The sequence below is a fragment of the Helicoverpa zea genome, chromosome 31 (genome assembly GCF_022581195.2).
Source record: "Helicoverpa zea isolate HzStark_Cry1AcR chromosome 31, ilHelZeax1.1, whole genome shotgun sequence".
Lineage (NCBI taxonomy): Eukaryota > Metazoa > Arthropoda > Insecta > Lepidoptera > Noctuidae > Helicoverpa > Helicoverpa zea.
The window spans coordinates 11302490-11431849 of NC_061482.1; the positions used below are offsets into that span (position 1 = coordinate 11302490).

The window sequence follows — 129360 nt, forward strand, 5'->3', positions numbered from 1 at the left end:
ATGCAGTGCTGGGAAAACCTCAGCGAGCGTTATCACGGCGGTCAGGCCCATTATGAAGGAGTGGCTGGAGAGAAGCCACGGCGCCCTCAGCTTCCGGCTGACGCAGGTTCTTACCGGACATGGGTGTTTCGGAAAGTTCCTGTGTCGCATAGGCCGGGAGCCCACGCCCGAACGCCCTGCAGCGAAGACTCGGCGCTGCACACGTTGGTGGAGTGCACAGCATGGGCAACGCAGCGCCGTGACCTAGCGGCGCTGGTAGATCCTACGGGTAATCTTTCGCTACCGGCATAACATAAAGTATAAATTAATTAATGATGAGGCACGATTCTATACTCCTATGCAAAATTTTTATACAAAATTTTAAATTTTGTATAGGAAAAGGTAACTTCAAACTTCCTAGCCATGGCGGAATTTGCTAACGCTACTCATTTATAAAAATCTCATCCGACAAGCGTTGCATAGCAACATAAATCAATACAGCCGGACTTATTACCTACAAAGGTAGAACGCATGTCCGGTAAGCGGCGCGGGCGGGTGCATTTGGGGAGGCGTTGCACCCCTTGGCCCCCCATGGCCTCGCTTGCAATCAAAATAGATCCTGGAATCCCGGGCTCAGCTTACAAGCTCCCCAGCGCCGCTAGGGATGGTGGGCCTCCCTCTCGCGCAGGCTCCGTGCAATGCATCCTGCACCCGCCGCCGCCCGGTAACAAAACAACAGCGATGTCAGCGGCGTGAGAGACGAGAGGGACGAGGGTACATCAAATAGTAATAAATCAATACCTGCAGACGCACCTGATATAGCTATCTATGAGTAGGTGCGCGCACTTAATTATTATGTTCCGGGTACTTCGTCGTTTTTTTTATAATTAAACATAGCATTTTATTCATTGATGGAATCATGGATTGTCCATGAAAGCACAAAAAAACGTTTACTTTAGAAGTTTGAATTCATATTTATTATATATAATTAATAAAAATACAATGATATTAACAGGTATATTAAATAAATTCAGCCTACAAGAAGAAGCGTACTGGAGATAAATTTATACGGTGGTATTTCTAAATTTGTGGGGGCTGGCCCTTTCCTGGCCCTACCCAAGTTATCAAAGTGACTGCCATGGCAAGGGCAGTAGAATCCACCAGGCCAGTCGCCAGTGTTCGGAATGGGCACACATCCTAGGTGGGTGCAGATGCCGATGACCACAAGCCACTCCTTTTGTTGCGTGCGCTCTGCTTCCGTCTGCGGATCACGTAGCGAAGATAGTGGTGTCTTATTCTCACGGTCTATTTCAGAAGTAGTCCTATTTTTGATGAACAGTGGTTTTCCCCGCCATTTTATGGACATGCAAGTACCTGGCAAGACTTTCGATATATCTACTTCAATGGTAGCGAGAGCAAGGACGTCTGCAGGAGCATCCATGAAGAGAACGTATTGGACCAGATGAGCCTTAGTGCCGTACGCCGAAGCGAGTAGGCCAAAAAGTCCAATAACGTACACGTATCCTGGTTTATCATCACCTGAGCCCCAACTAGTTTTTCGCACATCTTTGTATTCAGATTTCCTATAATCATCAAAATTGGGAAAGTCAATGTCCCGGTGTAGACGCGGGTATTCTTTACAAAATCGTACTTGTGTGCCTATTGTTGGTCCAAAGAATATACGTCGGTTCCCTGTGCACGCCCTCGGTGGCAACCTTTCAGCGTTTCTTGCATTGCACGTATTGTTCTTGAGGCCATGATTGTCGCTGTTCACTAGTTGCAACGACTTGATACCGCCACGGCAACATGGAGTTGTCCAAAAATTAACACCACCTAAGCGAGCGCAACAACTATTCAAAAAATTCATCTCGTTGACAACAGTGGATCTATTTTCCACTATTTATATATTTCTGGTATTGCAAAAATGCTTTCATTATTTGACATCAAAATATAACAACTATTTGGTGAGATATCGATAAATCTTGTTATATGTTGACAGCAGGAGCTTTGACAAATTAATTTCGAATTACAAAAAAATATTTATAAAGCATTGAGGTTCTTATCAAATAAGTTTGAATTAATCCCGTTATTGAGTAATTGATGAGGATAGCATATTAGCAGGGACAGTCAGCTATAGGCACTGATGAAGAAATTGATAAAGAAAAGCATTTGCGGGATACCTTTCAATAAAATAGCCTTGTTTCTTTTTAAATCATTTTCTGGCCATAAAACCTCCACTGTTGAACATAGGGCTCCCTCTTAGATTTCTTTAAAAAGGCTCCAGTTTCTACCTACTCATTAAGCCAACTAACAAATTGGTTGCATAATGACATGTTTTCATCCATGCACGATATCGATCACAAGCATTTAGTAACATCATCAGCATCAGCAAATATTGCGACAAGCTCACTAGTCGAATACACTATTTAGACTTTTTTATTGTACATTAATACCAATACTTTGAGTATCTTTCTTCATACTTCAGGCAAGAAATTACTAGGAATATTGGTAGTCCGAGAATCGCTGCGGAGACAAAGCATTCGTTGCATAATAGGCCAGAAGTCATGTACACTCTCATGACAGGGGAGTTCATGGTAATCCAACTTATTCATATTTTACAAAGGCAGCATTAATTAACTGTGTAAGTATGTACCTTCCCTCTACCAAGGTACTTGTGGCTATCACATAATATGTTTTTTTTGGTTTGAATGGGGATATGTACCCTTATTCGCTAACTTTCGGATTTTCAGCTGTCAACTGGCCTCAGTTGTCAACCGAACTTTGATGTCAACTGACAATTCCAAAACATCGGTATTTAGTATCGCATGAAGTGGACATCAGTGGATATCTTTTCACGGTGCTTAACGTAAAAACTATGGTGACTAGCAGGGGTACTCTTGACAACTCTAGTTTTTATCGACTATTATACTGCTAAGGTGGAAATACCTTATTAGCATTACATTACTACGTTTGAGAGAACGCTTTATTTTCAACGTGTTATACATTTAAAAACAATCTGTCTCGGTAAAATTCAGTATTTGCTTTCTATTGTGTGTGAACTTGGTGTCTAAAGTTCCGTGTGGTTGAACAATATTTTAACTGAGAACATTGTGAGTATTGTAGTTATTGTGAATTAAACAACTTAAATTCCTGTTTTGCATGCAAAGCAATAATTGATACACCATTTTATTATTATTTAGGTTTAAAATGCCAGGACGCAGGAAAGTGTCACTGAGGCAAATGGAGCTGCTTCTAGAGTTTGCGCATTCCCATCGCGACATAGCGTTGGGCCGCTTTCCGCCAGGTCCTCAGGGAGTGCGGGACACTCGAGAAGCATGGCGGTCGATTTCGGTGGCACTTAACTGTGTCGGCAGCGGAGCCACTAAAACGCCGGACCAATGGCGCCGAGTACGTTTACTTCTTTATTTAAAAAACAGCACTTTAGCATGTTTGTATGGTGGCACGACTATATCTCATAATATTCACTTGCTTTTAATTTTGGATACTTACTTTGCATCTGTAAAACTTAATAGTAACTCATTGATAACTTTTTTTTATTTTGCTTTTTCTAAGTTTTTGTCACTGAATGAATGTAACATTGTTTGCATGTGTAACTAACCAGTAACTGTTTTTTTTGTCAAGTATTGGATAGAGTTCAAAGCAAAAACAAAAGGAAAAGCTGCAGACATGCGGAGGAGCACATCTGCGACTGGTGGAGGCCCTAACAGGCTGGTCCCTCTTAACTATATAGAGGAAAAGGTGCTGGCTTTGTTAGGCCCTGTTGTGGTTGAGGGATTGCCTGGTGTGCGCTTGCCCATTGATGTTAGTTTAATTTCATATAAATATAATTTAAGTTTTATTGTCATCCGCTTCATTGAAACTACTACTTTATTTGTCAGGATGTTATGTGGTTTCTTTACGCATATTGAAAAGAAAATTATTTCTTCAGATATTGTCACTTGGTGACCCACCAACTTCCCAGCCATCGATGTCTGGAGCTGTGGCTGTACACACCTCACAGCCTCCGGTGCCTCCTAAGCCCTCAACCTCTACTTATGATGAGCAGATAATGGAGGTTGAATGGCTTGACGACAGCCTTCTAGAGGGGACACAGCCTGTGGAGCAGATGCCTGCTGCAGAGGCTGTGGAGCAGATGCCTGCTGCAGAGGCTGTGGAGCAGACGCCTGCTGCAGAGGCTGTGGAGCAGACGCCTGCTGCAGAGGCTGCGGAGCAGACGCCTGCTGCAGAGGCTGTGGAGCAGATGCCTGCTGCAGGGGCTGTGGAGCCCACACTATCCAGTGAGGCTGCTATTAGTAAGTACTTCTTAATTAATAAATAAAAAACAGCTTTTTATTTTATTTTTACTAGGCCTAGCGATAAGCAAGTAGTAATTAGGTAGTAGTAATTGTATTGTAAGGTGTATTATCCTGTAGTTAAATCATTGTAATTATATATATTTTTCTAGGGAATTCTGAGAGAGATGGTCCACAATGTTCAACCCCGAGCCAGCGTCAACGACCACGACGAGCGAATGGTTAATAATTTTATTTCAATAACAAAAATTTTGATAATTTTACTACTACTATACTACTATTATATCGGGTGTGTCGTTCACAATCACATTAAATCATATCGCATATACTTTATGATATTCTATGGCGAATTGTAAAAAAAATAACCTAATCCATTCAGTGGTTTAACCACAGGAGTCATTTTTCGTTTTTATAATTTACAACATCATGTGTAAAGCAGAGATAAATTTAGGAGTATCGTATGTTTTGATCAGTTGACAGCTGTCAGGTTTCAAGGGAGAATTTCAATTGTTTGTAATGATTGTTTTATATGGTGTTCTAAGTTTTGCACATTTTTATTCCATTTACTTTGTTTGAAAAAATCATTTTTTTAGTTTTACGTATTTTTCTTTTTTCTTTGTGTTAATCGACATATATTAACCAGTATATTAACGCATTTCATTTAATGTGATTATGAACGACACACCCGATATATGCATGTAAGCCAAAAAGAAAAATAGTCACAAATATTATTTTTTCAGTTCGCAGAGAGGAGTCAATACCTCGTTGGGCCTATGACCTGGAATTGAGGAGAATAGAGGTGGAGACCCGACTCACAGAAGCAGTGGAGGGGATGCTTGGGGTTTTAAGAGACATTCGGGACGACTACCGCCGGCAAACAAACCGGGAATGATTACCTACTGCGTTGGTCTAGTTGTCGTTCCGAATGTTGCAAACAATGTATCCTCCGCGGCCCCCCCCTCTATCTTTTGGGTCCAATGTTTAAAAACGTCAGCGGTTTTACCCATGCCCATAGGACCCCTTGTAAGTGGATGTCTACACCCTACGTTGTGATTGTTAATTAGTTTTTATATTAAAAAAGATTTTAATTAGAATAATTATTATTAAGTGAAATTTTAAATAATGTTGTACCTTTTATTCTAAGAATAAATAGCGTTTATAAGACTTAACTAGTTTTATTTTAGGTACTTACCCTATTCATTTTACTAGGAGCTACTGCCTATCTTACCTGATCAACTCAGTTAAAACAAAACTCCTTGGTAAGACTGGTTATTGGTAATTCAAACTCAAACTAAAATTATATTTTATTTATTTAAAATAGGCGCATAAAAGTTCACAAGTAGAAAAGCTCTTGCGAAATGTCAAGCTAGTTGCACGGTTCCAAGGAGTGGGTCTCATGGAGAAGAACCGGCAAGAAACTCCATAGACACTCTTTTAAAAAAAATCAATTTTTTACAATAATTTTCATATAGTGCTAGTTATCCCTGAGAAAGTTATACAATGCAAGTGAAGCTAATGTATTGAATGAATAAATTATATAAAACTATTTTAATGCAACTATGTTAAGAGGAAATTAAATTATATAATTCAAATAATGTTACTTGGTAAGCCAAGTTTTGAAATAGGTACCGCATCCTGCGGCTCGTTCAGCTCGCCTTGGTGGGGAAGTGCTGGGAATCTTGCACCTCGCATGCCCGTGGTCGCCGGGGAAGCCACATGTGAAGAAAGAAAAAAAAATGAGTTATTTTAACGACAGTCATCCCAATCAAATAAAATGGTTTTAAGTAAATATTTAAACTTTAGTTCTTACACATAGTGTTGCCGAATGTCCCGATTTTCAGGGTTTTGGGTCTGGGTCTGGGGGCGCCTCGCGATTTGTACCTGAAAAAAATAAAAATATATATAAATTTAGGTAATCGATATAAAACTATACTTGCACTAATAGCGTAGAAAGCATTGATTAAACATTTAAAATTACACTATTTATCTTATATAGTTTTGAAAAATTTAATAAATAATTTTAAAGTATTACTCACTAAATAGATAAATATTCTTAAACCATTAATAATGCCAGGAAGAGTTTATAAATTAGTCCTGGTATTCCATAATCTTTGGACTAGAATATCTCTGGTCCTTGAATTATCTAGATTTGCTGCAGCTCTAATCTGTTGGGAGATTTGGCTCTGTTCCAAATAGTCAGACTCTTCACTCTCAGGCTCCGGCAGAGGAACATTGTGTATGTTTGCTATATTGTGTAGTACAACACATGCATTCACAATTTTAGCCACAGTCACTGGGTCATAGTGAAGAACCCTATGTGCTAATAAACAGCGCCAACGATTCTTTAATACACCTATGCAACGCTCAACGGTATTGCGAACTTTGCAATGCAGTGTGGTGTAATGTTCCTCTGGTGAACCGACAGCAGCCTCTAATATAGGTGTCATCATCCAAGGGCGTTGTGCATATCCAGAATCACCTGAAATTTCAGTAATATAAGTAAAATACCTGTTTTATTTGAAAATACTTGACAAATACAATCCAATATTTATATACCTAATAGCCAACAATGCTCCCCAGATCTTTCCAATCCTTCTAGGTGAGATTTAATGCAGCATTGGTTCCACACAAATGAATCATGTGATGCACCTCCATAGGATGCATCAACATGCAGTATTTGCAAATTCGCATCACAAATCTGCAATAGATAGGTATAACATACTGTACAGTCAGCCATCAGCGCAAGTGCCAAAACCAAACAACTTGACATGGATCTTTTATCATTGATCTTTTTTTGTAAATAATTGTCGTACAAATTCTGGTCTACGCTGCCCTATGCGTCGAATGGTAGATACCTACAATAAAGCATTTATTGATATTGACATTTTTGTATGCTCTAAGTCCAAATTTAAGAATGATGTAATGAAACTGTTATTGGAAGTTGAATTAAATTGAATTTATTTATTTTATACCTACATATTACTCTTTGATTATAATATTATTATCATTATATTGAATTGAATATGTACGATTATGATCTTGATGTTTAATATGACTTGATTTTGTGCTGTATTGTTTTAATGTTAAATTGGATTTTGTATAATTTTATTGTTTATTATTGTGATTATGATGGTGATTTGATTTTGTTTCGTTTTGCAGTACCTATTTTAATTAATTATTTATTTGTAATGTTTTAATACCATTGCTATGTATAGTATTTATTGAATTAATAATGCTCATTTGGTGGCACTCATTACCTAATATTTTTGTTAAAATGAGGATAATGCAGTGGGCCACAATATTGTTATCACTCACCCTTATTGTTAATTTATTAGTATGTATTGTATATTGTGGTTGTTAATTGTCCCTAAATAAATAAAATAAAAATCTTTTATACATATATGTTAAAAAGTATTGATTGATTATACAGTAAGAAAAAAAATTGTGATAGAACATTAAAAAATGTGTTTAATACTCACCAGCAAAACATTTAATGAATGATAATGTTTTCTATTAAAAAAAGCTTCTTCATGGTCAGTGGGCCTTATTATAGCAACATGGGTTCCATCAATGCACCCAATAACTCCTGGGAATCCAAATTTTTCCATAAACCTGAAAAATACATTATTTCATGTTTATTACATATAAGGTAGAAAACAATTACATATATGATTAAAATAATATATAGCTAACATACACTCTCATGGTGGATTCCCGTTCTTGTTGAGTGGAAGGAAACTTTATGTACTTGAGTAGCACGTCCCGTACATTGAGAGCATCGGTTACCTCATGTAGGCACCTACTAAATGTAGGTTGAGACATGTTGCAAATGAATGAGGAGCTTCGTTGGTATGATCCATTTGCATAAAAGTTTAGGACTGCCAATATCTACACATAACAAAATTTGATGTTAGGTACAAAGTTTATCATCATAATTATTAATATTACTCCATCATCATTTCAGTGTTTAAGAATAACATTATTAATTTACGTAATACTAGCTTCCACTCGCGGCTTTCTACATACTTACCAAATTTCAACCAAATCTGTCCAACCGTTTTTGCGTGATTGAGTAACAAACATACATCCATACTTACATTCTCACAAACTTTCATATTTATAAGTAGGATTGGTATTTATTCAACTTTTTAGGTTATAAATTCATACTTTTAGCTCAATTGCAACAGCAGTGTTTCGTTGAGCACGTTGCAGAAATGGACGTAACTCTGCCAAAACTTGCTGAAACCCTGATTTGTTGACACGGAAATTTGCCATGAATTCCTTCTCCGGTAAATCCAGAGAATTGTTGCAATCCCGCAGTCGACGTTTCTGGATTGGACAAACTTCGTTTTCTCTCTTCGTCCGCAAATGCCAGCAAAAATGCACGCGACATTCTGTAACACAAAAAAGATAAAACAAATTAAAATAATACAATTAAAAATAACACTATTAAAAAAGGAACGACTCAGGGTTTATATTTCTATCGTATTCGCAAAATTAGAGAAATCTTATATGTCTGATGCAACAATAGAGTATAGACATCCCAGTGATGATTACCAAAATCGGGCATAAAACACTGCTATTTGTAGTGTATTTAAAAAAATGTCAGTGGCTGTCAATTTGATGTCCACTCATTGCCCGCTGGGCTTACGAAATCGCAATTTAACGTTCATCGATACAGAAACAGCTGTCAAAATGATCTACGGTGGACATCAGACGCTGTCGGTGCTCATGACGTCATCGCAGTTGGTAACTGGCGTTAGCAAATAAGAAAATAGCGGTTTGACAGTTTACCGATGTATACTTTACCAAATGATGATAACTGCGAGCTGTCAGTGGAGTTAGCGAATAAGGCCCATGGACACATCTTTGAACGTAAACCTCAGTCGTGGAACATCATAAATATTACCTAAATACATACTACCTTCCTTTCAAACTAAAGAGTTCTAATCTTCAAATTGAAGGAATACCTATTCATCCCTACTTCCCTACTAATATTATAAATGCGAAAGTAACTCTGTCTGTCTGTCTGTAACGTTTTCACGTCTAAACCACTCAACTGATTTTAATAAAATTTGGTACAGAGATAGAGTTGATCTTGAGAAGGAACATAGGATAGTTCTATCCCGGAATTTTGAAGAATTCTCTTGGAAACGCGATATAACCGAACTCTAAGCAGGCGCAGCCACGGGCGAACGCAGTCTCCCATAAAATACATTTATATCCTTTAGTCAGCACAGCAGTGTAAACTGCCACCAGTTTACTCAATCGCATTGTTTTCCTTATCAAATGAAAAAGCAAGATTTTGATAAAGGATTCATTAGACTTTGATTAGACTTATGTGCAATATTTGAATGAAGGTGGCCAATGTGATCCACAACACATTTGGTACAAGTGCCAAGGCTCTATGACGTAATGCGTGAAAGTGTGCAAGCGTTCGGTCTATGGCAGTGGCAGTACGGCGTACGAGCATCGCAGACGACAGCCGCACGGATTGCCAAGTAAGTTACTTCATATTACATCAACCATCTCGTAATACGGACTTTAAGCGAGGGCGAATTTTTAAATTCTTGTTGAATATTATGAATTGAATTTAAGTTGTTTAAATATTTTCTCGGCTATATACTAAAGTTATACAGCGATATGCATAATGCGAAAATAATATTTACTAGCTGTTCCACAAGTTTCACAACAACAACTTCCCGCACCTGGATAAAAAGTAGCTAGGGTAGCCTGTGTACCTAAAGACAATAAACCTACGTGTGTACCAAAGTTCATTTAAATCGGTCCAGAGTTTTGGGGAAAAGGGCGACAAAGAGCCAGATAAATAGTTAATTTCGCCGATTTATTTGTACCTACCTAGGGAATATTATTTAGTATGCTTTCAAACAGAATTTCAGTCAGTTCTTCAGTTTCGAAAGTTTTGTAGACAAGGGGTGTAAGGGGTATTGAATTGACTGTCTGTACCTTATTGTTCTGAAGTCTCTAAGAACCCAGGTACCTATTTCAGCTAAGTTTAACAAAAGAGTCTGCATTTTCGTCAAAGTTAATTACTTTACGGTACGCTAGAAATATGCATTTTATTTCGAAAAGTTGGCTTCAATATATTTACACTGTTTACACATTTTTAAATTAACGAAGCTATAACCTACATTTTGTTGAGTTTCATAGATACAACAATAATATGGAATAATACTTTCGAAGTGAAATAATACTTTCGAAGTAAAATACGCACGCCAGTGTTATTTTTACACGACAAAATATCTAAAATACCTTGCTGTTTGTACTGCTAGGTAGATCCGTAGAAATAGAAATTCCTTGTCGTAAATCATTCTCGTAATATCAAGGTAATTAGACATAGGTATGATAGGTACTTATTAGATAAGTAGGTAATACCGGTTTAATTTAACTAATTAATAAATATGTGTTCAGTTAATCTATTCATTTATAGGGCACCTGCCTAAGCAAAAAATGTTTTTACAGCTAATAGGTCATCCCTCTTTTTTTTTTTTTTCCGACGTTAAAAATCATCAAATGACCCATCCCGCTGTGGGTTAGCAGCGGTGAGGGAGTGTCAGACTCTTACTGACTAAAAACCGTCGTGTTCCGTCATAGGCCTTTTATGTACCAGGGCCGCGGTATCTCTTTCGAACAACCCGCAGCAGGTCATCCCTCCTGGAATTCAATTCTGCTAATTTAATAATGTGTCAATTCAATCTCAAGTAATTTTAACCTTGGCGCGCATTCTGCTACTACTATAAGATCAATCTTATTCCAATGACATTCGATTGGACTGCCATTGCTCTATCTAGTGACAGATTCTTATAGAAATTCTGCACTAAGGATCGGCTTAGGTAACCTTAAATGTCTCTGAGTGTGTCCATTAGTCTTATTTACTTGTTTATACATGGTTTGTACGCAATAAGAATAAGTTCAATTGTATACAGTTCTGGGGCCCGATTCTCCTAAGTTAATATTGTCAAAATCGAATAGAAATTGAATCGCAATATGATCGCAATAGCAGTTTTAACCTTATCGGGCATTCTGCTACTAATATAAGACCAATCGTATTCCAATGACATTCGATTGGTTTGCGATTGATCTGCTATTTTGGTGATTTTGGTCTATACCTACGGTAGTTTGCTGTACAATCATTTTGCAATCGTAAATCATTTGCAGACAAAATGATTCATTATTGAATGACAGAAGAGGATAATAGCGGAATGCCACATACGCTTCAATCGTAATCGAGTCGGGATTGGGTCTCAGTCGAACCGAGTCGAACGTGAATCGTATGTCGCTTAAGTAAAATTAGGAGAATCGGGCCCCTGATATATTTATGTTATCTATTAATAAAGACCTTGAAAAATCAATCAATCAAATCAGTATCGATCCTCGTCCTCTGGACACCATCATTTTGGGGAGCATTATGATATCTCTGCTCATCACTTTGTCCTCTATGGTTTGTACCAAAATTATTGGCTTTTTGGTTGGGCCTTCGTTTACATTTCAGTACCCTACTAGGCATGGGCGTAGCCAGCTTTGGGCTCAGGGTGGGGCAGCAGTCAACCTATTCTCCAGGGGAGGGCGGGAGCCCTCCTATTTTTTTTATCTTGAGCCGCAAACTTGTTAATCTCTTAATTTGAGAGGTTTATATTTTCAGGTACAGAAAATAAACAATCACACACAGGACAAAAGCCAAAAGTAAGGGCACATAGTTTCTAAATACGCGAGCGAAGCGAGCGCGAAATTTTTATCGGACTTAAACCAAATATTACGTAAAATTTAGCCCAAACGTACTTAACTTTTTGTTTGTTGACAAATGCAAAAATAAGGGCATATAGTTTCTGAATACGCGAGCGAAGCGAGCGCGAAATTTTTATCGGACTTAAACCAAATATTACGTAAAATTTTGCCCAAACGTACTTAACTTTTTGTTTCTTGACAAATACAAAAATAATATAGTTTCTGAATACGCGAGCGAAGCGAGCGCGAAATTTTAATTATTTTTGTAGTAGTACGTAAAATGTCGCCCAAATATACATTTTCATGAATGGGGGGACTAGGTACGACACACCCGATTTACGTCCATACGAAAACCTCGCTCGCATAGATAAGTCGATAAAAATAAAGTTAGATAACGTATAGCTACGTCGCGCAGCTAAGCTTCGCGGACCACTTGGAATGCCTCCAGCGACCACCGGTTAAGAACCACTGTGCTAAACGATCGTTCTATTGTACAGGGGCCCGATTCTCCTAATTTTACTAAAGCGACATACGATTCACGTTCGACTCGATTCGACTGAGATCCAATCCCGACTCGATTACGATTGAAGCGTATGTGGCATTCCGCAATTTTTCTTTGAAATAAACGTTTTTATCCTTTTCTGTCATTCAATAATGAATCATTTTGTCTGCAAATGATTTACGATTGCAAAATGATTGTACAGCAAACTACCGTATAGACCAAAATCACCAAAATAGCAGACCAATCGCACTCCAATCAAATGTCAATCGAATACGATTGGTCTTTTATTAGTAGCAGAATGCCCGATGTGGTTAAAACTGCTATTGCGATCATATTGCGATTCGATTTCTATTCGATTTTGACACTATTAACTTAGGAGAATCGGGCCCCTGGTCGTACATGGCTGGGCAAGCAAAATAGCGAGCGCGGTTTTTACACTAGGATAAAATTGCATTTCCGAAATTTTGATCACATCCACCAGTTCCATCTCCTTCAATGCATTATTTTTTGGATTAGATGGACGGCTCGGCTCGCTACGCCACATAGAAACTATTCTTTTAGGGAATACGGTTCGCTTTCAAATGACGCGCGCACCGATTACGTTCGGGAGCTCGAGCGTGCTTTTTAATATTATTTTTGTTAATTGATTGTTAGGCTGTGTCACACGCGTGCGTGAATAAACGTATTTTCTTTCTTTCTTTCTTCTTTCATTTTGTTTTGATCGCGCTCTTTTCAAAGTCGACAATTTTTTTTGTGCAATAACTTATGGATAGTACATATGATTGTTGATGATGTTAGTTAGAGTTAGTAAAAAAAACATTGTTTTATCAGACAACTTATAGGTCAGAGCCAGGGCCCAGGGTGGGGCAAGTGCCCCAGCTTGCCCCAGTGTGGCTACGCCCATGCTACTAGGCACTGACTGTGCTTACCTAACCAGTCTTTATATAAAATAGGCCGTAAATGAGTCTCGAAAAAAAATGAAACAGTAGATTTTATTAACGTTTTATATTAGCTTCTCTAGGTAGGCTTCTGTATTAGTAACAGTGGCGACGAAGACATACTCAATATGAATCTACTTAACAAGAATTTAACACTAAAACACCATTTAATACCTATACGTTTGAGTAGCACTTAACTAAAGGTTGATAGGATTTTTTACACAAATCCTACATCCTACATATAATTTAAACAAATAATCTACTGCTTAAAATTGCTCAGCTATTTAGGTAACAGTTAATATCATATTAAGGTACATTAATTTTTAGCCACATTCTATTTTAAAATTTTAAACTTAGTTTTAAATAAAAAGTCATATCAACATTATTTATGTTTAGTAAAGTGCCTACTCAAATGGCGGAAGATATTGCATTTATATGATTAAATACAACCACCACGAAATATAGCCAAAACCAAAGGAATATTGTTATTGTAATATAAGCAAGTGTGAGTACAACGGCCGAAAATTTCTTTATAACGCATGAATCAGGTATAAAAAAACATGAAATAGGCAGTACTATAGAAGCTGTAATAAGCAGCATACACATAGCAAAAAGGATCCAAACCCCTAAAAGCAGGCTCCCGGTTGATTTGAACGCCAGACCAACGAATAGCAGAAAACTTGCACAGAATAATAAGAGAGAAGTCATTCCAATAATTAAGAGAACAGCTTTTTTCATTCCGCTGTCCACTGGCTGTCTGTCCAGGAAATGTGCCACAACACTGTCTTCGACAAGGCCATATAGTACTACCCCCGATAGCCCACATCCACCCATACCTAACCCACACAATGAGATCAAATAAGTTCCGTATTTTGGCGGAAACATTCCGAAACATTTTGGTACAACAGGCACCGTATCCATGATTGGTTTTACGTTTCAACTACCGAATTTTGGAATGGAAAACTGCATGGGGTAATTTAATTAACTCAATATTTATTGCCAAGTGCTTATCTGTTACACATTGTGGTATTTGAATTAACGTTATTTATATAATATTACTGGAATTTATCCAATTTGATTTAATTTGGTTTTGATGTGGTTTTGATTTTGAATGATTCAGTATTGACAAATGCAACCACAGCTGAGTAATAATATAATTTAATAAAGAGGTTTATTTCAACAAAATCAATACCACAGAGCATTCACAATTAGGGCAGGGCCCTCACATCTATACTAATATGTGTCAGTTCGCGGTAAAAGGTACCTTATGGGTGTTGGCATTTACGACATTATGTTTTTTTAGTCTAAGCAAGATTGTAGAATTTGTATCTCCAAATGACTTAGGCGCCAAAGTCCATAAGGTACCTACCTTTTGTCATGAAATGACATATATTATAAAGCTGAAGAGTTTGTTTGTTTGTTTGAACGCGCTAATCTCAGGAACTCCTGGTCCGATTTGAAAAATTCTTTCAGTGTTAGATAGCCCACTTATCGAGGAAGGCTATAGGCTACTTTTTATCCCGGTACGGGAAGTAGTTCCCACGGGATGCGGGTGAAACCGCTGGCAGAAGCTAGTTATATATTGTATGCTTTGTTCATGCGTAAAAATAAAAACACAACACTGCAGCACTGCAGTCATGCTCTAAGCTATGATGTTGACTTCTTGAGTAACATGTTCACAGTTCAAAACCAATTGGAAAGGAAATTTTATTTTGCAGAATGGCGTTTACATCAATCTTAACTCTTTTGCTGCTGGTGGGGGGATGCATCGCAGCGCCTGTCGACGATCCGATTCGAATCGACCTTCCAGTTTATGATCAACCACAAGCTGGTACAGACGTGCAAGTGTCTCAACCTCTGGACCCCGAGAATTATCCAGGAGGCGATCGGAAAAACGAAGGAAATTTTGTAACTTATAAACTGCAAGCGGCTTCTAATTTGCTGGGAAGCGCTTTGAATGCGAAGGTAGCTAAAGTTAATAAATTCCATAATAAATACCTACCATCCAAGTCGATGAAAATGTTATATACCATACCTGCATCGTATGTTATTACAGGCCAGCTCTCATCAAGCAGGTATATTCTCTGCACCAGTGCCTACTTTGGAGTCGGCTGTGGAGGAAACAGAAGGTTACGGCAGTAAGAAACTGTCCGTCAAAGAGAATTTACAGGGCATAGTGGCTGGAATATTTCAAGTGAGTATATTAGTAGCCTTAAGCACTTGCGATCAAGTTAGAAAATGTTTGTCACTGGGTCAGGTTCTGATGACGGAAACCCTGAGAAATCACTAAAAGTCGGTGGCAAAAAAGACAACAACCTACTTGTAGACAGTTTTTTTGTTTAATCACAAAGAAAACGAATGCATTTCCAGCCGGAGCCGATAGTGGATACCATAAGCGAAGAAGAGAAGTATGGCAACTCTGGAGACAAGTTTTACAGCACTGGTAAAGCTTTAGTTGGGGGTGCTGAAGGTTTATCCAACTTCGTCAACTCCATCCTAGAGGTAAGATTACTTTCAAAGTAGGTACGCAGTTCAGATAGACATTTCTTGTATGAGGCAATGTTCAAATCCTATCTCTAGTAGTTAAGCAAATCAAAAGATAGATAAAATATTGGGAATGACTACAAAACTATCAAGTACCTACATACTTAGGTACGTGACCCGCTGAAGTTGATACTTACTTTTAATTTCTCAACTGAAACTGTTTTTGCAGTGTATCGTCATTTTATAGACTTAAGAATTGATGCAATATGCACCTAATTCGTGGATACTTAAAAATTTTCTTCTTTCTCAGGTGCCAGGAACAATTTTTAAGCAGATCGCCCGAGCCGCTACAGAGAAGCTTAACAATTTGGGTGGGAAATTAATAGGCTTAAATAAATAAAACACTAGGTACGTGACGATTCAAATCTTCGAAAGTCTAAATATTGAAAAAAAACAGCATTTGAATCATGTTTCCGTTTACGAAATTTGGATTAAGCTCAAAAAGTAACAAAAGTCCGGGATCATGGATTTCAAGAGTGAAATTCGAGAATCTTTGAACATACCCGTGGAAAAAGTCGTACGATTTTTTTACTGAGACCGCCGAAATTAGTCAGTCAGACTAGCGCTAATGAAACCTTCTGTAAAGCCAAATAGAATGAAAAAACATGAACCAAAAATTACCTATGTGCCTGCACTCAGACCCACCGCCAAACAGCAAAGTATACTGTCTGCGGGGGCTCTTAGTTAGATAAGTATTTTACTATAATGAAGAAAAACAAATGTACAATTTACTGTATTATATAATGTTATATTTTTACTTTACGAATATTGTTTTATTATCTACCTTTTCTATAGACGCCGTTGGTGACGCAACGTGAGTAAGGTTTCGGCCCGGGCCTAAGAAAGCCTCTATTATTTTATTTTTATAAATTAGGTACTTCAACGACTTATCCACTTTACAATTAACCGTAGGTTTTTTCACATGCACCACATTATGGTGAATTTAGAGAAGTACACAGCACTACATTTACAAAATTAGTTTCCTGGCCTTTGAAATAGGTACTGTAGGTACTAGTTCCAGTCATTCATGAATTATGTTTTTATTAACATGCCTTTGCATCAAAAATATGGATGGCAACGGCCGGGACGTATAAGATGCATGACCGATCTCACGTGCTCATTTCTCAAATCTATTATTTATTAAAAATGAAGAGTACAAGGAATCTTAAGAATACAGACCACACTTTTTTCAACGTTTATTTTATTATTTTAAACCAAAAACCGATTTTACAATTATATGTGTTTTCTAACTATAAATAAAGTGATGTATGGGGGAACAGATGTAGAGTCCCAAACATTAACATATATACCTACTTAAACTATGTTTACCACGTGGAATATCTATCTTATAATTTAAATGCTTGAATTATTTACATAAAATAAAGCTAATCAATTTAATAAAAATAATTATAACATATGTAAATACAATCAGCGAAGTCGCGCTTAATAAAATAGCCAAAAAGACTATGAAACATTGTATTCATTCCATAATAGAGAGATGATATTTTCTCCAAATTTAGTGTATATTTTAAGTTGAAAAATTTTTAAACAATAGATATTTACATGGTTTTTGCCCAAAAATAATTCAAGTTGTCGCATATGCGCGACTTCTCTGTAGTGACATCCTTAACTGGGAAACTATAAAACTGAAAGAACCGACCGGGGCAAAGACAAAGTGAAACCTACTTTTCCTAAAGGGATTCTTTATGGGAACCGAACGGACAACGGACACAGTGAAATAAGCCGCAATTCCAGAGGCAAATCAAAGGAATTAAGTGAACTGATGTACGAGATGAGAAACTGTTAGATATTATTTCTATTACAATCACATTAGACTATGCAAATGATCAGAAAACACCAACTTACACTAATTTGAATAACAGTTACGTTAATCGGAGAGATAGTATCAAACAACCAAAATAGAGCTAGTCGTGAACGAATCATGTGACATATCGTATAAATAAATTATCATATAGAAAATTTTATGAAATTCCAACTTATTATGTAAATAATAACAATATGAAAGTAATTAATCACTCTTTATTGTGAATAAAAAATACAATAAGGATTAAAAAAAAAACATAAATAGCCGAATTTAGATTATAACCATTTCTAAAACATACAGAAAACAAAATAACATAATTTTTAATGTGGTCAAAAAATAAAAATAAATACATCGACTCAAGTAAAATAGACCCTTTTGCAAGAAACCTCGTTACTACACATCAAACACTTGGTTAGGTAACACTAGTCTACATTTTTTTTTAGCCAAGGTGAAACATGCTTTCTTGTAGGTCTGAGTCTAGAACACGGAAGTTGCTCTAGCACGTCGGGATTTACACCTATACCTATCTTAAAGTTCAGCTGTATTGTAATATGCTGCAGACTAGTGTAATTAGAGTGTGCAATTTCAGAGATTGGCTAGTATATTATTAACATGGAACATGTAGAGATGTCTTCAAAAATTACTTTACTATGTGTTAAATGTTAAAATTCTATTTCTAAAAACAGTAACGTTGACTGCTTCTTCGATTATCTACTTAATCTAAGGATACACAATTATCTTAACATCAATAATATACTCTGAATTCACTGAAATCTTTCAATTTTAAAACTACCAATTACACACATTGTAATTCTTGACATAATTCATATAATTTGCAATGAGTTAAATACATTATTAAGATGTAATGTCAACACGATGAAATTCTATGATATAATTTTAAATTATTCTAACATCCATATTTAATTAATATAACGAGGTTTTTTGCAAAAGCTGAAGATGACATTTAAAGATTCTTATGTTTAAATAGTTCACTTATAAATACTCCATAAATAATATACAGAAACTCATGTAGCTTTTTATGACATATGTATGTTACGGTCTAAGTATTATTATATTGCACAATGCGTTGCTTAAAAGAAACTCGACCGTTCTACGCATACCATTCGTAAGTCGATATCGAATCGAAATCGTACTGTTAGCCCGACAGTGTTTTGTAATTTTTTCATCATCGTAACGATAATTTCATAATAATTCATTTAACAATTAGTGAATTATGAACGTAACTCATTATTTTAAATAATAAAGTAACTGTAATATATACAAATTTACTTCTTGTGTTCAGAAATCATTGACATAATATATTCTAACGATAGACATTTTTTCAGAATACCCGTTGATCGTGATAAACCAATTTTCTCCGTCTCCACCCCCGACTTCCCGATCTCAGATCGTTCATAAGTTATTTTTCCTGTATTTTTGGTGTACTCTCTTCCCTTTGTTGTAATTGTAATTTAAAGTTGTTTTTTCCCCTTGTGACAAGTTGCCATCCTCAAAGATTACCACCCAACGCTACCGCTCGTTATTTATCTACATAAACTGTTAAATACATTATTACATTAGTCCAACATGTTTAAAGGACTTGCAGCCGCACTCTGCTAGTGTAAATGTAGCCAAACTGGGGTTTACTGGTGAATTCAAAACCAAGTAAATTTACATTCTTATACATAATTTTTATAAATTTTATCGCAATTATTCGTAGTTTTGATGACAATATGTTCATTACCTACTTCCCGTGTGGTAGGGAGGCACATCTGCACTGTATATATTTTTTTAGTATATGGTGGTGAGATGGCGAGTCATGCAAATAAATAAAATTATTTTAAATTTTATATATTGAATTATAATGGAATTATATTGAACGACCACGGTTATCATATGTTATTATTTTCCTAGCGTAGCGCATAGGTTTTGTGTTGATTACTTTGCACACGAGTATGAAGACAAGGATAATCCGACAAACATTTTTAAATCTCAGCTAACTAAACTTCTATTGGCCAAATGCTATTACTCAGTAAATGACTTTTTAAATAATACGACATTGAGTGAATAATTGTGATTGTTAAGACTAACTTACTTAATATTTGACATCCAAGATTAAGATTTCAAATAATAATGTATTTAGTGTTAAGACCAATTTCTATTTTTTCTTTTATTTACTTACAATTTGCACGCCGTAAGGCAGATTGTAGTGGATCTGACTAATTTATATGTAACATCTTATTGCTTGTACCTACATTCTTAGCAAATAAAGAGCTTGATTCTTGAAGACTTTCTTATTGTTATCGAGTACATACAAGTAGGTAGTAACTATATTTCAATTTTAATATGAGTCTATTTTAGTTTGTTCAAAGGTGTTACCTAAGATTTTATTTCCTTTCAAATTATAATTATGTTACCCAAAGTCTATTAAAAGTATGATAAAAGCTTACCACTGTAAAGAGTTTTCGAAATTTTTGAGTTTTGGAACACAAAAGTCCTCCACCTCCGCTTACAAATAGCGCCTAAACAACTTACAAATAAATACTGTCAAGTGATTTTTTGAAATTGTTATTTTTGAGGACTCTATTTTAACTCTGAATTAAGCACAAATAAAAAGAAACCGTGACTGAAGCGAGCGTCAGTTGCTTTTGCTAATTCGGTGCTTTAAATTTTTCAGTGCGTTATATTGAGGACTTAAAAAGCAAGGGCAGAACAAAATTGAAATTAAGAAAAAACTGCGAGCGAAGCGAGCGAATTTTTTTTTCTAATTAAAATACAAGAGAGGGGTGACAGTCGGACTGAGAGGGGTGTCACCCGCCTCGATGTCTAGTGTTTAAAATTGGTATATAAGTAAAATGAAACAGTAAACGGTAGTGAACCTAGGCTTCGCAGATTAGAATGTCACCCTTAGTGACTTGTCCCTTTTGCCCGCACCATCCTGGTCGTCCAGATATGTGTCGACCAAGATGGCACCCCCCGAGATGTGGCCCCCGGGGCGGACCGCCTCCCTCTCGCCCCCCTTACGCCGCTACTGAACATAGACACGTCAACCGGCATTCTATAAAATGCCTAGGTATTGTCTGCGTCAGGATCACTGTCACAACTCTTCGATCCTCTCGAAATACATACAGCAGAGTTGCTACCTAATTGCTACCAGCTACCATTAGTTGCAATTAGGTAGCAACTCTCTATATGTATTTCGAGAGGATCGGAGAGTTGTGGCAGGGATCCTGACGCAGACTAGGTATTCTATACGTTTCCTAGGTTATGTGTGAAATAGTTTGAACATTTCATAGCATTTTACACATTGCCTGGACTACCCCGGTATTCTATACAATACCTAGGAGAAGTATTGTCATGGGCGAGTCAGCCGCAGGGTGCGTACCTTCTCCACGTACTGCTTATTGTGTGACATCACCAGCTCCTGAACCTTCGGTGGCAGCTCGGTCATTGATGGAGCCGTGCCTTCTTCGATGTCAGTGCGCCTGTAGAACAAGATGTAGGGCGTGCTCGAGCGGTTCAGGCCGTTGAGTTCCGCCTCGTCGGAGGTAGTGACGGTGTCGTCATTGTAAATGTGCCACTGGCCGTTGTCCTTGGCCAGGGTGTAGTAGTGTCCGGAGTCGAGCGTGGTACCGTCGTGTATGACGGCGGCGTACAGGCTGTAGGAGGCGTGCACGGTCTGCGAGCGCACCGTCGGCAGCGTGATGTTGTGGTTGTGGTACATGGAGTGCATCAGCTTTGTCTGCACCTGCAGCTTCGGATCAAACCTGTTGAAGGAAGTTCTAATTTCAAAATCAGATTCCGGTTTCAGTCGGATTAATATATATGGTAAATGACTGATAGTAAACTATTGTCTCTCAAATTAAAGCGTTTCGGGAATCGAATCTGAGACCTCGTACACAGCAGCCGCGTTTGCGATAGCTAGACCCAGATAAATTATGAATTTATAGGAGATCCAAATACTTACTTGAAATTTTTTAATATTAGGATCAGGTACTTGGGTGTCGTCTCTATGAGCACGCTGCGCTCGGCGTCGCGGAGGACGCCGCAGTCTCGGCACCGGTACCGATTCTCCCCGGTGAGGCTCTCCTTCGAGCAGTAGTACTCTAGAAGACTCTGCACATTGTGCTGCCAGCCGTCAAGCTTTTCGGGGAATGCGAGTTGTAAGTCGCGGAAAACATCGCGCGAGAGCGAGGATGAATGGCACACGGTGCATTCGACGCGCGTCAGCAGTACGCCGCCGAACATGCTGTCTATGAAGGAGTCGCGGCGCAGGAACGTCGACTCAGCCATGCGTATGCGTTTCTTCGACGGCCCATTCTCGGCATCTCCTGAAGGTCGCTTTTGTCCGGTGCTGGAGGACCCTGCAACGTAACCTGAAATTAAAAGCAATTCCGAGTAAAACAGTTATTCCATTTACACTACTTGGTGAACAGGACGTTTCCTGGCCTCATGTTGTTTATAATGATACTGCCAGTGCTGCTTTATAGTGAAACCCGCGATGCTAGAGGTTAACTAATGTAGATCAGCGATGTGTTAAATTCGTACGCGTGTCCTTTTGTTATGCATATGCTGTTATCTGATCTGTTTGCTTACACAACACTGAGTCAATGACTACAATAAAATGAACCGGATTCACTACTCAGTTTCCTTTTACAGACTTCTAGACAATGTTATCCTAAACAAAGCCAGGAAATAAGTACTACGCCATATGTAAGTTTAGTTTGCTAATATGTGTATGTAGAATATTTTTCTAATTATAGTTTTCGTTGTGCAGTGGGCGAAAATAAGGTCTACGACCCTGTGAGTAAAATAGTAAAGTTATATATCTATCTTAGCGATATTAGGTCTCATAAATTGGAGAGATTATCGAACTGTTAGAGCACGTTACTATAAATTTGGTTGCTTTTTATGTGTTGGGATTAATGTAAAGGAAGCTTACCACTGCTGCTTGGGCGAGGTTCCACATTATCATTGGCGTCCGCACTGAAACAAAGAAAAAAACTTAAATTACTTTTGTAACTTTACAGGACCAAAACTATTTATCACATCAATTACTATTTATATGGAAAATAAGTTGCACACAGAAAATCTACTCTTTCTATGGCTTATCCCCAGATTATTTACACAAATCATACACGCAAGTCACTATCTGCCTAGACTTTTCACAACCATGTTGGGGTCAATTTCCAGTCTAACCGAAAGCAGATGAGTTCCAGTGCTTATTATGGAGCGACTGCCTATCTGACCTCCTCAACCCAGTTACCCGAACCTAATACACTGGCAAGACTGATTGTCCAACCTTCAGGTTTCTGACTACCCGTAGCGACTGTGAAAAAGATACAATGACAACCGGAACCCAAAAGATGCCTTCCTAAACATGGAACATTTACAAGTCCTGCGCTTCAGTATGCAAAGTAATATGCGGTTCGTTTAATGAGGAACAATAAGTAGGCTATAGCTCTTGACCAGGATCAATTGTTCGCGTGTTAAATATATTGCTATCCTAGCTTGTTCTATCTTAGAAAACATTAAGTGTCTGCCAATTGTCAGTCATTGCTATGATTGATTGAAGTGCCTGTTTTAATGCATGCTAGGTACGCTGCAGGCTTCAAATGGTAACATGCGAAATGCATCTTTTATGCTCAATATTTATGGCAATGAGTTTTACTTTGTGTGCTGCTATCGATGCCAAGTACTCCAGCAGGATCCACAAAGAACTTTTTGAGACAGCTTCGCTTTCTGTCAAAAATGAAACTCAGTCTCTCCTAGATACGATAGATCGCATTAATAGCATAAATGTCAAAGTGTCGATGTTTGATATTTTTTACGCAATCTGTAAATAGTATAAAACAAAGTCGCTTTCTCTGTCACCGTAAGCTAAATCTTTAAAACTACGCATCGGATTTTAATAGATAAGAGTTTTTAATAGGTTTTTTAAAAGATAGAGTGATTAAAGAAGAAGGTATGTATGTATAATGTAGTGTATTTATTAGCAGCATTCCACCCGTGCGAAGCCGGGGCTGGCCACTAGTAACTGTTAAAAGAATTTAGATGAAACAAGGATATCATAAACACAAGCTTTTTATCCGTGTGCGGGAAGAAGATCCCTCGGAAGGAAGGTGCAACCGCAGGAGAAAGGTAGTTATGTCTTAAGTACCTCGTAGACTGCGAAGCGGCGACCACGGCGCGATGTCGGCTGTGACTGGACAGAACAGCCGGCTTAGAGTAGTCAAAGTTGACATCGGAGCAATGCTCGTACGACTGCAGCAGCTCAAACAGATACCTGTTGACAACGAAAAAAAAAAACACTTAATATAATCACAGCAAAAAAATAAGACAGTAATATCATCATCATCTCCCGACCCTTTTCTCAACTATTTTGTTGGGGTCGGTTCCAGTCTGGAGCGACTGCCTATCTGACCTCCTCAACCCAGTTACTCGGGCAACCCAATACCCCTTGGTAAGAGTGGTTGTCGAAACTTATTGGCTTCTTACTACCCGTTTTGCAGTCTCAATTTGTTTAATAAGGATCAACAAAAAGATCCAAGAGAAACAAAAACTAGAGATTTGAAGAGCTACATCATTAAAAATTCACATCTACTGCACAAAGTTTAACTTCAAGCTCGCACTTCTAGTTACGCTTATCTGAGGATATACCGAACTCGTTATTTGTTTTTTGAAGTTCAATTTGAAGACCGCTGCATAAAATATTACCATGATCTTTCAATCCTCTTCAAAAGTTATTAAACCATGAACACCTTTTATTTATTTATTTGTATTAGTATACAAAAAAAAAACGTTAAAATTACATAACTTAATATAATTTACTTTAAGATTATTATGACACATTTAATCGGTTCACAATAGGGTTGTTTCCAATTTTCGGAAATCTATTTAGATAGCTTCTAAATAATTTTAAGATCACCCTCTCTTTCATTTTTCGTCTCAAATCTTTTTATTTTTTATGTATTACATGTTTTTCTATTTGTCTTAAAATATTGCTCAGAAAAAGATAGATCACGTGACTGTGACGTCAACGTTCTCTGTTCATTCCTTTACATTTTAAAGCACATCTAACGAGAAAAAACTAACATACCAACTAATGGATTTCTTAATTTTAATAATGTATTTTCATAAAATAGCTACAAAAACTATAATATTTTATACATATAGATTATTCTTATACATTTGCACAAAAATAAAATACCTCAAATGTTTTGAGTTGTGTACGCGGAAAAATGAAATGGTGCAAAGAAACGTAAAGTTTGTGTTTATTTATATTGAGGTTATGTTTGTGTCCGCGTTCGAAAAGATTTGATACTTTTTCAAAAAACTTAAATTAAATGAATGTCTACAAGGTTTGTGTTGTGCGAGACTGTGGAAATACGACCATTAGTGCTCTAAATAAACTGTTCATCCACGTACCGCTGAATAAAAATCTTGGTTATTGGCCAAGAATTGAGCGACCATAAAAGAGTATCAGCTTTCATAAATCCTTTCTCCATAATTCTTTAGCAGTTGTATCACTTCAATGCAATTAACACACAGAACTTCACAGAAGCAAATAAACAAAACATTCTATTCTATTCTATTTTTGAATATGGCAATCCGTGTCGATGTCAATTCGACGATTCTGCCAATGACAAGTGGGATGACAAGCAAGTAGTGCTTTTAATGAAAAAAAAAAAAAAATTATATACATATATTGATTTAAGACGGAGCTGTGGCCGATCTTGTGTAACTTAATGTGTTAGTAGGACGGCACTGAAACAAACAGAAATACATTTACATATATAAAAATAACAAGAAAATGTTAGTAACACATAACATACATATACCACAACCATACAAACTGAGGCCTAAATATAGGCCACAGTTTATAATTTAATATTGTTTTGATGTATAAACATCAACAGCATCTGGAGCAGTTCTGGACAGGAGTGGGATAAGAGGGAACGGAAATTAGTAGGGAGAGGAATTTTAAGTTTTTGGAGACGACCATATAAATCAAAGGATGAGTTGTTAGGACAGTCAAAAAATATATGGTCCAGGGTACCCTCATCCAGTCCACACTCACAGAGGGATGAATCCTGCACCCGAATTTTGCGCAGAAAGACCGGTGTACAACAGTGACCTAACCGTATTCTGCACAGGACTGAAATTACCCTTTTAGGGTATTTTTTAAATTTTGAAAACCACGGTTTTGGTTTTACTACCGGTTGAATGGCGAAATAAGAGCTACCCTTCTTTTTGCTGGAGATGTTCCAGCATTCCTGCCACGAGGTCTCAAGACTCAATTTAGGGAGGTTTAGCAGGTCATGCCCTTGAAGGGAGAAGTGTACAAGGTCAGCAGACTCAGATGAACACGCATCTTTGGCCAATGCATCGGCACATTCATTGCCCGCTATACCGCAATGGCTAGGAATCCAGACTAAGTGAACTTCTTTCTCTTGCCTAGTGCAGGAGAAAAGGGACTTTTTAATATCCAGGACAATAGGACAATGGAGTTTAGTTCTGAAGGGATTCTGGGATAGGGCTTGGAGACAGCTAAGGGAGTCAGTAAAGATAACTCCATAGCTAATCTCATGGGACTCTATAAAACGACAAGCTTCCAATAGTGCCACACACTCGCCTGTAAATACAGAAGACTCCTTCGGACATTTGAATTTCAAAATTATTTTAGAGTTCTGATAGTAAACCGCGGCTCCAGTACAGCCACCATTTGATTTGGAAGCATCCGTGAAGAACTTTTGAAACCCAATCCATCGTTCACCCAAAACCGCATTAAAGGCCGAATTTGCCGATGGGGAGTTTTTGGATATGCCAATGTTATAGAATATTTTAGGGGTGAAGCAAAGTACTTCATAGGGGTAATTAAATAGAGGAAGTCTGGGATATGGAGCAATGGGGGATTCTAAATTTTGAAAAAACCGGTATGCTTTTAGGAATAGGGGGATTTCTTTGTGTTCCCAATATTTGGAGCTGTGACAAAGAGTGTCAAGCTCTCTGAGTTTTGGGATGAGGGGGTGGGACGACTTGGGAATAACCCTGGATAGGAAACGGGAAGCAAGGTACTGACGTCTCAGGGCTAGAGGAGGTTCCGCGCATTCGACCTGCAAGGCGTTAATAGGCGACGACTTCATGCAACCTGAGATGATTCGAAGGCATTGAGACTGAATCCTATCTAAACCGGCCAAGGCACCTTTGTTGCTTGGAATCACCAAGTGTGACCCATAGTCCAGGATACTGCGGACTAAAGCATTGTAGACCAGTTTCATAGTGAAGGGATGGGCCCCCCACCAGACACCAGCGAGAGCTTTTAAGATGGAGATTGCTCTTTCGCATCTTTGGATCAAATAGTTAAAGTGGTGAATCCCGGATAATTTTGAATCTAAGAAAACGCCTAAAAATTTTGTTTTACTATTTATGGGAATATCTTGTCCTTGAATGTTAACTGAGACCTGAGGGATCAGTAGTTTTCGGGAAAAAATCACTACCGAGCTTTTTGGGGCGGATAACGTGAGACCATGGTTCAAAAGCCATGTGTGCAGAGAGTCCAGGGAGAGACAGAGAGATGAGGCAGCGTCCGCAATAGATGAATTAACTACATACAACACTAGGTCGTCCGCGTATTGTAGAAGGTGGCAGTCACAATTAAGGCAGGAGCCAATGTCTGCTGTATACAGGTTGTATAGTAGGGGGCTCAGAACTGAGCCTTGGGGAAGGCCCTTCCACGTCTGTCTCACCTCAAATACCTCCCCCTGCACTCTGAGCATCAAAGAGCGAGACATGAGGAGTGCGCATATACATTGTACCATCTTACCCGGAATCCTCAGCTGTTGCAATTTTTGCCTGAGAACTGGAAGAAGGACGCTGTCGTATGCGGAAGAGATGTCAAGGAAAGTGGCTACAGCAGATTCATTTTTGGAAAAGGCTGTACGGATATCAGTAACCAAAATTGCCACACTGTCCATGGTGCTAAGCCCCTTTCTAAAGCCAAACTGATGGCTCGGCAGTAAATCCCTAGACTCCACCAACCACTCAAGTCTATTTTTAATTAAATGTTCCAATATCTTGGCCAACACTGAGGACAAAGCAATTGGTCTAAGGCCATTCGGATCATCAGCAGTCTTGCCGGGCTTCAAAAGAGGAATTACTATCTGAGCTTTCCACTGTTCAGGAACCCAACCAAATTGATAACAATAATTTATTATTCCTAAAAAATACTTTTTTGCTTCAAAACCAAAATGAACTGCAAATGAGTACGGTATGCCGTCTATGCCTGGGGCGGAATCCCTAACATGACGTAACACCGCATCAAGTTCCTCCAACGAAAATGGTTCATTCATAGGATCGTCCAAAATATTTACAGACGGGAGCAGAAGTTCTGAGGAAGAAGGAACATAGGCTGGAGCAATTTTGTCGAAAAAGGATTCAGCAGTTTGTCTCGAGATAGGGGAAGAGATAGATGGGGAGCAGCCTCGCCTGAAACGATTAATGCTCTTCCAAACTGCTGAAATAGGAGTGGAAGGGGATAGAGAAGTGCAAAACTTAACCCAACCGCGACGTTTCTTCTTGCGAAGAAGCCGCCGAGATTGAGCTAACACTCGTCTGTACCGTATAAGATTGACGCTATTCATCGCATCATTGTACTGTTTTTCGGCCTCTTTTCTTTCTTTAATAACCGATGTGCATTCTTGATCCCACCACGGGGGTGACGGGATTTTATTTCTGGCACAGTTGCGCAACGGAAAGGTAGAGTCTGCGCTTGAGGTAATGGCCGAGATAAAGCCATCGTAGCAGCTCTTAGCATGGCAGTGACCAGAAGAATCTTGGAAACTTGAATTTAAATTTGGAAGCATACTAATTTTCCCCTCCAGTAAAGATGCAAACCTCGACCAATCAGGTTTGGACAAGTTGTACTTCAATAGTGGAGGAGAAGTTTTCTCTAAATAAGTTTTATTAATTAAAGTTACAACAATGGGGAAATGGTCGCTACCATGCGTCAGAGTAGTACATTCCCAATGAATTGATGCCGCCAACTCAACTGAACAGAATGTGAGGTCTACACAACTCTTTTGCTGTCCTGGAAGGGATCTACGAGTAGGGCTACCATCATTTAAGATGCAAAGGTCTAAATCATCCAAGATTTCTACTAAACCTTCCCCAAACGAATCACAACGATTGGAGCCCCATCTAAAGTGGTGACAGTTGAAGTCACCCATGACGAGCACAGGTCCTACTATGCTATTCAAAATGTCCCTAATGGTGGTTAAAAACCTACGCTGAGGATGGGAAATATACACCGATAAAACAGTGATACCCTCGATTCTACACGCAACTATATTCATATCACCATCCAGAACCGGAAGGGACAAGGTGGAGAGGGGGACACGATTATTAACAAGGAGAGCCAACCCTCCATAGCCATCAGATCTGTCACATCTGAGAATATTAAATAGTGGTATATTAAAACTGAGACTCGGGGTGAGCCAAGTCTCAGCTACAGAGCAAGCCAGAGGCTTGAATTTGTTGAGGAGGAATATGAGGTCGTGCTTTTTATGCCACACGCTCCTCACATTCCATTGAAGGAATACTTGGCGAGGCGCCATTTCTAATATTTGATAAAAGGTTAGTTAATTGGTAGGCAACGTTGGACGGTAATTGGGTATTATTGGTGGATAGGATTGTAGATAGAAGTTTAATAAGTATATCTATTATTGAGGAAACATTACTATCAATGAATGGGTTATTCAGAGCGCAGCCATCAGGCTGTGAAGGTGCAGGGGAGTTAATAATCTGCTGATGGGCAGCTTTATCATAAGAGGGAGATAGAGGGGCATGGGTCCTTGGCTTAAGAAAAACAGTTTTGCGGTATGACTGAGTAGGGGCGGGAACTGCTTTTGCAGCATTCGCATAATTGCGAGAAGCAAGTGGGACAGATTTGCTAGCTTCAGCATATGAAAGGGACTTCTCAGCCATAACCGTCTTAATGGCCTTCTGTCTACCCAACTCCGGGCATGACTTGCTATTTGCAAAATGATTCCCTGAGCAGAGCACACAGAATGCCTCCGCCTCAGAAGTGCTGCAACCATCACCAGGGTGATCATGGCCGCACTTACTGCAGCGAGGCTTGGACCGACACACTAGTTCCACATGACCAAACCTGCAGCACTTACGGCACTGGATGGTGGGATAAACATATTGCTGAACTGGAAGGGAAGTGTAACAGCAAAAAACTCTTTGAGGCAATACTTGGCCATCAAAGGTAAGAACACATGTCTCTGTTGCCTTGAATTCAGTTACTCCATCTATAACTACTTTCCTGCTTATGCGACGAACTTTCAGGATTTCACCACAACCTGAAGGGACCTGTAAGTATTTTTGGGCTTCCTCTTCATTCAAATCTGTGGGAACACCAGTCACAACTCCCATCCTAGTTATATTAAAAGTGGGGATTGAGGCAACATAGCAGTTCTTATGTAAAATGCTGTTGATAATAAATGAGTTTGCATCCTGAGGGGATTTAAACTCTACAGACACACGGTTCCTACCAACTTTTTTAACACCATCACGGACAACGTTAGTAATATTATGTTTTTGTAGGAATATTCCGAAAGTAACAGGGTGTAGAGAGGTACCGGCGTTAGGCTGGGGCTCCAATCGAGAGACATGAACGATAAAAGGTGCCTTATCAGTAGCTGAGTACCTGCTGCGGCCAACTAGGTTTCTTTGTTGTTTGGATGGCGGGGTTGACACGCCAATGTTAGCATCATCTCCGGAGCGTTTCCTGGTATACGAGGTTGATGGGGTCTGGGAGTCCGCGATGCTGCAAGCAACATCAGCGAGTTGGGATAGCGGATAGTTGGGGGAAAGAGGGGCATATGCAGAGATGTCGGGAGGATCGGGATCGGGAGGTTTATTTTGATCCATTATGCTTATAAACAACTAGTAAGTTACCGAAATAACAGTACACCACTGGAAACAAACACAAGGACAACACACAAACACAAAACTAAGTCACAAAAGTTCACCAAAACACTTAAAACGGCTGAAAATTCTAGGCACACGTGCTAACCAAAGACACTCTGTGGCGAGAATCCCTAAACAAAACATTAATTCTGAGGTTATTTCGATATATCTGTCACTGTCAAATACTTGTCACTGTCAAATATAGAAAGGATGACGTCATCGGTCTCTTCTCGTCCTTTTTAATGGCGTGACGTCACAGGCTCAAAATTAAAATTTCATAAATTATAAATTAAATATAATTATTATTATATAATTATTTTATAATTAAAAAATATATGGTCAGTTATAAATAATATAATATAGCTTATCGTGTTTCTAGTTTTGTGAACTTTCGTTGCATTTATTTAATTTTATCTAAATGAATACTAGGAAACAACCCTATTAGTCGGTACTCCCTACAAAATAATATAATTAGAATAGGCATGATGACAAATTTTTAAATTCCTTTGTATGATGTAGGTATACGTCTATTTTATATGAAAAATCATTAATTTTAAGAAAATGCGAAGTTTTTTTATCAAATAATTGCATTTTTCTCTGTCCACTTTGAATCCGGCGCGAAAACGCTTGTCAGTGTCATGTCGTCACTTGTGACGTCACAACTGAAATTACAAGACGCAAGTAAACAACGCTCGTGCAATAATTAAGTTTTTTGTGTTATTAAATATGAATTCGAAAGGGCATAGGTGTTGTGGGGTCCCCCAGTGTAAGAACACATCCAAAACAACTCCTGATGAGTTATTTGTGTACGTTCCTCACAATAAAAAAATACGAAACAAGTGGCTTAAACTTGCAAGGCGAGATTCAAAAGCAATATTGCCCAGGGTACAACTTTATTTTTGTGAAGATCACTTTGATGTAAGTTATTACATAGTTCTCTAGATTCTAGCATAGTTTATAATGTAAATAACTATTTCGAGGTTAGGTTTCATCTCTCATTGTTTTTTAATTAAACTATAGTATACTTACATGGAAGTTTTAACATTTCTAAATTCAGCTGAACAAAAATCTTTATTTGATGCCAAAAACTTTCCCAGCATTATGATATCAATTATAGGCAAATTAGCGCTGTTTGCCTTGATAAATCCGGGCTCCATAACTCGTGTTATAAACAATTAATTAATTAAAAACAAAGATCGCAGTGGAAGTTCACATTAACGAAATGTGACGTTCGTGCGCTTTCGCGCGAGTTGTTTTGAGAAATGACGTCACGAGCTCTGATTGGTGTTCAAGATATCATGGCGGATTGCCTTATTTCGTAATTTTATTTTATAAAAATACATATTAATCACATTATTAATAAAGAAAACAATGCGCGTTTTATATTCCAAGCTTCAAGTTTAATTAAATAAATATATTATTTTAATGATTTTTGATTACTGTCATCATGCCTATTATTTGGGGCAACACCATAAAAGATCCAAAGAGATGACAAAAAACTATGAGGTTCGTGGCTAAAGTAAAAGCATATCGTACAAAGTCCTACAGTTGCCGAAGCATTATCGTACCACCCTTCTGTGAACTTTCATATAAAGTCATCACCACAAACTTTCAACCACTGCATTACCTGCCTATCATGATCGAGTCAAAAATTAGAAAAAAAACAAAGTTGAGAAATAATCAAAGGCCCTTCAAAATCTAAACTTCAGCTCAGACATTGAATAAAAGATCATTTTAATGAACAACGATGTATTCATACATTTGTACAAAATCTTACACTTACACGTGACTAAACTGGGCACATGTAGCTACACCTGTTGCTAAGGAGTTCTTTCCAAACTTTGTGACGTAAGAGAAAATCCGAACGTGCCGTCTGTATGTCACGGATTTGTTTTTATTAGCCAATGTTTCAACATGTACTGAACATTTCCTAGTGTGGTTGTTTTATAAAAAAATCAGCAGGTTTTGAACCACTTTATTGAGAAGTTGTTATCGTTTTAGTTAATGCAGTCTAGTTTCATGGAGAACCATTTGAGTAATACGCTGCTGTTAATATAGATTAATAAAGCCGAACAACTATTTGAGCTTTCAATACTCAGCAAGAGCTGCTTTGTTGCTGAAATACCAGCGGAGTGCACCCGCCCCCCTTTTGTGCTCCATATAAGTACATTAAAACCCCCGGTCGCCTCGCTGTTGCTTTGTACCTGATTCTCGGTAATAACGGGCACGTAATCCGACTAGCTGCGCAGGGCACAGGACGCTACCCCCCGTAAGCCCTGCAGGACCTAAGTAGGGGGTCTGTCTGGGTAAAATAAACTTTAGCGTATTTACAACGGGAAATAGGTCAAACATATTCGAGCTATACTGCGCATGTTTGCCCGGTACCTCCGGTGCACGTGTGTGATAGAGAGACTTCAATATAGGTAAGTTAGGTAACATGTTATATAACTGTTGCATTCAACACATCATTTTATATAAAACTAAAGGGTCTCATTCCACAAAATTGATATAAATACCATTGTTGAATTAATTATATGCTTAATCTCTCACTACAATGTCATATTAAAATTATCAATACAAATTGCATTAATAATTTTAAAGGGGTATTTTCAGGAAGTAACGCTTCATTTTGTAAGCTTTTATTGATTATCATTTATGCCAAACGAAGCTCCCGTGATGTTCATGAAAGCAAGCTGAAACCATATTCAACAGATTTGATGACTGTAATACATGTTAGAAGGACCCACAACTCAACGTGCTCTTCGAGGCACGAAGGAGATTTGGTTTCGACATCAATGGTCACCCGTTTACGAACGGACCGCTTTAAACGCAAATTATCCTGGATTAATCGATACAAGGACTGTGGTTCTGTACTGTACCAAATAGTTCCTCAGAAATTGGAATTTGAAATGCTCTTATTCACCGACCTTTTAACCCTTCAGAATAAGATCACTGTCATGTCATCTCCCTGCAAACCGCATTTATAAAAAAAAAACACAGTCCTTTTGCGACCTAGTTTTTTTTAAGAAGCTACGTATCATACATTGTGTCAACAGGATATTTTCCTAACAAGAAAATAACCCTCTCGAGTCTAACTATCAGTGCACTACTCGGAAACAATCACACCTCACGCGTGGTGCATATCATATTAGAGCAAGGTCGTTCATCTCATCCTTTTAAGTTACATGTTTTCGGAGCATGATCAATATGTGTTTTAATGAAAAATGTACTGCATAAATTGTGTGTAAGTATACTAATGGAAAGAAAATAAACAAAATCATTCTATGCCCGATTACAGCTATAATAAAACTTCCGTAAATAATAGGATACCTGAAACGAATATCGTTTGGTGCTTCTGAAATAAATATATAACATACTAAAATAACAATTCAATGAACACTGTCCTAGTCGAAATAAAATGTAAAATACATATACAGGATGCATGTTCCAGCTTTTAAAGTTTCGCGGACAGTTGGCAGAAGTGCAATGTCGACTTTATGTCCACTAGCACAATGTTGTTACTTCTTTGTAGGGCCTCCAACATTCTAGGAAGAACTTAATAGGCTTTCCTTTTCACAAGTTAACGAGCTTTAAAATGAAGTTTTCTATTAGTTATTAAATTGCAAACCTCTAAGAAGCCTCAAAATCTCGGTAAATGTCCATTACAAGTAACATCTTCAAGGCTTTAAGGGTCAATTCCCACTGAAAGAGCAGCGGCCGGCAGCGGCCGTAAGGCCGCTGCCTCGAATTTTGCGGGCAGCGGGGCGGCAGCGGCGGCGGCGCGGGAGCGGCAGGATCTTACACGTATAATCAAATGGACCGGCCCTCGAATACAGCGGCGCGGGGAGCGGGCAACGAGCGGTGAGCTCCAGTCAAACGGTGACCGCCCGCGCCGCCGCCGCTGCCGCCCCGCTGCCCGCAAAATTCGAGGCAGCGGCCTAAGAGCGCGGCCCGCCGCGCTCGCGCTCAATCACTTGCATTTACGGCCGCTGCCGGCCGCTGCTCTTTCAGTGGGGATTGACCCTAAAGGTCTTTGTCGATATTCAATTTGCAGTATCATAGAAGCAATATCAACGTATTTTATTAAGCTTCAAGTACGATACGTATTTGATAAGAAAGCATGACGAAGACATATAGTCGATACTTACTTTGAATACTCTTTTCAAAAGCTAATTTCCTTGTAGATGACTATTTTTAACGCATTGCTTGCTTCCTGATTGATTGATACCGACTCACATTCAACAGGAAATAAAAGACTAGAGAATCAAAGACTAGAAAGCAGCTCGTCGTCCATCTTGGACCAACTAAGGAGCTTAGGTAACACCGAGTGCTGAAAGCGAGTATATTCGTATTACAGTTTAAGACTCCTGAAGCGTATTATTTCCTTTCAGGGAATTACGTGTAAACTTATCTGTTAGTGCAACGGGAGAAGAACCAAATAAATGAAAATGCTTTGACGGCGCTTTGATAAAAACGCTAAAATGTATTTACCCTGAGTTATTTTCCGAAATGTAGTTTTCATTTTAATATGCACTTCTTGGAACCAGTTATTGCAAAAGTTATTAATGCACAGTCCTTTAGTGTTTGTTCAACAGGGCGCAATTTAGATTTTCAATTTGAATTCCTTCTATTAAGGGACGCTCCGAGAGCTACGTACATAAGCTTTCACGTTTATTTATCATATTCAAAGCTTCGGCAGCGTTGTCAAAGAGTGCCCTTCCATATACACACTGACTGCAGCATGTCTAGCAAACAAATGGTTTGTCAATTGTCATCAAAGTAAGTACGTTTTATTTAATGTCAGTCCTGTAAATGGAAACTGTTTGAATTTAGGATGCAATATATGGCCTGAATAGACTGAATAGACAAATAAACCTATTCAGTTCCTGTCCAAAATTGAAATTGTAAAATGTACTGTGAAACACATGCACTTTGGAGTGTTATGTCAATATTATAAATATTATATTATATTATATTATATATTTATAATTATTCAGAATCGTTTTCATGTAGTTCCGGCGTGGGTAGCAATATTATTAATGGGGTTAATATACGAGCTCTCTTTGTGATGAAAGGTAAAACATTTAATTGAAAGAGTACAGCATGAAGAACTAATTATTGAAAACTTTAATTATATTAGGTCTTTACCTATGAAATTGCCGTTTTGCGGTAATGGCCAGTTCAAATCATAATATTTCTTGTTTGTAAGTAATTTCAAATAAATTTTATTAAAAAAAAACATGGAATTCATCTTCCAAAAGTAGTCATTAGTTTATTGATTAGTGCTACATGGTCATCGCATTTCAATCTTCTTCTTCATCGTGGATACGTTAAGAAATCAAGTTATTATGGAATATGAGTACCGTGGTGCAGCAACTCGGCACAAGCGGCACGTAGCATCAACGACGTTTACGGAGCTAACATTGCTAACTAACGCACCACCTGTTATTGGTGTGCTCGCTTCCGTTTTGGAAATTTCGACCTGAAAGTTGAACCGAAGACTTTGGTCGACAACGATGAATTAAAAGCGATTGTGGAAGCTGATGATATACAATCTACGGCTAAAGCTTTCGACATTAGCGTCAAAACAATATTGATCCATTTGCGTCAAATTGGCAAGGTAAAAAAGCTTAACAAATGGGTGATCCACGAACTCAATGAACGCTAGCGCGAAGTACGCGTCGAGAAGTGCCTTGCACTGCTCAACAGACACACAAATGAATGATTTTTTCAGTCGTCTGCCAGTCACCAGACCATGCGCCCACACACTAAACTTTTTCCAGAATTTGGATAAGTTTTTATCGGGTAAAAAATTCAGTACCCGAGAGGCAGTAAAAAATGCCTTTGAACAAATGGCTGCCTCCCGTCCAGCTAATTTCTTTGACAAGGGCATCAATTCACTGCCACTGCGTTGGCAAAGAAGCATTGATAGCATGGATAATTACTTTGATAAAAACAAATAAAAAATACATGAAAAAAAAACATTTAAATTTTTTCATACAAAACGGCAATTTCATATACATACATCTCCTTTGATTTAATATAGCTACTAGGGCTTTAGACCCACCAACCATATTGGAGCCCACCAGGGCTGCGGGATTGTTCGAAAGAGTTACCGCGGCTCTGGTACATAAAGAAGTCACGTGGCGTGGTCAAGTCGAGCCACGCATACATAGACGCCGCTAATCTCGGACTGTATCGGAGCCGAGAGCGCGCGTGTCGTCCGCTTGAGACGGGCATCTCTTACATTTTTGAGGAATTATTAAGCAACAAAAAACCTATTATTATAAGGGTTTTCCCACATTGAAACCCCAATGGACTGTCGTTTTAAACAACCTATAATTTCACATTTTGCGAACCTACTACAAAGATTATTACGTGTAAGGGTTGATATTTTTTGTGATCAAAAATTGTGGCAAGAATATGTGGGTAAACCGCTAACTTCGAATCATTCAAATGAAGACAAAAAATGTTTATCCTACATTTATTACGCAAGTTGAGAACGCAATTTTAGGATTCAGTAGTAAACTAAGGAACCTTACCTATATTTAGTTTCAATCTCAACAATAAATCAACTGATTAGATACGAGTTCAACTACCACGGAAGCTCTTTGGGTGTAACAAAATTAACAACCCTAGCGCAACCGCCGAGTTTAGGCTAGAAAAGTGAAGTACATGCAAGACCTTGGCTTCTGTAGGTATTTATTTTGTGGTTATAAGGCGAGAACCGATCTTTCTGTTGTCTGTGTGTCTGTTTGTTTTTAGGGACACGCAAATTTTTGGATCTCTTCGAAGCAAAACAGCTGTCTGAAGATTCGGCCGAAGTTCGAAGTTTGAAACAGTTGTTAAGTAAAAGAATAAAGAAAGGTATTTTAAAGGAAAGTTGTTTGTACCTAATAGTGAATAAAATCACGAGTTCAAGTATCGATCACTAATCAGCAGTCACTCTATATGATAAACTAGCCGTTTTCCCGCGGTTTCACCCGCGTCCCGTGGGAGCTACTGCCCGCACCGGGATAAAATATAGCCTATGTTACTCGCAGATAATATAGCTTTCTAATGGTGAAAGAATATTTAAAATCGGTCCAGTAGTTTTTGAGTTTATCCATTACAACCAAACAAACAAACATACAAACAAACAAAGTTTTCCTGTTTATAATATTAGTATAGATAGTATAGAGAAATAGTAATATGTGGATTAAGAAATATTGATCGATCTAAGTAAGATGACATTTGTCACTACGTGTTGTAAATATGACTTCCTGATCAGGTTCTCCGTGCCCACAAAAGTAAGAATAGTATTCGAAAATATCGATAGGTTTCTCTTGCACTGTATGAAAGTTGACGTTGACATAGGTACAACGAAACATGAAGAAGGCATCGATTTCGGTACTTAATAAAGCTGAGTATATATGCTTATAATTCAAAGAGTCTAGTAACCCTGTAAGTTTCCAGCTACAATTATAATAAGGAGTCATTTTGTACTAGTCTAGAAATCAAAGCCATTGCTATTCTCGTAACCTTTTCAACGCAAGATAAATTAAATATATTGAGATGATATTTTCACTTATAATACCACAAGAGCTTCAAAATTATCGGGTATTTTCCGATAGGTTCGTTGCAAACAAATGAAGGAGTCAAGTTTTTCAGGTTAAAAAATAACGAGCGCGAAGCGCGAGTGATTTTTCCTGAAAAACTTGACGACTTTATTTGTTTGCAGGGAACCTTGAGGGAAATGCCAGATAATTATGAAGCTCGTGTGGTATTCGGGAGATTATTTTTCCGTCCCAAATGTCGGCCACAACCTGTCAGTTTGACGTAGCAACGACCAGAGAAAATATTCAAAAAAATTTCAGTATAATACCATGTAGGTTGTACCACGTGACGTCGAATGGTGCAATTCTATTGGTCGATATTTGGGTCGGAAAAATAATCACTTATAATACCACAAGAGCTTCAAAATTATCGGGTATTTTCCGATAGGTTCGTTGCAAACAAATGAAGGAGTCAAGTTTTTCAGGTTAAAAAATAACGAGCGCGAAGCGCGAGTGATTTTTCCTGAAAAACTTGACGACTTTATTTGTTTGCAGGGAACCTTGAGGGAAATGCCAGATAATTATGAAGCTCGTGTGGTATTCGGGAGATTATTTTTCCGTCCCAAATGTCGGCCACAACCTGTCAGTTTGACGTAGCAACGACCAGAGAAAATATTCAAAAAATTTTCAGTATAATACCATGTAGGTTGTACCACGTGACGTCGAATGGTGCAATTCTATTGGTCGATATTTGGGTCGGAAAAATAATCTTTAATATACCCCGTTTAGTTCGTATACTTGATTAGGTATACAAAGAGGGTCAGCGGAATCAGAGTGTATAATTTCCCAAAATTTTAATTTAAAATAGGTAGGTAGATTTCAGTACGCCTGGACATGAATTCATAAAAGGACAGAGCACAACTTTTTTTCAATCTTTCAGAAAAATCAATTTCAATAATGGCGTAACGAGTAAATTTTCACTTATCAAAAAGCACTCATATTTCCGATAGTGTCATATAGTCCCACGTTTCTGTCATGGCCTTGGGCCACAAAAAGATGTTTGAATGAATAACTCAGTACGTGTATAGACTAATTCCATTATAATATATAATATATAAAGAACTAGATAATACCAGACATACAGTATTCAAAATGGCAAATATAGTGATCCTTATATTTTAAGAACTTTAGTCACCTACAAATATTTTTGGGAATATATCGTTCATTCATTCATTCAATAAAAACTGTATTTTTAGATACTAATAAGGTAAAAAATCTCTTAGGTCCGTCCGTTCCTTGCGTCCGTTCGATATGCCCACGCGCCAACCAAAAGGAAACAACAGAGCGAGGTCACCATGAAGAACAAAATAACTAGCGAAGATGTCATAACGGAAAATCGCCTTGATCGCTAAGATCGCCCGAAAGAAAGTAGCGCGCCTAAATGCGGGTGAGCGAGGGACAAGGAACGTAACTGTTTTCGCACTTTTACGCCTTCTTTGGACCCGACCATTTTTGAAATAACAAAAATTGTTGACAGATGTCGCAAAGAACCCTTAGGCTGCGTCTCCACTGAGGCGGAGACGAGCGGAGCGGAGAGGAGATGTGTGGGGATCGACCAATCACATTACGTGAAATCCACTTCTCGACTTTTTCATGTAACGTGATTGATCGATCCCCACACATCTCCTCTCCGCTCCGCTCATCTCCGCCTCAGTGGAGACGCAGCCTTACGCCTCGTCAGTTTACTCGCAACTTATCGTGTTGGTCATGCCCACGTACTTACGAATTTGACCTAGAAGAAGGCGCCTGACCTACCTGCATTATGGCATCTCCGCTTATCTTTCCTTTCTCCGTAGAGAAAGAAAACTATCTATAAGGGATTGTTCACACCAAACGTATTGTCCGCCGCTGACTGTGAGTATACTCACTGTCTGCCCCAGTGTGAACGTCGACTCAATCTGCAGTACGCGTACTCACCAAGCCGACAATAGGCTATAGCGTACGATGCGCTACATGTGTGAACAAAAGAATAGGCTCTTGTAGGTTCACACTAGATGCGTACGCTGAGCGGCTGACTATTCTACACATAAAAGGGCTCAGTATTTGAAGTTGCACTTAGTATTTTATAAACGATAAAACTAGCGTAATTTATTTTTTCAAATCAGACGTTTTACTGATATTTCAATTAAATGATGCGCATTCAGATAGTTGCCATTTGCGAAGCTCTAGAGGAAGACGAAAATAATAAAAAGAAGAGATTGTGGGTACATCCCTTAAATTTGAAGAGATGTTTTCTTGGTCAATTTCATACTTTATATTTCGAATATAGACTTTATCCAAATAAGTTCAAGAAATATTTTCGTATGACAGTAAAACATTCGATGAGTTACTATCTTTAATACGTTTAAGTTTATATAAAAGGGACACTAATTATCGACGTGCTGTACCGAGGCGCGGCGGTGCGTACGCGGCGCGGAGCGGCGCTATTCGGCAACTGCGTCCGCGTAGCCAATCCGCGTCCGCCGTGCATAGTCGCGTAGTAAAATAATCGGCCACTGAGAGTCAGCTACAACAGACGACGTAACAGCGTATAGTCGGTTCGGTGTGAACGACAATTTCAATATATATGGAAAAGCAATAAACTGCGTAACGCGCGCTCACAGTCAGCGGCCGACAATACGTTTGGTCTGAACGATGCCTAAATAGAGACATTGTATTCGCTTAAATATGTAATGATATCTTCATCAAAATATGTAGCTGATATAAAAAATAAGGACAAGATCACTAGATTTTGTATAGAATGATTTCTTTGTTACAAAACCTGAGTGCTTGCTAACTGAGTCGCGGGCTTCTGTCATAGCACAGTTCTCCTCAGACAACTTCACCGCTATGAAGTTGGCATCATTTCACGATAATCAAAACTCAAGAGCGATTGCAAGGCTTCAAATGGCTACCTTCAGAGCGGCAAAGATATTTGACAAGAAGTATGTAAAAGTAAAATGTAATAGATACATCTAAACTTACCCCAGAAATTCGGAGCTGTCGTGTTGATTATTTCTGGTGAAGAATGGTGGCTTCACCACGCTGAAAAACTCATCGGGGTTCAGCTTGGTAGTGATGGAGTGCATCATTTTGCTGAATAAAACGCCCATCTTAGACCAGTATGGCACTGCATTCATCTTGAGCATCACGTGGGTGCTGAACCTGGCAGAAATTATTTTTATGTTAAGCAGCGTTCATCCTGTATAAACTATCAAACAATCTTTAGATAAAAAAAAATGTTTCATTTTATTTCTTGATCTGTATCGATGAAACAATGCAATACACCTAAGAATCGCGAATTTAACATTTAGTTACAGGAAAGCCGAGTTATTCGTCCGCCTAGCTGCAAAGTTTAACTCGTTAATAATGTAACGATGGAAGTTTTATTGAAGTCTTGGTTGAAGAAAAGCCTGCGCCTTTCTAGGTCTTAAGCAGGTACACAGATAGCAATATAAAAAAACGCCTTATTTTTTTACAGTTTCTTTTACATCTGTCAATACTTTCATACGCGGTCATTTTCAATATCTGGGTAAGTTGTATGTTTATTTACATGGCATATGGAACACATCGCATGTTTGAATCGGAATCATGGATTATAAATTGCATAGCATATTGCATAGACAGAGTGGTAGTTCAGTGTTTCCGTTAACATACAATTAGCCCCAGCAGCCAATAAGGTCCATATTACATTCGCAAAGGGCATAGCAAAAGCGCGGTTGCAAGTGGAATTACGCAGAGGCTTTTATACAAATAAATTCGCTCGCAATAATTGATATTCACAATTTGATATGTGCCCGATGGACATGCATCAGATTAATTAGTAAATATCGAATGTTCGGACTAAAGAGGGTCTGTGCGTATCAACTTTATTTTACGTTCAATTGGATACGCGCCTCCCCTATCTCATCAACCTATCCGAGTAACATATCTATAGTTGGCCAGAAATTTCTGCTAAAACGGAATACGACTATTATACACAGCTTACATTTGCAAAGCTTTCAAATCCAAATGTTTGACTTTAAATACTTAATTAGTGGTGCACTAAGCCATGGTTTAAAATTCGAAGTCCATCAACTAGAGCGAACGAGTATTTTCAGTGTGTTTCCTGTTACTATTATATTGTATAAAAGCAGCTACCAACTTAATAGATAGCACAGTCGTTCCCGGGACCCGTGATTCAGTGGAAATTCTCTCTGAGCTATTTCTAGGAACTTTCATCAGTATTGATCCAGTCCCTGTTATTGCAAACTAAATGCTGCGTTCGCTGTCCGCGTTAGTAAATTACTGAATATTCAATTACGCGGCTTATAGAATTTCATCGAATATATTGGAAATTCCAAAAAATATGCATTACACTAAAATTCAACTCAACACGGCAACAAAACGAACCTATTCCGGGAACAAACAAAAGGATGTAAATTATTTAATTTAAATAAAATTGCTACATAGATTTCAATACTGCAATTTAATATGAAAAGTATATATTTTCCGCCTGTGGTTTCACTCGCATCCCGAAGAAACCATTCTAACAAACAGTTACATCAAAATTTTCATTAAAATCAGTTCAACCGTTAAAGCGCATTAAAGTTACCTTTGTATCTGCGGGCCCTAGTAAACTGACAAACTATGACTTCTAAAACTAAGCAATTTACGTTATATTTCAGTGACCATGTTTGAAAATGAGTCACACATTAAGTGAATGAATGCGAGCATGTTTTATTATTGTACTGTTTAGTACCTCGGATATAATATTAAAAATGTAAAGTCCGAGGTACTAGTGGCATCACGCATCATCATTTAGGTATAATCTCTTATGTGATAATAAAACATTATGTTATTTTCAGACAAGTATTAGCTACTTCACAGCTAGGCTAGCTATAAAATATAGTAGTCTAATGCCCATTTTCACCAACAAATCCCTAAATATAGGGATCCCCTAAGAGCATGTAGGGAACACCTAATACGAATTTCGTTTTCATCAAAGTTTGTGTCCCTTATAACCTTTAAGTGTAAGCCCTTATTCTAAGTGACAGTAAGTAAAACGGGCCAGTGTAGCTTTTTGAACAGAAACATTCAGTGAATCAAACAAAGAAAATGTTCACTCTTCATTACAAAGTATAGATTTCAGGATGATATTAGCTAACTCCAGGAAAGTTAATTAAAAAGCATTTCATTTTTATTAATTATTTAGTTCAACTACGTAATTTATCTTCCAAGAACTGTTATTAACATTTATGAAAGCTCCAAGTATTTGTCGAGTTCATAAAGCACTGCATTTAAAAACATATTTTTGTAATATTTAAAATCCCTTCAAGCGAAATATTCACGAGCTTAAAACTTGAAATTCCACTGAAATTCTAGAATAGCGTTTACTGGAAATTTCCAGCTTTATTGAACAACGTTATTTATATACAGGTACTATGATGACTTTTAAATTAAAAATGGATAGCGCTGTGTTTTTAATTGGCAGGTACACATTGTATCTTATCCTGGGTCCATTCAGAACTGTATGGAGAGGAAAGTATTGGTTTACACAAAACAATAACAATGCACACCTACGCCAGGTAACAAAGACTAGCGCCCTACGCTAGTCTTTGTTTCTCGACCTAACAGGCTTTTATTTACTAAATATTTATTTATTTGAATCTGCCATCAAGTATGAAGTAAATCAAGACATGGTGTTGGCAAAGTAATACCTAGTAATTTTTACAGATTATTGGATCAACAGAATTACAAATGTATGACGTAACAGCTGTCAGGGCTAGCAAAATCATCAGCATCATCAGCTCTGACCCGCTACGTGTTGCTTACCACCTAATTTTATTTGTTTGAGCGCACCATTTCAAAATAGGATTTGTCGCCTGAACTGTTGCCAGTCGTGTGTTCTAGGAATGAATGCAACAAGTTTCATTCATATTGATGCCACCGGAAAATTTTGATAATCGACTATCGTCCAACATTTTCCCAAGAGATAAGCCAGAATTTTACTCTGATTGAAAAAAATAAGTAACAGTATATTAAAGCTAAAAATACAGCTATCTTGGTAATAGTAAAAATCTAAACAGTCAGTTGCAAGAGAGGCGTTAAAAATTCATACATTTAGATCGATGAATAGATCGACGTACTAGAATATGACATTCGCAGCTTATTATTAGGTCAATCAATAATATCACCGTCTTCTAGCGATATGGCTATTAAGGGTTAAAATGAATCAAGTGTCAATTCGTATTAATTTTACCCTTAGCTATTCGGCAAAGAGGACATTCAGTAATATATACGGACGAGGAGATGACGCAAACAATTTTTAAATGCACAAGAATATAAATCACAAAGAGACAAACCTTCGATTCTCAAATAAGAATTGCAAAGCTGAATATTTGGTGTCAATTGATTTACATTTTTTTCCTCTCCAGATTTATTTGCAAAACAAGAACTCCCATGCAATACGAAATCGAATAGGGGAACATGTAGGCTGAGATACATCTATCATAGATTCGTGTTTACCGAGGTGCTTTTGGATACAAAAGTCACCAAACAATTACATCAGTTAGTCTATCGGCATTTAAGTAGTCATTTACAATAACTTGTATTGCAACCGATCACTACCAGTATTAAGCATCTGTCAACATCTTGTTCATTTCAAACCATCGAACGGAATAGTAATTATTTCCAATATCTAGATAAAATGCGGATCGATGACGATAGAGTTGTTTGAGGGTACACATGCAAATAGTTTTTTGGTTCAATTTTTAGAACTGTGTATTGACTTCGCAAAATTGATACTACGAATGTAAAAGCATTGATACTCCGGGGTCCGACTATTATAATACCTCGTGGGTTTTCAATTAAAACTTTTTTATCAAAATAAAAAAAGATATCAAAATATTGCAGATTGAGCACTGAGCAATTAATATTCGCTTTAGCAGAGTATATCACAATAAACTTTAATAAAAGCAATGGTAGCGATTAAAATGTTTGCCTGTTTTCATACACCTTCAAAATCTCGCGGTTAGCTATAATTGAAAAAATAAAACCGACTCCCAAAAACACAGAAAAGCAAAAAAAGACTATTCTTAGGTGCATCGTCCTAGAAGTTTTGTAGTTTTTTAGCTTTTCAGTGACGAACATAGTTTTGTCACTATTCGCATAAGTGGAAAGTTCTCATCAATACGATTAATATAAAGCCCAAATACACCTCGTATATTACACATAATATCGTAGTTTACACATTCAACTGTCGAGTTCCCTCGACTTTCTCTGGTCTTCATCATCAGGTCAGCTCTAAACCTTCACCATTGCATAGTTAGTGTCAAGTTTTTACCCTGCGTATGCCTACAATTTTCGAAAGTTGCCCTCGATTTCTCAGGGTTTCCATCACCAGATCATGACCTGATGATTATGGAAGGTAAACCCTATCAAATATCAAATTTCGGAAATCGGTTCAGGCGTCTTCGAGTAAGTGGTGAAGATACCTACATAAAAAAAGAACCCGATGAATTGAGAACCTCCTCCTTTTGGGAAGTCGGTTAAAAAAGATTCATCATTATGAAAAGTATTGTTCACTTTATCCTTCATATATAGGCATAAAACACCTTCATATCGACTTGGTTTATTGTAATTGATGTTAAATTCTTACAAGTGTTTTTGAATTACTCGAAACTAGTAAATAAACTTGCGCTGCGAGTCTTTTAGAGAAACCGGCGCGTTGTCGCCGAAAGTTTATCAACACTTCAACCACTTCAAAATAAACCAAAATTTTACGATCAAAAATAAAATGTATGTGGGTACTCAATAACGATTCAAATACAAATTTTTAACTACAAAAACAAAAAAATACGTGATTGTTTGCATAATAAGCATGCTATCCAGTTATAAAAACACTACTCTAAAAATGTAAGTAAGATAAAACAAATAAATGAGACAAATGACTTACTGCCTGGTGACGAGCAAGGCCTGCATCACGCTGTTCATATAGCAGGTGTTGCCGAGGTTGAGCAGGCCCACCTTCTGCATCGAGGCATGAGTGTTCGCGCCGCTCAAGCAAACGTTGCGAGCCCGCCACGGAGACTGCTGCAAGTACCGGCACCCGTGCGAAGCCATGTGCCGTTCCAAACATGAAATCTACAGGAAAACAAAAACATTTAACTTTTCACCAATATCGCACAATTGTTAACTTTTTTTCCGATATTACGTCGACACTTCACATTTAAAAAATGTATTTAATAATAATATAAAACACAATAAGACGAAAGCGTACTTCAGGCTTCTTCGCACGCTTGCTTTTCCCGGTCTTGTTTTTCGGGCGACGCTTAAGCCACCGCGGCATGTTGCAATCCCGCGTCCGTGTCCTATGTCCGGGCGCAACTGCGACGCGTTATCAAACTACAGCGCCCCCACCACGCTCGGGACCCACCGAACGTCCCAGATACGGATCGAGGGGGTTGATTTTGCGATTTTGCTCAAACGCACTGGATAGTTCGAATCGAATTCACCATTAATTACTTTGTGAGAAAAAAGAAAAACGTGTTCATTATTTTAGGTAATCTAAAAGACAATTCGTTTTTGGCACTAAATCTTCACTTTATATGAATAACGCTACGGACATAAAAGAAAAACTGACGAGAAAACTCCTTTATAACTCAAAATTTGGTTCGATTTTGATGCATGTGACTTTGTTTATCAATCGCTCGCAACTGTCGTAACGTTACACGTTAGTTAATGTCAACGTCTAGAAAGTCTTGCCTTTGTCAATCAAAAATTAATACAAGGTGGGTAGTAAAAAATAAATAAAAATAATGTCTACCTACAGTTATGTCAACAAATGGGTACATTTTTATTTAGTTTACTATTATACTATTTATATTTATTACTAAAATAGTTAACTTATATCTACGTATTTACAAATTAACAATTATTTTAATAACTTAAGACCACATCAAATCATAATAATCCCTTAATACCGCGAAGTAGCCCAGAGCCCAGTGCAATCTGTCGTGAAAATGTGTTACTTATTTGTATAAACTAGATGGGTTATGTATATAAGGTTTCGGTGTTAATATGGGATTGCGTGAACCGATTTTAATGATTCTTTTTTCATTTGAAAGAACATGCGGTCAGGATTCTAAAATGCCGTAAACAATGTTAATAAGAAATCTTGCAAAATAATACGGTTTATTTACAAAAGGTCATTGGGCGTATCTGACCCGCTTTGCACATTGTTGTTGTTGTTGCGACATGAATCAAGCCAATTTTAAATTATGGGGAATAGTGTGACGTTTCTTTAAATATAAGTATTTATTTAAATTCCATGGAGAAGAATGCACAGCAACGTTTAAAAAACATTAAAAAACAAGCAGTTTCAGAAGATTGTTCAAGTACAATGTTAGCTTTTATTGTTAAAAGACTTTTCAAAAAGAAGGAAGATGTCAATTCGGACGACCAGGTTTTGATGAGGATCTGGTAACCCTGAGAAATCGAGGGCAACTCGCGAATATTGTAGGCACGCATCAATTCAAAACCAGACATGCGACTGAAAGTTTGGAGCTGATTTGATTATGGAGATCACAGGGAGTCGAGGGAACATAGAAATAAAACAATACTTATTTTAAAACGTTAATGAAAAATGAAGACAAATTTTCAGTTTTTTATTTAACCCGAAACGCATACATGGCTATACAACCAAGGGATCGCAATTTGTACTAAGCAAAGAAACTTCGTACATAGGAGGCCTCCTGAACTACAATATCCTAGGTCAATGCTACAGTTAAAATATGTGTGCAATTAAAATTATTTTCCCTGAAAATCAATAGACAATCTTCAGTATCACTATATGTATGACAAAAAAATGGCACAATTTAATGGAACGTCTAGAGCAGTGGTTCTTAACTGGTGGTCCGCGGACCACTGGTGGTCCCTGAAGGCATTCCAAGTGGTCCGCGAAGCTTAGCTTCGCGACGTTGCTATAAGTTATCTAACTTAATTTTTATCGACTTATAATTGCGAGCGGGGGTTTTCGCATGGACGTATATCGGGTGTGTCGTACCTAGTCCCCCCATTCATGAAAATGTATGTTTGGGCTACATTTCACGTAATTTTGGTTTTGAGTTTTAAAAAACAATTAAAATTTCGCGCTCGCTTCGCTCGCGTATTCAGACACTGTATGCCCTTTTTTTGGCATTTGTCAAAAAACAAAAAGTTAAGTACGTTTGGGCTAAATTTTACGTAATATTTGGTTGAAGTCCGATAAAAATTTCGCACTCGCTTCGTTTGCGTATTCAGAAACTATATGATGGCCCTTATTTTTGCATTTGTCAACAAACAAAAAGTTAAGTACGTTTGGGCTAAATTTTACGTAATATTTGGTTTAAGGCCGATAAAATTTCGCGCTCGCTTCGCTCGCGTATTCAGAAACTATATTATGGCCCTTATTTTTGCATTTGTCAACAAACAAAAAGTTAAGTACGTTTGGGCTAAATTTTACGTAATATTTGGTTTAAGTCTGATAAAATTTCGCGCTCGCTTCGCTCGCGTATTCAGAAACTACATATTATGCCCTTATTTTTGCATTTGTCAACAGACCAAAAATATTCGGTTTAGGTCCGATAAAAATTTCGCGCTCGCTTCGCTCGCGCATTTGGAAGCTACATAGGCAAGTTTTTCTTTATTTGCATTTGCTTACCTACACAACTGCCGACATGCGTTTAGCTTTGAGTATAACTGACCCAAAAATTCAGTTTTTTTTGATAAATAATAAAGAAGTGAGTGCTAATTTAGGTAAACCGATGAGGTGGTCCCCGGCAAGCCAACTTTAGCTAAAGTGGTCCCTCATGTCAAAAAGGTTAAGAACCACTGGTCTAGAGCATCTAATGATAACACTGATCTACAATTTATTTTTTTGGTTCAAAGGTGGAATAAGTAATTTCTTGTAGAATATTTGATACGTACCTAATCGATGTCTAGAACATAAAGTTGCGCTAGCTCGTCGGGATCTAGAGACATACCCCTTTTAAAGTACCAAAACCGCGTTTTTTAACGAGGTTTGACGATTTAACGATATTTTGAAATAATTATTTAAAACTAGCTTTCGCCCGCGGTTTCACCCGCGTCCCGTAGCCGGATGGTGACAAAATCTATCTTAAAACCTCCCAGGTCTAAGTTACCTCCCCTCTAATTTTCAGCCAAATTGGTCAAGCTGTTTTCATGTTATGTCGTGACAACGAAAAGCGGGTTTATACAGTCGTGGTCAGCTAATTAAAGACACTGTTGGAATCTTAAATTGCCGCTGCATTTCATCTGCATTTCTTTTTTCTGATTACTATTGGAACTTTATTTTCTATTTTAAAATATTTAAGAGGGCATTGTGAAATATTAAAACTAAAGACTATCTTCAGTGATCCTCCGCGACAAGTTATTTTTTTCGCTTTATCCGAATCTCGAGCGGTATGAACCATTACGTGGCCTGGCCATATAATTAAAGACACTCAATTTGCTCAGAGGAAGAAAAGCAAATTATTGATATTATTGAAGGTACTTTTCTATAACAACATTCCCTACACTATAACTAAGCATACTGATGAGTACTAATATTTGGTTTATTTCCTTTTACCTCAATGACATTACGATATCCCTAAACGTGCAAGCGGTCAGTTTTGTTCTAAGTCGCTACGGGAATTTTCTTCCATGCTTCATAAAAATCTGTGTAAAATTGATCAATGTTTCGTGTATGACTTATCGCCATTGTGTTTTCTGGCCGATTACCAGTTTTTTTATCTATTAAATTTGCAATGGGCCAAACCAAAACCGTCATAAGTTGCTCGATCAAAGAGTCCTTTTCACTACTCATGCAGTGTTTTTCAGAACTTTTCTAATTTGTAAAGCGCTAAGGACCGGTAAATTATGCTAAGCATATATCAACATGCTTATTTCTAAAATATTATAGTACTTGAATTCGCCTATTTTTAATAATATCTTTCTAAAGGATCTCCACACCAAGTAGTGGAGAGAAGCCTCACACTATTACTTTTTCGCCTCCTATGTTTGAGAACTTTCTTGGTGTACTTTGGTTCCATCTCATGTTTTGGAGGCGACTAATATCGATGCATTATTTTAGAATTATTCGTATCCCTTTGTTTAATGAGAAAAAAAATACATTTTTGAACACTTGTTCACTGCACCTTTCACATTTGACAGAAATAGCCAACTATAGTATGGACAAGCGGTGCTTTTCCAAAAGTAACATCTTCCGATACCCATGCCTTATAGCTTTTCCCGACCCGATTGTAGTCTAAAAGTTCTGCAGACACAATTATCGTCCTTTTAGCATCAGATGACTCCCAAAAAAACCAGTACCGAATCATGTAAATGGTTCACTATTTGCCTATAGCACCGCCTTAAAGTCTGTTTGCGGACAAGTTTTCCTTGGGGTCGGTTTTCAGTTGTTCTCAAACCTTGCCTTTTTTAGTGCCAATTGATAAGGAATCTTTTTTAATAAATTTATTACCATGTCCTTACTACAGATCAAGTGGTATGAATAAATCCGCATGTCAAAACTTAATTTAAATTATTAAAAAAACAAAATACCCGACTGCACACTAAAAAAAGAGTAAAACAAGCCCCACAATAATATTTAATTTATAAATATTGATGGAAAGCATCGCAGGCGGGGACCAACAGAGGCTTATTTATAGTCATTTCGGTTGTGCACCATTTAGCAGAATTTTCGTTGGTGGCGGTCAAGGTGGTCCCCGCCTGCGATGCTTTCCATCAATATTTATAAATTAAATATTATTGTGGGGCTTGTTTTACTCTTTTTTTAGTGTGCAGTCGGGTATTTTGTTTTTTTAATAATAATTCTTTTATTTATAACTTTTTAGCTGTTTTTATTTAACGAAAATGTTGTAGATGTAGAAGACTATGTATATGTAAGTACCATTTTAAATTATTTCGACGACATTTGGCTTTAGATTACGAGTGATGTTACTCCGCAACATAAATTTACCGCCAATCTGGACTGTTGGTAGTGAAGAAGAAAAAGAATTAGGTGAGTCATTACTGCTGAAGACCGTCAACGACGTGTGCCCTTATGCGTGTGCCCGCATTCGGGCTGTATACTCGAGCATATCCCCCTCCGCACCGCGCCGCGCGCCGCATGCCAGGCCACGCCCTATCTTTTTGCTTGCTAACGCATGAGTTGCTTTGCGTTGACGCAGAATTAACATGTTCCCGTGGGAATTTTGAGAAAAAACGTATCCTATATTAATTATTACTCCCGTGATTGAAATGAATCTAATGATACCGCATACATATTTTTTTAAAGGGAAATTTAGAAAAAATATCCCGTGGGACTTTTAGGATAAAATGTATCCTATGACACTCCCGTAATCAAGACAAATCTAACGATACCTCATACATCAAAATCCATCAAGCCGTTTAGGCTACAGGAGGTCACAAAGGAACAGACATACATACATACATACTTACATACACTCGAAAAACATTACCCTCCTTCTTTGGCAGTCGGGTAAAAAGCCTAAAACATTTTACTCACCAGTATTTTTGTTCTAGTCTTATTGATAGGACTAAAATGAAAATGTTTAATGAAAGAAACCTAAATTATTACCTATATAATTCGAGTTTTCATAAGTATTTTATTCACTTCTGAAAAAAAGTATGGCAACTATTTCTATCTTTCGTTTTTTTTCTTAACTGGGCTTTAACTGTCTTTAATTAGTTGACCAGCCAAGCATCAGCTACAAAAGTTAGTGCTCATTTCCCATAGAGCGTTATATCTAAAGTATTAAAGAAAGTAATTATTTTTTTGTCCTTAATTTAAGGAACACAATGTAAAGTTTGTTTTAATAATAATTACATTACATTTTATACCGTGCTTAAGCTCATGTCAGTACCATAACTATTTATTTCACTTCGAGTTGGGGGGTGTCTTTAATTATGTGACCATGACTGTATATAGAAGATATAGATAAAGTTGACTTACCACGTCGCTGTATTTGTCCTTGAACATTTCTTGAGCTTCGCCTTTCAAAGCATCAACGTAGCCATCGACGGCCGCAGTCAATATGTCGACTACGTTTTGTAAGAGCTGGCGGCTCCACTGGCCACTGTCGTTCGCAAGGTTGGCCAAAACACGCCCAACATGCGGGGCAATCTGGGACAATATAACTTTATTAAAATACATTTATTAAAGTAGAAATATTCGAGTTGGCGAAATCGATGATGATGAAAAAGGGATTCTTAAAATATAACCTATTCTTATTGAAAAATCAAAAAAAATTGAGACTGATGTGATGATATTTGCAAAACCTGGCCGCAATCCTGACTAGTATTCAAAAGTTCTGATCTCAGTGTTAATCCTGAGATATGGTAACCCTAGGTACAGACTTCATGGATCACAATTCCCGCTTTAATTCATACCACACTTTCAATCACTTACAATTACTGGCAGATCACAAAGTGGCCTAGTAAATCGACAGTTTCGTTTTGGAGGAGTCAACCGAAGTGCACTGCGTCCCGAGCAAAAGTGGCGGCTTCGCAATGAACACTCTCCAACACGACCCTGTCCACGTGCTGACATTAGGCTGCCTTTACACTTGTAAGTTTTACTCGCGTAAAAGTAACTTACGTTAAATTTTCAAATGTAAAACCCTTTTGAAGTCGCTTCAGTAATTTCTTAGAACTTCTTACTACTTACCTCGACTTCGCGGCTAGCGTAAGTTACTTCCGTAAGGCCGCCTTACAACTTACTGAAGCTAGGCAACGTAACGGTAACGGGAAATCCAAATTAAAAAGATTTTTCATGTAAAGTAGCTTTTACGGAAGTTACTTACAAGTGTAAAGGTGGGGTAACAATGACGTCACGGTGTTTACCACATCCTCTAATAATTATATGATATTTGTTTTTCAGGACTTATATAATATTGCGCCGACCCCAAATAACTTGGGAGCAGGGCAGGAAGATGAGTAAAGTAGGAAAAATAAATAATTACCCTATCAAAAGCTTCGGTGGACTCGCGCAATGATGCTAATACGTGGAAGATAACGTCGGCCACAGACTGACGAAGGGCTATCGGGTCATCCAGAGCCAAGAACAGACGGCCCAAGTTATCCACGGATACTTCAATCAGTATATCAAATCGCTCATTTTCCTGTGGGAATTAAGAATGAGTTTTATATGGAATGGTACCTGGTATCAAATAATGAAAGAATAAAATATTATTCTTACCTCCAGGGCTTTAATGAAAGCGAATACCCAGTCACCAAGTGCCGGAGTTAAATGCCACTCATGGAGCCAGCAATAGAGGCAAGACAGCGAAGCCCGGAGGCCGGCCCCGGCTGGCCCATTGTCTCCCTGCTGTACTAGCCAGCGTGCAGCAGATAAATTGCCCTCAGTGTCAGAACTGTCCAATACGATGAGCACCACAGATGTGGCGGGGCAAGCATCGGATTCTGTATCCAAATTACACCAATATCATATTTACAAAATGTAGATAATTATAAAAAAAATAAAGCAGAAATATTTCGTTTAACTCACGGGGGTCTGAAATAAATGTATAAAACTTGTCAAGGATTGCGGTGACAATCTCATGGCGAAGGGAGCTGTGGACAGAGTTCACAATTCGAAGTAAATACTCTTCGACCGTTTGTATAAGATTCCACATCTGTTCTTCATTTCCTGATGCACGAGCTGAAATATATTTTGATATGAATAATGTGTTCTTTGTTAAGAATAAAATAATCTAAGGTTCTGATAATCGATTATCGTTTTTCTTTTAAATAAGACAAGGAAGTTCTTACCAAGACATTTGACGATATCCTGGCAATTTTTCACGAGCTCGTGAGGGGCTGGCATATAGTTAGACTGGTCAATCATCAGCTGAATATATTGTTCTAAAGCTTGCAAATCCAATTGATTGCGATTGTCATGTACGAGCTCATGCTTTTTTACCGCCATTTTGTCGCTAAAAGAAGCAAATAAAAAACGTGTTAGAAAAAGAGGCCCATGTATTGACCAATTATTACATTTTATAAAACAAATAATTTTGGTCGTGGCACCGTTTGCATTCAGGTACATAATGTAAAATAGGTACGTACACTCATCGTTAACAGTTTAACATGGTATTCAAAAAAATCTGAAAATCTAAACCAATGCATTGATCATTACGAAATATTAAGTAGTCCAGTCAAGATTCTGATACCGCGGCCTGGTACATGAAGGACTTATCAAAGAACATGATGCGTTTTATATTCATTAAGTCTGACACTCCCTCATGCTGCACCCACAGGGACAGGGGTCATTTTTATGGCGATTTTCTGCCCATATTAATTAATTGTGCTTTTATTTTTGCAAAATCTGTAAAATTACGAGACGAATCTGCGCCAATTCTCATATTGTGGTTTTTATTCAGTCTATTTGACAATATCTTACATCAGAAAACTTATTATCACTTTTAAACACACCTAAAAGTATTAAATAATTGACAAAAAAATGAAAATCGCGGAAAATAGTGACAGTGATCTAAAAAAAACTACTGATGCATTACATAAATCGTTTCTAGAGATTTATTGCGGTAAGAATATTGATTATAATACGACAAAGTTTTTTTTATAATTTGGTGCATATACACTTTAATTGAATTTTATTAACAATTCAATCAATTCCCTGCTTTTCATTTTCAGCTGTGATTGGGCAAAGAGTTTAACATTAATAAAATCTATCTATAGATATGAGAACTTTGAGTTATTTCATGTCCAGAAATAAAACTTGAATTGGACAAGAAAAATTAAACAACACTGTCAAGCATGTATCAGCTGTTAATATATTATTTACACAATGGATCTTATGACAATTACTGCTTTTTTGGTAATCAAAGACTTTTCACAGTAATAAGACAACAAACACGGAATATTTCATCACAAAATTATAGTTTTAAAATAATGTATTTCATACAATTTACCAAAAAAAAAACGAAGCAGCATAGATACAATCCTTTGTCAAGGTAATGTTGAAAAACTAATGACAGTTAAAACTATTTGGGAAAATAATAGAAAAACTTTATGAAAATAAAGTATTCTGTAGTAGAGAATGGGATTCACTCCATGTTAAACACTGATAGTTAAACAGGTACTCAGCTGCATCAGTTTATAATGGAAGCCAACCCAACATAATTGAGAAAAGGCTGTCCAGATGATGATAAGTTATTGGCTTATTAAAAAGCTTTGTTCTACATCTATAATGTCCATTTGTTCTATGTTGCAACTGATTATTACAGGATCTACTGGTAATTCCATAAATTTTAGAATATTTAGCAAAAAGTACGCTAACATAACAAGAGGAAACATTTTTTGTTTCTTTGTTTGTACCCGTGTTAAGGAGCCCGAAACCACTGAAAAATTATTTCATTATTGGGAGCTACATTATCCCAGAGTATCATAGGCTGTAATATCTGGTTTCAGGCAGTAGTTTGCTGGGCAAAACCATAGCAACCCAGATAGTAGTTTACATTATGGTCACAAATAATTTAGATTGATCAAAATGGCAAAAGAAATTAATTATTACCTGTTATTTGTTTAATGCATCCCCGTAAAGCACTGGTACTCGGCTGAATCCGGTTAGACTAGAAGCCGACCCCAACATAGTTGGGAAAAAGGCTCGGAAGATGATGATGATGATTTGTTAATGCATCACTTAGTGCTAGAACCATTGCATCTTACAAGCCTTTTCCCAAACTATGTTGGTGTCTGCTTCCAGTCTAACCAGATGCAGCTGCTAACAAGTGTGTTACAAGAAACGTCTGCCTATCTGACCTCCTCAACTCAATACTTAAAACTTAAAAAAACATAAAACTTATTTATTTTCGCGAATATGGGTACATGTGGATCTTATATTATTTAACAAAAAGGAGCATTGACCATATCCTACCATAAGGTTTGCAAAATTAAACTATTCAATATAAAAAGTAGATAAATATACAAAGCAATTTAATAAAATTACTGTATGCTATTATAACTTCTAAAAATTCACACTTTTTCTGAGCACTAAATACTCCTATGTAAGACTGGTTGTGTGCTTACTGGAACTTGCATACACGTATAACAAATCTGAATGCAGCAGATAATTCCCAATAGGTATGGCTCAAACATACAGCTGCACTGACAAATATTGTACTTTAACTCTAGGTTTCTATCAGTATTGCAATATTGATGTGTTCAGAATAAAAGTCTATTCTTAAATAGATAAGAAATGTTAGCTTTATGTCTTATCCTATGTGGATCACACTATACACAAGTACAGGGCATAATATGATCATCACACTCAGCCTATTGGGTAAAGAACCAACATCTCAAGAACAATAACAAGTGAACGTTATAATTGAGATTATAAGTGCCAATGCAGTTTTCTATGTACTCTCTAAGAATATCACGGATACGGCTTACGGCTTACGGACTACCAACCCGCATTGAGCATGGGAGGTAACTAACACTCAATCCAATGTGTGAGAGGAATCCTGTGCCCAGCAGTGTGATAGTAAAAAGGCTGATGACAATAGGTTATTGTAATTCCTTAAAACATCAAGCACAAAGTGACCCATATATTTCAGGAGTACTGGACACCTTGTTTAGTTTAGGTAATTGTCAATATCCATGTAAGACTGAGAGTCTTTAACAAACATCTACGCAGACAGTTGTTGCAGACATTTTGCTGCTACTACTTGTACAACAGCTTCAGTTTTATTGTTTTGATTAAAATTATAATTATAATTATTATTGTTCAATGGTCCAAAAGGCAAAAGAAGAGTTGGAAAACACAGACAAGACATAGCTGGGATTGCGGGGCCAGACTTTTGCCCTCAATAGAGAAAAATGGAAGAAGATGGAGGAGGCCTATATCCATATGGGATCCATTTTTTAAATCAACAAATAATAATTAACATACTATTGTAAAGAAATGGAAATAAAAAGGGTTAAAATAATAATTGTTCAACAGTACTACAACTTTGGTTTAAGGATAAGGCTTTGCTTCATATGTGGTACTAGCTGTTCTCCATGTTCCTACTAACCGCACCCGATACAGACAGACATAAATTAACCTATGACCTTTCTCTGGTTTTAGACTATCTGTGTACCAAATTGTAATGAAATCGGCAATCTACTATAATTATGGACCAGAATGATGCGTGGACATTGAAGTAAGGTTTTTACAGTAATGGGCCCAGCACCCCAAATGTCTCTCTTCAGGCAGCACAATATCGGCTTTTTTGAGTCCCATAGGATATTGCTGTACCGATAGTGACTGGGAACATTTTTTTCAGTTCACAGAGACATTTTGTAAAACACAAAGTAGGCAAATAAATGTTATTCTGATTCTGAGTGACTGGGAAAGAGGATTTGGATGACAGTTCAAACTTTCCTTGTAACTGTTTATGTACCACTTTGTTTCTTCAAGGAAAAATTGTGCTGAGTTCCAACTATACCTGCTGGCAGCTGCTATCGCTGATGGTTTTATTGGGGTCTTTGAATGAAAAGGTTTTTGTATGCGAGCCGGACAAGAGTTCCTTTAGTATTTATATTATCAGTAATGATATCAAAAAAAAAAACTATTGTTTACAAGTATTGTGTAAACAATCATCATCCTCATCCTCCAAGCCTTTTTCCCAAGTATATTGGGAGCTATACTGGAAGCCGATCTTCCAGCCTAACCGGATGTAGCTGAGTACCAGTGCTTTACAAGAAGCGACTGCCCTATCTGACTCCCTCAACCCAGTTACCCAGGCAACCCAATACCCCTTGGTTAGACTAGTGTCAGACTTACTGGCTTCTGACTACCTGTAACAACTGCCAAGGATTCAATGACAATTAAAGTTTTCAATGACAGTGTAGTGTATACAATGAAAGAAGAAAAATATTTAAGCCGAGACGTCAAGGTAAGTGATAGTGTAATTGAGAGCTATTTCCTATACTAATTGAATAAATCTAAATAATTTGGATTTAAGTGAATGGTAGACTCTGCTGTTTATTTCATGAGGTTTATGTCAAAATAATGTTGTCCATGAGTAAAACAGATTGTTTATTGTTTATGGGCACAAAGCATTTTTGTCTAAGAGAAGTAGTATTTGGTTTTGCCAAGTGTGTGTACAACATCACTTATTTTGTAGGCTTTCATTATATTGAGACTGTATTTTGATTAAATAATGGGTAATTTATAAAATAATAACAACTGTTTACATTAGGTGAAGGGAAATTAAACTAAATTAAATGCTGTAGAGCATATTCTGTAATGTTTGTATAATTTTTTGTTGTTGAGTGTCAATCATGTTATTATATTATATGCTACACAAACATAGCAAGCCTTGAACCCACCACAAGCTTCAATGATTTTTGAGGGAATCTAACTGTTGATCTGAAAAGGACAACTTCATGTGTCCTAATAATAGGTAACTGGACCAAAGTACTAATTTTGCTATGATGTTGAAACTTAAAAGTAGTCTCCATCAATTTTGTAGGTAAATTCGTTAATGTATAATGTTGATGTTACTTTGATGAAGAGAGGAATCTATGAAATCAGTATACCCTTGTAATGTCTTTACTGTGTGGGAATGTTATAATCTTACATGTTAACTTCATCAATATGTTACATGGTAAAATGGCCAATTGATTACTCACAGTTAATAATGTATGTGGATCCTTCACGACAATATCTGCTCTACGCAACACACCAAATTTCATCAAATTTAGCAATATTCATTGTCCTGAATGCCACTATCTTTTGAATCTATGATGAAAAGCGAGCGATTGCATCGTCGCGCCTCAAACAGGAATACAATTACAGACAATATTTTCCATTCGCGAGTGAATAGGGACACATTTTTTTCGTCAACAGTGACCACTGAGTACTCTGCCTGTAACACCACAGAGATTACTTCTACGCACGATCTACGAAGCCCGTCGATTAGTAAAACGATAGGAATATCCGAGATAATTTTGATCTACGAACACCGTACCAATTTCTAGCGAGCGGACTGAAATTGGGTTTTGTAAAACAAACAAAAGATTGATTTTTCTTCCACAACTTCCATGAATCGCACAACGCATGAACCAATGTAGATTCAGATGTAGTACTTTACTTTGATAGATATTCTATAGTAACTTAGTTTATGGTTTGGTTATGATTTTAATTGATTAGTTCAGAGACTTCTAGAACGACGTGCATTACGAATATTTTGAAATTGGTTAAGGGAAGAAACTGGTTTCCTTTTTTTACCAATAATTAAAATATATACCCTAAGTATTCTCTTCGATTACTAAACTCAGGGTATCAAATGCTACCTTCTCAGCGAGGTTCCACCATTGTCTTGAGATAGGACAACATACGTGGAAAAATTCCCCGTACCCAGACCAATTAATATACCTTATGTTAAATAGAGTATTTAACTGCATAACAGTGTACAAAAGTGAATTATTTTTCAAATCTTTTTAGTGCCTAGTTTTTGAATCTACAAAAGTCTAAAGATCCACAAACAGTGGATTAGCCCTGAGCTGGCCCGCGTAGCGCCACCTAAGATCCGGCACCCTTGGTGAACATCAGGGTTGGCCCTCCTCCTAAAGCCGGCACAAACAATAAAAACTGGCCAATCCGAGTTGAACTCGCGCACGAAGGGTTCCGTACCATTATTTGTAAAACCGCATTGACCTGTTGCCGTTATCGATTTCGAGCAAAAATTAGCAAAAAAATCACTTTTGTTGTACGGGAGCCCCCCAAAATATTAATTGTATTCTAGTTTTCATTTGCATTTTTTGTTATAGTGGAAATAAAAATACATCATCTGTCAAAATTTCAACTCTCTAACTATCACGGTTCATGAGATACAGCCTGGTGACAGACGGACGGACGGACAGAGGAGCGAAAACAATAACTTTGGGCATGGAGCCCTAAAAATTACTCTTCTTTATTATTTAAAATAAAAGTGGTACTGTTGTGTACAAGGAGTATAGATTAGTATTTAGAGTCTGTGGTTTGTACTTGTCTATTACACGTTCATAGACTAAAAACCATAAGTTGTTTAAAATTTATTGACAAGCAACTTTTACTTGATCACTTCAGAAAAATCTTCGTGCAACAAATAAAATTAAAAAATGTGATAGAAACTAGCAAAATTAACCCAAACAACACTGTGCTGGTGTTTGCGCTTATCTATTTATTCCGGATATTAAGTAAAATGTCTGGCACCATAATTTATGCACAAATTTTCTAGTATTCGAAATATAATGGATGCATCGGCATCAACAAAAACTGATGCCGATAAAAATGCTGTGTACGATTTCTATTTGAAAATAGATGGGCACAATTATCCCACGCAATTAAAACAAAAGAATACTGTAACAAAATATACCAAGCTTCCAGAATTCGAGTTTGACTCTAAAGGTGAGGGTGCTATTGTTTTTTTCTTAGATCCATGGTTTCCCGTGATGTTTGCATGAGCACTGTATAGACGATGACGCATCTGTTTTTAGTACTTCTGCACATTTTTGCTTTTTAATATGTCCATGTTATTTTTTGCTACATTTTAATAATAACTTAGGAGCAAATATACCTAATAGGTACTAAGACAATGCACTGGTAGTTACAGGGGAGGTTACTAAGTGATTCTTTCTGACATGATAACCTTAAGTTCTGTATACAATTTGAAGCCTAAACATATAATCTAGTCACATCATAATGTAAACTACTATGAATCTGGTGTTCCAAGAGTCCATTGACACTACTGCAGGCATTTTACTAAACACATAAACTATCTTGATAGGGCTTTCCACACAAATACATATTAAACATTCGAACTGGTGCTTAAATAATGATTAAGTTCACTAAGAAACTCTTATTAATGTAGTTAATTATGTTCAATTTTAGCCATACTTCATGTTGACACTGAGTTTTTAGTAGTTTTTCAAGATTCTTTATTTTTAGTTTAATGTCTACTCAAAAAGTAGTATACGTTCAGTTAGTAAAGGTTCTGAATTTTTATATTACACCTTAGATCCTTGGTCACCTTGGATCACAAGGCTTTAAATATGTACACAAGTCATAAAGCTGAAACCTGAGGTTTCAATTCCTTTTAAAAATGCAATATGATCCATGAATTTTAGCATAGGCACAGCAGCATGGATTGTAGCATAAGTAACAAAAAAACAAAAGGTATATTTATGGCTATCCTGTTAATTCAACTAATGATCTATTTGTTTGTCTTGTCTCCATCTATACTAATATTATAAAGAGGAAAACTTTGTTTGTTTGGTTGTAATGGATAAACTCAAAAACTACTGGACCGATTTTAAATATTCTTTCACCATTAGAAAGCTACATTATCTGCGAGTAACATAGGCTATATTTTATCCCGGTGCTGGCGGTAGCTCCCACGGGACGCGCGTGAAACTGCGGGAAAACGGCTAGTCATTTATATAGTCATATTGAAAATGTGACTTGTCTAACAGCAATATTTTATTCCAACAGTGTCATGGCCACCACACAGTTACACATTGCATCCGCGGCTGCGACGCATAATAGCTCTTGATGATGATGAGTTAATGAGAACAAATAGGTCTTTGATGCACAACCCTACCACACCATCTCCGATAATGGCGTCAGCAAATTTTACCAAAAGGAAAATCGTCACAATATCAGAAGATGATGAAAATGATCTGCATCCAAAATTTTGTTAGTATATTATACAACTTACATACATGAGACAAGACTTGAAACTTGATATTGAGCCCACTGCGGGACCAGAATCAAGTTGCATGTCTCCATTCTTGTTATTTTCTGATTATTGTTATTGTTAAGTGTTCCTATGATTAAGAAATATGTTATTAGCTTTTGATATTACCGCTTGCGTTATTGCGATATCCTTTTTTTTACACCTGTACTGTGCTAATGTGATATCTGAAGAGTTTTTGTGTGGACTCACTAATCTCAGAAACATCTTGTCCAATTTGAAAAATGCTTTCAGTCTTGTATCGCGGAAGGCTTTGATTGGTTATTAGGTATTAAGACAGCTACACAATAAAAACGAATACGCCATATAAGTAGAACTGGTGTTCCTATGTCCTCTATATTAGTACTTAAAATATTTTTTATTGGAACATTGATAGATAATAACATACTCATCCGAAACATGAGCCAGAGTATCATAAGTACTGTAAGGATGAAATTGAAAATATAAACATATGTGTATCTCAATGACGCACCTAAACACTGCAAAAAAACTGATGTGATTCTGTAATCGTTACTTTGAGACTGCACTGCTTTGCACTGATATGTCCTGCTTTTGGTGTGCATGCGTAATTTATTTATATGTGTATAATATAATATGATAACATAATTATATGTTATACATGTAATTATTCAAAGCTTTTAATCTTAGAAGTACGTTTAGGAAGTGAGCTGCCGACTGTAACTGCCGACCGCAAGTACAGCATGAAATCAGGCGATATCTGAGGGTGACTGCACAATGATCTAAAACGATTTTATGTGAATACATGCAAACTAGTAGTGCAGCTGCGGCACGTGGGGTCGGCAGTTGCAGTCGGCAGCTAGTTCCCTAAACGTACCTTTATTTCACTTTGTGTACATTGATTATTTTACATTCTTTTAGTGAAAGTAAAAAGATTGCCTGTGAAAACTTCAAACAGATCGGTGGAAGCAGATTTTAAGGATAAACAGCTTTCTCATAGAACCACATCAAGATTATCAGGTTCTCCAAAATGTAAGTTTTACATTGCTACATTTATTTATAGCTTTAATTGTCATGTTTGCTACATTATCAACTACTTGATTCCGTTGAACTCTCGTCTCTTTAAGTGTACTAAGAATATTTTAGCCATATATGTAGGAATAAATAGGTATAGCTGGTGTGATATACACTTTTGTGCATATATACTGCATGTGCATAATTTAATAATTAAGAAAAAATAACAAGTGACCCATGGATTCATTGCCTAAAGACTCCGCATATTGATACTGGCTACATTGATTATAGTTATTTATATGTTATTGTGTTTATTAGCTTGCATTGTCAACATCAAGAAATATATTGTGACTTGACGCTCCAGATATCAGGTCATGAGAGATAAACAAATGTTCACTATGCAAATTACACCTATTGACCAACTGTCACAATACTTTGTATTAATGCATAGTTCTGTGGCAGTAGTAGACAATATTTGCAGTTGTGCTTATTCAGAAAATATTAACAAACTAGTTAAAACATTACATCATTGTAACCTACTTATTATTTTATTTGGATTTGCTATAAGTCGTCTTCTGAAGACAATTGAATTGTAATTATTATAAAAAGTGATGAGTGTGTATTATACTTCAATCATAACATCATTATTTTTATGGAATGATTGTGTGATATAATTGAAAAACTATATTTTCATATTATGAACATTCTGTAATACATATATCTAACTATTGCAGGTCCCAAGGAGATAAAAACTAGTGCCAAAACAAACAGTGCAAATATTAAGAAAGAAGTGACTGTGCCTCCACATAATCCTCGAGGCAAAAATCCTACATCTATTATATCAGAAAATAATAAAATAAAAAATGTGAAAGATAAGGAAAAAGGTAAGTTGTTGCCCTAAAATACATTAAATACTTATTTATATTTCCTTATAGTTCTCCACTGTATGAAACATTGTATTGACTGGATTACGTGTTGTCCATGATTTGATGCTCTGTACCTACTACGAGTTTTCAGTACATTTTTACCAACCATCTGGTATTGTTTTGCACCTTACATTGATGCATACATAATACTGTGCTAATTAATGTAGTTCAGCAATACACTCCTTAACCTAAGATTTAATTAGTGCATTCTATTTTTAGAACCATTGCGGACCTCAAGAAGTTTGAATCCCCCATCAAAAATTAGCATAAGCAAAAATTTAGTAGTACCAAGTGAAAGTGAGAAAGAGTTATCAAAAATTAAACACATCTTATATGATAATCTAAAAAGTAAATCAGCTACGTACAAAAAGCCTACGGAAAAGCCTAAACATAACAAACTACCACATGTGCAGAACAAACCTAAGGTACCATTAATAAAAGAAATTCAAAACAAAGGTCGACCCCTTACAGTGATACATGTTCCAATCGAAGATAATTATCGAAAGAACGTACACACTTTGACTGATCCTCTTGTGGAGCCTACTGTAACCACTGTAGACTGTGCGAGTTACACGGATAATTCCATCCACTACAAAGATGCAGAAGTGGCCACTGACCCACTGCCGACATCGGTAAGCCGAATTACAGAAATGGATGGTTTGGCAATCAATGCCATCTCAATGTGCGAAAGCACTATGCAAACTGATCTGAGAAAGGAAATGTTCGATAGCCTCGAAATACCAAATGTAACATTAACAAAGGATAAGTGCGAACCCAAAGAGGATCCTAGTAACTTTAACACTACGTCATTGCCAAATCTCAATGTGCCGCATTTAAAAATAGTCCCTAGTAACGCAGACGTTACTTCTAGTGATTTAAGTTTTTGTCAAGGTGCCTCTTATATAATTAGACGTGCTACGGTAACGTACACTACTAGACAAAAGTTTAATATCCAATTAGTTGGTAATGATGATGACGTTAGACCTACTACTCCGTTGCCTAGTCCATTAAATTACCCTATGAGTGTTGTGTCTGTGTTCAAGAATGAATTGAAAGATAAGAACGCTGAAGAAAACGAATCGTCAGACGATTCGCACAAAAAAAAGACCACTGCTAGAGAGGAATACCTAAACTGTTTGAACGATTTGAAGTCTCTTAATTGTTCTTACGTCTTTAATAAATTGATGAAACCATCTGATATAATTAGCACAATAAGAGTTAACAACGGCTTATTGCAGAGCGATTATATTTGCGAACAGTTCCAGAGGGAGCTAAACTTCATAGATTCGTTTTTTGAATCGCTACAATATTTGGAAAGTTGTTCGCTGGCCGGTAAATGTTACTCAGAAAACAAAGTAGAGAATTTTGTCAACAACTCTGTGCTGTTTGACTCAACCTTCGACGCGAAGAATTCGGAATACGACAATTTCTTGTCGAAGATTGAAAATGGCGCGAATATTGACGACAGCGAAACAATAGCATCCAAGAGTCTTTGTCTGGTGAGTGTTATTCTTTCATTTGTAAATATTTTTGCTGCCAGTGTGCAACGGCGCAATTTCTTATGTCGTTAGTATTTCATTGACATTTAATTGTACAGCTAATCGTTACTGAGGCAATTACCGCAACACGTTTCAGAATAGATTATTGTAGTCTAAGCTCACCTAATCCTTTGCTCATTAATGTATTTATATTTCAGCTTAATTTACTCATTCGCGATGAGCAAAGACGAGCAAGAAACCTTTTATTTGTATTGAAGATGCGAGAGGATGCCTTGAAAGATTTTACTAAGTCTCAAATTCTTTGGTTGGAGAAGAAGAAGAAGCACGATAACACGGACATATCGACGCTGAAGAAGAAACAGCGCGGTGCACTGCTCAAGCTGCAGCACGAGTGCGGGGAGATGCAGCGCATGAGGAAGGCTCTGCTCACGCTCTCCGAGAAGCGCAAAGTGGCACTTATGAAAACCAAGAAGAATATTGAACTCAAACTCAAAAACAACGTTGATGTAGAACAGATCATACTTGGCAAGAAAAAGTTAAAGAGGAGCACATTTGACAGGAACGCTGCACCTCTCAAATGCTTTGATTTATCGAGTAGTGGATGCGAAGAGAGCACTACTTCAAGGGGGAATTCGGAACCGGTAATCAATCCCGTCGCTTGTGAAGAGGTGGCCGCGCCCATGGGGAGCGGCACCAGCGTCACAAGTGCTGAGAAGTGCGTGCAGACCTCGAGTGACGTCACCACGCCTGAGCTCGTTGACCACGCCACCGACACTGCCGACGAAAACTTCGTAGTCGTCGACGGCGGATACCTCAACATACTATTTCATAACTTGACATTACCACAGATTTTCAGCAACGGCAAACAGTATGAGGTGAACGAGGAGGCATTGAAAAACATCGTCAGTTCATCCAATCATCACAACGCTAACCTGAGTGGTAGTGACGTCGTCGAGAAACTCATGGATCAGATAAAAAATAAAGACTCGGACAAATCTTCTAGTTCTCCATCGACCGCTCGGAGTCTTATTGATGAATTTGATCAATACTATAAAGACCTGCAGGAAGTAGATAAATCGCGCCCCTGCTCGCCAGACCCTGACATTCATCAGTCGAGCAAGGTTTATGAAATCAAAGACTCGAGTGTACAGTCAGTGGAAATTAGGTCAGAGCAGTTGGAGGAGCGATGCAGTCAGACCATGTCGAAATCGACGTTAAAGGCCGAAAGTTCTAGTCTCATAGAGGAGAAGGTAAAAGAAATAGAAGAGGCATGTGTTTGCGAGTCAGCGGTTCCAGCGGATAGTGATTTTACGTTGGATAAGGAGTCGGCAACTAGTCAAACCCTGACGGGACCACTGCCGGTGCCCGTCGGGGCTGCCGCCGTCGTGGACAGCGCACCGCCAGATGCTCCTACTTGGTTAACTTCAAAATCTTCAGCATCCTCTGCTTCAGGTAAGTTCACACAAACTATATTTTTTTTACAAAGGATCAGAAACTTCTAAACTGATTTGAAAATGGTTTCACTGTTGGAAAACCAAAATAATCCCGATTGGTATATCCTATATTTTATTTGGCACGGGCGGTATTTCGTACGGGACCAGGGCCATAGTTAATTGGGCTGTAACTGCAGCGTTCTTAGAGAACTTTGTTGTTTACGTGGACCAATAGACACCTGCAGTATGTGCATTTTTAACTGTTCGTGTGCTTTTTTTTTTTCAGAATTAAACAGCGTGAGTAGTCAGCCAGTTGGGAACGGGTCGTCCATATCTTCGCTCACGGCGCCCGTCCACGTTGAAGCAGAGGAATTGCGCAGGCAGCAGCTTGAGATAGAAAGAGAAGTACGTTCCTTATGTTATTCAGTAGGCCGCTAACTAGGAACGGCGGAGCGTATATATAACGTGGCGTTTTAGCGTGCAACGTCGAGTCCTGCGATATTAAGAACAAGAAAAATGTCTATCAGTACTGACTGACTACTGAGTCAGGATCACTAAACCGTTGTTCAAAGACAAGAAATAGTTTGAATTATTGCTTGCTAGGTAAAAAGCTTTAATTCAAAAGTGCTAAAATTCCCTGTGTTAGAAATGACCTTGGTTGAAAGAACTGGAAAAAACTAAAATAATTTTTCAAATCGGACGAGTAGTTCCTGAGTTAGCGAATTCAGGCAACCTTACAAATGCACTGGCTACGACACTTCTTACTCATAATATTTTCCCACTTTTGAATTAATAGGTACCTTTTATTTGGTAGTTTATTTTTATTTTGTAAACGGCTTAATATCACTGTACACTCTAGCCTGTATCCATTCTCGCTCGTCAAAACGCCAAATCACTGCCTACGCCGTTCGACCTAGAAAGTAATCCATATGTTCAGTAGTCGAGCGTGAACGCTCTGCTATGTCCAGCCGAGTCTTCAATCAAGGCAATCTTCTTTAATTTCAGATAAAAGCTTTAGAACAACAGCAATGTCGGCTGCTAGTTGTGCGAGAGATTCCTGACAAGCCCCCACCGCCATACACTCCGCCTACGACAGAAACGCGAGCTCCGAAACCTCCGCGCATGTTCACTCCCGATGAACGCATACACGATAAAGTTGAGAAACACATAACAGACCCTGATGGAACATACTGTGATGAAACCGATGCCTTCGATGTGCTGGTACAAGATTACTGTCGCGAGTCACTCGAGAGGCATAAACAAGATCAGAGCGATAAGCCTTGGGATGCGTGCAACTTATTGCCACAGAAACCTCAGGTGCAAATGAAGGATCTAGTGCGTAAAACCACTACGGAACTCAAGGAGGTTTTAACTGGTGTTACGCCCGCAGCTGTGTCTGGTGAGTGATTTGTCTTCAACAGAGTAGTTAGCCAGAAAGTCTGAAAAGCAACCAGTATTACCTATGGTATGGTATGGTATTGTATGGTCCCGGCTGTCATTGAACATCCTTGGCAGTCGTTACGGGTAGTCAGAAGCCAGTAAGTCTGACACCAGTCTAACCAAGGGGTATTCGGTTGCCCGGGTAACTGGGTTGAGGAGGTCAGATAGACGGTCGCTTCTTGTAAAGGAGTGGTACTCAGCTGAATCCGGTTAGACTGGAAGCCGACCCCAACATAGTTAGAAAAAAGGCTCGGAGGATGATGATTACCTATGGTATCAGGATGCTCAATTTAAAGATTTCCGACAGGCAGTCACTGTATGTAAAATACTGGTTCTCATCTGAAGCCAGTTAGACTGGCAGCAGATCCCACTATATTTGGAACTCAGGACCCTTGTCATGCAGGGAAAGCATTAGCGTTATTACCACACTTTCTAAAGGCGGGTAGGCGATTGAACGATGTTTTTATATGCAGGTTTTCTCAACATGTACTAGATTAAAATTAATTGTGAACTTAACAAATATTCATACTTATTTTCTCTTTTGCCAGGAGTGTCAAGCCGGCGATCGGACCACATCGACGACATACTATTCGCAGAGTGGCGTCGCTGCGAGCCCGAGTGGACTGCGCTGCACACCGATGAGGCTATAGTTAAGAATCAGATATTCGAGAGCATCTTCCAGAAAATTCTCACCGACACCATAGACGAATACAAAAAAACTGTGCAGTGCGAAGTACTCACTCCAGACTAAACTATTTGGGTACATCCCTGTTGGCTAGCTTTGGCAAATCATGAAATAAATCTATTTACGTCAATTCCACTCATTATGTTAAACAAAATGTTTATGTAAATATTTATGCTTAGCGCAATTATTCGTGTTGTGTAGAAATGATAGTTATCTATTTGGGTACATTTTATGTATAGTACTTTTCTATTTATTGAAACGGTTTCAAAACTTGACTAGGCAAGAAATTAAAAAAAAGGGAAATATTTCTTACTTTTCTGTAATTCATTCTCTTATTACAGATGAAAGTGCATTGTAAGTTTTTAATTTCTTGAGCTTCTCTTCTTGAACCAACTGTATGTTGTATGTAACAGGTTCATTTATTTAGAATCCAATCCTAGATGCATGCGTTAGTAGATTGAAGTAATATTCCAAGTAACATAGATTAAGGTATATCCATAAAATACGTGAAATATTTCCAACAAAAATATTCCGAACGCTCCTTTGGTAAACGCATTTTTGGTGAAGTAAAAAAATTACCTTTTATGTTGTAATATTATGTGTACAGAATATAATTAACGTATGCAAAAGGTTTATTGTTATCATATAACACACCGAACAGCTCATACGAGTCTTAATTACTAGGAGTAAGGTAAGTTTCAGTTAATTTCACCTTTTCTATATGTGATCTGTAATAGCCTTAATAAAAATAGAAATTATTGTTGGCTATAGCCGAAAGATTTAAAAAAAGTACGCAAAACTGGAATTTTGTGCAAAAGTGCAAAATAAACATTTGAAATGTATAACTTTACGTATTTCATTTAAATAAATTCAAATAGATACCACACCCCATTCTCATAATCTAACACAGATTGGCACCGACGTCCAGAGTTCGAAAATAAAACAATGTATAAATATTAAATTAATTTATTTAGCAATAGTAATGACGAAATATCACATTAGTCCTTACAAATTGACAATGACTTATTAAATTAAACTATACAATTACATATATTAAATAAAAAAGCTTGTTTATTATTAGGTGTAAAAATATAGTGTCATACCTAACATAAATACTTTCTGGGAATTAATATCATTGTATACTCGTTGAAGTGGATCACTTGCAAATGTCATAAATTCGGGCCCTGTGTAATTTTAGTATGTAATTATAGTTATAGATAAAATCGTCGACAGCTGAACATTGAATCTTTTTTTTGTAACATAGTTTCTGAGGACAAAATTACAAATACATTTTATGAAGTCATTTCAGGTATAGGATAACAGAGAAATTTTGAAAGCTATTCATATTTTTTCATAAAATTCAATATAGTACATTAGTTTTAATCTAGCAGCTTAGATACACTGGTTTATGTACATAATACAAGAATTAGCTACATAAATAACAACTGTACGAAAAAACCAGAATACATTTCAACATTCGAATTTGATACTTAATAAAGTACTCCTATACGGAATATGTTAACGTCACGACTAGTGAAAGTCAGTTTCGTATCAACTTCAATAAATTACGACAATGACTACTTACTATTACTATTTATAATGTTTGAGAATCTTTTAGAAACTCTAATTAGAATTAAATATTAAGGCGTAGGAAATTTATGGCGTATAATACTAAAAAGCACACGAGTCGGGTGGACCGACGACCACTTCTTACTTATTAGAGGTCAGAAATACTTCTGGTGTATAAAACTTTGTTACCAAATGATTTGTATTGATACACATAAAAGAAAATCATAATTATAAAGTCGCATTCTACATATATACTGTTATCATACAAATCACAAATGGATTTTTAATAAATACAAATAAGGCTGATTCATTGATTTCAGAATTATGCACCTTCTGGATTTTTCCCGGTGCCGTGGGCGATTTTGTCATGAATCTAGAACAAAATTTGTGAACATCCATCCAGTCATTTCAACAAGCAGAAATTATGATTGGAAGAAGGTAGCATATCTAGTAGTAGACACTGTTCTATTTCCAGCTATGTTTTGTCAAGATGATTTGCAAAGATGAAAAATGTACCTCAACAAAGGAATATTTTTGCGTTTGTTTTAACACCATGGTTTACTCGTTGCATTCGCTTAGCCATAAGCAGTTTGTTCCTAGGTTTAGAAAACACTTCACTACACTGTTCTCTTAACTAACACTGGCGCGAATACTATAAACGTCCTATATATTGACACAGTTAGCATTTACATGTCGATGAATCAATCATCGGCTTTCAAGAATGACTCCAACGGATTCGGACCTTTCCGTCTAGGATTGGACGGCGCTTTGGTCGCTTCAGCTGAAAATAAAATGGAATATATTAGTCACACTTAAAACGTTTATGAGAGGGTATGTTTGGAAACTTATATTTGATGATATTATTATATTCGGGAAATAGTTTGCCCAGAAAGCGGGTGTAACTATCAATTGGAAGTTTTATCAAACACTTTGCCAAGTAACGAAGATTATATTTTATCCCGATACGGGCAGTAGTTCTCACAGGACGCGGGTGAAACCGCGGGAAAACGGCTAGTTTTGAATATAGAACTGAGTTCTTACTCGTTGGTGCCTGTGACCCTTGTGTGACTTCTAAGCACGCCATCCATTCTGTAATACTGATCTTGGTATCGTGGTTGACGTCGCAGTACCTCGGCAGCTTCCTACCACACCGCCTCAGGGGCTCGACGTTGGATATCAGCTGGTGGAACGCCTTCCACTCGCGACGCTCCAACGCCTTGTTTTTATCCTTGTCTAACATCACGTACGTCCAAGTAGCCGCTTGCTCTTCTTTCGATGCTCCCCATTTCACCATATCGCTGATTAAAAACAAGGATATAAATTAAACAAAACAGCATTCAGATGAGGTCATTAACCTTTTGACCGCTAACCATGCAAACACTCGTGTTTTGAGCCAAATCTAATACTTACGTCACTTTACTTTTGACCTTGTTTATAATTAACGTTTTTACTTGAGATCTCGCAGTGAATGGTTTATAAATGAGTATGCAGAGTACTTTTGATAGAAGATAACAGAAAATTATGTGCATGTTATACTTACCCTGGACCAGTCCCATTAATGGAAGTAGTCATTTTCGATACGAAGAAGCTCATCAGATCTCGCAAGAAAGTGCTCTTCATTGGTTCTGGACAACCTAGATAAAATGAATTTGTTAAATTCGTATCAAATGTAGTTTGGTTTAACAAGTTGCTTGGTAGAAAATTAATTACAAAATACTCTCACTAGATATAGATATTATATTCTAAAAGAAAGATACATTTGGAAACTCGCCTGATAGGACCGTACCTCTCATCGGACTAGCATGCTGCGGGGCGGCGTCGCAGTCAGGCCTTCTGTCCTTGACTGAAGAGCCTGGGATCGGCTTGCCAGTGTCCTGGTGGACGCACCAGCAATAGCCCGTGGATCTGTAGCACTGAGCGCGAGCGTACCTGCCGTCACCGGTACACTCGGGCACATAGAGCGCAGCACCGCCCGCTTTCTGGATAATCAAAGTAATTATTTTAATTGACACATAGAAAGCTACGAGAAAAAAAAAAACTTAAGAAATTGCTTATTTTTGGTATCTCTTGTGAAATCCTGGCGTATAAAATTACCTAAGCCAGAAATAAACCTGAATTATTACGACATAAACGAACATAATTATAAAATTCATACGTGCTCTTAACTATGCACGCCCAGTGCCTTTATAGAAATCAATAACTCGCTATATTTAGTGCTATTGGTACCAGAATTAAGTGCCTGTTTCGCGTTGACTGTTGCACTTTGGTACATCAGTTCAATAATAGCCTATTATCGGCAGCAAGTGTGGAATTTCAATTTGCAAATTGAATACTTACCTATTAAATTGTGTAATAGGTGATTACATTTTGAATTTGACCTCGCGCTAGATAGCCTTCATATACCTACTTATACCTAACTATTGTAAACTAGCGGTACCCAGCAGTTTTGTGGTTTTACTGTATTTTCGGTCCCCCACTACCACACTGCACTGCATTTTTTTCTGGTCTAGATTTTATTTTGCTCGAGTATTGAACTCTCGATGAGAACACGTGCAAACAAACAAATGTTTTTAACATAGATCACTTTACCTGTTCGTCCAAAACCGCTTGTCTGTCAGTCAGGCAGTCATTGGCTTCATCTTCTCGTCTGGATTCTGAGTCAGACCCGTCTGGTGCGAACGAGTTTCTGACTATTCCGGGTAAAACTGTGAAAAATGCAGTGAACTTAGATGGGTGGCAATAAGGTAGTCTTCCTTTTTTTGGGTTGAATTTCTTCAGGCCTCAATTGGTGATGGGGTGTTTTTTACGTTAAGGCTTAATTTGTATGAAATGTCTATTTTTGACAAGCGTTTAAAATGTTTATATTGAAAGGTACAGAGCAAATTTGCTTTCACCGTTGCTGCAATAGGTATGTAAGAATAACACTACTGATGACGGACCATAGGGATGGAGAATTATCAAGAATTATCCAAGACATGGTTAGGAAGGTGCTTGATGGAAGACGAAAACATCCTGCCGTACTACCCAGTATTGGCCCTTAGGTTTATCATCATCATCAGCCTATCGCAGTCCACTGCCACTGTCCACTTAGGTTTATAGGGGCCCTTAATTCCGTCTTATTCCGACCCCTACATAGTTGGGGAAAGGCTCGGAAGATGATGATGAGACTTATAAGGTCAAGGACCTGGTGGTAAATGATTATGTGGTCCGTAAAGTTACCTGAACTGGGGTCAGGCGGTGGGTCCTCCTCGTTGTAATCTGGCTCCGCTTCCGGACCGCTGTCATCGTCTGCATTCAACGACATGAAGAAACGGAGAGAGACTATATATTATTATTATGTTTGCACACACATTTGCATTGTTATCTTGCAATGGACATGATCGGTCAGGTATTCATGCTCAAGTGAAATAAATATTTATAACAGTTGTTAAGTGTATGTGTAAATACCTACTTGATTGTATTATTAGTGCATAACGGGGTTATATAAGTCCAATTATGTTACATAAAGAAGAAAGCTCTAATTATTATGTTTTTTTATTAATAAAACCTTACCGCAGACTTGCGGGTCCGCGCTTTTATTTTCATTTTTTTTACTTAATTATAATTTTCGCTGTCTTGGCCTCACAAACTTATGTCTACTGACTTCTAGTCCTAAGACTATGTGAGTCCACCGCGTATTTATGTATTTATTTTAAATATTTATATATATATATATATATATATATATACACGTCAGTCACAATCTCAGTGGGATGAAAACACGCTATTTGAACGCTCAGACTCATAGATCTTCGGAGGTCTACGGAGTTTCCCAAGAGACGAGGTTCCTTACGACCTTACGAGACCTTAAGACCTCGTGCTCACAGTCTATGCGCTATTTTCTGTATTTTGTAGAATTTCAAGATTTTTAAAAATGTTAAAGTCCGAAAGGAGACGAGTTGTGATCGGCACTGCTTACTTTAAATTGGTTTTGTCGCAGTCCAATGTACTGATACTCCTCTAAATAGTGTTTAATTATGAAAAAGTGATATTTTAAAACACATGGGTACAATATTTAAACAGTAGAACGCTTTACACTAAAATACCGAAACTCTTAACATTGCCATCAATCATCAGTATAGCCCATTTAGAGCAGGTGAAAATTTTATCAAATACGCAAAGTTTTTCAAAAATGTTTTATCTAATAAAAAGGTACATTAATCATGAATTAAAACTGCACTATCAGTTTTCTGAAAATCACTTCCAAAACTTTTCAAAACACCGACGAACTTTCTGCCAGCAATTACTCCAAAACAAGGTTTAACCAATTTCTTAGCAATTGTACAAAATACAAATTTAGAATACACTCTCACGCATGCTTGGCTAACCCTTTTGATGCTAGAAACATACTACAATCATTCAAACCCTTTAAAATACACGTAAAGTCCTTAAAACTCAGATTTCCCATAGGTGCCCGCTTTTTTTGCAAAAGAGTTTATTTCCTCCTAGTACTTAGGTAATCTTCTTAGTAAACATTCACATATGTTTCCCAATATGTTTAATTGTTTGTTTATGAAGCTATACAAAAACTCTGTGACTTGGTACCGTACGAAAGGTATCAATAATTTATCTCTCAAGAACATTCTTTAAAAAGACTGTAATAAAGAGTCATTGTAAGTTACACCTATTTCATTAATCGCCCTGTGATCGATGTAACTATTTTAAATATCAACAGGTAGGTATCTCGTTTCACTAAATACATAGATAATTGCAGATTTTGTTTTATAATAATCCTGCCGTATTTAATCGAATGTTATTAAACTACCAATGTCTACGGTCTACCTACTAAATCTTAAATGAGACGTAGGTAATTATGAACTGGCGCCAAGTCTTGGCACCGTATAGCTAAACGAGTCTTTTAAATTAAAACCGTTAAAGTCTATAAATTGTTTGCTGATTATTGTGCATAAGATTCACAACCTATGTCTTAATGGCCAGCTTAAGACCCCGTTCATATTGGTATAACTCTGAGTCAAGGCTTAAAGAGTTCCTATATCGATGTATATTTACTTTTCACCATTGCTTTAAAAAAAAATCACTATTTCCCAGGTTTTTGAAAGCTCGTTTCTATCTACTTTTCTATCTTCATCTCATGTGATGAGGCAGTGATTTATATATTTAAAATCAAGCGGGCTTTTCACTGTGATATAATATAAGTATTGCTCGTCATGACGAGCGATACAATATTATATCTCAGGTTGTAAGGATGTGAAAAGTCGGCTTCATGCTTCTCGCATCACGCTTTATAAAACAAATATGGAAGATTTGCATCGACTCTTCGCTATGTGTAAGCCCTTAGTCATATGACGTGTTCTCGTTTATTTGACTTCATCAAGTTAGGTACTGCAGGAGCAATTAAACGTTTCGTTATCCACGTTCGATAGGTACTCGTATTCTATAACATTGATTAATTTATTCGATTCTAGCAACTGAGGAATCCAGTCTAGTTTTTTAAAAACAGACCATGCAATCAATATAAAATGCTACAAGTTAAGTGTTATAGCTAAATGATGTCTCTACTGTATAATTGGCTTAAACGTTCCATAGTCCAAGACACTCGTTAAAAATATTATTCCCCCCAATTATTCTTGATCCTTGTAGGTGGTAACTATTTTTAATGACCTCAGGGGATGACTCTGCATTTTTATTGATTTATAACGTCTTTCCCGCAGCTATGAATAAAATATATGTGTAAACGATATGGATCTTTCTGCCGTTCCCTATTTTTATAGCCTTTATTATTATCCTACAAGTTTGAATTAGGTTCTGAGCTAGTAAACTCATTAGCACTACGAAACAGACAAAGATTATGATGACCCAAGTGAATAGTTTTCAACAGCACGATCAGTGAGCAAGACTATGAATGATTGCGAACATTAGTATTCAAGAGCTGTTAATGGTATAACTTACATTGAATGTCTTGATGTTACGTTGGGCGTTCATGTTCTGTAGGGGAAAGGGACGTAACCATTAAGGTACTCACAGTCCGGTGCAGGGGGTTCCGGGTTGACCAGAAGGCAAGCAACCCACTCTGCGTGGGCTATCTCCCCATCGCCGTCGCCGTCGCAGCCTCGGGCCCAGGCGCGTGCGCAGCGCTTCGGCTTCACCACCTACAAATATTTAAAAAAATAAATAAAACTTCAGACATTGACTAACATTAAAATATGAACTTGTTGATTTTCATTTATTTATTCTTGCACATATTTATTACATTTTTAAATATTAAATATAAAAATAAAAAACATTTAAAAATATAAAAAATAGGTTGCCACCGATATCGGGCACAGGGTCCAAGGTACCGGTGGTTAGGGTCCCAGAGACAGAAACCTCCTCACAATACGTGCCGTATCAAGGAGTACTGCCTTCTGAATCAGTCCCTTGATCCAGCCGCCCAACGAGAGCCTCCTGAGGTGTTCGTCGAGGCTCTTGGCTATTAAACCATTGGCCGTAACGACAATCGGCACAATAACAGCCTTGTCGATACTCCACATGGCGACAATCTCGTGCGCTAAGTCGAGATACTTTATTTGTTTCTCTTTCTCAGCTTTCACAAGGTCCTCGTCATGCGGAACGGCGACATCAATTATCATCGCGCGGCGCGCTAATCGATCTATCACCACAATATCAGGCTTATTAGCTACAATAGTCCTGTCAGTGATGATAGATCGATCCCAGTACAACGTGATATGGTCCTTTTCGAGAACTGGGTCGGGCGCATACTTGTAGTACGGTACCTCAAGGTCTACTATTATTACCTTGTATGTCTCTGACCGACCACGGGACTACAGAGTCCCGGATTTTTGGAAGGCGAACGTGGGGCCGAAGCCAACACGCTGAAGCCCTTTTGAGACAACTTTAATGAAATGGCGACACAAAACCGACGATTATCCCCGTATACACTATAGAAATGTACCCAAGGACAATCCCCGGTTCTGTGCTAAACTATTGTTAACTATGGATGAAAACTACTTGGGCTATTGTGATGGGATGCTAATGGACTAGGAATGGGGAAACTACGGGAACTATGGCACCTGCCGATGACAATGTATTAAATACATGTTAAAATGGCAGGTGGAGACTCGCCAACTCACTTACTGGGCCCCCGGGAATCAGTCACTGAAAAGCAACAAGAGGGCAACAGGGACATGAGCGGCTGAGAAGGGTGAGGATACCTCGGCGGACTTTAAACGCAGATCACGCGCTCCCTGTGGGTCCAGCATCACCGGCCCACTCGCCACTTACCACGAGGCACCTACCCTCCGAGCAGGACTAACCTTGCTCTAGCGACTCCACTCTGACCGGCCGATGAAGGCAAGCCAAGAGGCGGGAGACCTATCCCCCGTCATGCTTCACTCCGGCAGGCCGGAGATGGGGGACAGTATACTCTCCCTGGAGCACTCGGATATATAGCCCCGCGGGGTCGCTACTCCCCGTCATCCGCCTCAGATGCCCTGCGGGGCTATTATTATCTTGTATGTCTCTACCAGACCTCGGGACTATAGAGTCCCGGATTTTTGGGAGGCGAACGTGGGGCCGAAGCCAACACGCTGAAGCCCTTTTGAGACAACTTTAATGAAATGGTGACACAAAACCGACGATTATCCCTGTATACACTATAGAAATGTACCCAAGGACAATCCCCGGTTCTGTGCTAAACTATTGCTAACTATGGATGAAAACTACTTGGGCTATTGTGATGGGATGCTAGTGGACTAGGAATGGGGAAACTACGGGAACTATGGCACCTGCCGATAACAATGTAATAAATACACGTAAAAATGGCAGGTGGAGACTCGCCAACTCACTTACTGGGCCCCCGGGAATCAGTCGCTAAATCGCAACAAGGGGGCAACAGGTACATGAGCGGCTGAAGGGTGAGGATACCTCGGCGGACTTTAAACGCAGATCACGCGCTCCCTGTGGGTCCAGCATCACCGGCCCACTCGCCACTTACCACGAGGCACCCTACCCTCCGATTGGGCTGTTAACCCTGCTCTAGCGACTCCACTCTGACCGGCCGATGAAGGCAAGCCAAGAGGCGGGAGACCTATCCCCCGTCATGCTTCACTCCGGCAGGCCGGAGATGGGGGACAGTATACTCTCCCTGGAGCACTCGGATATATAGCCCCGCGGGGTCGCTACTCCCCGTCATCCGCCTCAGATGCCCTGCGGGGCCTATTATTACTATTATTATTACTTTTGTATGTCTCTAACCGACCACGGGACTACAGAGTCCCGGGTTTTTGGAAGGCGAACGTGGGGCCGAAGCCAACACGCTGAAGCCCTTTTGAGACAACTTTAATGAAATGGTAACACAAAACCGACGATTATCCCTGTATACACTATAGAAATGTACCCAAGAACAGTCCCCGGTTCTGTGCTAAACTATTGCTAACTATGGATAAAAACTACTTAGGCTATTGTGATGGGATGCTAATGGACTAGGAATGGGGAAACTACGGGAACTATGGCACCTGCCGATGACAATGTATTAAATACATGTTAAAATGGCAGGTGGAGACTCGCCAACTCACTTACTGGGCCCCCGGGAATCAGTCACTGAAAAGCAACAAGAGGGCAACAGGGACATGAGCGGCTGAGAAGGGTGAGGATACCTCGGCGGACTTTAAACGCAGATCACGCGCTCCCTGTGGGTCCAGCATCACCGGCCCACTCGCCACTTACCACGAGGCACCTACCCTCCGAGCAGGACTAACCTTGCTCTAGCGACTCCACTCTGACCGGCCGATGAAGGCAAGCCAAGAGGCGGGAGACCTATCCCCCGTCATGCTTCACTCCGGCAAGCCGGAGGTGGGGGACAGTATACTCTCCCTGGAGCACTCGGATATATAGCCCCGCGGGGTCGCTACTCCCCGTCATCCGCCTCAGATGCCCTGCGGGGCTTATTATTACTACTATTAAGGTATACTATAGTATTGTATTGCAGAGCAAGCTGCTGGTGGATGATCTTGGCCACTTGGTTATGTCTGTGCAAATATTCACCATTAGCCAAACGAGAACAACCAGATATAATATGTCTGATAGACCATGATCATACCATGATAGACTCACCCGGATGGTGACATGCCCGACATATGTCAACCGTCCCGTCTTTCACGATATATCCGGTAGTTATTCGTAAGGATAACTTCGTCCAAAAATGTAACGGGTGACAAAATATGAACTTTATTATTATTTTATCCAATTTGGGTGCTCTCACCAACTCCCCGATCCCCCAGAGTCAAGTTGATTCACAGTTAGTTAATACAATTCTAAACCGATGAAAACACACAACAAACACACAATACAAGAAAGTGTATGGTAATTAATCCCTTTCTTGTGTCTCGATCTAACTTTAATTCGTGGGTATATGTATAGAGAACTGCCTCGTTGGTCTAGCTGTCGCAAGTGTGGCTGCTGAGCACGAGGTCTCGGGTTCGATTCCCGAGTCGGGCCGAAATCGCTTTGTGGGTTTTAGAAGACTTTCACAAAGTAGCCCGGAGCCTGGAAGCTGGTGATTGATACACCCGTGCATCGGAGAGCACGTAAATGTCGGTCCTGCGCCTGATCTCTCTCCGGTCGTGTCGGATTGCCGTCCCATCGGGCTATGAGAGTGAAGGAATAGTGAGTGCACCTGTGTCTGCGCAAATGCTCGTGCACTATAATATGTCCTGCGTAGTTGGCTAATCTCCTTACATGAGAACAGCCGCCGTAGCCGATAATCGGCTAGGAGGACATCATCATCATCATCATATGTATAGATTATAGCAGTACCTAAATAAATGAAACAATACTATGTTTGTAACATCCCGAGGACATCTGGATTTGTGAAGTTGTCACAGCAAGCGCGGTAATCGCAGTAACTGACCATTGCTCAGAAGTGGATCAAATTAATAGGCTGGTAATGACGTGATGAAAAATTATTCAGTTTTAAATATCAGTCTTCAGGAACTTTATAAAAATAAATTTTACATAGAGTAGGCAACATAACAAATCGAGTAAATTAATAGGTTTTAAACCTTTCGCTATTGCGTACGTAGGACTCATGGATGAAAGTAGAATAGCACAGGGCATCACGTAACGCTGAGACTACTCAGGGCCCTATACCGTGCCCTACACAGTTCACATACAATAGCGGATGTAGGACGATCGTGTGGCAACAATTACATGAGTTATATCTATGCGAGAGTCGTGTGGTTTTAAGACGAGTAGGTCGGTCCTTGCCTCAGCTTGACCGAGAACTGAAGGTGAAAATCTCTAATATCTGTTACTATAGGTAATTTTTAGGAACTTTCAAAAGTACTTCCGAGGGTGAAAGATATCGGTGAAGCGCTTGTGACTCGGAGTCAGTCCTACACCTGATTATTCAGAAGCGTCGGAGAGTAAAGAGAGAACGGATAATATGCCTGAGCCTATCGGGAACTCCTCGGTAGGTATCTAAGGCAGATAACTAATATCCAAAACGAAATAAAAATCTGTTCGATACCAATTTATTTTCATTCAACTAGTTATGATCCCGCATTCCGCAACTTTCCATTGTCTTTCAAAGCAGAACTTAGGTAACATAGTTTTCTAAAACGTGGTTTCTACCTATAGGTGTGTAGAAATGAATTAAAAGTCACGTGCAGAAGGGTTAAAGTTCAAGACATAATTATAGATAGCCAGGTAGATACAGGATGCTCAGCGCGATGAACAAATAAAAACAGTCAAGTACTGGCGTCAAGTGCCAACATTAATGCATGTATTCACACCAAACGTCTATAAATTCAATTATACCTTCGAGGTAGGAAACATATCAAAATGATTCATCTCCTTAATCCTGTTTCCCGCGGTTCTACTCTCGTCCAGAGAAAAACTTCATACATAAAAATACCCGGATAAAAAGTAGCCCTCGACCTTTCTCAGGCTCTAGATTAACTGTGTAAATAAAAATAAACCACCAACGTCAGAGAACGGTATATATTACATTCACTACAAAAGAATTTAGGTACGCGTGTATAATAACGTAATAATCAAGATTATCCACATAAATATTCTGTGTTCTCTCCTTTCTTCCGTGCAAATAGTAGGATTTTAGTCTTCATCAATGCTATGTATAACGTCTCGTTTAGGCTATATTTAATCGTTTCATTTCTTTAGCCAGTAGTTCACCCATTTTGGCTGGGGAGCGGCTGACGATCACGTTAGCTTTTTCTAATGCCTTAATTTTGTCCTGAGCGCCTCCCTTGCCGCCTGAAATGATGGCACCGGCGTGACCCATTCGCCTGCCGGGTGGGGCTGTAATTCCAGCAATGAAGGATACAACTGGCTTTGCATTCGGCCCTGAATTGTGTTCTATGAGAAAATCAGATGCCATCTCTTCAGCGTTGCCGCCGATTTCTCCGATGAGAACAATTCCTTTCGTATTGGTGTCTTTCAGGAAAATATCTAAGCAGTCGATAAAATTAGTACCGTTGAATGGATCACCACCAATACCAATGCAAAGCGTCTGGCCCAGCCCTTCCTCGGTGGTCTGTTGGACAGCCTCGTAAGTGAGGGTGCCTGATCGAGATATAACACCGATGCACCCCGCTTTGTGAATGGAACCTGGCATTATACCAATCTTGCATTTAGCGGGCGGACAGATAATGCCTGGGCAGTTAGGGCCCAATAGTCGAGACTTGGACTGCCTTAAAAGCGCGTGCTTTACACGTACCATGTCATGCTGAGGAATACCCTCTGTGATGCTGACAATGAGGGGAACTTCTGCTTCAATGGCTTCCATTATGGCCTTAGCACAAACTCTCTGCGGTACATAAATGGCTGTAGCTGTAGCACCCGTTGCAGCCATTGCTTCCTTCACTGTGGCAAATACTGGTTTGCCCAGATGTGTTTGGCCTGCCTTCTTTGGCGATACTCCACCAACAATGTTTGTGCCATATTCAGCTGCTTGCTTAGCGTGGAATGTAGCCTGCTTTCCAGTGAATCCCTGTATAATAACTTTCGTCTCTTTTGTCAGCATTAGATTACAATTTGAGACGGCATAATCTGATGAGTATCTGACGAAGGCAGTAGACAACTTCAAAACATCTTTAAACAAACATGAATTCCGGATTGGCACAGCCATTTTACAGTTATAAGCTTAAGAAAAAAGGAAAGAATTTAGTATGACATTCTTCATGAGACATGACATTTAGAATGACACTTCTGTATATAAGGGATCCATCCAGTCAAATAATTAATTGTGAAATGAGAACCAATTCAAAAAAATAATTGTGATCTACTTTGTACCAAGTTCTGTGAAGCAATTAGTCTATAAGCTTTCAGTCAGCCAAAGTATAATCTATTCAATATCCGCAAAATTTCAAGTATTAGCCTACCGGCCTTTATATCCTCCGTCCATGGTACTGAGCAATTGACCAGGAAAATTCTTCTCTAATTCTAGAGGCTTGGAAAATCACCTGCCCGAATACTGATCCACCCGTCAACCCGTCCTCCCAGAGACAGTGGGATGAGCCGCTCTGCAGAGTTATACGGAATAATCTGCTAAATACGTCAATTTCTTCTGCAGAGCGAGCGCGCCTTCTGGCTGTGGGCGAATGGGAGTCGGGTCTATGGCTTCTGGCACTTCCGTCGTCAAACATAGGCACATTGTTTGACGACACCACTTTCCGGCTTGCTGTTTGCTTGCGTTTGGGTGCTCCGTGCTGCTCTCCTCACCGCTGCCACTGTGGTGAAGCTGTCAGCAGCCTTGGACACCACGGCTTGTCGTGCAGCCGCAGCGCGGGACGATTTGCACGGCATGCGAATATCAATGACATAATCCGTCGTGCTCTTGTTGCCGTAGGCGTTCCAGCCATATTAGAACCCAGTGGTCTGGCACGCGACGATGGCAAGAGACCAGACGGTATGTCGTTGTTCCCGTGGAAGATGGGTAGGTCTTTAGTATGGGACGCGACTTGTGTCGATACTCTTGCACCATCTCACCTTCCTAGCTCGGCGCGATGTGCTGGTTCCGCTGCTGCGGCTGCAGAGAACCTCAAACGGCGCAAATATAGCACCCTGGTTGGTAACTATACCTTTGAGCCGTTTGGGGTTGAAACCCTCGGGCCGTGGGGTCCAAGTGCTCATCTGCTTTTTAAAGATCTGGCAAAGCGACTTGCTGACACTTCAAGTGACCCAAAAGCTGGTTTTTATTTTGGTCAAAAATTAAGCATTGCCATCCAACGTGGCAATGCTGCCAGCCTCTTGGGTACACTCCCGGTGGGCAGCGATGAGGAGTTTTTTGATGCCATTTTTTAGTTGTATATATGTATAAATAAGGCTTTTTTTTTACGTCATGTAAATATCTAGATTTAATATTATACAAAAATACATGCATTTTGAAATTGTTCAATTAAGGAATTCAATATCTTATTTTTGTCTCGAGGATTTTTTTGGACCGGCTCTGCCTGCGCGTACATGCCCATAGATAATAGGTACCGTATGGCCTTTGCTATAGTGGTTAAAGTCCTGACCTTTGTAATTTTGCTATGTTATATACAAGGCATTTACATTGTACCTACTTGAAGAGATAAAGATAATTGCGGAGGTATACTTGGTTTATGGTTACTTATTGTTCCAGCTACAGTTGTATTCGTGGGCATCTCTGGGAATAGAAATATATCTCTTATAATTATTTCAGAAGATGTTCATCGGATAATGTTTTTTACCGTTCAGCCTGCAAAAGAGGTGGTTCTCAATGCAGATTCGTTTGCGTGTTATTAACATTCTTCATACAGTTCAGTTCCCATTAGCCATATGGCGGAAATTTGCGGTGAGACCAAAAAATCGTGACTAAACCCGCTTCCCGGAAATCGCACTGTTCTGCTTCTGTGTCTGTCTGCATCTATTCGTAACGGAATCAAGATAAAAAATATACATTTACTTTGATCTGCTAAGTAGATCAGCTGGATATAAATAAGCCTACCCTGCGTATTAACAGCCATAACTTTTTCGAAGACGTCTTACACCACATCGTTTTCTTAACCTAGAGACCAAACCAACGTACCTTTTTAATCAGCCTCCTCAGTCCCCTATATTCAGACTTCTGTAACGCATCACTGCGGTCTCTGTCGAGTTCCCTGAACTTCCAATCTGCCACAGCCCTAGGCTCTGGCGAAGGTGATGAATCCGTTCGAGCTCTCTCAAACTCCCCGCTGAAGATTTTTATCAGGTTGCCGTTGAACTGGGCACGATCAGTTCTCGTGCATGCTGTTTGACATTAAATATGGAAAAGATCAGATTTTATAAACAAAAGTTTCTCAAAATATTTGAGAACCGAAGTTACTATGTGGACATAAGATGCCATCTAATTTAGGTATTTGTGACATCATCAGGTATACGGATCCCATGCTAAGAGACTTTAATTATTAACATCAATTCTTGGGCTTACTTCTTTTATTGCGTTGGCCGCGAACCGAGGACCGCCTCCTCGTGTGCGATTTACCTGAAAATAAAAGCAAATTGATATCGGTCTGGCTCACAAACCCTTTATAGAAGGTAGGTATAATAAATACGGGCACTGGGTCAGACATCCAATACTTAGGTAGGTAGGTTTAATCGAACGTCTCAACATGTTCGATTATCTCCTAGAGTATTAGCTATTAATCTTGGCAATGGTTAAAAGGCTTTGTGAGAAAAACTGACTGACACTGAATTCTCAAACACTGTTTTCTAGATTTAATAAACAATCATAATTGCTAGTGACGTAATAGGTGCATAAGCAATACCAACAGAGATAATAAAAAGGGTCAGTTCTTAAGATCACCTTTTACGATATTCCGCAAATGGTTGACCTTTCAATACCTCGAACAAGACGGCAATAATTTATAGACACGTAAATATTATAATGTGCAATTGTTAGGTAGGTACTGTGTATTGTCACATCGGGTCAAAGGCCTTTGCAGAAGATATCATTGCAAGCGGGAAGCAATTGGCGTAAACCATCCCACTTACGTTTACTGATAGCTAGATTTACTCGCGGCTTTGTTTAAATTCTTAAGGACTTTAGAATACTGGCTTCTGTAATTCGTTACACACATGAATTGGAAATAAATTAACTGTCACGTTAGCTACACTTCGCCGCGTCGGCTTCGCCTCAATTCGATAACTATTAACCAATGTTGTTCAATAAAACTCAGCTTAGTGCGATTTTAAATTGGATTGCGGTTGTAATTCTATAATTTATGTCTGCCATTATTACAGTAGAGCGTAATGCAATTACAAAGTATGTAACATGTAGGATGGCTGTTTGGAAAAACATGTTTTTTTATTTATTTACTTACTGGTCCGCTTAAAAAGTGTGATCGATTTTTTCTATATATAAGAAATTGTTGTCGATCGTACGGCTTCGGTTATTTATTTTTATGCATTGGTGAAGTTGTGAGTGCAGCGGCGTCCGGAATCGAACCGGTCCCGGTAGCCGCGGACTATAGTGCATTACTATAGCATCATTTAACCGGTAAACGAACAATGTGATGCACTATAAAATCTTACGCTCTCTAACAATTAAGTGGTTTCATAAAACAATAAATGGTGATCTTTTCTGTTATCTAAATTGTAGACGCTTTTATTTGGTGATATTGAAATCAACACTTAGAGCTTATCCCTTGTTTGAAATTTGAAAAATGTTCGTGGATTGAATACTTTGCATCTTGGGGCTAACAATCCATCAATATTAGAGCTGGTGCCTTTTAGTCATCATCCAAACCGTAAGGAAATTAATGCTCGTCCATCGGAATACTGACAGCGGCAAGCGTATCTAAATCTCAGACAGTAATCTCGACACAAGAAAGACGAAACCGAAACCAATATTTTAAACAACTGAAACAGAAAGCCAGAAATATTTTAGCACTCGTTTACGGCCACTCATTAACATAGTTCACGCCATCCTTTGCAATGCACCGTCCCATGTAACTTCGGAGCACGGCATTAGTAAACTGTGTCACATGATCTACAAGAACTAGTAGATTACATTATCTACTAAGTAGGTCGCCTATAGCAGGGCTAAGCACCGTTGTTGATGTTGTAATATTTTTAATTATAAACTTCGGCAGATTAAAGTTTCCATTTTCGTACAAACTGGGAACCCTGATAATAAGGCCTTCCTCGATGAATGGGCTGACTAACACTGAAAGAAGCAAGTTTGAACAAGCAAACAAACTCTTCTTTATATTATTAGTAGTGCTAGTTAGGCATTGTGCAAACCAAATAGCTTGTATTATAGGAGAGGTGGAGCGGTTTTTAGTGTACTCGCATATTTGTATAACTCTGCTTTCCAAAGCGGTACTTAAATGTTTAGGTGCTCGGATACTGCAGTGTGTCCGGCAGTCTCAGCGTGGGAAATATCTTAATGGCTGATTCACATTTCTCGTCTGGCCAACCTACGAGATGACGGCTATACGGATAGACAGTGCTTCTTCAGCAAGTTTGCTTGTTACTTTCTATGACATTGTAAACAATACTCATAAAAAATATTTAATATTGTCTTTGATGGCCTTTACGGTGTATCGGTGACATTCGGCTTTGTCATGTTATTATTGCTTTGCAAAAGTTGTTTTTGATGTGTTTTTATACTTATATTTCGTGGAAACACAATATAATAGATAAATGTATGTATCTAACATTTGTTTGTCATTTCTCACTGTCGATTTCTATACTAAAGTGCCTGATTATTAATTTCAGGGCGGCTTTTGAAAGAGTAAGCTCTACCTTTGTAAAACCACATAAGTTTAATGAACCTATAGATATAAGAAGGTTTCGATTGCCTTCTTTAAGACCTGTGGATGATGATTACAATCCTCGGGATCACAGGAATCCTGCAAAACCCATTAAGTAAGTACCTCTTATATTAAGAATCTATATTAATCTATTTATAGTCACAAGATACACATTTGAAAATAGATGATAGCGAAGATTAAAATGCTATCACTGCGAGCTACCTATGTGGCTTATTGACACTTTTTGTGACTCAAAGGCACTTGAGTCAGCCTCTTGGGCTCAAATAATCAAACAATTCACCCCATTTTATGGTGCTCGTGATTTTTTTGTCAATACTAATTTTAAGTGCGTTCATCAAAGTTTTTATGTGCAGACCATGGATGGCGTATTTCAATGTGTTGCGGACTCTGCTGGGCCCTGGCATGCTGATCATGCCACTGGCCATTGCTCAAGCTGGGCTGATTCTAGGACCAATAATAGCATTGATATATGGATGTGTCCTTGCACATACACATATAATGTTGGTATGCAAAGTTGAGACTTATAGACAAATAGCTGTTATCCCGGGAGAACTTGTTCTCGTACCCGAATAAAATTAAACCTATGTTACGCGGGGATAGTGTAGCTTTCTAAACAGTAAAAAACCTTTAGTGAACAATCAAACAAAAATATTTTTCCCCTTTGGGTTTTCCAAATTAATTAATTTAGGGGCCTTAGAGAACGACGTGTTTGTCAAGACTGCGGCAGACAGTTTGTCGCTCGATCATGTGGTTGTGTCCACTGCCATTGCTTGCTTTGTTTGCATGATTTTATCTTATTACGTCCAAACGTCTGCCGTCTCTTTGCTGACTCGCGTTATTGTCAGCAGTACTTAAAGTAGTCCTAAGAGTAACAATTGCTACTGGAGCCGCGCAGCCCAAGCATCTTATTTGGAGCCCTCGAAACCCCTTAAAAATCACATAAAATATATATTCATATTGTGCCTGTCTGTTTTACTCCCTCCATCTATTTTAGAACATCGTCCCGTGAAAATAAAGTTAGACATCTTTCTTTAAAATAGCTGTCTGTTATATTATAACCAAATAACAATTCCATGTTATTTTTTCAGTTAAACTGCTTGAATGAAATTGCTCGGCAGGTAAAAATACCATATATATCATATAGATACGGGTTCCGTTTAGCAATACTTCATGGCCCACCTTTCTTACATTGGATAGGAACAAACGGTCCGTGAGTATTCAAACCAAAGCTACCATTTAATTAATATAAGGAATATTTTCGTGCTTTCTACAATTACTGTGCGATAGAGACTCTGTCTATTTTGTTTTTCTTTCGCCCAGAGACTAGAGACTGTTGTAGAATGTCTATTTCGTTTTTTTTTGGTAGGATATGATCAAATGATTGTTCCGCTGTGTGGGAGCACCGTGAGTGGGATAGTGTCAGACTCGTAGGTACTGACTAAAACCCGCCATGTCCCTTCTTAAGACCTTTATGTACCAGGGCCGCGGTAAACCTTTCGACCAATTCCGCAGCCCCGGCAGGCTTTGGCCCTGGTGGGCCCCACTGGGGCCTTGTAAACACGTCACCTACAATAAATTATTAGCCTTCCTTTGCTGTTTGATTTTGCATCCATTTACACTCTTAATTTTTACAGCCACGTTTAGTTACCTCGTTATTTATCTTAATTTTTTTACAGCTATTGAAATATGAATTGTTTTTCTCCTTTTTAGTACAATCATAGCAGTTTTTATGATCTGCAGCCAGCTCGGAGTATGCACTATTTTTGTTATATTGACTTCAGATAGTTTGCGAGATGTAAGTAGTAGTTTTTTTTATTGTATCGTTTGAATCATAAAGAGGAATGTTTAGAAAAAAATAAAAGTAAAAAGAAATTAATGCGTATTTAGATAATTAACTATTCAAGACTTGAACAGGTGCTCTTTCACATAAAGTTCAGTGTTGGCGTGTCCACAAAGTTTTACTAAGCAAAATCGGTTTTATTTTAAACGAATTTTCGATTGAAACATTACTCTACGCCTTTGAAAATTAATAATGTATCGTGTCTTACTAAGTAAATAGCCTACATTGGAAAGACAATAAGTACGAGAGCTCGACAGCGGGAGAAATCACGAGCCTTTGTGACTATTGTTTAGGACAAAATTACGATATCACAATTTTGATGTCTTTTTCAGTTAATGGATTTCCAAAGTAACAATACTGCTCTTTTGGCGCTGCTTATTCCCTATTTACTAATGGAACTCTTAATGAAGAATGTGAAGGTTATCAGCTACGTGTCCCTTATCGGTAATTTATTTTGTTTCTTGAAAATATGAATACTTGAATGTATTTAATATATTTAAAAGTATAAAAGAACTACAAGGTGACTCTTCTCGCGTATACGCATGTGATTCCCTTATATGTAGATAGAAAGACACGGAGAGCGCGAGTCTATTCAAAGATCCATCGCGCACCGCGTGACATTGTGAGCCTTCTCTCTATGTACGCATATCGTGGACCACGCACTCAAATGCCTAAAAGAAGTCACAGAAGACGTAGAAAGTTTTCTTCTAGGATTTGAGTGTATGTCAACCTGTAAAGTTGGAGTTAAAAGGCTCTATAGTAGACCTACCCCTTGTGCTTTTAACATAGAAGTTGGCAGTCCAATGATCCCCAGAGATCCCGACGAATTCAGAACTTTCCTTTTTGGAGAGTCCGTTGAAAAACCGGCTGAAAAATCTTAAAAGTTAAAAGGTAACTGTTTTTCAGGTACCCTAATGAACGCAATCGGATTGGTTCTAGTGTATTACCAGTGCTTTTCCGACCCGGCGCGGGTGTACAAATATGCGGCTGCTGATTTTATGCCTATCATGTATGCTTGTGGAGCATATTTGTGTAATCTGAGCGCCGTTGGTGTGGTAAGTTTAAAGAAAACTCGCCTGCATGAAAAATTTCAACTAACGAACTAAAAAGACAAACATTAAGGGCCTATTCTAATGAACCTGCTTATCTAGCTAAGAGGTACACCTATTACGAATGCACAACTTGTGTCTACCCTTTCAGTTCATTGGTGCAGATTTTCAAGCAGGCAGTATTTTTTGTTTCGAAGTATCTAACATTTACACGAGAAGTTTTCTGTTTTTATATATTAGATGTTGTCAGTGGACAAAATGTTGAAGAATCCACGGCTGATGATGGGCAAAACTGGCGTGATACCTGTAAGCATGTCTGTGGCGACCTTTACGTGTATGTCAGTTGGTGCTCTGGGTTACTGGTCTTTTGGGAGCATGGAGGAAAATGTACTTCGGGTTTTGCCGCTCGATGAAGTGTAAGCATCCAAATTAGTTTGAATATACTTAGACAAGAAGAAGAAACTCGTTACATTATTTTCAATACCTCTAAGTATCCTACTAGGTACACTAATGTGTACATACTAATAAATACCTACATACATCCCTACTAATATTATAAATGCGAAAGTAACTCTGTCTGTCTATCTGTCTTTCTGCCTGTCTGTTACGCTTTCACGTCTAAACCACTGAACTGATTTAAATAACATTTGGTACAGAGATAGAGTTGACCTTGAGAAAGAACATAGGATAGTTTTTATCCCGGAATTTTGAAAAATTCTTTTGGAAACGCGTTATAACCGAACTTTACGCGGGCGAAGCCGCGGGCGGAAGCTAGTACATATTATAAATGTGAAAGTTTGTGAGAATGTATGGATGTATGTTTGTTATTCTTCCACGCAAAAACGTCTGGACCGATTTGGTTGAATTTTTTTATATAAATGCGTGATACCCTGGATTAATAGGCTGCTTTTTATCAACACACCACGCGGTTTATGATAATATTTTTGCCATATTTCAGAACTGCCTTGATAATTCTGGCGGTGTACCTAGTGTCTGTTGCGTTCGCTTTCCCTATCCAGTGCTACCCGGCCATAGGAGTGGTACTCGAGGTGCTTAAGTACCACGACCCCCTGAATTCACCGTCACCCAAAACACTCAAACGAGTAGAAGTATTGGGCCGCCCTATCTTTGTCTTAATGACGTGTAAGTACATTAATGAATATGTTTTGCCTTAAGTCCAACTTAAGGGGTGCGAGGTGTATCTGATTACAGGTATGTTTGTCTGTGACCGCACAGCTCCCAAACGGATAAATTGTTTTAATTTTTTTTGTAGGTAGGTAACTCTTTGTAAGTCTAATCAGTCTTTACCTAAAACGAAAATCCGAGCTGGTAAAACTAAATGTATAAATCAACGGACCTTACGTACACATACCTTATACACTTTTGTTGAACATATCTTTAAATTATTCTATTGTTCTTGTAACCAGTTACGATCAGCTACTTTATCCCGTTCCAAGCACCCGTGGTGGCATTTGTGGGGAACCTATGCGCTTCAATGATGTCGCTAGTCTTTCCCGCTCTCATGGACACCTGCCTTCGATACCCTAACAATTACGGCCATCAGGGATGGCGTTTCGTGAAGAACATGATCATCATCACGTTTGGACTCGTCGATTGGGTCTTTGGAGCACTCATTTGTGGCTACATTATCAGTGTAAGAGTTATTTCGAGAGCATCCCCGAACGCAAAAGGTGGTTTTTGATGTGTGTTATTTTATGTTGTGACTTTTTGAGAATAATATAATACCTAAGCATTATTCAGAGCTGTTTTAGTGCTTTAATATGGACAGCGACGTCTTCAATTTTACACTTCTTCAAAATAGTAACCGTGGTCGGAAGAGAAATTAAGGACTTCAGATCATTACATAGCCAGAAAGCTTTTCAAAACGATAATCTGACTTAGGTATTAAAAAACGGTTACCATATTTCTTGAAAATAAATACTGAAAATGATATCAAAGTATTTTATAATTCTTATCTTTTCTTTATATTCAAGCTAAACGTTCAGTATTCCTAATGCTAAGTACCTATCTACTGATCCTTTTATCTCGGTCTAAACTCCCCAGAAGCAAACTAGTTCCCTAGCTCATACACGCGCTTGATACGCAGTCTCCTATAGGTTATATAGGTAGTAAATAGCGTGGTTTTGACCCTGACGACCTACTAACTGCTCAACACGAGTGATATCCGTCTCACTACTGAATGCCTTACAAATAGATTTAAGTCTTCCGGCTTCAACAAAGGATTGGCGCGTACTTTATACGTAGCTAGGAACGTAACTATCGTTCGGTTTCTTACAATTTATTAAGAGCTGCGATAACAACGCATTAAGTTTGTTTTTTTCGAATAAATGTCTGATTCTTCACTAGCCCTCCTAGACATAGGAGATGGCACGAAAGTTAGGGAACAAAGATTTAAACAACAAAGAATTTTTTACGACCTTTTATCTAAAAGTCACAAGTCTTTAAATTGCAATGCAATAATTATAATCATATAAGATCAAATTAAAAATATCTCCTTGTAATGTTCTTAAACTTTGTCTGGCTGGTAGAGGGGTTTCGGAGTCTAGTTAACAAACCGGCCCACCGGCTGTGAGATCTATGGGGTTCCATAAAAAAAGATTTACGTATCGAGTTTCGTTAGACACCTCGGCGCCTGCCCCAAAGTTGCTCAAAGCCTCGTGTCATGGTGATAACATGATCGTCGTGGCAGTTTCGAGTATGTATTTACTTTTATCAATATTCTTAAAACAGCCCTCATTAAAAAAGGCTGTAAGCTACCGTGTAAATAATTCACGCTCATTGTCTTTTATTATTGAAAGCTTTATTACTTAAAGCGATTAAGGTTTAAGTTATAATGGCGCATTAGCTGGCAAACCGGTCTATTCTTTTAACTCTTTCTTAACGACTTCATCTTCGCGGCCCAGGTAAGCTCTATAGCTAAATATAAAACATCAAAGGTGCGGGTTGATCTTCAACAAAGCTTTCAAATGATCACTGGACGGTTTTTTTATCGTCTCATGCCCGAGACGAGTTCTCCTTACCTTTGAATGACAAAAAAAGTGGACCCCATTGTGATCGGCGTCGAGCTGTCTGACGCAAACCACTGATTCTTAGAAAAATACTCGAAGGACTCTCTCCACTTCGACTTTAGACGTTGTTTAAGTGATTTTGTTGTTAGCAATTTAACCACGCTACCTACGAATTAGCACCAAAATAAGTAGGTAGCTTAGTCCTGTTGTATTCATTTTCTTGTTACCTATTACTTAGCTATTCTAGCAAACTATTTAACATAATGGATCAAAAAATACATAGTTGACGAAATTCGGCCAATAGTTCTGCAGATAACCGTTATATAGGAACACTGGGGTCTCTATACCGTCCGTGCAGAGATGCGCAATCATCAATTCCGAGCCGTGATTATAAAGTGTAGTTAATTAGATAGAATCCGCACAACCGGGTCAACATGAGTGGCAGTAAATGGTTAATTGGCAGCACAGGCGCCACCGCTTAATGGAAGGGACTAGAACTAGTAGTCGCCAAGTAAAACGACGTAAATGGATGCGGGCCGACCAATGGACTTATATCGACTATCAACAGAACCGAGGGACAAACTTCAATTAGTCAATACTTACCGCGTCGTTACTGATAATTTCTCACTTAGTCATCGAGTTACGTGCTGGCTCGTCATAAATTAAGCGCAGCTGTAATTTATGGGCGAGAAAGATGAGTGGTTGAAATTAAACCTCTTACTCCGGATCGGAAGCCAACACAGTATTATTTCATTACTGAATGACTCAGTAACAGCAATGTATGGACATTGATTAAATACATCGTATTGGTTTCTGTAATGGAGTAAAACAATTTAACTGTCGAGGAATAAAGTGCATGTGGCATTCGTTTTAATTTTAAATTCTTAGTAATTTATTGGATCTCATTTATGACATGCCTTGATAGCAACGAGTTATAAAGTAATTCCATATGAAAGGTATCAGGTAATCGTAAAGGTATTCCGCGAAGGGCGCCATTTCATATTAGCAGCGACTGTCAGGTTTCATACGAACAACTTATCGGGGATGCGTCGCGACGCGCTGCTCACGCGCACCTCACAGAATGCTAAGCGATTTACTTAGACATTTTTTTTATCGCCCTTTCCATACATGTTCCTTCATATTCGATAAACCTTTTTTATCTTCGATACAGTTTTATAACGATATTTCTCTTAATAGGAGGAGATTTATGCACATGCATTATGTACAAGATGATTCTGAAGCAGTTTTAAACCAAATTGACGTCGAAAATGTTAAAGAAGTAAGTAAATTACTGCATAAAATATAATTTCTGCAGCCACGCGGCATTTTACAAACAAGGGTAGGTACAGCGAAGATTGTAGATACTTACCGTGTTACTTACAACACATAAGTATTTAAATGTCAGCAGGGGTTAGTAAACTTAAGAGTTCACAATATAAGCAGGCACCAATTTAAACCGCGCCCGAAAACTGCATTCAAACTACTGACCAAACACAAAACTGCAGATAAGGTAGAATTAATTTAAAACTCAAATAACGTAAACAAGCAATATTATTCAAACATTGGACAAAAAAGGCCGGCACATAATTCATCACATATAATGACTAAGTTTATAATATCTTGCTACATGGCTTTTTTAACGTCAATCCGCATTCCTTAATAGAATTAAGTGCAAAATCAAGTCAAAGCAATCTAAATTATTGACTCACGCTAACTTTTTTACCTGAGTTTATTTTTGAAACAAAAATTGTTCTCTGTCAGCTCTTTTAAATAAATTCAGGGCCTGACTCATTTTATATGAAACACATGTATAGGCATAGGCGTACTAAGAAGTTAAGATCTGGAATTCTAGTATTTCCGGCGTACACAGAAGAATTAATCATTATGATCCGTCGCGCCTTGCGAATAACGTAAAATATCATCTGGCATACATACCTACTAAGAACGAAAATATGAGAAAAAGTCGTCCCTTGAAACTATTATTTACACAAAATTAATTTTCCAAAATTTAAAGGCTTACTTTTAAAGCTTTATCTAAGATTTATCCATGTCTTACTAAATGCAGAAAAATATACACATCTTTAAATTAAATTGTTATCTTTAGCCATTCAGAGAATTTATTGACTGAGAGAATTGAAAACACTACAGAAATAAATTCAGTTATGCAATTAAGTTTAACCACAATCAGTCAAGTGCTGACTCATTATTAGAATAGCTGTTTGTCACAATGTCAACTCGCCTGCTCTATATAACTTGGTGATTTATTCTCAACGACATACTACTTAGAATCAGTATGTGTTAAAGAAAATATGTGATTTCTTGTTTCGAAGTCCGTCAGCGGTTACTCCACGCTCTCATAAAAACTAGCCTTACAGTCTTTCTCATCTGGGCGATGTAACACTGAAAGATTATTTTCAAATAGTTCTTGAGATAAGCGCGTTCAAACAAACTCTTCAGCGTCATAATATTATTTACCGCAGTCGATTGTTACCAGTTACCACAACGCTTGTCTAGACATTCACTCTCCCTAAAGTTTCACTGCGCGAGATGGGATCAGCTGCGATCGGAGGTTATAAGAAGGTGCGCGTATAGAAGGAAGCAAACTGTTAGCCGAATAGCGGGCGATGCCCTGCGTAGGATGACCCTTTGTCTGAAGGGTATTACATAGTCCTGTGCTCGATAACAGAACACTTATAATGAATTTGGCTCGCTGGGATATGGCGTGGGAACGACACGTTTAAGGCCCATGTTATACAACGATACACGACTATAGTTATATATTATTTTAGATTTGGTCCTAACTGTTTCATAAATCATGTTTTAAGTAGCTAAGTCTTGAGTCACCTTTTAATACTAATTTGAAAGCGCATAAAACGTGTTAGCAGCCCGTCTTACGACCACTTACAACTATATGACAGACAATTTATATGTAAAGTGACTTATTAAGTTATTGTTGTGCGCGGTCAAGTACCTGCGTTCGTTCCTAATCACATTGTACACAATCTGGGACATAATCAAATTCGCTGTACATAATATAATTGGTTAAGCTTTTTTTAGCTTTGTAACCGTTTGTGAACACAATAGTACATTTACTTAGATGCAAGTCATTTAGACGAGAGGATAGAATTGTACGTATTGAAGATTTTGCTTTTAGTTTATCAGTAGGTATATTAGCCGTTTCACCCGCGCCCCGAGTTAACTACGTAACGCACCTAGATAAGTAGATGTTTTGATTCCCCGATAAATGGGCTGTCTAACATTGAAATATTTTTTCAATTCGGACCTGAGATTAGGGCGTTTAAACAAACAAACCCTTACTTTATACTATAAGTTCAGATTAAAAATATCCATGCTAACTTTGTATTTAATTAGCGTCTAGCTGCTAACTCAGTGATTAACCTAGCCTTTGCCTGGTACAACTGAGTATGGGGAAAGCCCGTAGTCAAGGATACACTCTAGAGCTAATTATTGAAACGTGTTACGAATTCTGCTACACAATCCACTACGAACATTAGCATTATTAACAACGGAATAGTTACAAGTACTTATGAATATTAATATACGTCTATCTATGTTAGATTGTTTGATGCGTTTCTATGTAATTTTTACATTGGTCCTGAAGTTAGTAGTAGTCGGGGTTTTGGTTATCATCAAGTTAAATCCTTACTAATGTTGTGTGAATGAGAAAGTTCTGACCGTCTCTGACTGTTTACGAAAACTGAACCAACACTATGGAAACAAAGATTGCCTAGAGCCTGAGAAAGAGCGTAGGCTACTTTTTACTCGGGCGCATAAAATGCTATTAAATTGACTATTCAAATTATTAACTGCATTGAGAAAGTTATGACTGTTGTTAAGAAAGAAGATACATTGTCGTGGAGATTGAAATAGTTTCTGCAAATTATAATAACCGTCACATCAACTAAAAAAGCTTACAGATATTGATATTGATTGACTCAATTTCTATTTAAAATGTCTATGACCAAAGAAGAAGCTCATAGTTGAAAATATTTACTTCACTGAAAATTTAACTAACATTCCACGTAATATAAAAAGCTCGTATAAATTGCTACATGAGTCACGATTAAAGAATTCATAGGTAAAACATTCACTATTAATGTGCTACTAAATTACCTGGCATACGCAAAATATTTAGACACCATTAAATTAATCAACTTTATCAAATGTTGGCAGTAAACATAAGGCTGAATTTAAAATACAACGAATATATTCATATGACGAAAGCTCGAAACATACTAAGTGTAATACTGATGATATGGCGCCAAACGTAATTGCATTCTAATCACAAAATACTTACAAATGTACATAAATATGTATAACGACGTGCAAGCCATACGTAAAATATACTCACATTATTTATCACTCAATGTCGACTGTCTCTTGTTGTAGTTCATATAGGTTAGATGGAAAAGTAAAGCAAGGATTACCAACATAGCGAAACGGAACTAACCGTAGTTGCCATTGAACAGGCTTTCTCTTGTCTAAATAAAAGACGGTAGTCTATTTAATGACAAGTCAGTAGGTTAAAGTACCCCTGCAAGGGAGGACACTCGCTCCATTTCCCATTACAACGAACGCAACTGACAAAATGTGTAAAGGTGCAATGAACAGTTCGGGATAAACATGCGTGAATTTGTGACGACAATAATATATTATTTACTTGAGCAAATGGATGTTGCACGTGACATGCTATTGTCACTCGTGCAATTGTTATCAACAGTTATTTGCATCTCACTGGTCTTGTTCTCCGAGAATGGGTGTATACTGGTGCATTTTCGACGTGCACTGATATATTGCAAACGTCTCATGCGATTCTTATATATTCGCGACCGCAGACGTGTGCCAGGGTGCATCAGCACGCACGCGATGCAATTTGTATGTCAAAACGAATAGCTTTATTTTATTCTGGAATTGCATTCTGTGTGTGAAGTTTTCAACGCCAGAAATTCTTGCATTCCCATTTAGGGGTTTTGCTCGTATGTATTTATTTTAAGTTTTTCTAACACGTTCTCAAATGGATGGATAGGAGTAATATTTATTGTTTGTGGTATTTTTTTTCTGTGAAAATGTTTTCCTGTTGCCGAGACGTTATTTCTGAACACAGTACAACATCAAACGCCAAATGAATCTTCCTACTTACATTTTTAATATTCCAGCGATAACCCCATGATTAGTACACACGAAATTGTCTGTTTACGTAAAAAGTACAGTAACCTATAGTTAATTAGTTTAACGGCCTACAATGTATATTTTTATGTGAATCAGCAGTTCAGCAGTATGTTTACAAAGCGCAAGACTGATGTGTTTATCAGTATTTTATAACGAATTGGGTATGTTTCTGTGAAAATTGCTTAAGATAATATCTACGTGAAACTTATCTATCGGTACTTCCAAAAGGCGTTCTAGTGTAATGTAAACAATGGCTTTCATCTGGATAATTGTTTACAAACGATGTCTGAAGTGTATCCAGAGGTATTTACAATGGCGTGTTAGATAAAACAGATGTCTCAGATCCGGGTACAAGAGAACTCTTACCGTTGATCGCTTAGAAGACGTTCTCAAACAATTACGACGAATACTCTTTTAAATCTTATAAATCACCATCAATGTGGCGTTTCGCCTACTGCTACGTTCACTCAGATTTATAAGTAGCTACGTCCTACCATTGTTCAAACTAGTTGCTTAATATACGTTACAAATTGTTTTATTTAAATTTCATGTTATTGTAGTTTTGTGTTTAAATTGAATAGCTTTATAGACATATTAGACATTGTAATCTAATGTCGTAATGTCGCCTATAAACTAGACGAGTGTAGTTTATTCACCTATCAACTGAATAGGCAATAATGTAGAATTCGCTTAGCATAGGTACATGGAAACTAGCAAGTTCATAAACGTGATGAAAACCAAATGTTATCTCATAGTGAATTACTGTTTCAGAATAGTTGAATCAGTAAATCAATAAGATTTAGATTCCATACGCTCATCTAATATCGTTTAAGCCAGGCATTAAAGAGAACAAATTCGCATTGCAACACCTAATTTTAACATTAACATAAAAGCTAGCCGTAGTAAAAATTACCACATGACACATTCATTCTGGAGAAGAGATTGCTTCAACTTCCACGGGCCAAAGGGGCACTACCGCTGACATGGAACCAAAGGTTTTGTGGCCAGGAACCTTGGGAGTCACGATATCCATAACCCTTTTACCTTAAAAGCTAAGTCATAAATGTCAAAGAAACTGAAAGGCAGTAGTCATGAACGGTCAAGAAATGTGTCACTTTACTCACCGGTTCTAGTGCAGTCTGGGCGACCGTTCCTGACGGAGGTATCAGGGATGGGTTTCCCGTCAGGGTTGACACACCAGCAGCTGGCAGCGACTGCACCAGCAGTGGCGCACTGCACTGCTGCGTAGCTCCCGTCGGCGCGGCATCGTGGTATGTACGCTGACCAGACCCCGCTCTGGGCCTTCAACGCGTACCGCAACGCAACTAGGCATGAAGACTGCCCCTCTGGGTAAAGATTACATTATGTTAACCTTAAAATCCTGGACCTACAAGAACCGCGAGAATAGTGTTGAAAGTTGTGTAACCATAGATATGTGACATAGTATAACTTGTGTTCATGCAGTCTGCTCTATAGAACTCAGAATGTCCAACTTAGCTATAAAGTGTGTAATAAAACTTAACGGACATCGAGGAATCACTAGCCCTAACTAACTAATCTGTACTGGTATAGAAGCTGTAAAAGTGTAAACTGACTACATTCCATGACTTCATAAAGAACGGTTGTACCGCAAATGCAAGGCCGAGTTCAACAAAGGCGCTTTTTATAAGAGTCATGGTCATGGGGGACATCGTTATGTATGAGTATGTTTTTTTCTATACTTGCTTACTATGTGTAGGTAGCCAGTACTTGTTTGCAACAAATAGAATCCTTGTGACCATAAGCCGTTCTACATTTGGATTTCAATTGGCCGACGAAGCAAAGGTATTGCAGGGGGAAAGGTACTGGTAGTAGAATACGAGGATATTTGGCGTGCACTTACCGACGCAGGGTCCCTTCCTAACGATTGTGACGGGCGAGCCGGTGCACTGCGCCACCATGAGGTGGCAGCGCGAGGGGTAGGTGCGCCCGTCCGAGCCGCACACCGGGCGGCGCGCGTGCGCCGCGCTCGAGTCGCACGCCGCCGCGCGCGCTCTGCAGCTCTCATTGCTTAACGTACTCGATGCCGAACTCTGACAACAAACAAACAATTTAACCAAATCATTAATTAACCCAATTGATTGATTCAAGCACATCATTTAGACCATGATTCAATTGATGGGCGTTAAAACTTTGCTACTGGTTGCGACAAATCTGATACGATCCTTATGTTAGACATTGTTAGATTGAAGACAGCTTTGATTTCCTTTTAGAAAGGTTTGTAATTCAAGCCAAATGATTGGTGGGATCGGTTCCAGCTAAATCAGGTTTCTGAATTGATTAACATAGCTTGGGTGTTACGCCTAATGCAAACATAAAGTACGCATCGGTTTCTTATTCCAGTTTTATAACTTGGACCGTTGGAACAATAGGACCTGCCTGTACTTGGAAACACTTTTGAATATTATGCTTCTGATTATACAAGCTCATAACATAAAGACTAATTTAAATTCAGTTTCCACTTATATGGTAACTGAATAACTGTAACTATAAGCTCTGCTACATTCTCAATGCCAATGTCAATATTCGCGACTGGGTGCCTTCTGCCTGGCTGGGTGGTCATTACGAGTAGCCTTGGTAATTTTATATTCTTTATGTATGAAGACAACTGTTTTAGAAGATTAAGGTACGTTCCAGATATAAAAACCGCCTAGTCCCTCGTGCCCAGTAGCAGTCTCAAACTGCGTACAGCCTACGAACTGTTTTAGGCATACCAAAGCAGAAACTTTGTAATTATTCAATAATTTATGGATACAATTGTCAATTAATCAGATCGACGGTGAGTAGGAGAAGGAGACCTCGCAGACAAATGTCTGACTGACATTTTGGCTGTAGTAGACACTCTAGTTCAGTGGTTCTTAACCGGTGGTCCGCGGACCACTGGTGGTCCCTGGAGGCATTCCAAGTGGTCCGCGAAGCTTTGCTTCGCGACGTTGCTATCCATCTTACTTGACCAACAGAAAAAAATTAAGGTTTAAAATGTAGCCCTTTTACGTAATTTTGGTTCTGAGTCTTAAAAAATAATTAAAATTTCCCGCTCGCTTCGCTCGCGCATTCAGAAACTATATGCCCTCGTTTTTGCATTTCTCGACAAACAAAAAGTTAAGTACGTTTGGGCTACATTTTACGTAGTTTTGGTACTGAGTCTTAAAAAATAATCAAAATTTCCGGCTCGCTTCGCTCGCGTATTCAGAAACTGTATGCCCTCGTTTTTGCATTTGTCAACAAACAAAAAGTTAAGTACGTTTGGGATACATTTTACGTCCGTACGAGTTCGAAAAAAATTTCGCGCTCGCTTCGCTCGCACATTTGTAAGTAGAACTGAACCAAGAATTCGGAAGTTAGTTAAGAGAATGCAGTCACAAAAATCTCATTAAATTAAAATCTGTAGCTTTTTTTTGCTAAATAATAAAGAAATGAGTGCTAATTATAAAGTGTGCTTGTATTCTTTATCAAAGAACCCTCAATTTAGACAAACCAATGGGGTGGTCCCCGGCAAGACAAACTTTTGGTAAAGTGGTCCCTCATGACAAAAAGGTTAAGAACCACTGCTCTAGTTATCGTTGTGCTTTGTAAATTCAGAGTACCTAGTTCCATATTCAGTTACATGATTAAATAGATTGAAGATCCAAAGACCAAATCTGTGCGAGACAGTCAAGAGCAAACTGTCAAACTGTTTCTTTTTGACTCCAAAAATGTTGATAAGATCTTGAACTGCTATAACAACTTTTAATTTATGTATCAAAATCTTATCAAGTAGTATTGCCAATAGTGTCCTGATTGACTGACTGATACTAGACTAATTTGGTTATCAAATGCTATTTGATATCAATTTTTGATTTAAATAATTACACGTATATGTATACAAACACGGCATAGATAAACGATATCTTAAGTTTGCTTATCAAATATGTAGTCTTGAAATCAAAACTGCATTAGGTCTTTATTACGATGCAAGCATCCTTGTAATCGCACTAGATATTTATTTAATTTTACTACAAGAAGTTAAGATACCGTAATTCAGTACATTCTTATTACTACTACTACTATACAATACTACTTATTACTGTAAAGTACCGATTACGAAATGCAACATTGTAAATGATAAAATTAAAATAATATTTCAGTTGAAAGAGCATCCGATATATGCAAGTATGGTCTGCGGCTGCACCTTGCCGGTTTGTTATCACCATCGTCTAAGTAGGATTATGTCTAAGAGAACCTCCAATAGATTGTTCCGGTATAATTACAAGTTTTCCACGAGAACTGAAGTTAAAAAATTACGATCATTTGCAATGATCAGCATCGCTTCACTAAATCAAGAGATAAGTTTCCTTAACATTGCATCTTCCAAAAGGTTATATTTTACCGACTGCGATTGAATAGAAGTTAAAATTTTAGTACCGGTATAAGTTAATCAGCGTTAGAAAGTAACGCGAGCGAACACGGGCATTAACGTAATGTATCAACAAAACATAAATAATAGTTACCTTATCATCAGGTGTTGCTCCCACAATGTAAATAATGGTGAGAAATAATAAACGGGTCACTAAATCATTTACATTCATAATGTATGTTGATATAGCAATTTTGTTAAAAATCGCTGGTTCGCAGCTATTATTATTTTATTTATAACACTCGTTCACACAACAAAACAGACCGTCTGAAGACCGGGCAAAGAATGACTGAGTTTTTACTAACATATTGGCATAATACGTTAGTTTATAATAAACTGGCTTTGTTACAATAAAACGTTGAGTTTTACAATAGGGATCTGTGGCAGGGACGTGCGTCGGGACAGAGAGCTAAGAACAGAATAAAATACAATAAGGATAAGATCCCGGTGCGCGTGGGCCGCCGCCGCGCCGCGGTCGCCTGCCACAAGCAAAAAGCGCAGTGCGCGCGCGCACGTACGGCGCCCGCGCTCCCCGCCCACCGCTTAGCTTATTCGTTCCGTTCGCCACTGCGGGAATAACGATGCGCTAAACCTGCTTCTTTTACAATTTTTAAATCACGGCCAATCTAATTGGCCGTTAGCACTTAATTGGAAGGTAATTATTGAGTTAAGTAAGTTATTAAACGTATCACTTTGTACGTGGCTCAAAACTTGTTAGGTGCCGGTTTTTTGTCTTTATTATGTAAAATCCCGTACAAAGTGTGATGAAGGATAGCGATCGATGTCTGGCCGAGCGCATCATGTGCGATCGTGCTCTGCGCAGTCTCGTGCAAAGCACCCATCACGACATTAGCCTAGCGGATATTTGAACGAATAAACACAACAACTATAGGCTGCATAGATTTGTATAATTACTGCTATATTAAAAAAAAAAAAACAAAAGGCAGATAAAAAAATTGGAACACAGGTGTCAACACCTGCTTGTTAGTAACTTCTTAGGCTCCCACATTAAAATTAAAATACATTAAAATATATTACTGCAATTTAAATAAAATTCGCACAAAACATGCTATTATCAACACACCAAGGATAAGATTAAAATTACATTAATTTGCCACCAATACATAAACGCAAGCGTAATTTTGTACATCAGTCTGTTGAACTTCCATGTCAAAACTTTTGAGTCGATCATAGACAAATGTGAGTATGGAAGAAGACTAAAGCTCGAAGGAGGATATGTCCCGAGCTCGCATACTTATTTCTCTAAATACAGTGAAAGTCACGGGAAACATCTAGTGGTGTAACATGATATGTTTAAAGTTCTACGTCACTACAAAAGATAAGACACCTGTTACTCTAAAATATTATAAACAACATTACAAGATATCCTCCACGCTTATTGATCTGGTTTGATAATGATTCCTAGGTCACCCGTTATGATCTAATAGATTAGATTAAATTCATCGTTAAGTATAGATCACTGTGAGAGATCCACACATGAGAATGCGGATATCCACTGTTTTTGCAGAAAAGATAAAATGAAAAAGGATCTTGCTTGAAACGTTGTAGCAGTTTCCAGCAATTGAAGCTTTTATTTCTTTGATCCAGCTTTTCAATTGATTCAGCTTTTGAAGTGCAAGTCATATAAAATACTGTTCATAAGTCAAATCCTGTCTTACTACTACTACAAACAATTTAAATGTTGTTAGTACCATTCGTTGCAAAATTAGCTAACCAGCCATCTTCCGCGTAGTCCTTTCTGTTAAAAAAACTAGGCATATTAATGCATCATTTTTCAACATAGTTTGCAAGCGATTGCACGGACACACGTGCACTTTCTATTTAAACCTTAAATTATAATGAACCTAGATGATAAGCCCTGATGCCTGGACAGTGGACAGTGCCGGATTAAACATACCTAACATACTAAAATTGCTACGGGCCCGCTGCGAGTGTCCCAACATCCAAGGGCCCGATTCTGCTAAGTTAATAATGTCAAAATTGAATAAAAACTGAACCACTATAGCAGTTTGAACCTTAGCGGGCTTTCTGCTACTAGGCATTTCATTGGTTTGCGATTGGTCTTTCATTTGGACTATAGGGTAGTCTGCTCTACCTATACCTAATCATATTGCAATCGTGAATCATTTGCAGACAATATTATAATTCATTATTGAATCACAGAAACGGATAAAACGTTTATCTAAAAGAAAAAATATCGGAATGCCACATACGTAGTAATGCCAATCGTAATCTAGTCGTGTTGGATCACAGTTGGTTGGTCATCAGTCGTATTTCGCTTAAGTAAAATGAGCAGAATCAAGCCCCTGGTTTCGCTAGTAGTTCGGTAGTCACTAATTCACGATAGATTCGTTTGAATTTAAGTACTTTTTTAGGATTTAAGGAGTCCTATTCTTCCCTGACGCTGACAGCGTTACCAACGCACTACCAAAGCGCTACTTTATTTATTATATTTTCTAAACCTTCACAGTAATCTAGAATCACCCCGTATACACGCACTTACCTATATAACATTTTCACCCCTCTGCTAATAAAGGAAGATATGGTAAATTGTATCATATGTGTGAAATGGACCTCATGTACCTCATGGGCTGATTGAAGCAAGTATTCCCGTGATCAATATAGGTGTCACGGCTGCATGATTATACGAAAGATTTGGGCCTCTGAAGGAACATGGTGGTTTGTAGTCAGGGAGTGACACTCCCTCCCGCAGCGGGTTATTTGATGACTTCACCCAAAAAATATATTCAATTCATAATAATAAGCTTATTTCCTGTAGTTTAAATGCATCAACTTTTCTGTTTACTGTAATACCATGCACTGAACAGCAAGTATCTAGAATATTGGTTGTAAATGTGTAAATTAAAAATCTTGCATGTATTAAAAAAGCGCCATCTACACATACGCAGCTGTAATCATTTAATACAGAGCATTGCTGTTAACTCCACTTACACGTTCGTTACATCTCGTTTGGATGTTACTCATCTTGCGTACAACAAAAAGAGGTAGATGGCGCCACTTAAGATAATTAAGGATAGTGTACAAGTTTTAATTGAATTGATGATTTTTAGTACACAAGGACAGTAGTCCTAAATTAGTTAAGGTAGATTATTAGAAAACCCACAAAACACACAAGTACTTAATTTGTGTACCCAAGGATTCGAGGAATCTAACTTATACCTTTGACTCCAACTTTTGTACCATTCGATTCGTTCCATTGAATGTTTCATTGGTTTCAAGTGATGTTTAATTTTGGGAGGATTCATCCGGAGAGCTGATTCACAGGGCTGCGGGATTGTTCGATACAGACCAACAATTTCATTTAATAACATGCTAGATGACAAGGAAAACTAACGTAGAGTAATCCTAACTGTGTTCTAAGTTCCATGACTTGCAAATTTGTCCCTGACGGTTTATATTTTACCTGTTCAGAATTATGCCTAACAGCTGTATAGGTACCATTTAACCTTGATAAATCATATTTATTGGCATTTTCACCGCAGGACTCAAACAACAACAGAGACCAATAATTATTGAAGTTGATTGATTAAAAGTAGGTTATTATTCAAGAATCGTTGTGTCGACCTTGTGATGAAAGGTATTATAAAAATAAACAAGCTTTTTTCTATAAATGCGCCTATTCAATTAAAGAAGCTAATTCAAACATTTTTTGTCTAGAAAAAGACATCGACTGTGGTGTCAACTAGGGGTGTAATGGATTCGCGAAGAAAGACGTTACCAAGTATATCTTGCCCAAATAAAATCCAAAAGAACCCTGGTCTCTAGAAGTGTGAAGCCATCTGGGTTAAATCTATAAATGCCTATAATGTACGGTGTCTCAGAACCACGCTATGAGGTTTACATGCTCAAGAATCTTACTGAAGATATTTTACCCATAAACGATATACGTATGTAAATATGAACAATTATAATCCAGTTCTATGTAGATATAGAAAAATAATACAGGACAGATTAGGTAAGAAATCTTCATAATTATACAAATGATGATTGATATGTTGAAAGCGACCCTGATTAGTCATAACACCCCTCTGTTTTGCAAAATTACGTCCATCAAATAGATAATAACATGTGTGGGATAATTTATATAGGGCCGATGAAAGTTTCAATAATGCTGTTGAAAAACTGATTCCTTTTGAAACGATACCTATTGAGATCCCTCGACATGAAAATTCTATCAGACGGTTCTGACTTAGAGTAAGTTTTTACTTAAAATGAATTTTGTTAGTACACAAGAATTTTAGCACATGGATGTAAAAGAACATGAGTGCTGTGTTGGGCCCTAGACCTGTACAAAGATTTCCATTTTTAATTCTTTTTCCCTAGTTACAGACCTACATATAGTTTATTAATTATATGAACACATGCAATATATCGTTTTAGAGGGGTGGAGAAAGTTGAAGACATATTTTACATAAATATCGCTCGGAAAAGTATGTGGATCTTAGATAGCTGGCCGAAGACTCCGAACGAATCCGTTACTTACCGGTACTTCGTGCTGGCACTGAATGTAGCCACTCTTGTCGGCGGCGCCGTCTATCTGAGGAACAATACTGGAGTGCTGTCTTCTTTCGAATTAGGCCACACTTACATCACAGTGTTTATGAATTGTATAACGTGCGTAAGTATCAAACCATGCTCTTTATTAACTGCATCAGAAAGGAAAGAGGCGAACTCAACACTTCTAACTACATTTATGACATGGCATCTGGCCACAAAACACTTTATCTCCTATCTTGTGGCTTTATAGGTTCTTTCTTCGATTGCTTCGACTGTATGGTTTCAATTTTTCTTAGGAGCAGGCTATTTTATTTTGAAAAAATCTTTTGTGCCATTTGACCTACATCAACTGGGTGTGAATTGTTCTAATCAAGTATTTCTCTTTTTAACAGTCAAGGTGCCTAATGATATTATCAAGAAAATATAATGAAGTAATGTTATCTTTCGTGAATAAAATACACCTTTTCCATCATAGGCATAAATCCGAATATGCTTACAAGGTATGTTTATTTTTCGGTTATTTGCCACTAGAGTTTTTGACTAGATGACATTAAACTGCAAATGAGGAATGCCCAAAGGCTTCACCTCTTAGATGTGTCTCTTCAAGAATTCACCTTAATTAATATCTGTTCTGACTTTTTATCTTTCTATTTCAGACACACATCTTTATACATAAAATATCTCATTTCTACACGGTCTACTTACTCGGTTTGGCGTTAAACGGTTTGTTGTTATTCAACATGATACCGTTTTACAATTGTTACTCTAGAGGGATGTTCAGAGATGTGATTCCTGCAAACGCGACATACGATCATTCTGTGTTTTACTCCGTGCCTTTCGACTACACTACCAAGTTTAAGGGATACATAGCTATGACCTCATTTAACTGCTTCATTTCTTACACTTGCACGAGTTATTTTTGCGTTGTGGACCTCACTGTTTCATTGGTAATATTTCATCTGTGGGGACATATGAGACTCTTGACGTATCATCTTGCGAATTTTAAGAAGCCCGCCTCAGTGTTAGAGTCGAACGAAAATACAGATGCGATTAAAGATCACTCTTATACTGAGGAAGAATTGAAAGAAGTGTTCGGTAAACTTCGAGAGTATATTCGTCATCACAACCTTATTCTTAAGTAAGTACCTCTAGTAATGTATAAAATGTTTTCATGTACCAACCAGTCACCTAGATATGGCCATCTTTAGCATAGAGTTTATGGCTTTATAGAAACGTTGTAATCCTACTTAAAATAGTCTATTTAATCGTGGTAAGCGCTTAGTCATGATTATTTACACTTTTGTGCCCGTATTTTACTTGAATCTATGCAAAAGCAATCTCATGTTGTTTTCGAGGACCAAAATAATCATCAGTATTAAATTAAAATTAAATTACGTTTCTTTGAAGTTTTTCTTCAGAAATGTCAAACGCTTTCGGACCAGCACTCTTGGCATACATGGTGTTTCATCAAGTCAGTGGCTGTATTCTGCTGTTAGAGTGTTCACAGTTGGTAAGTTTCTTCCTGTTACAAATGAGCAGGTCCCTTAAAGTCTATGATTAGGTACATTACTGAAAAATAACACTCAAATCCATGACAATGAAAGCTATGTGTATATGTAGGTATATATGAAGGTTATTTAAAGTTAGTTTAACAAAACTTATTGGTGAAATTTAATACTTATTGTTAACTGTATTGCAGGATATGAAAACGTTGGTGCGATACGGGCCTCTGACAGTAGTAATCTTTCAACAACTTATTCAAATCAGTGTAATATTTGAGCTCTTGGGATCCTCGGTAAGAAAAACTGCAGGGCAAACGGGCCTAAAATGTTGACTAAATACTCGTATTAACTGAATTACTGTTATTAAATTATTGTATAGATTCATGATTTTGAAAAAAAAGTTATTTTTTAAGGCAACTGGCGATTCGGTCGTCAGAATGGCCGTCTTACCGAGCTAGAACAAAATGCGCAAATGGATTGAAATTACTTTCATTCACTCTTACTCTTTTACTGCTCCTCAATTTCTTATTTCTCATTAAATATTTCTATTTATACCCCATACATTTCGGGGATGTACCACATAGATTATGTTTAGGACTAATTTAAAAACTGTTACCTAGCAAACCTTATTTTTTTATAGAATGACAAATTAATCGATGCCGTGTATTTAGTTCCGTGGGAATACATGGACACTAAGAACCGAAAGCTTGTTTTCGTGATGCTGAGACAGTCGCAAAGGTCTATAGATCTGAAGATGATGAGCATGCTCACCGTCGGCGTCCAGACTATGACTGCGGTAAATTAGAACATTTACAATTACTGCACAAACACGTATAGTATTAGCTTTTTATATTTTATTCGTCTACAGCAGACGACAGGACTATATAAAGACTATATAGAGTCCCTGATATTTGGGAGGCGAACGCGGCGAGCCCTTTTGAGACAACTTTAATGAAATGGTGACACAAAACCGACGATTATCTCTGATTATTACGCTAATTAGCTTTATTATTTTGAAAGTACATTGTATGTATATCTCCAGAATAAAACAAGATTTACAGACAAATCTTGTTGTTTTAAAATATCTCTGCTTATCTTTCCTTCCTACGTGTTTTAACCATAAATTATTTTTGATTTCAGATATTGAAAACATCGTTCTCATATTTTGTAATGTTAAAAACAGTTGCAGAAGAAGAACAGTGAAAATTACTGTTATTTCACACTTTTTATTCTCAGAAAGTACAAAAACAGACATGCAAATTCTAAAATCCCTTTAAATAGTTTAGTTTCATTCATAGCCTATGTTATTTTCTTTTTGCTTTTTCATTTTGTCTCATGTATCTTAGTTTTCTTACTAAATAAACAATTTATAGCACATGATTGACATATTTTAGTATGATCCAATATTTTTTTTTTGATATATCTACATATACTAATATTATAAAGCTGAAGAGTTTGTTTGTTTGTTTGTTTGAACGCGCTAATCTCAGGAACTACTGGTCCGATTCGAAAATTTCTTTCAGTGTTAGATAGCCCATTTATCGAGGAATGCTATAAGCTACTTTTTATCCCGGTACGGGAAGTAGTTCCCACGGGATGCGGGTGAAACCGCTGGCAGAAGCTAGTTATTACATAACTTAAGAAGAATACCGATGTATTAATTGATGTTATCAATTGACCGGTGTCAGAATGACCAAAAACTGTGATTGAATTCACGATGATCTTTAAACAAAAGACCAGCACTACTCTTAGGTCTTAGTACTCTTAGGTCTACTTTTAGGACCTCTGTGAGTGTCATCAGAAATAGCAATAACAGTTTGCTATAGTTAACCAATTTCGACGGTGCCTTACAAATGTCTTTCTTAATTAACACGCCAGGAAACAGCCCTGTCGTATCCACAAATTGACCTTTCAGGCAGCGGTCTCTATGTCCGATTGGTTGGACTTCGTAGAATATGTACCTACAACATCTATACATATAATAAATCTGTAGAAAAGTAATTTTTGTACATTGAAGAAATTGACAAAAAAAATAGCCAGCATGTTAAAGGATAACTAACAGGACCCATTTCCATCATTTTTGTCATTTTTGTCTGTTTGTCTGTTTGTCTGTTTGTCTGTTTGTCTGTTTATCTGTTTGTTTGTTCGGGATTCACGTAAAATCTACGAATAAAATGCAGACAATGCTTATATACAAAAATTCTACGTAACTTGGGGTATTACTTAGTTTTTGTTTGATCGAAATCGATTCACTCTATCAAAAGATATGATTAATTTTGTGAATTCAAGATGTAAAATATTACGACACGCAATCTATTTGTCAAAACTGTACATTTGAATGTTGTACTTATATTAGTTGATCGGCCTATTATTAATCTTTACACAGAAAATCACACCTTTATAAGTAACTTCGGAAGAAAAAAAAATATGAAAATTTTGTTTAGCCAAGGTTAAAGTAGCTCCATCTGTGGTAAATAAAATACATCATCAATTTGTCAAAGGAGCGAGGTGGTAAATGACAATATTACCATACATTCTTTATAGAGGATTATTATTTCAACAGATGGAGTTGTGTATTTTCCGTAATTCACCATATTTTAAAACGTAGTGTAATTTTTCGATAGACATTTCAATAGTGTTTGTCAGTTTGCCGTGCCACATCAAAATCCAACTATAATTATTACCTTGATGAAAAGAAAATTAATAGTTCTCAGCCAAATTTAAAACGGTGCCATCTAAATTATTTTTTGAACATTATGTCAAAAATGATGACTTTAGTGGAACAATTAATTATCATTTAAAGTTACAGATGGAGTTCATATCAGGATTTTTTCATAAACATAGTTTAGCTTATCTTCCACTAATGTGGTGGCCTTAAAACAAATTACTTTGAGTGAGTAGTATTAAGTAGACCTTAATTATTTTTTCTGATGCAAAATATGTAAACTTAATCCTAGAAGAAATGAGGATCTATCTCTCGCAAGCGCTGCTAAGCGTGAGGAAGGTAATGTAGGATTCTGTAGCTTTAAAAACAAGCCCAGATACAAAGTGCAGATAAGAAATGGGAGCTCTCTCTATTTAATACCATACACACGTAAAATGCTTTATGCGTCTGAAAACGTACAAATTACGCGCCGTATACTAGAGACATGCTTACTTTCAACTTCTGATCGCAAATACACTGTTCACGATTACGAACAGTCTCAGTAAGACCCGAGCCAAGTCTAAAAACCCTAAAAAACACCTTTTATATAAAACTACGTTTGATGTCATTTAATCACAAAGACAGAATTGTTCTCTGTTGCAAATCCTATCCACCTATATCCTGTCCTAATCCGGAATGCATTGCAGGTGTGCATTGCACAAAAACCAATGGTATCCTATTCGAGAAGTCAAAAGAGTTGACCTGCCAACGTCAGCTTCTGCGCTAAGCAAGTGTTCTTAATAGTACCATCAGAATTACATTCATCGTTGAATGGGGTGAATAAATTTTCAGAAACCATAATAACAGTAGGAGCCAAATAGTATTATCGCTTCATAAAGCTCTGATTGGCCCCAGGTGACCAAGTCAGGTCTGATTTGTTCGTTCATCAGATCTTTGAAAGTGTTTCGGTGGATACTTACTGTCGTCCTGTTTACGTGTGACACAAAATATGGTATATAAACGTCCTCCGCAAGAGCGAAATTTTCCCGGTGTGCGGTAGTGACGCACAGTATACAACACTTATGTTTCTTTTGATTTGCTGGCTCCACCAAGAAATGACAAGTTGCGAGCGTACATTCTGAAAATCTTGGCAAAACTACAGGTTTCAAGTATGAACACATGAAGTGGACTCTCACAGATACGTACATTTTGCCTATTCGTGAACTAATGCAAACATTTCGGTGGAGTCCCGGCTTAGGCCTCCCCCACATTAGGCGTGCGCGATCCTCGGGCGTGTGAGTAGCGCGGGCGTCGCTCACGCAACGCGCTCGCGACGCACGCGCGGCGCCCGCGCTACTCACACGCCCGAGGATCGCGCACGCCTAATGTGTGGTCAGCCTTACCATGAGTAAGTGAAACCATCCTACCCTATGCGCCTGCTGATGATGATGACTCATTTTATCATCCATCCAGCTATTCCCCAACTATGTTGGTGTTGGCTTCCAGTCACCGAATCTGTTTTAGTACCAATATTTTGCTTGGAGCGACTACCTATCTACAATCCAGTCAACTACACAAGACGATATCCATATTATGGTAAGACTGACAGACTTTCTGGCTTCTGATTAGTCGCAGCAGCTGCAGAAAATGTACAAATGACAGCTTTGTCAGACTCAAAGCATGTAGACATAGATTATAGCTGTTTCCTGTGAAAATGACTTACGCACCATACGTAATAATTTTCCAAATTGGCTGAACAACGTCACAAACTTTACTTCTTTTGTTTAGATAAATGGTCACATCCACAACACAACCTTGATCAATGAATCTATGCGACTGCTAAGTGCTAATCCTAATTATACTGTCACGTGAAAGAATGCATCTACGGGATAAGTAGTATTTTGACGATTCTATATTGCCCACGCAGACGAAGTTGCGGGCAACAGCTAGTACATATATAAATTTATTGATTGACTGATGTACTGCGGGTTCCAATATCCATCCGTTGTTTTGCAATTGATCCGAATTTTGATACCTATTAGTTTCATATAAATTATGTCACAATCACTAACCGAAAAACCACTCATTGTCGAAAGTGAAACAATAAAGTCAAAGAATCAATTTTAGATTTCATATTATTTTTATTTATGGTATTACAAAGCAAATACGACAGCGAATGGCTGTTTATAAACTTTCATCATCATCATCATCATCATCTCAGCCATAGGACGTCCACTGCTGAACATAGGCCTCCCCCTTTGATCTCCACAGATACCTGTTGGAAGCGACCTGCATATAAACTTTATTCCTTTTTAAAGTGTGTCTGCACACTGCAGTATTTACCTGCAACATTCTAGGACGGCGATGAAATCTAAGTAACCGAAGTACCTACCTAATATACAAAATCTTCTTATACTTAAATTAAATATTTATCTTTGCAACGATTTGGTTGACTCATTGAGCGAATAGAAAATTCGCATGTAAATGAACACGTGAATGTTCAAAGTTTTTCATAAACTCACGTCAGTGACTGCCTCGTTGCTCCAGCTTCTCTTTACCCACCACGACACCGAGTGTTACTCTAGCTAAAGGTAATAAATGAAACAAGAATACAACTGTGCCTAGGAACTTTGTTTTTAATCAGCATCAGGAAGGGTGAACGGTATACATGTAGTAGGCACATAATTGATATCGTTGTCTGCCCCAGTGACGCATGTTGCGAAGCATTCTTCTCGAGTTTCGAAATTGTTTTGGTTTCCTCCACAGCCCGAATACAAGCGACGTCTGCAATCCCTGGAATACATTAAAAGGAGGTTTAGAATTCTTATTTTATGAAGGCATCTTTAAAAACGTCAACGCGTGTTGATGACAGGATTTATTTGATGTAAGAAGCGATCTTAGCCCGACGCGAGAGGCTTTGAAGCGGACTGCATATTTCCATGGAAATTAAGGCGACGAATTGGTCAACAATAATTCCATAACCGGCACGCGCACCTAAGGCGCCAAAAGGGGTCGGAGCGTCTGAGCGGGGCGAGGATAACAATACGCGCGCTAGCTTATAAGTAAAAGTCGTAAGCGACAAAATGGTTTTGTAATTTTATTATTTAGAAATGTAATTGGATAAAAATTCCTTCCACAATTTTAAAGAGTATGTATACACAATGGCAGATTTTCCGGTCGGAAGAACAGAGCGACATAGTCAGTATTACGGGGAAACACCGGGCGGAAAATCTGCCAGTGTGAAAAGGCGTGTAATACGAGTTTGTATAGTCCATAAGAGACTCACTTGTGTAAAGGATCCCAGGCCCAACGATTGTAACTACCATAACATGTGCCGAAATCGAATGCTAGAGAGCAAAAATGTGGTACGCGCGCTGTAACAAATAAACATTTATTACATTTTATTGTTAAAATAGAAAAATAATAAGTTAAACCGTGTTTCACAGTTTTTAAACCGGAGAAAAAACTAGGCCACATAACATCTCTTAATGCGGGTTGTCGGTTGTTGATTTCAGACTTATGGTCCAGATTTCCTCAAGGTATTTCCTTCACCTTTAATCAGTCATTGGTGTCTGAAGATTTATTTAGAAAGTACATACCCACGTACTTAGAAAACTAGGCCACTACCACTATCACAGATAAGTTAAATTTTATTTGAAACTTACGTCCTGCCATTGAATCATTCAGGTAACAATAGTTCATACAATCTCGAAGGGTAACGTATCTATTGCCGTTCCCCTGGCAGCCCCCCCAGAAGAACCGGTAACACCTGTATTTCTTAGCATCGTAATACCATGAGACAATATCAGCTCGGCAGGGCCCCGTGTCAGGCCGTAATAGACATGACTTACGCCTGGCTGCAACAGAAATACGATGATGAGGTCCTCCTAGCCGATTATCGGCTACGGCGGCTGTTCACATGTAAGGAGATTAGCCGACTGCCCAGGACATATTGTAGTGCACAAGCATTTGCGCAGATACAGGTGCAATTCCTTCACTCTCATAGCCCGATGGGTGGCAATCCGCCAAGACCGGAGAGAGATCAGGCTCAGTACCGACAGTTACGTGCTCTCCGATGCACGGCAGAAATAGACCAAGAAAATATCGCTATCAAATAAGTCACAGCCGAGAGTATACTTTGATAAGAATCATGAATGTTGTTTCAGTTATCATTGCCACCAACTTCAACTTAAAATAAAGGAAATACTGCGTAGTAGAACGTACCAAAGCTTACTGAAGTAGGCTATTGAAATACTTTGTATATTTTCCACAATCTACAAAAAAGCACATGCCTATGTGTATCTATGGTATGTTCTTTCAAAATATTTCGCAATACATTTTTATCGTGGATATTTTTATATCCGCGGATTGTTCTAATTAAATATAACGAGATTGTAAAAAAGAAATAAAAATAAACTAATGCTACAATTAGTTTGTTTTTATTTCTTTTTTACAATCTCGTTATATTAGAACAAGCCGCGTTAGAGAATGAAATTGTTCAAAGAAACCATGTTTTTTCTAATTTTAATGTTTATGCCTGTCAACTCATATAAACCCGTAAGTAAATTAGTACCTATTCAGTTTCACTTTTAGTACATGCGTTAGATCCATAGTTTTGGCCATAGGATAGTTTTTATTACAAAAACTAGCTGTTGCCCGCAACTTCGTCTGCGTGGGCAATATAGAATAGTCAAAATACTACTTATCCCGTAGGTGCATTCTTTCACGTGACAGTATAATTAGGATTAGCACTTAGCAGTCGCATAGATTCATTGATCAAGGTTGTGTTGTGGATGTGACCATTTATCTAAACAAAAGAAGTAAAGTTTGTGACGTTGTGAATATCTCTGGATCTAGTCAGCCAATTTGGAAAATTATTACGTATGGTGCGTAAGTAATTTTCACAGGAAACAGTTATAATCTATGTCTATATGCTTTGATCTCAGTGGCATGCACTTAGAGAGGCCTATGTCCAGCAGTGGACTGCGATAGGCTGATGATGATGATGATATGCTTTGAGTCTGACAAAGCTGTCATTTGTACATTTTCTGCAGCTGCTGCGACTAATCAGAAGCCAGAAAGTCTGTCAGTCTTACCATGGATGTCGGCTTGTGTAGTTGACTGGATTGAAGATAGGTAGATAGGTAGTCGCTCCAAGCAAAATATTGGTACTCAAACAGATTCGGTGACTGGAAGCCAACACCAACATAGTTGGGGAATAGCCGGATGGATGATAAAATGAGTCATCATCATCAGCAGGCGCATAGGGTAGGATAGTTTCACTACTGGGGAGAAACACTTGTATGACGGGGATTTTCTGTGCACTTACTCACTATGGTAAGGCTGACCCCACATTAGGCGTGCGCGATCCTCGGGCGTGTGAGTAGCGCGGGCGTCGCGAGCACGCTGCATGAACGTCGCGTTTTGCTGCCCTGCGGCATGTGTGAAGAGTGCAAGCGACGCGGCGCTCGAGTTGCGTTCTTACCCCTTCGCCTGCTATCCCCGCCACCCGCTAAACGCCTTAGCAGTTAAACGTCAAGGAGAGCGGCGCGTGCGCGCCGCGACCTCGCTGTAGGTAAATGCCGCAGGGCAGCAAAACGCGACGTTCATGAAGCGTGCTCGCGACGCCCGCGCTACTCACACGCCCGAGGATCGCGCACGCCTAATGTGGGGGAGGCCTAAGCCGGGACTCCACCGAAATGTTTGCATTAGTTCACGAATAGGCAAAATGTACGTATCTGTGAGAGTCCACTTCATGTGTTCGTACTTGAAACCTGCAGTTTTGCCAAGATTTACAAAATGTACGCTCTCAATTTGTCATTTCTTGGTGGAGCCAGCAAATCAAAAGAAACAAAAGTGTTGTATACTGGGAGTCACTACCGCACACCAGGAAAATTTCGCTCTTGCGTTTATATACCATATTTTGTGTCACACGTAAACAGGACGACAGTAAGTAAAAAAAGTCCACCGAAAAACTTTCAAAGATCTGATGAACGAACAAATCAGACCTGACTTGGTCAACTGGGGCCAATCAGAGCTCTATGAAGCGATCATATGCTTTGGCTCCTACTGTTATTGTGGTTTCTGAAAATTTATTCACCTCATTCAACGATGAATGTAATTCTGATGGTACTATTAAGAACACTTGCTTAGCGCAGAAGCTGACGTTGGCAGGTCGACTCTTTTGACTTCTCGAATAGGATACCATTGGTTTTTGTGCAATGCACACCTGCAACGCATGCTGGATTAGGATAGGATACAGGTGGATAGGATTTGCAACAGAAAACAATTCTGTCTTTGTGATTGAATGACATCAAACGTAGTTTTATATAAAAGGTGTTTTTTTAGACTTGGCTCGGGTCTTACTGAGACTGTTCGTAATCGTGACCAGTGCATTTGCGATCAGAAGTTGAAAGTAAGCATGTGTCTGGTATGCGACGCGCAATTTGTACGTTTTCAGACGCATAAAGCATTTTACGTGTGTATGGTATTAAATCGAGAAAGCTCCCATTTCTTATCTGCACTTTGTATCTGGGCTTGTTCTTAAAGCTACAGAATCCTACATTACCTACCTACCTCACGCTTAGCAGCACTTGCGAGAGACAGATCCTCCTTTCTTCTAGGATTAAGTTTACATACTTTGCATCAAAAAAAATAATGAAGGTCTACTTAATACTATTCACTCAAAGTAATTTGTTTTAAGGCCACCACATTAGTGGAAGAGAAGCTAAACTATGTTTATGAAAACATCCTGATATAAACTCCATCTGTAACTTTAAATGATAATTAATTGTTATACTAAAGTCATCATTTTTGACATAATATTCAAAAAATAATTTAGATGGCACCGTTTTATATTTGGCTGAGAACTATTATTTTCCTTTCATCAAGGTGATAATTATAATTGGATTTTGATGTGGCACGGCAAACTGACAAACACTATTGAAATGTCTATCGAAAAATTACACTACGTGTTAAAATATGGTGAATTACGGAAAATACACAACTCCATCTGTTGAAATAATAATCCTCTATAAAGAATGTATGGTAATTTATTGTCATTTACCACCTCGCTCCTTTGACAAATTTTATGTATTTTATTTAACACAGATTACCACAGATGGAGCTACTTTAACCTTGGCTAAACACAATTTTAATTTTTTTTTTCTTCCGAAGTTACTTATGAAGGTGTGATTTTCTGTGTAAAGGTTAATAATAGGCCGATCAACTAATATAAGTACAACATTCAAATGTACAGTTTTGACAAACAGATTGCGTGTCGTAATAATTTACATCTTGAATTCACAAAATTAATCATATCTTTTGATAGAGTGAATCGATTTCGATGAAACAAAAACTAAGTAATACCCCAAGTTACGTAGAATTTTTTTATATAAGCATTGTCTGCATTGAATTCGTAGGTTTTACGTGAATCCCGAACGAACAAACAGATAAACAGATAAACAGACAAACAGACAAACAGACAAACAGACAAAAATGACAAAAATGATGGAAATGGGTTCTGTTAGTTATCCTTTAACATGCTGGCTATTTTTTTTGCCAATTTCTTCAATGTACAAAAATTACTTTTCTACAGATTTATTATATGTATAGATGTATAGATAATAAAAAAAACTACGATTATACCATGAGAACTAACTTTATACTCATGTCGTTAAATTCTTAAGGCGGCTTCCAATTAGTTACTCTCTGTTGATTGATTGCCTAGAAGTATTGTAGATTCATGCTTACAGAAGATACTTACGAATTTTTTATTCCTTGTTGACAACGTCTATACCGCGAGATCGGGAACTATGTGGGTAAAACCGAAAATCTGCCAGAGGCTAGTCGAAATTAAATGTGTATTAAATTATGCTCTCGCTGATATTGGGCTGCCAAAGTGTAGTTGCGCTATAAGACATCATCGACACGAGAGAAGACGATGAGTTAATTGTTCCGCGAATGTAATCATTTTTGACGTTAATATTTGAAAAACTGTTTAGATGGCTCGGTTTTAAATTGGCATAATATAAGTACTATCAATTTTACTTGCATCACGATAACAATTATAGCGGGATATTGATGTGACATGGCAAACTGACAAACAAAATTAAAATAACTATAAAAAAATTTAACCCTCTGTTATAATATGGTGAATTACAGAAAATACACAACTCCATCTGTGAATATAAATGGTAATTAATATATGTCATTCTTATTTACCACCTCGCTGCTTTGTCAAATTTGATGTACTTTATATACCATAGATGGAGCTACGTTAACTTTGGCTAAACGATTTCGTAAAATTTTATTTTTCTCCCGAGTTACTTATAAATACAAGATTTTCTGTTTAAAGATCGATAATAGGCCGGTCAACTAATATAAGTACAACATTCAATTATGTGTTATTATTGCATACGCTTTCACAGAAACATTAATAGAAATAATGGTTCATTACTCATCCCCCGTAGGTGATAGCGTGATAATATAAAGCCTATGTGTTGAACCGACCCCCAGCTAATATTCATGCAAAATTTGATTTAAAACCATGCAGTACTTTTTGAGTTTATCTGGGACAAACATACAGACAAACAGACATACAGACAAAAATTCTAAAAACTACATATTTGGGATCAGAATCGATTATAAATCACCCTCTAAGTATTCTTTAAAAAAAATATTCAATGTACAGTTTTGACTTTCCTATCATTTTATTATATATGTATTATAGATATATAGATATTTATAAAATTAATGCCACTTTTCTTGTAATTTTATCATAACCAAAAAAAAATTAGACTGTGTTCTGATTATTTAGTAGATGGGTTTATGTAAAGTTTGCAGAAAATCGGTCGAGCGGTTCTTCATTTATCACATTTTTATAACTAAATGGTGGACTTTATATGTAGCGAAGCACCTACCGCGGCCACATATTTTCCTATGTATTTATTTACTAAGATATTTTTATCACTCAGGACAAGGAACTGGAAGAAGGTCCCATACAACGACGAGCAGACTTAGAAAGTTTTCTTCAAAAATTGAAAGACCTCACTCATAGAGCGTTAAATTCTTCAGAAACTGCGCTTCAGATTAAAGCGTTTGTTCAAGGAATATACCACAAAATTTTTCCGACGACAACCACGACCACCACGACACCGTCCACGACCACGAGACGCAGAAATGGATAGAATCCTTATTCTTCAATGTTATAACAATATCAAATTAACTGTAACTAGTGATTCCAATTAAACTATATATTAATACACAAAATCATTGTTTTTTTTTTCATAATTTAAACTATTCCCTGAAAGCGTTCTTCAGAGAGGTCCTTTGGGAAATTATAGAGGCTAAAACACACCTTTAATTTTTCTGGAGTTAAAACAAGACAAGCTCACTTTACTAGATAATCCAGTACAAGTTGCAATGCACAATGTTTGTTTAATTTTATTACAATGTACTAATAAACTAAGTTCCCTAACAGTTTTACATCAGGCGCGTTATAACTCAAACAAAAAAATAACTTGTGGGTGTCCCGTCCGTCCATCCGTCCGTCCGTCTGTCACCAGGCTGAATCTCATGAACCGTGATAGTTAGAGAGTTGAAATTTTCACAGATGATGTATTTATGTTGCCGCTATAACAACAAATACTGAAAACTGGAATAAAATAAATATTGTGGGGGGCTCCCATACAACAAACCTGATTTTTGATGATTTTTTCATTTTTGCTCTGGTACGGAAACCTTCGAACGCGAGTCCGACTCGCACTTGATCTGTTGCAACTAAACTAACTTATAACAGCGTACCTCTAATTATTTCGTCTGCTTTTACACACATTTTATTAGCAGATTTCCTTGATTCCCATTCATTTGCAACATTTGTTTCACTCGAGTAAGCTAAACGTACTATTACAACCAGCATAGAAAGTACAAGCAATTCTAGCAATGTCTTTGATTTTATATTCATCACTAACAAAACTTACTAGCTAACTACATCACGATATTACAGTAGTGTGTTACCGTTTCGAATAAAACTAAATTTTTATTGGCATTCACACGTAAGATTTATCCGACCTACGTGAAATAAATCATTAATTTTATATATTTTATTTATTTATTGCCTTTCGAAATCGATTGCATTTTTCTGGCTGATAATTTGTTTATTCTTCTTTGCACCACACAAATCTGAATTGATTAATTGAATAGATACACCCATTTTTGTAAAAAATCTTTAAATATAATTTAGATTACGAAAAAAGGAGTTTAGATTTTCTTTGTAACTTTCTTTGACTTTTGTAACGGGTGTTGCCGCTTCGGGCTCTGAGGACTTCTCGCAGTAGGTTTGGCTATCAATTCATGATATCTTGGATATCCTACTAGGACATATTCCCACTCTTCTATCGCAGCACTCATGAACTCTCCTAAGTTATAGAGGCTGGGACTCTTGCTCAGATACGTCTTTCAAGGTTGTCCCAGATGTGCTTAATAGGGTTAAGATCAGAGCTGCATGCATGGACGTATATAAGGCGAGGGGGGGAAGGGTCCAGGGGGTCCGGACCCCCCCATTCATATTCATCTGACTTGTCCAACAGAAAAAAATATACGTAGTATGTAGTAGTATATATGTACATGTACTCCTCTTATGTTCTCTCTTATGAACTCTCGTATGTACTCTCTTATGTACTCTCTTATGTACTCTCTTATGTACTCTCTTATGTACTCTCTTATGTACTCTCTTATGTACTCTCTTATATACTCTCTTATGAACTCTCTTATATACTCTCTTATATACTCTCTTATGCACTCTCTTATGAACTCTCTTATGTACTCTCTTATGAACTCTCTTATGTACTCTCTTATGTACTCTCTTACGTACTCTCTTATATACCCTCTTATGAACTCTCTTATGTACTCTCTTATGTACTCTCTTATATACCCTCTTATGTACTCTCTTATATACTCTCTTATGTACTCTCTTATGTACTCTCTCATGAACTCTCATGTTCTCTTTGCCGACCATCAAAAAGTTATATACCTATGTTTAGCTACATTTTACGTAATTATTATTTAGGTACATGCCTCCGTCTTTGATTTGCTTTATTACTATGGGCTGCCCTCACGCATTCAGTTACTTAACACAGATTACAGATTGGGGCGTGTTCTACATATAAATACATTCGTGGATGCATGCTAGCAAGGTGAAATTATGTCCCGACTGTCTCCACGAAAACTTCTAATAACATATTCACATTTCCATATGAACTTTAACAATTTTATTTTAATTAAGGTAAATAATTAACGATTTTGTTTGAACTAAGAACTGAAAACTATTGAAAGTTTGAAAAATACAGTACCTACAGTTTATAAGCTACAAATTAAGAATAAGACGCATTGCATATAATTGATACAATTTATTTATTTGACTGAAGTCAGGCAAGTACCAATGCAACTTTTCTAAGTTTGTATGTACTTTCTAAGTATATCTTAGACACCAATGACTGTGTTTCGGGTGGCACGTTAAACTGTAGGTCCCGGCTATCATTGAACATCCTTGGCAGTCGTTACGGGTAGTCAGAAGCCAGTAAGTCTGACACCAGTCTATCCAAGGGGTACCGGGTTGCCCGGGTAACTGAGTTGAGGAGGTCGGATAGGCAGTCGCTTCTTGTAAAGCACTGGTACTCTGCTGAAACCGGTTAGACTGGAAGCCGACCCCAACATAGTTGGGAAAAGGCTCGGAGGATGATGCATATAATTGATACAATTAATTTTTGTTTTTTAATTATTTAAATTACATTATGTTATTTCTGTAGATGTTGATTTGATGGAGAGCGTACCCCTACAGAGTTAGCCATAAGCCTCTATCGTATTTTTTATTGGTTAATTCCGCTCTTTTCCTAAAACTATCGAAATCAAATTAACTGAAAAGTGAAGGAAAACGTCGGAGGAAATGCATATCTCATGTAGGTACATACATACATACTTCGACACGTATCAAAACTAGTTAGGTACTACTATAAAGTATGTACACAATTTCGAAATACATTTACAATAAAATGTACCCGAGATGATTGCATTTTTATTTCTTTTTCACAATTTGTATATTGAAACTAGCGCATTGCAGGATGGAGTTGTTGAAGCAAACAATTTATTTCTTACTTTTTATCTTCTTTTGTTTCCATTTTGTTCAAGCCGTAAGTAATTTTTAAATCTTTGTTTCTTAAAGAAAAGTCTTCATTTTGTTGCCCTTGGTTAGACCCCATTGGGAACAATCAGGACATTTCAAATTTTATAAATAGTCATTTACCACTAAATGAAGCATCCCTAGAACTTTTTAATTGAAAACTTTAAAATTAGATTATTCTTTTATATAAAAATCTATTGTGTTTTCAAAGACATAAGTTTGTATATCGCCAAAATACTTCCGAAAGTTTAATGGATATATGTGGTTGATATTAATGTTTTGATTTTTGTCAGTGGTAGATTACAACAAACATATATTTCTTACCATTCAGGCGCCTTGTCGGAAAGCAGTCCAACCTGTCCATGGAAACTATGAAACGGTAGTTTTTTTTCAAAATGGAGAATTTAAACTGTAAATAGTGTACGAAATAACGTATAATTGTATCAAAGTATGACAATAAAGTTGGTTGAGTACCTACTTTCCTTCAGTGAAACAATTTAAATTCTCCAAATATTTTCATAATATAGAGGTAAATTAGACATTTTTAACACTCAGGCTGCCAACGTAGAAGGAGAACAAATTATAAGGATTTCTATACAACATGTAAAAAATGCAACCTGCAAACTTAAAGCACGGTTAATTCGAATCAAGGATAAAATAGCAAACGTTTACTACAATGTAAAAGATGGCGTTCACAAAAAGATAAATTCAACAGTACCTCTGAAACTTAGACAATTAATTGGGAAAGCTCGAAATGACATAAGGAATTTGTTTGGATATCCAAATTAGCGTCCAAAAACACAATGGCAATAAAAACACCATGATGTAACTATCAAGTCGTAGTTATCTGATACAGTTGTGCTAATACTTATTATAGAGAGGAACTTTTTTTGATCATTTGTTAGTTTGAACCTGTGATATGTGTACCCTGTGATAACCGATGATATGGGCTGTTTCAACCGGGTACGTGGAGTACTTTCTATGGAACGCGGGAACCGCAGGAAACTGCTAGTTCTGAATAATCATAAAATAATAACTATGTCAATTCATGGAATTCGCCAATAACACATAGCTAGTGATCAGAATTAGAAGTGATTGCTTAATCAATAATACAAAACCTAGAACAAAATCACTGTACTTTTTATAAAGTAAAAGTGTTCACATAGAGTGGTCCTACATGAAATGTGCTACATGAACAGATTGAAATCCCAACAGAATATTTGTTTCAGTGTACCGTATGTGCTGCGCACGGGTCGCAACGTATGGACCCGAGAGAGAAAGTCGTCAAAATGATATTGCCTAAGAGGAGACATTACTATCGAATGAAAAATGCAAGCTCACCTTACTAAACCATCCGTAGCTCCCAGTACAAGTTGCAGTGCACAGATCTCCTATGTTTTTAATTACTAAGTTTATATCTTACATCTGGCAGGCGCGCCGAATGTCTAATCAAAAAAATAGCATACAGTTGGGGAAGCCGGAGAAGATACCAATGCCAATGCCAACCCAATCAACGATAGACCCGAAAATTCTAGTAATCGTGAGTCAGTTAAAGAAAGGCACGCTGTTGCAAAACAAAGAAAATTACGAAAAACTATTGCAACATTTGAAACAAGACTTCTATCCAACGACCACTAAAGCACCAACTTGTTCAAAATGTAATAAATCATAAAAATCTCGTGACATCGAAGTTTTATTTATATTCAGTTTAGGACATGAAGATTTAATGTTCCTGCATATCATCCCCACTGTACCAGCCATATCGATCATTACAATTGACATAACCAAAAACATAGCAATCCTTCGCAAATGTAATGCCTGATAATGTAGAATAAGTTATATCAACATAGCCTAATCTTTTTCCAACTACAGATTCCAGTGTACCAGTGTTTAACACAGAGCGACTGCCCATCTGCCCTCTCCGACACAGCTACGTACCCCGATACCCCTGAAACGACTGTTTGACAGACTTTCTGGCTTCTGACTAAACCTAGGTAACAATTGGCAAAGATGTCCAAATGAAAAACTGGAGTCAGGAATTTCACGTGCCTTACAAAACACGGGCCATAAAGATTACAACTTCTCGTTATTCTCCTAGAAGTTTCTCATTTATATCCGTTTGTCTAATAGATGTTAAATGTGTCAGGTGCCTCGCATATCCAGTCACAAAGAAGTCTTAGACATTGTGTCGTTCGTGAGGCCCCGGGTGTTGCTGCCAGCCATGCCGAAACCCAAGCAAACATCAGCATCCCCTGAAGCCACTACTCCTAAACGGAGAACTAAGAGAATTACCAAGAATTTTATACCGCGGCAGCGCAGAACTACATTATCACGACAAATACAAATCATTCTATCCCAACTACAAAAAGGCAAGGTTTTGAGACAAAGTGAAAATTACCACGTGTTATTGCACAAGTTGAAAAATGACTTCATGGCTGCGAGGAAACAAGGACATCGCACAGAATAACCAGTTTTAAACATATTTTGAAGTTTTATTTCATAGTTATAACGGGATAACGTGTACAAATGATAAATTATGAATATCCTAACAATATGCTACTTTTCTAAGTAATCATATATGTAGGTGTTAGACATTTTTGTAGATGAGCTAAAGTACAACTCAATCATAATATAGATGCATCAATATTACAATACTGCAACATCAGAGACTAATTGTATTAAATACTGTTTAGTTTGTGACTACTCTCCTTCGTGTAATCAATGGTACAGATATGTCATTAATTGACAGAATTACTGTAATATAATTTAAACATTTTTTTTATATAAGAAAATATTAATGAAACATAAAAATAGAAAAACTGCAATCTTCAAAAATGTCTTCAAACGAGACTCGTCCGTATTTCATCGTAGTTAGAAAAGAGGAGGAGAAGGGTGACAGATTTGCGAGGATTAACATGGAAGTGAAGCACAGAGCCATATGTGAGCCCCAGAACCCTTTCACGAAGAAGACTGCCCACACTCAGACGTACCCGACGAAGTTGATCCCCGCGTCGCCCAGAAAGGCTTGCTGCTTCTACTGCACCTGATACAAGATGATCACCGAACTCACCGCCCGCAGCGGGCTCACGCCGCACAGATCCATAGAAACGACCACGAAAAAATGCAGACCTCTACTAAACCTTCTGTGTATATTCTGGGCTAGGTGCTTCGGAAACGTCCTTGGATCACTATTGAGGATAATAACCTGTCATAGAGTATCTAATAATTTTTACCTTTTATTTCTTCAAAGTTTTCGTTACTTATCGTTTTATTTAACAATACAATTGAAAGATTTGGATTACTTACTATTGAAAGGGGAAAAGGGATAGAAGATGTATCCTTTGTCAGATCCTGAAGCGACTTCTGAATGATTTGAATAAAGGTAATACTTGAAGGTTTTATGCATCCACTTTTATTTACTTGAATTATGATTCCTGTTACAACTGATATCAGTGCCTGTTTTTTCGTGATAAGGTTGACATACAATTAGATAAGTAAGCATACAATTTATTATCATAGGCATCGGAAGATCTCGTGATCTCGTTTCAAGTTTCAATAGTAATGTAAAAGATTTCAGAGTTTCTTCGCTGGTCCGAGATGATACCTTTTTCACCATCCTACCTTTGAAAGTGGTAGTAACATTCGCACTAACCGAACAGTAGACATCGCCTTCGGATCACATATATGTTGAAAATAGAACAATAATAAATTTTCTAAGAACTCGACATTGGCGTCAAAAACCATTCTTCGATAAAAACCAATAGTAAATACTTAGTATTACTTAGTTGCACTTGACCTTAGCATCATATTAAACGCTCTATTTATGCGCCATGTTGAGATCTGGTATCTCAAGTGCTGGGTGCTTGTCAGCACAATCAGCGAGAGATAGACATATCATCCAAGGTAGTCCCATTTATTGGATAGGCAGTATAGGCATGCCTATATGATGTGTAATCTTGGTATGTCTTGGGCAGCATAAAAAATTGGATTGTTCCCACCTGCTTCCCAAAATCCATCCCAACGTGTCCATAGTGAAAAAAAATAATCTTAAAAAAACAGTACTTCCCCCTAGCTCCAAAAGACTTAAAGGACAGAGACGTAATTTTCGTCAAAATGTTTTGGAGCCATGTGGAAGGAATTTCAAAGTATATTTTGGACCCAAGTGGAAGAAATGTATGAAAATTTCGCTAACAAAAGACCTTGAGATATGGGTTTGGAGTAAATGCGAACAAGAAACAAAATTTTGCCACATCTTGTCATAAACTGATCAGTTAGCAAAGATATAACTACTGTATTTTCTTAAACCTTCAGGGCTAATCGAAAAGTTTAACCTATCAACGTACGTACATAAGTTAAACATTGATTGAACCGAACTGTTGTAAATAGAACAGTTAATTAAGTTTGCGAGGCTTAAAAACCAGGATATCTTAAGAACTTTCTGAACAAGACACACCGGTAGAGCCTTACCACAAATATCTCAACAATTAGCTGCCCTAATTTTGTCTAATTTCCGTGCCAGATGAAATCAACATAAAATCTTTAAAATGAATGGTACGGGGTTTATGCCTGTAGCACACCTCCGCTGCGAAACCCAAAGGGCGAAACCGCCATAGTTTCGCTGTGAGTTGTGAGTTGTTGGGCGGCGAAACAATAGCGAAATTCCCTGCTCTAACGTACAAAACTGACTATGACGTTGTCTCTTTCTAACATGATTTCGCTCATTTGCTTAGGCGTCGTCTACATCTCCGCTCGTTGTCCGCCAGTTGTCCGCCAGGGCGGAGATGTAGACGGCGCCTAAGCAAATGAGCGAAATCATGTTAGAAAGAGACAACGTCATAGTCAGTTTTGTACGTTAGAGCAGGGAATTTTGCTATTGTTTCGCCGCCCAACAACTCACAACTCACAGCGAAACTATGGCGGTTTCGCCCTTTGGGTTTCGCAGCGGAGGAGTGCTACAGGCATTAATATTCCATTCTTTAGTCTCTTAAATATTAATGTAAAGCAAGTCAACTAGTCGGCAAGGTAGAATCTGGAAATGTTCAAAAGTTCGTTTGTTATGCTTTTACAGTTTTTTTTGGAATCGTGTCAGTGTGTGAGGTATCTCTAGAATTTGATGACTTGTAAGTTTTCACCAGTATGATGACAAACGGCTGAATAGATTAAATTCAGAGAAGGGTGGCACCAGAGAGTCTGCTATAGGCCAGCTTCTCTGAGGACGCGTACAGGAACACGAGTGAAACCGTATCAGAATTTCGTTGAAGCACGATTACATACATGAGCAAAGTCGAATGTTCAAGGTTAAGAAGTGACTGCGGGCCCGAAAAGGTCACGTTAGCAATAAAACAATGTTGGCAGCTGTTAGAAGATTCCTTCTTATTTTTTTTTTTCATCGGAATAATCAAGTGTCCCTACCACGCTTTCTTCAGTAGGTACAAAACAATCATTAGGCAAA

The 129360-nt window shown here is 37.9% G+C and overlaps 12 protein-coding genes across 24 annotated transcripts; 5 read left to right on the plus strand and 7 right to left on the minus strand.

Moving 5' to 3' along the window:
* Nucleotides 1–1009: 1009 nt before the first annotated feature.
* On the minus strand, nt 1010–1846 carry LOC124645283 (ubiquinol-cytochrome c reductase iron-sulfur subunit-like). The gene has a single exon (XM_047185082.1). It carries the CDS (start codon nt 1844–1846, stop codon nt 1010–1012), a length of 837 nt encoding a protein of 278 aa, XP_047041038.1.
* Nucleotides 1847–2694: 848 nt separating this feature from the next.
* LOC124644892 lies at nt 2695–5456 on the plus strand. Of its 5 annotated transcripts, XM_047184549.1 has the most exons (6): nt 2695–3089; nt 3180–3387; nt 3622–3801; nt 3929–4292; nt 4445–4513; nt 5033–5456. In XM_047184549.1, exons 2-6 carry the CDS (start codon nt 3187–3189, stop codon nt 5182–5184), a joined length of 966 nt encoding a protein of 321 aa, XP_047040505.1. In that variant the 5' UTR covers nt 2695–3089; nt 3180–3186; the 3' UTR covers nt 5185–5456. The 5 variants fall into 5 exon arrangements, with proteins under 5 accessions (XP_047040505.1, XP_047040504.1, XP_047040507.1 ...); XM_047184548.1 differs by having other exon boundaries at nt 2695–3387; XM_047184551.1 differs by having other exon boundaries at nt 2695–3387; nt 3622–3738.
* A 128-nt stretch (nt 5457–5584) lies between these two features.
* On the minus strand, nt 5585–8770 carry LOC124644891 (putative nuclease HARBI1). Its single transcript, XM_047184547.1, has 6 exons — nt 8460–8770; nt 7990–8180; nt 7772–7904; nt 6849–6990; nt 6329–6771; nt 5585–6173 (listed from the first exon to the last, which is right to left on the minus strand). Exons 1-5 carry the CDS (start codon nt 8565–8567, stop codon nt 6374–6376), a joined length of 972 nt encoding a protein of 323 aa, XP_047040503.1. The 5' UTR covers nt 8568–8770; the 3' UTR covers nt 5585–6173; nt 6329–6373.
* Nucleotides 8771–9607: 837 nt separating this feature from the next.
* On the plus strand, nt 9608–16785 carry LOC124644873. Its single transcript, XM_047184512.1, has 5 exons — nt 9608–9793; nt 15197–15443; nt 15535–15672; nt 15849–15980; nt 16273–16785. The coding sequence occupies exons 1-5, from the start codon at nt 9708–9710 to the stop codon at nt 16360–16362; spliced, it is 693 nt and encodes a 230-aa protein (XP_047040468.1). The 5' UTR covers nt 9608–9707; the 3' UTR covers nt 16363–16785.
* LOC124644874 lies at nt 13887–14399 on the minus strand. Its single transcript, XM_047184513.1, has one exon. The coding sequence runs from the start codon at nt 14397–14399 to the stop codon at nt 13887–13889; it is 513 nt and encodes a 170-aa protein (XP_047040469.1).
* Nucleotides 16786–18046: 1261 nt separating the features above from the next.
* On the minus strand, nt 18047–59536 carry LOC124644875 (ubiquitin carboxyl-terminal hydrolase 35). Of its 4 annotated transcripts, none has more exons than XM_047184515.1 (12): nt 59076–59536; nt 54210–54373; nt 53947–54099; nt 53638–53861; nt 53402–53560; nt 52393–52563; nt 46333–46520; nt 41382–41561; nt 24008–24133; nt 22790–22833; nt 21815–22211; nt 18047–21629 (listed from the first exon to the last, which is right to left on the minus strand). In XM_047184515.1, exons 2-12 carry the CDS (start codon nt 54364–54366, stop codon nt 21203–21205), a joined length of 2226 nt encoding a protein of 741 aa, XP_047040471.1. In that variant the 5' UTR covers nt 54367–54373; nt 59076–59536; the 3' UTR covers nt 18047–21202. The 4 variants fall into 4 exon arrangements, with proteins under 4 accessions (XP_047040471.1, XP_047040470.1, XP_047040473.1 ...); XM_047184514.1 differs by having other exon boundaries at nt 21815–22223; XM_047184517.1 differs by having other exon boundaries at nt 18047–21614; nt 59076–59535.
* A 957-nt stretch (nt 59537–60493) lies between these two features.
* Nucleotides 60494–69979, plus strand: LOC124644848. Of its 2 annotated transcripts, XM_047184454.1 has the most exons (9): nt 60494–60834; nt 61918–62121; nt 63059–63169; nt 63886–64035; nt 64297–65576; nt 65774–67028; nt 67296–67414; nt 68015–68408; nt 68998–69979. In XM_047184454.1, the coding sequence occupies exons 1-9, from the start codon at nt 60648–60650 to the stop codon at nt 69198–69200; spliced, it is 3903 nt and encodes a 1300-aa protein (XP_047040410.1). In that variant the 5' UTR covers nt 60494–60647; the 3' UTR covers nt 69201–69979. The 2 variants fall into 2 exon arrangements, with proteins under 2 accessions (XP_047040410.1, XP_047040411.1); XM_047184455.1 differs by lacking the exon at nt 61918–62121.
* Nucleotides 69980–70084: 105 nt separating this feature from the next.
* On the minus strand, nt 70085–103554 carry LOC124644850 (SPARC-related modular calcium-binding protein 2). 5 transcript variants are annotated; one of them, XM_047184456.1, is made up of 12 exons: nt 103140–103554; nt 100493–100682; nt 99735–99956; nt 85156–85209; nt 84772–84974; nt 76726–76852; nt 73923–74024; nt 73293–73408; nt 72475–72682; nt 72244–72337; nt 71745–72001; nt 70085–71484 (listed from the first exon to the last, which is right to left on the minus strand). In XM_047184456.1, exons 1-12 carry the CDS (start codon nt 103215–103217, stop codon nt 71405–71407), a joined length of 1731 nt encoding a protein of 576 aa, XP_047040412.1. In that variant the 5' UTR covers nt 103218–103554; the 3' UTR covers nt 70085–71404. The 5 variants fall into 5 exon arrangements, with proteins under 5 accessions (XP_047040412.1, XP_047040414.1, XP_047040413.1 ...); XM_047184458.1 differs by having other exon boundaries at nt 73923–73991; nt 103140–103553; XM_047184457.1 differs by having other exon boundaries at nt 72490–72682; nt 103140–103553.
* LOC124644851 (succinate--CoA ligase [ADP/GDP-forming] subunit alpha, mitochondrial-like) lies at nt 80519–83126 on the minus strand. Its single transcript, XM_047184461.1, has one exon. It carries the CDS (start codon nt 82846–82848, stop codon nt 81850–81852), a length of 999 nt encoding a protein of 332 aa, XP_047040417.1. The 5' UTR covers nt 82849–83126; the 3' UTR covers nt 80519–81849.
* Nucleotides 103555–107249: 3695 nt separating the features above from the next.
* On the plus strand, nt 107250–110309 carry LOC124645075. Its single transcript, XM_047184819.1, has 8 exons — nt 107250–107281; nt 107468–107705; nt 107977–108084; nt 108241–108722; nt 108992–109094; nt 109284–109379; nt 109727–109882; nt 110227–110309. Exons 1-8 carry the CDS (start codon nt 107250–107252, stop codon nt 110287–110289), a joined length of 1278 nt encoding a protein of 425 aa, XP_047040775.1. The 3' UTR covers nt 110290–110309.
* A 4048-nt stretch (nt 110310–114357) lies between these two features.
* On the minus strand, nt 114358–121694 carry LOC124645206 (BPTI/Kunitz domain-containing protein-like). Its single transcript, XM_047184984.1, has 4 exons — nt 121535–121694; nt 115396–115587; nt 115017–115104; nt 114358–114523 (listed from the first exon to the last, which is right to left on the minus strand). Exons 1-4 carry the CDS (start codon nt 121692–121694, stop codon nt 114367–114369), a joined length of 597 nt encoding a protein of 198 aa, XP_047040940.1. The 3' UTR covers nt 114358–114366.
* Nucleotides 121695–123849: 2155 nt separating this feature from the next.
* On the plus strand, nt 123850–126390 carry LOC124645451. The gene is made up of 2 exons (XM_047185257.1): nt 123850–123918; nt 126055–126390. The coding sequence occupies exons 1-2, from the start codon at nt 123850–123852 to the stop codon at nt 126373–126375; spliced, it is 390 nt and encodes a 129-aa protein (XP_047041213.1). The 3' UTR covers nt 126376–126390.
* The last annotated feature ends 2970 nt before the right edge of the window (nt 126391–129360 follow it).

Coding starts and splice junctions, on each gene's coding strand:
- LOC124645283 (XM_047185082.1), bottom strand. CDS start 1,846: ATGAATTTTTTGAATAGTTGTTGCGCTCGCTTAGGTGGTGTTAATTTT.
- LOC124644892 (XM_047184548.1), top strand. CDS start 3,187: ATGCCAGGACGCAGGAAAGTGTCACTGAGGCAAATGGAGCTGCTTCTA. Junction 3,388..3,621: donor CGCCGGACCAATGGCGCCGA/GTACGTTTACTT, acceptor TTTTTTGTCAAG/TATTGGATAGAGTTCAAAGC. Junction 3,802..3,928: donor GTGTGCGCTTGCCCATTGAT/GTTAGTTTAATT, acceptor TTATTTCTTCAG/ATATTGTCACTTGGTGACCC.
- LOC124644891 (XM_047184547.1), bottom strand. CDS start 8,567: ATGGCAAATTTCCGTGTCAACAAATCAGGGTTTCAGCAAGTTTTGGCA. Junction 8,181..8,459: donor CTGTTGCAATTGAGCTAAAA/GTATGAATTTAT, acceptor TGTTATGTGTAG/ATATTGGCAGTCCTAAACTT. Junction 6,772..6,848: donor GGAGCATTGTTGGCTATTAG/GTATATAAATAT, acceptor CTGAAATTTCAG/GTGATTCTGGATATGCACAA.
- LOC124644873 (XM_047184512.1), top strand. CDS start 9,708: ATGCGTGAAAGTGTGCAAGCGTTCGGTCTATGGCAGTGGCAGTACGGC. Junction 9,794..15,196: donor ACAGCCGCACGGATTGCCAA/GTAAGTTACTTC, acceptor TTTATTTTGCAG/AATGGCGTTTACATCAATCT. Junction 15,981..16,272: donor TCGTCAACTCCATCCTAGAG/GTAAGATTACTT, acceptor CTTCTTTCTCAG/GTGCCAGGAACAATTTTTAA.
- LOC124644874 (XM_047184513.1), bottom strand. CDS start 14,399: ATGGATACGGTGCCTGTTGTACCAAAATGTTTCGGAATGTTTCCGCCA.
- LOC124644875 (XM_047184514.1), bottom strand. CDS start 54,366: ATGGCGGTAAAAAAGCATGAGCTCGTACATGACAATCGCAATCAATTG. Junction 53,862..53,946: donor TACATTTATTTCAGACCCCC/GTGAGTTAAACG, acceptor ATTTGGATACAG/AATCCGATGCTTGCCCCGCC. Junction 22,834..24,007: donor GCCGCTTCGCAGTCTACGAG/GTACTTAAGACA, acceptor TCTTTGTTTCAG/TGCGGACGCCAATGATAATG.
- LOC124644848 (XM_047184454.1), top strand. CDS start 60,648: ATGCACAAATTTTCTAGTATTCGAAATATAATGGATGCATCGGCATCA. Junction 63,170..63,885: donor ATTATCAGGTTCTCCAAAAT/GTAAGTTTTACA, acceptor TAACTATTGCAG/GTCCCAAGGAGATAAAAACT. Junction 67,029..67,295: donor TTCAGCATCCTCTGCTTCAG/GTAAGTTCACAC, acceptor TTTTTTTTTCAG/AATTAAACAGCGTGAGTAGT.
- LOC124644851 (XM_047184461.1), bottom strand. CDS start 82,848: ATGGCTGTGCCAATCCGGAATTCATGTTTGTTTAAAGATGTTTTGAAG.
- LOC124644850 (XM_047184456.1), bottom strand. CDS start 103,217: ATGAATGTAAATGATTTAGTGACCCGTTTATTATTTCTCACCATTATT. Junction 72,338..72,474: donor GAGAGGTACGGTCCTATCAG/GCGAGTTTCCAA, acceptor CATTTTATCTAG/GTTGTCCAGAACCAATGAAG. Junction 71,485..71,744: donor AGGGTCACAGGCACCAACGA/GTAAGAACTCAG, acceptor TTTTATTTTCAG/CTGAAGCGACCAAAGCGCCG.
- LOC124645075 (XM_047184819.1), top strand. CDS start 107,250: ATGAAAATTCTATCAGACGGTTCTGACTTAGA. Junction 109,095..109,283: donor TGTTAGAGTGTTCACAGTTG/GTAAGTTTCTTC, acceptor ACTGTATTGCAG/GATATGAAAACGTTGGTGCG. Junction 109,883..110,226: donor GCGTCCAGACTATGACTGCG/GTAAATTAGAAC, acceptor TTTTGATTTCAG/ATATTGAAAACATCGTTCTC.
- LOC124645206 (XM_047184984.1), bottom strand. CDS start 121,694: ATGAATATAAAATCAAAGACATTGCTAGAATTGCTTGTACTTTCTATG. Junction 115,588..121,534: donor AGCAGACGAAATAATTAGAG/GTACGCTGTTAT, acceptor TTTCTGTTGCAG/CCAGGCGTAAGTCATGTCTA. Junction 114,524..115,016: donor GCCTGGGATCCTTTACACAA/GTGAGTCTCTTA, acceptor AATGTATTCCAG/GGATTGCAGACGTCGCTTGT.
- LOC124645451 (XM_047185257.1), top strand. CDS start 123,850: ATGGAGTTGTTGAAGCAAACAATTTATTTCTTACTTTTTATCTTCTTT. Junction 123,919..126,054: donor GTTTCCATTTTGTTCAAGCC/GTAAGTAATTTT, acceptor TAAATGTGTCAG/GTGCCTCGCATATCCAGTCA.